At 43.3% G+C, this 111,564-nt stretch overlaps 3 protein-coding genes across 4 annotated transcripts; all 3 read left to right on the top strand.

Annotated features, from left to right (window-relative positions):
* The first annotated feature begins 20,291 nt into the window (after nucleotides 1–20,291).
* DDAH1 (dimethylarginine dimethylaminohydrolase 1) lies at nucleotides 20,292–79,630 on the top strand. 2 transcript variants are annotated; one of them, XM_051625401.1, is made up of 6 exons: nucleotides 20,292–20,612; nucleotides 61,596–61,695; nucleotides 62,854–62,927; nucleotides 63,514–63,633; nucleotides 74,655–74,798; nucleotides 75,241–79,630. In XM_051625401.1, exons 1-6 carry the CDS (start codon nucleotides 20,307–20,309, stop codon nucleotides 75,355–75,357), a joined length of 861 nt encoding a protein of 286 aa, XP_051481361.1. In that variant the 5' UTR covers nucleotides 20,292–20,306; the 3' UTR covers nucleotides 75,358–79,630. The 2 variants fall into 2 exon arrangements, with proteins under 2 accessions (XP_051481361.1, XP_051481362.1); XM_051625402.1 differs by lacking the exon at nucleotides 20,292–20,612 and adding an exon at nucleotides 22,008–22,156.
* Nucleotides 79,631–83,391: 3,761 nt separating this feature from the next.
* Nucleotides 83,392–90,087, top strand: BCL10 (BCL10 immune signaling adaptor). The gene is made up of 3 exons (XM_051625434.1): nucleotides 83,392–83,504; nucleotides 87,211–87,499; nucleotides 88,521–90,087. The coding sequence occupies exons 1-3, from the start codon at nucleotides 83,427–83,429 to the stop codon at nucleotides 88,886–88,888; spliced, it is 735 nt and encodes a 244-aa protein (XP_051481394.1). The 5' UTR covers nucleotides 83,392–83,426; the 3' UTR covers nucleotides 88,889–90,087.
* A 1,990-nt stretch (nucleotides 90,088–92,077) lies between these two features.
* Nucleotides 92,078–94,861, top strand: C7H1orf52 (chromosome 7 C1orf52 homolog). The gene is made up of 3 exons (XM_051625627.1): nucleotides 92,078–92,352; nucleotides 92,469–92,676; nucleotides 93,811–94,861. Exons 1-3 carry the CDS (start codon nucleotides 92,092–92,094, stop codon nucleotides 93,891–93,893), a joined length of 552 nt encoding a protein of 183 aa, XP_051481587.1. The 5' UTR covers nucleotides 92,078–92,091; the 3' UTR covers nucleotides 93,894–94,861.
* The last annotated feature ends 16,703 nt before the right edge of the window (nucleotides 94,862–111,564 follow it).

Genomic DNA, 111,564 nt, shown 5'->3' on the forward strand with positions numbered 1-111,564 from the left:
ACCACATGAAGTGAGAGAGCCTACACTTGCCCTGTATTTTTCCATGAAAGAGGTTAAGTAATTCAGGGTTTGTGAATAGATCACTGTTCCTGGACCTTCTTTTTTGACCCTGATTCTCTTTATATAACAGTCTTCTGTTCCTCCTGTGGATATGTTGGGGTTTTTTTTGCCCAGAGAGTTATTTTTGGAATGATGGTTTGTAATTGATGCTAAAGCATGCAATACAGCTTTTATATATTTTCTGTGTGCTCACACTTGTTTTATATAATTGCTACCAAAATTCAGCCCACTGGCTTTCAATTTTGTTTCCATGTTTACATCTGCTTTTGTTTCCTTCCTAATATGAAGTTTTCCAAACACATTGTTGGACATCAAAGTCCAAAGCTGCAATAATACCTATTTCTGTTAATGCAGAAATATTTGTATCCTACTTAACTATCACATTATGTCATCTACTCAGGCTTTTATTATTTTTCAGGCTAGAGGGAAAGCTAATGAGATATTTTAACATATTTGTATGCACTCAGATAAAGTAATGAATGAATGTATATCTAAGACCTACTCTGTTTCCCCTTAAACCCAAGAAGGGAGGGGTAGAGTGGGGAAGCAGAATTCTTTCTACTCAATTTATGGAAACCTAAATGTGGCCTTCCTACAAATAAAGACCAGCAATCCCAATCTTAAAATACTCATGTACTGAAGCAGCTGAAATTTTACCAGATAGTGACTTCATAGCATGAGGCCACATCATTATCACGTACAAGTGCTCTGCCTAGCTGCATTTTGAGATACTTTCAAAACACAGGAATGAAAATACCTTCTGGCAGAAGGATGGAGACCGGAAACTTTTGCTGGGAGAGTGCTCTTAAGTAGAGGCATGTTTTCTTTGCATTGTATCTCTACTTGAAAAAGAAATCCAAGAAAGAAAGCTAATTTTGCTGAGGGGACAGATACAAGGCCTTCTTGCAAAGGTGGTTCTTTTTTACTGCAAACCATACACAGACTCGGATTATTGCCAGTATTATTACGGTCCTAAACTCTTGTTTAGGCATTCAATCAGGTTGGCCTTGCCTTTTGGAAGTATTGAATGAGTAGGTTTTCCAATCATTTAAGGCTTTAGAAGCCTTAAAAATCTTTAAAAGTCTTAACTTTTCTTTAAATGCCTTAGGGCCTGAGCCTGGAAATGAAATGCATGGAAGGCTCCACCTTGCTCCTAGTCAGAGGAATGCCTCTTTGGAACAAAGTCCGGCTTGGTAACCCACATTGGAAAAAGCCCTGGAAGGTTATGGAGTTGGTGACTTGTCCTGAGGTGAATAATGCTGGGGCTCATATTTAGTTTTCTTTAAGGGATATTTTTACCCTTGTTTTGTTTCCCAATTCAAGAGCTTTTTTGTGAATGAGATAATCTGTTATTTTCAAAACTACTACTAGGTACCTTTCAGGCTGTTGATTTGATGCCATTCTGGGTACCCACTATGTCTTTCCTGTAACTCATTCCCAGATCTGAACAGATACTCTCCAACATGTGGTGAAGTAATTTTGTTTAAGTGTATATAGATCATTACAGACTGCATCCCAGAGCAGGTGTCCATGGATGGGGATGACCATTTTCCATCTGTTTGTTTTATTCCCTGGCTTATTTGTCACTATTAAATGATCACTGCAGTGACAGAACTCCCCAGGTATGCATCACTGAGTTTCTATTTCAGCCAGGAAGCAAGATGATAGCCCTTTGGCATGCACACAGCCAAGGGAAGACAAATATGAACAAAGTGAAGCTTTTAGTTCCCATATCTTTGCAAGACTTTTTTTTTTTTTTTTAAATAACCTTGTAAGGCTTAGTAATGAGCCTCTGGCAGTGCAAACTCTGCTGCAAAGCCACTGAGGTCAGAGGCAAAGCTAAGTGGCCAGTGAGGTGGGAGAGGCTGGCCAGGAGAGCTCTGGAGGTGACAGCATGGCAGGGACCAGGCACAGGGATGGGCACAGGCTGTGCAGGCTGAGGTCCTCTCCTGCCCGGTGCCACGCTGCAGGGAGCAGTGTCCTCCATGTCTGCCTGGGAAAGACAGGGATTGTGAACTGCATTCCAAGCCCATGTGAAGAAAGTGAGCACAAGCTCATTTAAGTTTAGCTCAACATGGTTATTAAGCTAGACTGATCAGGCAAGATTATATTATCAAGCATGACTTCCTTCTTGGTTGCCAGTACTGAGTCAGTTAATAGCATAAACTCAACTTGTAAAATCTATTTTTATTTCATTGCTCAGATGCATTTAACTATAAATATTCCACAATCTGAAATAAATCCTGTCAGAAACTGTAGTGCTGCTATCAACACATAACATTACTAGGGGCTGATCCTGATCCCTTGTCCCTGAAAGCATCTGGTGATCCCAGAGAGTAGGTAAGAAAGAAGCAAGTTACGAAAACATGTATCAGATTGAAAGAGCAAGCTTTCAGTTGAGGGTTGACACATCAGAGAGATGATGAGGCTACAGGTTACAACAAGTTTAGGCAGGCCACAGCACTCCAGAAGCTGTGGATCAGCACGGCCTTGGGGCCAGGAGATCGAAGAGCCTGGGGCTGGAACCAGGCTGCTCTGATTTATAGGGTCCTGACTCAGTGCAGCCTGGGAGGATAAGGGTTGGGAGGTTTCCCACTGACAGCTGCTGGCTCCTGGTGGAAGAGGTGCCTGCTACAGGAGAGAAAGGGATATCCCTCCACGGGCCGTGGTGGTAGCTTGTTTTGACTCAGGAGCAAAGCAGCTAAAGGGAACATGAATTCCCCCTCATCCTGGTGCACCTCAGGTGCCTGGGGTGATGGTGGTGGTGTTGCAGAGCGGTGGGAACTGTTGGCCTTTGACACCCCTCCACAACTCCCTGGTGTATTTCTGCTTTCAGAGAGAGATGTATTTGCAATAATTCTTAGACTTTTCGAAATTGCACCATGAAGGTTGATCTCTGTAGCAGCCTTCATTGTGACCCTCTTCAGTGCTCTAGTGGGGAGCACTGAAGCCCCAAGGTGGCTCCGTGGAGCAGCAGGAGGGCTCTGGACCGGGGGGGGGGGGGGTGGGGGTGGGGGTGGGGGTGGCATCAGGAGCAGCCATCTCATGCTAGTGGCCAGCACATGCCTCTGCCACGAGAGCAGGGAAATGAAGGAGCTGTGTGCCCTGGCATGCCACACGTTAAAAATGAACGGCACCAAGGGAAAACTCACTGGGAAAGGTGTTTGCACAAAACACCTAGAAGCCTTTCAGGCATTTTTTGAGGTAGGGACAGGAAGGTATTGGGGAAAAAAATTGTGACTTGGAAATGTATTTCTAACTAGTTTCAAAGTAAACACATTCCTTTTGAAGTTGTGGGCTTGTTGCATAAATTGTGCATTTGACAGAGTAAGTGGTGGGATGTTATGGTAATTACTAATGTCCCTTGAATATTTGGTTAACCACTATATATAATCCCACATGCAGCAGCCTTTCCAGAGAGAATTTAGATCTACCCTTTGGGCAGGATTAACTGTTACTCTCTTGTTTCAGCAGCTTTTCAATTATTTGATGCCAGCACAAGGGGTTTTCCATTTTGGGAAAAGAAAAGATGTCCTTTTGACATCTGACTTCTAAAAAGATGTTCCATCCTGTACCTGTGTGTGCTGAGCTGTGAGGTGACTGCCTGAGCTTAGGGCAGGAGGGGTGGGAAAGCCATCCCAGCTAAAGACCCTGGCTCTGTTGCAGAAATGGATTTTACTTCTTTCCTCCCTAGGCCCAGACACACAGAAAATGCATTAGTGCAATACTGAACTCTGTGTTTCAGGTCAGATTCTTGCCGAGTTGTTAACAGTTGAGAAGCTACCCATCCCTAACCCACTTCTCCTACTGGCATCTCTCTGCTTAGCTTTAAAGCATGCTTCTATGCATTTTATTTATATCTAGTTATTATCCATTTTCAGCTTGTTTTTTGCCTGGTTGGAATACTCTTCATCTTCCTTATTGCTGAGGCAATATGTGTCTTACAGTACTCTATCCAGAGCTACCTGATTGCCAGGCTTGCATGGATGCAGAGCATTCTTCCCAAATCGCCTCAGTCACCTGCCTTCCCATGGTGCTTTTCCCCTCCATTTTCCATCTTTGTGACAGTTTGTCTCATAAATGCGCTGAGGTGTCACCAGCACAGCTCCTTGCTACTGCTCTGATACCAGAGGAGAAAACAGGCTCTGGAACTGTTATCTTTTGTTTTTCAAGACTTTAACTGCAAATAAAATAACACATTACAGCCACTTACCAGCATAATTCATTATAAGTAAGTTAAAATAAGATCTGAGCTCACTGGAGTACAATTCAAAGCTTAGGAAAATGTCAGCCATAAGCCTTTGCACTCTTCTGTATAAAATAAGTCTGGGTATAGTTTCCAAAAATGACTTTAAATACAAATTAGATATACATTTCACTAGGGATAGACCTTTTTATAAACTGCAGAGGTCTTGAAAGCAAACTCTAACAAGCTGTTGTGAAACCATAACAATAGCTCTGGTGCCTTTTTGGATGTAGAAACAGTGTAGCAGTATGGTGTGAAGGGTTTCAGTATTTAGGTGTCTGCAATAGAAATCCAGTTGCCCAAATATTTTGAAATGTGGATAATTTCTTGTTTCATTTTCCATCTTCACATGCTCACTCAAAGGCTTCCAGATTTGCCTTTTTAAGTTGGTCCAAGACTTAATCAGCTGAAATGATACAAACTGCTAATCATTGCAGAATTAACTGGGCATAGAAGTAGTGTCATTCCCTGTCAGCACAAGGAAACCTTTGTCAAATACTAGAAACAATATTCCCAAATCCATTCATTTTCATACTATGTGGAAATAGAAATGGCTTCCCCTTTGGTAAATTGGCAGTGCCCAGAATTTGCTAGGTGCTTTAAGGGAAATTCTGTTACTGGATATGGCATGAGTTTCCTGGCCAGAGAGCTTAATAATCCAAATTGAAGCAAGACCAAGAGCTGAGTGTTTCTGACAGAAGTGGGGAGCCAGAGCTACAGACAGCAGTTTGGGGGTCTGGATGCCACCTTTGGATGGGGGTTGTGGTGGCCACTGTCTGAGCAGGGCAGCTGGAGGAAGTGTTCGTTCTTCCTCAGCTCTCCCATCTGTGCAGAAACCTGTCCTGTCCCCCAGCCAGCTCCTTTTACAGCCCTGCCTGCAAGTGCCCAGGAGAAGGGTGAAGTTATGTTGCAGTGTGACATAACTTCTTGAGAAGCTAATGCAAATAGCTGGGCATTACTTTGTTTGCACTAGGAGCAGGCTGGTGAGAGCAAGTTTGAGGAGAGATTTTAAAGACAAGACATGGTAAACTGAGCAGAATTAGCAAAACATTTCCATATGGAGATGTGGTGCAGAAGAAAACCCCAGTCTCGGTAATCCTGAAAGGAGCACTGGGGATTTGTATATATGAGATGGTATTAGACCCCAGGGCTGGATTTTCAAAAGAGGAACAAGGAGTAGAACTGCAGATGGTAAAAACATTTCTACTGAGACTAGAGGGGCCTAGGATGGCTCCCACTGGCTTTGGACTAGCTCTGAGACACCCAATCCTAATGGAGGAGCACAAGGAGCTATGCTTTAGAGGGATCTCAGAGTCAGGCAACTTCAAGAGCAACATCATAAGCCAGGGGGTGGGGTGGCCAAGTGCCAGGGTGGCAGAAGTGAAGCCGTGCTGCAATCGTGACCAGGGTCAGCCTGGACTTCTCACTAGAGTTGTTAGAGAAAGAAATACTGAAGCCTAGATCCTAGAAGGGGTAAGGAAATGGAAGTCAAAAGTTATCAAATTTCAGTGCTTAAATGGAAGAAGAGGTGGTGAGACCATTGTCAGGAATGGGATAGGAGGAAGGTGGTTAAGAGGAACGTGAAGATTCAGTCTGTCATACCCTAGTGCTCTGCACAGATCATAATTGCCTACTTGCTCTTCCTCCTGCCATCTCCTAGGAACCTTCCAGGACAGACATCTCTGTGACAATCATCACTGAGCTGTGTCCTGGCTGGCACTGGACAGGGAGGGATGAGGCCTTTAGGATGTGGGCAGGTGGCTGCCCCAGGGGCAGCTGCTACAGCCAGAGCAGGGTGTGAGGGGCTGCAGACAGCTGCCTCCTGCTCCCCTGAGCTTAGTGGGCTTTGGACTCTGTCTGTCAACCTATAGCCTTTCATCAGCTTCAAATCTAGTCATAAATTTTAAAATATATTATGCCTCTCATGCAGAAGCAACTTCTAACCTATTTTTATAAAAATAACAAGTTGACAGTGAGTGCTGGGGTTCAGGCACGTGTAAGGGAGCTGGTTTCATCTAAACAAACACACACAGACCCAGCTGTGAAGGTCCTAAATAATTTAGAATAGACATCCACTCTATTTAGTAAGAGACAATCCCATGCACACCCAGACACTGTGCTCACAGCTCTCTGGCAGAGTATGCTGGATGCTCAAAGGTTATGATTACTGAACAGAAAATAATGCAACCATTTCTAAGCAGCTCTTGATTTGGGGTTGGGTGAAGGAAGCTCATTTACATTTAAATACCCATAAGCCCCTGAAAGAGTTTTGAAATTTTTTTGAAAAGGAGCTTCTGCTTCTTTTTTATGTCTCAAATGTTACTCTCTTACTTACAACTGGGCCTTGTTTGACTGGAAGGTTTCCCATTTGCGTGTTGATGCTTTACATGTTGCTTCTTCCTTCCTAAGCTGGCCTCCTGTTTCAGAAGTCTACATATCCTCATATTCAGCTGTGTCAGGTATTTCTGTAAACTCCTTCACCAAGCTACAGTATGTGAAAAACATTCCAGATTTTCCTAGACCTTCCCTTATCTCCACCACTTTTTCCTGTTTTGCTACTGCTTATTGTAGACTGCAGAGTAGTGGTTCATGGATGGAGTGTGTGTTATGATGGGCCTTTTGTGATACCTTACTTAAAACTGATGTTTGGGGTTGCCAGGATGGGTCTGTCTTAACAGGTTTTTATTATGAAAAGCATAGCTGACCTTTAAAGTCCAAAGGCCATATTTATGAATGACTCAGCCTGCTCTCAGTGCAGCTGAAGATTACAGTATGCAAACAAAAGCCAAGGCATACTTCTCCCATGTTACTTTTTGAGAAAGCAGTATATGCCTCTGGCATTCACCAAGGGAGCTTTCCCTTTGTGTGTGAGAGGAAAATGGAGCAGGCTACAATAAAAGGCATTGTTGGTCCCAGCATGCAAAGAATGATGATCCAAGAACCGAAATAATAGAAAAGTGTTGGGAGGGAATTTAGTTCACAAACATGTCAGGATAGCTTCAGGCTTACTCAAGCTTTTATTCAAGCTTCTCATTCTTCTTAAATTCTTTCCAGGCCAAAATGGATTAAATAGTTGCTAATCTTCAATCATCCAGTATTTCTCTGGGATGTTTGAGGATGGTCTTGCCGTGCCGCCGTTTCAGCCTCTGGTTCCTTAATGACAGTAAACCCTGGGGAATCACCAAGTATGTACTCTTGTGCTATCATTAGGCTCTGTCTCTTTGAATTCCATCACTAATGTCTCTGCAGGAGGGGCCTTCTTGTTTTGTATCCTGCAGAGTATCTGTCACCATAGCCTGCAAGCATGAGCAAGTATTGCACTCAGCATGTACGTAACAGGTTATAAGCTCTTGTTTTTATGGAGCTGGTTTCTAGACCAGAATATTGCCTGACAGCTGTGTCTACGAATCACTGCAACTAGGAGGAGAAAATTGGTCTTGCTGTGACATACCTAGACAGATCCTGCCATCCCTGGACTTTAAAAAAAGTAATAGAGAAAAAAAAAAAAGGAAAAGTCTTTTTTTCTTCTCTTGCTAGTTCTGTTGGGATGTTGTCCAATTGGCCTGACAACAAAACAAATATAATAACTAAAAACACTCACATTTCCACTTCCATTTTTTTTCCTAAAACTTTTTTTTTTTTTTTAATAGTCTCTTTAAAAATTTAGATTGTGTCTTTTTTCCCCCCTGTTCCTCCTTATCCCTACTGAAAATCTTAGGAGCTAATGCCAGGCAAGACTTTGTGGTAGCAGCTAAATGTAAAAACTATGTAATTTACATCCTGTGGCCCTATCAAATGTAATTACAAACCATGTTCACAGGGCTGCAAATTACACAGCACTTCCCTAGTGTGGGAGATGGCTCATTGCCTCTTGTGCTCGATGATCCCACACCTAGAATTGACTAGCAGCTTTTATAAAATAGCAAGGCATCCCTTTTGTGCCTGGCTGATGAAGGACAGATGGTCTTTTTCTCCTTCAAGGAGAATTTCCATCAGCCTTTATTTGCAATAGTTCATGTGTGTATTAATTATTTGTATTAAAAAAGAATTAATATGGCATTTATTGGTGAACTATAATGCATTGAGATGAAGTTAAATTTTTTAATGTCTCTTGCATCAACAATATTATCAACTGTTAAATATTTTTTCTTTCTCTGATAATGGAGATAATTTTCATTAGCTTCAAGGCACCCTTGTGCTAATCTGGCAGTGTAAATTCATTTCTACCTGCCTTTAAGGACTCTGCCCTTGCAGAGAACAGTGCAGCAGAGGCTGAGGATAAATGAGAATCAAAGAGCTATTAAAAGGACCAGAAAAAAAAGCTTAACACAAGTTAGTATTCTTCAATATTAATAATACTCTTTTTAACCTTACTCCTGCTTAGATGTTTTCATGTAAATGGGAAGGTTATGGATGTCTCAGGGGGAGTGATGGGTTCCTTCTTAGCCTTTCTTTTCTCCCTTGATGTAGCTCATAGCTTATTTGTTCTCTGGTGAATATAGTTGATCTTCATTAAGATAATCTAACCATTTTGTGCAATCACAAGGTGATTTATACAGCACAATTGCTTGGACATTGTGGTCTTGACTTGTTGGACTAAGTGGGATGCTATTTTGTCTTTTTAGAGGCCTTGCTCTTGGATCCACCCATACTTAATGCGTTTTCCCACTTTAATTTATAATAAAGTGATAAACATGGTGATAAAATAAGAGGCCTGAGCTTTTAGTGGCTTTTTGCTTCAGTATGCTTTGCACAGCTTCACTAATTGCTTCTGAAAACACACATTTTTTGGTCAAGGACAATGATAACAAGTTCCTCAAAACTGTTTGCACTGCTCAAACTCAGCTCTGCATTAGTTACTTTTATTTGTGCAGCGACAGAAGTATCTCAGGAAAAGTAAAGAGCATATGCAGTTTTGCTATATTGTTCCTCACAAGGCAGGTAAAATCTTCTCTTTCCTCTTAATATCCAGACCTGCCTCATTTCACAAAGGAAAAACACTGAAAATAGAGTGGAAAAAGGAAGACGCTGCCTGGAAGGGTCTTGTGAAAATCCATGTATGTCACAGGGGCTGGTGGCCATCCCCGAGCATCTGCTGGGCTTTGGAAAGATCACTCAGTGGTGGAGCCAGGTGCAAGCAAGGATTTTGGGTTGGGTTTTGGTGGTTTTTTTTGTTAAAAAAGAAATGTCAGTGCTAGCAATAGCAGCAGGCTTGACTGTAATGAGCTTAATGAATGTAGCACAAGGGATGTTTCAGGTAGAAGGAGAAATGTGGGATTTCTTGTGTGTGTAATTAGGACACTTGGCAGCTGGGTAAGCTTTAATTGCCATCCAAAGTTCCTGATCTTGCCAAGGAATGAAGACAGTGAAGAGAGCTATTGATTTCCATCTGGGCAAACAATTCACTTCTCAGTGCTCGTCAGCCTGATGTGTATCTTCACTCTCTGTCACTGCTGTGTGCAAGCTAAAGCTGCTTTCATCCGCAGATTTCAGGTTGGGGTTTAGCTGAATATGTGGCTAGAATTGCAAGCTGTTAATGGTAAGAACTGGTTTACTTACCACACTGTCAGTGCACAATGTGCTGTTATTTTTGGAAAATTTTCACATCTTTAGGTCCTTAGATAAAGCGTCTCTTTGCTGCGCTCCGTCCAGTCGCCTCCCAAAAATAAAATGGGCACAGAAAGAGCCTTCTCTCTCTGCTCAGTGGGAGCAAGGCAATATTTATTTTATATCATGCATGTTTGTTTAGAAATGTGGTTTTACTGAGCAGAGTACAAGATCAAAGGAGTGCATTTTGCATTTCACTTTGAAGGCACAGATGTTCATAGTCAATGTGATCACTTCTGGGGGCAGCTTCCTTCTTTCATGGGCTAAATGCCACATTTTTTGCCCTGTTATTGACAGTTTCATTGTTCCAGGGGCACATAGCTGGTGCAGGTCATGATCCTGAAATGGAGACACAGTGAGAAAACTCGTAATCAGACACAAAGTGTAGCAAATTATTTAGGGAGAAAAAAAAAAGTTTTTAGGGAAAAGCTTGAGGTGAGAGAAAGGGGAGGTAGAATTTTATAGCTTTGCAAAGCTATCAAAAAACCTGACTTGCTGCAATTTACAATATGCTACTAGCATCATTAGGCACAAATAGATTTATTTTTTTTTTACAACTAATCAATCTAACATTGTGCATGTAATGGAGAGTGGTGTGCCCATGCAGGGTAGACTTGTGTGTATGGTTTCATGAAATTAAAATAAAATTGCAAAATCCCTCATGTTGAGGAATGGATAGTTAAGTGGTAATATTCAGCAGATGCAACTGATTCACATGGGAAATTCCGTCATCATAGAATCATTAAGGTTGGAAAAGATCTTCAAGATCATCAAGTCCAACCATAATCCAACTTCCACAACCACTAAATTATATCCTGAAGCACCACATCTAAATGCTTTTTGAACACCTCTAGGGATGGTGACTCCACCACCTCCCTGGCAAGCCCATGCCCATTCCAAGGCCTCACCACACTTTCAGTAAAGAAATTTTTCCTAATATCCAACCTAAACTTCCCCTGGCACAACTTAATGGCACAACTTAAACCAATTTCTTCTTATCCTATCACTAGTTACTTGGGAGAAGAGACCAACACTGGCCTCTCTACAACCTCCCTTCAGGTAGTTGGAGTGAGCAATTAAGATCTCACCTGAGCCTCTCTTCTTCAGACTAAACCACCCCAGTTCCCTCTGCCTCTCCTCATACGACATGCCCTCCAAACCCATCACCAGCCTCATTGCTCTGCTCTGGATGTGCTCCAGGACTTCGGTGTCTTTCTTATACTGTGGCACCCAGAATTGAACACAGTACTCATATAGTGCCCCAGGGGCACTGAACAGTATGCAGTAAAAGTAATCATGGTTAATAGTAAAAAACTGTTAGATGCTCCCAATTCTAGGAAAATTATTCATACACCAAATGGGAAGAAATATAAATGCATACGGCGCTGATTTTCCGTTTGCTCATGTTTTGATCAGCAGTGACTTTACTGGAAGGACCCTGCACTGACAGCTATGATAGGGTGGAATCAGCCTCCAGATAGCTAAATATTGAGTAAGTGTGGTAAAGTTAAGTGATGACTTCTAAATTAAAATAGTACTTGACTAATGTCTAAAAATTAATCATCTAAAAGGAATATTGTCCAATAAGTTGTATATTTTAAAAGTAGCTTTTTTTGACTTACCAGGAAATAAATGCCTAATATAGTTTAATATGGCTATTGATTAGTCATATCTTGATTTGTTTGTCTTTGTTTAGGAAAAATTTAACTTGATGCAGTAAGAAAAAAAATAATCCAAATTCAAACAGGCCTTCTTGGAAACAGTGATTTATTTCCTGTTGACTTTAATAACTAATCCCATTAGAACAGCCTTTAGTAGAAAGCAAACCTTATAAGTGGACAACATAGTAGAGATAAAAAGGCAAGTTTTAGATTCATAATTGCCAAACTTAAAAAAGGAAAATGATGCATTTTCTGTTGGTTATTTAGATCTTGAATTCCATCTTGTGCTATTAGAGTATTTTTAAATCATTGTGTCACTGCTGTGTTACTTTTGTGTGTCTGTGTAAATACCTCCCTTTCTAAACAGGAGATGACAATTTACACAGCATAAGTAATCCAGCACCTCAGACAGCTGTTAAAAATATAACAGTTATTGATATATCCCCTTTGTTATTCAGTGTTGGATTATAGTCTCATTTTATACACGGAGCAGTTCCACTGTTTGTAATGAAATACTTCCCACATGAAACTGTCTTGTCATCTTCACTGTTTATGGAGAGATTTTGAGAAATGACTCATGGTGGGATGTGCCCTGCTTAGGATAGCTCAGATGTTGCTTTTTCCAAGGTGCTTCCCCAAGCCTTTGAATGTCAGGTCTTGAAATAAGACTACCCATAAGTGGAAGTGCCTGAAACCATTAGTTATCTTCAAAAAGAAATCTTTCTCTTGTGAAAAATAAATATAAGAATGCTTTTCCCTCTGCTATTGAAAAAGTTGTTTTAAATTACTTGTAACTGAAAGGAATAATTAAGTATATAGTTCCATTCCTGTCACTGAAGTGAAGAGATAATTACACTTTAGATCTATCTACCCTGTAAAACTACAACCATAATAATTAAATAACTATATTTTATCTAGATGGACAATACAATTTCTTCCATCCCCATTTACTATGCTCATTACCATATGGTAATCCGGAATGGAATAAGAATATGAGCATTTTGAGGCACTAGTCTATATGTATTTACAGCAGTAAGGAGTAGAACTGCCAAAATGCATGAAATACATGTTTCTGAGAAATGAATATGAGAGCAATCTGCTCTTGATGCTGATTTTGTCTGTGCAGTTATATTGCTAAAGGCATAACTGGTCCTCTTCACTTGATTTCACAAACACATTTCAAACAGAACTGAATTTATGTGGTCAGCAAAGCTATTGGCAAGCATGTTTACTATGTGAATGACTTTTCCTAGCAGTTTATTAAGACAACAGTAGTTCCTTTAAAATAATGTGGCTGGCAGTGTTTGTATCCTACCTAAAAATAAAGTGGCTAGATTGCCACAAGATATTAAGTTGCTATCAAATGTAGAAAGGTAGAGCTTCTGAAATGTCAACAGATCAGAGTGTGAGCATCAGTGCAGAATATCTGCAGCATACAGCAAATAGTAATGTACAGGTCCTCACAAATTCTGAGGATTTTGGGAATAAAAAAATTAATTGTAACCATCAGTTTCAAGTCAACACAAGAAAAGGTGAATGAGAACCTTCTCTGGGGTAACTAGGCATAGTTCCCAGGAGCTGAATACAGTTGTGTGATTTCCAAAGAATTAAATGGGAAGAGCTGATTTTTGGTAAAAAACCTCCTAATCAAATGAAAGGATAGGAGAGTTCATATTATACATAGAAGGTTGCTGTTGTTTTTAGCAGCAGTTTTGGTTTGACCTACCTTTTTGCCCTGTGTGTTTGGGAATACACTGCGGTGCTCATCTTCATTTGGAATTGTGCTGACCTGTGGGAGAGTTCAGAATGACCCTGTGAACCTGAGCAGTGGGCTAACAGCAACTTGGTGAAGGTCAGCAAGGAGAACTGCAGAGGTTTGCAAATGGGTGAATCTGTAAAAAATAGGAACCAATGGACCAGGAGCCCTGCTGAAAATTATCTGGAGGTTACTATGGGCTCCAGGTTCACAGTCTGCATCTATGCAAACAGTAAACTGGGCTGCACCGGGAGGATCATGGCCAGCAAACTGGGAGAAACTATTATCCCCCTCTAGTTGATACTGGTGAGGCCATAACTGGAATACTGTGTCCAGTCTGGAGCTCCCTGGTAAAGAGAGATTGGGAAACTGGAGGTTGCCCTGTAGAGGGCTACTAAGATAATCGGGGTCTGAAGCATGTGGCATGGAAGGAAAGATTTAAGGAAACAGGCTTGTTTGGTTTGGAAAAGAAGTTTCAGAAGGAGCTAATAGCAACCTGTGGGTAAAGGCAGTTACAGAAACAATGGAGACAAATTATTCTCAGTAGAAGCAGAGGATATATCAGGCAGAAGTTGCACCTTGAGAGGTGTGAATTGAACATTCAGAAAAAGATTTTGTTCTACAAGGGTACATGATTCTAACATCTAAAAGACAGAGATAGGCTCTGATTGTACTGATGTTCAGAAAACAGACCTTGAAGTCCCATAGACAGTTCAGCTTAGCATTCCCTCAGAATCTAAAGTTATGAGGTATCATGGATGGCTCCCCTCCTGCGGGTTTATCAAGCTGAAGGCAGAGCCCTCTGGTCCCTGTCCTGTGCAGTGGCACTACTTGTCAAGGAAATCATGAGGTGTAGGAAGTCTGTCCATTTCTGAACTACACCTTAGCTGCTTCACTTCTCCATTCTTTCTTAGCTAATGAGTTAGAGGCATCCATAAACCTCTTGGGTAACTGATAAGGAACAACACAGGTTCAAATGGAACAAACTGATCACCTGCTGCCTCCTCAAGCCTTCCAACTGGTGTCATCCTCTCTGTACTACCTGCTTCCTAATGGAAGCACCAACATGTTGTTCCCCTGTGGTGGGACAAACAGCTACTGAACATTTCTCTTTGAAGAAGAAAAGATCATTTCACGTCTATTCTGTGATCAGTTACAGCAAGAGGTATTGCCATCACCCTAGACACGTTACTACTGAAGCTAATCTGTGTATCTGTTCACGTTTTATAGCTTCTTAACTCTGACATGTAGGACAGCATATTAGTAAACTCTGTAAAAAAGCCTTTTGGAAATCTTTCACTTTGTTAGCTTAATTTTTGCTGTATTAACCTGTCTTTTTGTCTCTGGCACTAATCTTAGTGCCAAGGTAGCTGGCGTTTCCCTTTGCAGGCATACAAAGGAAACCACAAAGCGGTTGACTTGTGTACATACATATGCATATATAGGTGTGTATATATGTATCTTTCTCCTCATTCTCTGTCTTGTGGATACAAAAGTTAATTCCACTTTAGCAAGTTTCATGTAAATACAAAGTTTCATAGTTGCATTTGCAAGTTGTTTTCCAAGTCAACACCAAAAATGCACCAAGCATTTACAAATCGAGGCAAAGGATGCCTACGTGATAAGAAGGCTGGGAATTATTCTCAGGCAGCTGGCTCCTGGAAGGAATGGGAAATGCAAATTAAGAAAATCAAGAAATGCTACAGCCAAATGTCATTGCATCTTACTGCTGAGCTTGCAAGGCTTTTCAGGCAACAAAAGGAAAGGACAGCCTGCCACACCTGCAGGGTGCTGCCAGCTGGTCAGCTGGCTCCATAGAAAAGGAAAATGGAGACATAGACTTAGTGACATGAAAAAGCAGCTCAGATTGTGAAAGGTTTGGGTCCTTTAGAAAATATGAATCTGCATCAACCAGCATTTTTAAGCTTTTGCTTTTTTAGGGAATAAAGGTATCATTTTGGTGGAAGACTTGAAGGGGAGAAAAAAAACCTAGCATGTGTATTCTTCTTCTTGTGTCAATGCAGCCCAGTTTAGCAGCCATCATTTGCCAAAGACTTTATGCCCTGATTCCTTCAGGCAGCCTTTTTGTCCCGCCCATGGGAGCACAGGCAGCACCTCACAGCAGCTGGTTTTGAATTAGTGAGACCCATTGAACAACAGCTGTGTAAGTGCGAATGGCATGAGCCACCCCCCTTCCACTGCTGGAGCTCATGCTTTCTTGCCAAAATGATATATTAGCTTATTTTATTAAAAATGGTGTCTGATAGTCTCATTTTTCAATTATGGACATCTGCACCTATGGTACTTAACCCATGCTTTTTAAAATATTCAACAAGTGACTTTTCCACTGCAGAGAAAGAAAGACAGAAGTGGATGTAAGGCATGGTGCCAGAGTCCTACAGTTTTGTACCCAATTATCTGTTTGCTCAGCCAAGCGAATCTGAAAGCTGATCCTGGTTGTACTAGTGCACCCTCTTGTAAGCAAACAAGTGGGAAGACTATAAATGTGAGGAATGCCCTGCGCCTCTGCATGTTGTCCCGGCTCCTTGGTGCCATGTGTCATGGCAACAGTGCTGCCAAAGCTGACTTTTAAAGAATCACCCTTTGACAGCTTTGTCTCCCAACAACTGTGTAGCTGTCAGCTCATGGGAATTCCTCATTCTCTGGAGGATGTGAAATGCCAGCTGAGAAAACGCCCAGTTCTATTCCCTAGCAGACAAAACAAATGTTGTGTTTCCCCTGAGCCAGCTATATATAGAATTAATCTGCCCCTGATAAGATTTTGTGAGATAGCTCGGGTTCAACTCAGGCAAGGGAAAATGCTACTCCCCAGAATGATTCTCTACAGGCTAGCAGATGTGCTGTTGACTTATGCCCTCCAGAAGAGGCTGGTCTTCTCTTCCAGGAGAGATTTGTTGCATAAAGAATAGATGGAGAGCTAAGTCTGTTCATCATTTGGAAAAATGCAAAAACCCTGGAGAGGTTGTCCATGCAATGGGGTGAAGTTAAGAGGAGTGACTTGTTGCCTAACATCTTTAGCTCCTTTAAATGAGGAACCAAGACATTTAATTATTTTAGTAAAACATACTGCTTCACTGAATCACTGTTTTTTTGTATTGCAGTACTAGAGCCAAAATTGAGAACTTCTGTCAACTGTCTGGGTGAAGACCCCTTTGAGTTGCTTTTTGTGTATCTAAAGCATGATTAAAGTAACTTTTTCCTCTTCCATGGCTGTGAGTAAGACCTGACCCTGCACCTTTACTAAGTGAATGACCCCTGATTGTAATGAGAGCTTTTTCTGCAGAGCAGTGTTTGCTTCTAGTAATAATGGCATTTGGCTGTGCAGTAGTTGCATGGGTTTCTATTGAGGCCAAGAAATCACTGAAATTTCCATTCCTTTTAAAAAGCAAAACTCTGTCTCTCTGTCTTTCCAGTGCAGATTCCCATCGCCATAGCAGGACGTGCTGGTGACTGAACAGCTCAGTTGCTCTCTTGTCCTGGCTTTTCACTGTCTCGAGTTTCAAGTAGCATTTCATCAACATTATGAGAGGTGTCCATTAAGGCTTTAGAGCCAGTGGTGTTGTTCCAGGACCTGCAAGTGATTGAGTGCTTGAACTTTGCAGCTGTCTAGCATGGCCAAGCAATCAGCCCATATGTTACACATTTGTATTTGGTGGTGATCCAAATCCTCCTTTGTCGTGGTCACACAAACTGTTGAACAGCATTGACCAGCCCTGACCTTCAGTCACCTAGTGGTGCCCATAAAGGATGCACATTTGTTATTGGGGAACATCAGACTCATCATTATGTAGCTGTTTTCACAATAATTATCAATAATTTTAAGTGTAGTCATGATAGTAGAATAAAAGGGACCTCTTCTTATCCATCCATCCTTCCCCATCACTGGCTTTCTGCTCCTGGCAGGAACTCTTAACTTCTTCTTAATAACACCTGTTACGGAGGTGGCACAATCTTCCCAGGCAATCTTTTCCTCTGCTCCTCATTGTTAGAAAATTTTCTGTACTTTTCCTTGCAATAACTTAAGTCTGTTGCTTGCCTTCCACTTTATGGAAATTCTCTTAATCTTTGTGGAAGCTTTTTACATAGCTGCAGACAGTTCTCAAGTAATGGATGTTACAAAAAAATAAAATCTTACCAATATGCTGCTGGTGGTTTTGTCAAATGGATGAAATTCCACTCTTTGTATTGATGAATTTTCTGTCATAACTTTTAAACCAAATCTCCTTTTTCAGTATCTGTTCCTTTCTCATAAAAAATGAATGTGGTATTCACATGCTTTCTCAAGTACATTTTGCAAAGCAATTTTCTTTTCATTGTCACTGCCAGCAGTGACTCTGTGTAGTGTCAGTCACAAAGCACCTGGATTTGCATAATTTTCTGTATTTTCTGTGTGAGGCATTTTCTTCTTTCTAAATACATATTTCCATGATACTGCTTAAGTGGTCTGCAATCTGTCTTGTGTTACAAGCATGGTTTTCATAATTCTGTGTGAAATCCGTAGTGTGACACAGCTTTTTCCTTTGCTGGGGGGCAGCTTTGCTCTTTTACACTAGTTGCTCCCACAGGACGAAATTACAGGAAAATTCTGGATAGGTAGTGCAAAGTAGACAATATTATGTTGATGGCTGTAACTGACCAATTTTGTACTACTGCATATGATTAATTTTAAAATCAGTCCCACAATACTGTGTGGACACATTATATTATGTAATGTTAATTTGTGAGGAAATGTTTTTTTCGTTAATCTTATTATAAATATGCACAATTTTGCTCTGGCTGCATCTGTTCCTAGATTGTTAATGATGCCTTTCTGTTCAACATAAATAACAGAATAATCACAATCAGCAAACAGATCTTAATTTGTATTTAAACTGCACTGTTTTATACATGTATAAAATACCATTGCATCTCATAAAGAGATCCTCCTTCCTCCAGCGTTTTCTCCCATAATGAAGAAAGGTATTGAGAAGCTGTCAGAAATGGTGCCTGGCCAGCTCCCAGGGAGCTGCCACGGCCACCTCAGGTCAGCCTGGGCCAGTGACAATGCTTCCAGGGCAAACCTCACTGTCCTAGTGTGTCCTAAGCACACAGGATGACTGTGTGGCTTCACCTCTTAAGTCATATTATTGCAATCTCAGTGAGATCTAAAACCTGTCGTTTATAAATTCATAAGGTATTTATCGATGTCAAAAGAATCTGCACTGACTAGAATTTTCCAATCCATTGGCTACAAGAAAAGCCTTTTCAATAGCTTTTCAGATAGGAACCCTGACAATTTTTTAAATTCAATAAGGATAGTAGCACTTTTTACTGTGGCTAAAAGTCACACTAACAAAAAGCAAATTAAAGCATGCCAGTGGCCATATCCCAAATATGTAATAAGTAAAAATAGGCTTTAATGACGGTGGATCACACATTATACCGGAGACTGTATAATACCATTTAAACTGCAATTTGAAATGTCCTACGTGACAACAGCTCAATTACATGTCCATTTGTTTTACAGAGAATAATATTTGCACATTATTCAGTGAATGACAGTTATTCTAATAACTACGCCTATGCACGTTAAGTAAAGGCAGCCTTTAGCAGATATTTGGAGAATGTGTTGAAAATGCAGATGAAAATCTAGTCAGCTGCCATTTTGGAAATACACAGTGCTATTTTCCTTCATGCTATACATTAGCCATATTCCCAAATGCTGAACATGTGCTGGTGTCCGTGACAGCATGGCCAGGGCAGCTGCCTGGGTTTTACCTGAGAGATGAAGGCAAACATGGTGTGCTGGTGAGGTCCCCTCTGTGACCGGAGGGACACCTGGAAGAGCTGTGCCAGTGAAAGAGGAGCTTGAACAAAAATTCATATTCCTCCCCTCTGTCCTGACTACTGCAGTGAGGAGAGACCTTGGAGGTGCCTGGGAGGGCAGCAGCAGGAGCAGCACAGCCTAGGGCTGGTGCTCTGGTTGTCTCCCATTTCCCGGCCCAAAGCCTCCTTCCCTTCCTGCCTGGAAGCCAGAGGTGTGTGCCAGAATGGGCTGGGCCTCGTCTGGGGTCACCTGCAGTCAGGATAAAACCTGGGGAAAGCGACAAGTGGGGAAGTAAGGGTTTGTTTTAGGGCTAGGGTGGAAAGCGCTCATTGTTTCAGTCACTGGGGTGAACGCGGAGCAAAATACTGGTGTCCTTTCTACCCCACAGGGAGGAAACCTTGACGGAGGGAAAGGAGTGGAACAGGGTGCATGTGCTCTGCCGTTGAGAGGCCCTGTAGAAAGCCATAATGAGGAATTACTTCCTTGGGATTTTATCTGGAACTGCCTTTGTCAGGGGATATTCTTGCTTTGGCCACATGGATAAAGGGCCGGGGCACCCGCTCCGCTGCAGCCCCAGGGCGCGGGCACCCGTCCCGCCTGCACCACCGGCACACACACAGGTTAGCTTCTTTTAATGCACCCAGGGTCAGCAGCCTTCACCCCCTGCCCGTGCTGAGCTTCAGTGAGCATAGAAATGCCGGAGATGCAGTTTTTTGAATTCTGTCAGCATTTTTGCGAGTTTATATGTAACTATATGAAAATACTACGTGAAACTACGCTTCCCCTCAAGCCACGTTGTGGTACCGGATCCCCAAGGCGCTGCCAGGGGCCCAGCCTGGGGCAAACGCCGAGGCCCCAGCGGCACTGCCGGCCCCGAGGCGACGGGCCCGGCCCCCCCGGGCTCAGCCCCGCGGGCGGCCCCGCCGCTCCCGCCCGCACAGGTAAGCGGCGCCCTGCGGGGCTCGGCCAATGGCGCAGCGCGGCCGCCGCCGCCAGCCAATGGGAGCGCGCCTGGCGGCGGCCCCGTGGCAATGTGCCTGGCGGGAGCCAATGGGGCGGGCCGGGCCGCGGGCGGCGCTCTCTCGCTGCCAGCCCGGCCGCCAGTCCCTCCTCCCGCCGCTCCGGGCCCCGCCGTCCCCGCCGCGCAGCATGGCCGGGCTGGGCGGCGGCCCCGCCAGCTTCGGGCGCTGCACGCACGCCGTGGTGCGGGCGCTGCCCGAGTCGCTGTGCCGGCAGGCGCTGCGCAGCACGCCGGGCCCCGAGGTGGACTTCGCCCGCGCCGAGCGGGAGCACCAGCTGTACGTGGGCGTGCTGCGGGGCAAGCTGGGGCTGCAGGTGCTGGAGCTCCCGGCCGACGAGAGCCTCCCCGACTGCGTCTTCGTGGAGGATTCGGCCGTGGTCTGTGAGGAGACGGCGCTCCTCACCCGCCCGGGTGCGCCCAGCCGCAGGAAGGAGGTGCGGTGCGGTGCGGTGCGGTGCGGTGCGGTGCGGTGGGGGCCGGGCCGGGGAGCGGGCCCGCGCCCTGCAGGTGGGCTCAGGGCGGCCGCGCCCTCGGGCAGGTCCTCGGCCCGGCCCGGAGCCGCGGCGGGAGCGGTGCGGGGGGTGGCGGCAGCAGGGCCGGTCCTGGAGAGCAGCCCTCCCTGGCGGGGCCCGGGCTGTTCTGCCGCCGGCTGGCAGCGCCGGCAGCCGCGGAGCCCGGGGTGTGTCGGATAGCGGTGTTCGCTCCTGGAAACAAGTGTGAGCCGTGACTCATCCCTTCTGGGGCGAGCGGGCTCCCGCTCCGCGCCCGCCTGCCCGCTGGGCCCTGCGGGATGGGTCGCCCATGAGGGTGCTGCAGCACTGCTCGGTCCAGACCGCCCTTTCATGGTGTGCCCAGCTTGATCCCTGCTCTGGGCTGTGCACCGCTGGTTCCTGCGGTGATTGTAACTGCTGGCTGGTGCACAGTGGTGTTTGTTCGTTCCCGGTGTTGGCCTCAATGCCCTTGAAGCTGATGTTGCCTTACCTGTGTGGCCACTGCGGGCTCTGGGTGTGTGAAGCTACCGGGCACACAGGCTGTCTTGTGTGAAGGATGTACAGCTGCAGGAGCCTAACTTTAGATATTCTTAGGACTTTTTTAATATGCCCAGCCAATTCATAAACAAGTTCATCAGGCAGTGCCCACACTGAGTGAAGTGCCACTCAGTCATCTCCTCAACAAGTTGAGTAGCAAATTAAACAAACCTTACCCTGTTTAAATCTACTGCAGTGGCAACCTGACTTCCTGCAAGCATGTCTTGACATAACCTCTTCTCCTCAGTTCCAGTTCTCATCTTTTCTTGGTACCATACCAAGTGGATACTGTTGTGCCTGCGGGACAGGGCTGAGCAGTAGTGTACCAGTAGCTCCTCTTGGCCACTGAGTGCGATGGAGGAGTGTCTCCACTTAGTGTTTTTGATGTAGTGCCCTTCTTTTAGCAAAACAAAGTTGACTTGAATTTTGTCCAGCAGTCTGAGATACTGGGCAGATCTTGTACATGTGCACGTCCTTGTGTGTACCCACGCGTATTTACTTTTTGCAGCACGTCTGAATGCTCTTAGGTGACAGCATTATTGCCACATGCTGCTCTCAGACGTGGCTGTTTCTCAGCCGAAGTCCAAGTGAGTTTTCACTGGTCCTTCCCATGACTCACTGGTATGTAGCTATGGGACTCCCCTTGCCATTTGCACAATATTCCCTTTGGAAGAAATATCTCTGCTGTTACACTTGGTACAAATTCAATAACTGAGATGCTTCTCCTAAAGGGGGAATTGTGCAAATTCACAAGGGTGTGAGGAATCAGCTCTGGCTCAATATGTTTTTTTCCATTTAAAGGTTTCAAATTGTGCCACCGCACAGTGAATTGCAAGAGACAAGATACAGCAGCAGAGGTGAATGTGAGAGTGGCTGTAACTCTTTGCTATGTCATCTGGGCTGCCACAGGGAGATTAAAAAGCATGAAATGAAGAAACAAAGGTTTTGAGGTACTTATTACTCTTTATGAAGAAGCAGGTTAAGTTGTCCTCCTTCCTTCAGCGTCTTTAGTTCTGGCTCAGCAAAGGCACTGGACAAAGACACATAACCCAGGGTTGTAGGAGTAATGGACGAGAGTTAGTGATGTGTGAGGCAGAGAGAAGGGGTTTGCTGGACCCTTGGGTGAAACAGTGTTGGATATGAATACCTGACAGGACTAGCCCTCTCCTGGGATTGAGAACAGCAAATTAAGCACCAAATTTGTTGTATCCTGGCTGCTACAAGTACCAGTCAGGTAAAGATTTTTTCCTAACAAAAAAACGCAAGATGTCACATTTTTAATCCTAACTATGTGGAATTGTTTTAAACAATAATTAGATGCTATTTCCTGGCATGCACAAAAATTAAAAATAATTGTGCTGCGGGGTATTCATATGGTAACAATTTATTATTGAATTACATGGCTTTTTGTCAGTTTAAGAAGAATACAAAATCTATTCTGTTTATATTCTGAGTTTTTAAACTTGGTTTATGCCTGCTGGTCCTAAGACCAGGTTTTTTATTGATCAGCACTCCCGATTTTGTATGAACTAGTAACTCAGAAGCGATTGGAAATAAAGCCTGAACATATTAATTTTTTACTAGAAGCAACAGATTTTTTTCTTTTTGTGGATGACTTGCTCAGGCACAGTCATGAATCAGGAGAGAAGGCTTTGAAGCATGATTTGCACCTTATTCATTTTCTTGAATGAGGGAGCAACCTCTCCCCTGGGTTTGTCAAGTATAAAAAGAAAATAATTGAACAAACATCCTTTTAAAGCTATGACAATGCATGACAGTGTAGTGTTTGAATATGTAACTCCTAATTATTGATAACAATTCTTCCTTATGGAAACATAATTACAGTAGTGCTTTGCAGAGGGGGGTAGAAGATGCTCAGTTCTACAAGGTGATACCTGGCTGCTTCTGGTCCCTCTTTCCCTCTGAGGAATCCATCTCATGGGCTGGTCCCACCTTTCCTGGCATGGTGACTGTGAGCCTGCTTTGTTTAGCTAGTGAGTCTGCTTTGTTTGTAGTTAGTGACCACTGTGTCATTTTGAAACCTTCAGCTGGTCAAGGCTCTAGAAAGCAGAAATGTGAACATGACTACTTTGCCCAGAGCTCTGTATGCTGCTGTGGAGGGCTTGGCAATGTGCCATGGACATCTTGGCAAGCATCTAGAGAACCTTGCTTTCATAAAGAGCCCTCCAAGAAGCAGTAGTGTTTCTTGTAGCTTCCTAAGAGGGTGTTTCCTATTGCAGCCAGAGTTTCTCTACTCTTGTTGCCTCTCTGGAGGCACCAGGTGCAGGTGCTCATGCTGTCTAGGCTCTGAGGCCTGTGGCCACCCTGAGCTGAGGGTTCCCAGTGCTTGCTCCTGACCCTCCTGTTCATCCTGGTAGGTGGCTGTCAGCAGCCTCCCGAGGTGTTTTCTGAGGTTTATGTTCAGTCTTCGAATTCCCCATTGAGACAATTCCTAGAGGCTAGTGGTAAGTGAAGTTACTGTGGGATGTAGCTTGGCATCTGCCCTGTTAAATGTCTTTATTGATGACTGGGAGGAGATAGGAGCATCTGTATCAAGGTGTCAACAGCCCTAAACTGGGATGATGGGGGCAAGGGTGAGAGGCAATACCCATGAGGTCTGGGCAGCTGTTCAGGTGGATCTTGCCAGTCTGAAGGAAGGGGCTGACCCATGGGAACCTTCTGGAATTGGATGGGGACAAATACAAAGTCCTGTCCCAGAGAAGAAGGTGGGACTTGAGTCAGTTGGGGACAGTTCTGCAGAAAACCCCCTTGGAGGGTCTGATGGGCATGACAGTAGCCATGATCCAGCAGCATGTCCCTGCAGTAAAGGTGGCCAGCGGGATCCTGGGCTTTATTAACAAGAGCAGAACCTGTAGACTGACAGAAGTGAATACCCTCTCTGCTGGGCACTCACAAACTGCATTTTATCAAGAACATGGAGCCAAGCTGTTAAGTCATGTGACAGGAGGGCAAGAGACAACAGATTGATGCATGAGGTTGTAATGGGGTGTGAGGATGAGGAGTAGTGACAACCAAGCAGTGGAACAAGGGCCTGGAGAAGCTGTGCAGTTAATCATTCCTGGAGTTTTTTAAGACCCAGCTGGATAAAGCTGGTTCTTATAGCTGGTCTTGACTTGAGTGGGAGGTTGGCCTAGAAACCTCCTGAGGTCCCTTGCAACCTGAATTATTCTGTTTGCATGAAACTTGCTTTATGTTAGGATACATGGAGTCAGGCAGCTGTCAATTGAACTGCCATGAAATCTACACTGTCAAGACAGTGGACAGTCATTAGATGTGAATGACTTCAGCTCTGATGGATCTACTACAAAATCAGGGATTGAAGCCCTGTGAAACCACTTTGTTCATGCTGCCTCTGAAAGACTGTACTCCTATGTCAGCTGGCTTGGTTGGCCTGGTATGAAAGTGAGCCAAGGCTGGTGTTGCACATTGTCACTTTTGTCATCAGCTGGATGATAGAGTGGGGAAACAGGGTGGATGCATTTATGAGCAGCACCAGTTTCTCAAAGTGCAATCTCTTATGAATATTTTAGCACTACAGTTGGCTTGTGCTTAGCTTAACTCGGTTAACGTAAAGTCCAACTCTGAGCATGTACTCCTGATATGAGCCTCCCTGTGAGGCAGGACTCAGCCAGGCTTGTCTTGCTGATCTCTTAGGTGTTTGATGGACTTCTGTACAGAGCATGCAGGAGCAGTGGAGGCAGAAAGGGATGAGGGAAACAGGATTGTAGGGTACCATTTCTGAAATTACTAGAGGTAGAGCTTGTGTCCAGGAAACCTGCCAAGAGGCGCATGGTGGGTCAGGCTGATTAAAGTTGAAGGGCACAGGGGGCTGCCAAGGTGTGTCTCAAAGACAACTGCCTGGTTGAATATGCAGCTGGAACAGTGCTGTTTCAGGTGTGTTGTGCCTCCTGGTAGACTGTCTGCCAGATGTGTGAACTGAGCAGTCCTGTCTCCATCTCTGCTTTTTCATGCTACTTAAAATCCATAATGTAATATTTAGGAAGTGATGTGGTGTGTTCTTTCACTGACTAGACTCCTTATTAAGACAGCTTTTCATCAATTACTGTAACACTTTATGCAGCAAGCAAATTTCTGCAGTAGTTTGTAATAGCATTGATTGAGCTTTCAAGCTTTATAAATGCTATTTCTTACCCCTGGGTTCTTTACTGGTAGTCTGTCTGGTACAAAACAAAATCTGGGGTTATGTCTGTTCTTGCTTCACGTTATTGTAGGAAGAAAAGAGTTTAATTCAATTTGGTTGTGTTCAGTTAGTACTGGGAAAGCCCAGTATTTTTTCAGGAAAGTAGAAAAATTAGTCATGCATTTAATTATATGCTTGCAAGAGTCAAACTTATTTCAAAGCAGTATGTTTCTGTGTTATCAACTTCTGAGCTTATTTTAAAATACATGGTTTCTGGGGAGTTTTGGATTTGGTAGAAAGGTAGAGGCTTTTGAAGCAAGCCAGAGGTAGATCACTAATGCAGATAAGCTAATGTTTTGTTTAGCTGTGTGCAGTCACCAATGTGCTTCGTGTTCAAGTTGAGTAACTCCAATGGAAATGTTGTGATTGCTGATCAGATTGCCAGTTGCAGCACCTTTTGTTCCAGCAGTATGTTCTCAGTTGTTTATTCCTCTAGTATAAACTCTTCACATCTCCTTCTGAATACAAAAGGGTTAGTTGCTGAGAAGAGCTTTCATCAGCACAGTGCACTTACTGCCTAACTTGTCTTAATGTGCTTGGCATAGCACAAAACAGCATTTCCACCATTTCTGTGCTTATGCAGGCAGATGGCAACCCAAAAACTCAGCATAGTGTGCCCATAGTGATCTGGCCTCTTCTCAGCTGCTACACAGAGAAGGGAGAAAAGCTGGTGCTGGGAAAGCTTCAGGAGATGCTGCAGAGAAGATGACTGATTCTCTCCTTGATTGTTGAGAAGAAACTTCCACCCAGGAGTATTGCTGTTCTCCACTTCCCCAAGACCCACTGGGAACCTCTTGTGGGGCAGCATTCCTGTGGTGTAGGAGTATAGACAGTTTTTCAGCAGTGCGGGCAGGGGATGAGCAGCAAAGGGGTATGTTTGTCAAATCCCATCCTCTCAACAGGCCTTGGAGAAGTCTCCTACTTGCCTTTTGAGCATCTCTGGGTAGCTCTTCATTAATCTGCTTGCTAGGTGATAGGGCTTTGACCACAGTAGTGCTTCTGCAGAGGTTCCAGGTGTGCTGGGCCAGATAACTGACTGCTCAGTGCTGAGCACCTTCACCTGCTCAGCTGCCACCCCTCTTCCACAGCTTCAGCTAGGTTATGCAGCTGTTGGTGAACTAGAGCTTACACCCTGTGCTGGACAAAAAGAGTTAAGTAATACTGCATAGCTACTGTGAAATATGAGACACTTCCTCCACTCCTCAGTGCATCTGGGTAGTTTTGTAGGATAATTATGTATGTTGCAAAATTATAGAAATGCTAGGTTCAGGAGAAACAGATTCAAGCCTCTTCTAGCTCTAGAGCTTAAGTAGTTCGGGGGGGGTTATTTTATAGCACATGGTAGTACAAAACAACCTGTATTTGCTGACTAATCACTTAAACTAAGCACCTCTTTGGACAACTGGTAAATGTCGGTCTCATTTCTGTGGAGCACTTGCACTAGAGAGGCAAGATATGAAACATTTTATTACCAGATTAAATAGTTCCTTAAACTGTCATAACAAATTCTGGAGATCTTGTACATTTGTACTGACCCCTTTTTATGTCCTTATTGTGCTTTACCCTTGATGTTACAGACTAACTTTGCTGTTCTTCCTAGGAAGCTTATGGTAGAAAGTACGAGGGTTGTCACTGTGACATTGCTTAGGGCTTAAAACAGCAGGTGAATAAACATGGACAAAAACTTTATGTGAAGGTTGACCCAAAAACTAGGAATGGCATTAGGTGCCTTTCCACTCTCTTGTCAGGTTGGTTTTTCTTTGATACCTTTCTCATTCTATACAAAGGTGTGTGCATGCTCCTTTAGCCTGTCCTCTTCTCCATCTCTCAGTCTAACCTCAGAAGTAGAGTGAAGGTGTGCAAGATATTGTTAGTGTGTGATTTTTGATTATACTGAAAACAAGTTGAGAAGTGCAAGTCAGACTTCAGATAAGACATATTGCAGAATCACAGAGCAGTCAGAGTTGGAAGGGACCTCTAGAGATCATCTAGTCCAACTCCCCTGCTAAAGCAGTATTGCCAGAGCACATTACTCAGGGCTGCATCCAGGCAGTCCTGAATATCTCCAGAGAATGTCTCCATAACCTCCCTGGGCAGCCTGTTTCAGTGCTCTGTCACCCTCATAGTAAAGAAGATTTTCCTCATATTTAAACAGAACTTCCTATGTTCCAGCTTGTGCCCATTGCCCCTTGTCCTGTCACTGGGAACTACTGAAGAGTCTGGCTCCATCCTCCTTGCACCCACCCTTAGATACTTAAAGGCATTAATAAGGTCTCCCCTCAGCCTTCTCCAGGCTAAAGAGTCCCAGCTCTCTCAGCCTTTCCTCATAAGGGAGAAGCTTCAATCCCCCAAACATCTTTGTTGCCCTCCGCTGGACTCTCTTTAGTAGTTCCCTGTCTCTCTTGTACTGGGGAGCCCAGAACTGCAGGCAGTATTCCAGATGTGGCCTCACCAGGGCAGAGGAGAGGGGGAGAATGACCTCTCTCGACCTACTGGCCACACTCTTCCTTATGCACCCCAGGATTCCATTGGCCCTCTTGGTGGTAAGGGCACATTGCTGGCTCATGGGTAATTTACTGTCTACCAGAATTCCCAGATCCTTCTCCTCAGAACTGCTTTCCAGCAGGTCCACCCCTAACCTATGAATATAGGGGTGCATGGGGTTCTTCCTCCCCAGGTGCAGGACCCTATACTTCCCCTTGTTGGTTCTTTGCTGAGCTCTCCATCCTCTCAAGGCCATGCTGGATGACAGCCCAGCCTTTTGCAGTGTCAGCCACCCCTCCCAGTTTGGTATCATCAGCAAACTTGCTGAGGGTACACTCTGTCCCATCGTCCAGGTCACTGATGAATTTGTTGAACAAGACTGGATCGAGTATTGACCTCTGGGGACACCACTGGCTGCAGGCTTCCAACTCAACCCTGCTCCATTAATCACAACCCTTTGAGTTCTGTCACACAGCCAGCTCTCGGTGCACCTCACTGTCCACTCATCTAGCTCGCATTCCTAATGAGGATGTTATGGGAGACAGTGTCAAAAGCCTTGCTGAAGTCAAGGTAGATGACATCTGCTGCTCTCCCCTCATCCATCCAACCAGTTATGTCATCATATAGGGCTAGCAGATTGGTCAAGCATGATTTACCCTTGGTAAATGCACATTGACCACTCCCAATAACTTCCTGTTTTTCAGTGTTTTTTAAAGATGACATCCAGAATGAGTTGCTCCATCACCTTCCCAGGGACAGAGGTGAGACTAACCAGCCTGTAGATCCTTGCATCCTCCTCTTGCCCTTTCTGAAGACTGGAGAGATATTTGCCTTCTTCCAGTCCTCAGACACCCCTCCCGTTTTCCATGGCCTTTCAAAGAAGATGTAGAATGTCCCAGCAATAACATCTGCCAGCTCTCTCAGCAATTGTGTGTGCATCCCATCAGGGCCCATGAACTTAAGGATGTCCAGTTTGGCAAAGTGGTCTTTAACCTGGTCCTCCTCGACTGAGGAATGTCTTCCTTTTTCCGGACCGTTCCCCTTGCCTCCAGGGTCTGGGATTCATGAGGGACAACTTTAGCAGCCAAGACTGAAGCAAAGAAGGCGTTCAGTAACTCTGCCTTCTCTGTGTCTTCCACCACTAGGGCACCCACCTCTTTCATCAGTGGGCCTACATTTTCCCTAGTCTTCCTTTTTCTATTGATATACTGGCATACTTGAGTTTTTATGTGGATTTTGGTTCTTTTGCAGAGCAATTGGCAGAACCAAGTATTCTTGCACAGCACAGTCTCACTTGGAGGCATTCTCCAGAAGCAAACAGGTGATGTCCATTGAAGGGTACAGAAAGCAATGAAGTAACTCTTGTCACAATCTGCATCAGTGGTTTTTTGATATTTCATTAACTTTCATTTTCAGTGTTTTAATATTAGCATAGAAATTAACTGGAAAGCACCCCATAGAAGATAAAAGCTTTTCAAACAGTACTTAAGATTGCTCTTAAACAGTATTGAGAAGGACAGTATCAGAACCCGAATCAGACCTGTATCAGGAGCCTAAGCAGTGGTGGTGTCAGTAGATGTGAGAAGGGATGTTTCAGCCTCCTGAAGCAGACTATTTCAAAAGGAGTTTGAGTTGTTTCTGTGGCTCTGCCCCTTCTGTCTGCTTTGTAGTTTAAGCGCTACCTTATAGTTTAGATAGGTGGGTCTCTGGTCTTAAAGTTCATTGCTGGTTTAGCTCTGACCCTGCATTCACAGGGCTGACACTTCGGGTGAACTGTATTTTTTCATTTTCAATTTTGCTTCTGTGATCACAGATTAATGAAAATGTTAGGAAGTAGCTTTAGTCAGATCAATATAAGCAGACTGTGTTCATTGTAATTGGTTTCTATCTATAGAACTGTAAAGCAATCTTTAAGAACAGTCTAGGAGAAGCTTGGGTTTCATGCTTTTCTAGCAGAGGCAGTATTTAAACCTTGTTATTAAATTGTGAGGTCAAGTTTTTCAGCAATATCAATGTTGCTGACCAGATGATTAAAAAAAGCAGTACCCAAATTAAATGCCTGTTTTTAATCTCCTTGGACACTGATTGTTATTGTGCAAGCCTGATGTCCGCTTTTGTACCATGTTAATCACTTTAGCAGTGATAAATAGCCCCTGGTAAGCTTACAGTTCAGTGCAAATGCAAGTGATTAAAGGTTCCAAGTAACTAAGCATTTCCTCAGAAAAGAGCCTTTTCTGCTACTCTGACTTAAACATATTACTTGGAGCTGCCTTGCTCCTGCCCCAAGAGATTTCTGCCCAGGCTTTCAAATGGAACCTAAATCTTTTTCTTTGGTAACTGCCCCACTAAAAAGTATTGTAAAAACTAGTTTGCCACCTGCTGGAATTTGTTTTGAGATTCAAAGGTGGGTTTGTGATATCCCCAATGTAGTCTGTCTGGTAGATTTTTTTAATCCTCTGCTCCCTACAAGCCTAGAACACACTACACCCTCTGCAGAAGAGGACTGGTATGCAGACTGCAGTACTGTCTTGCTCCTTATGGGATCTGATGGCACCTCCAGCGAATGTCAGAGCAGAGTGTGAGATGCAGAAATGCTTCTGCATTCTCTGCTCTGAGACACTCCAGTATGGAGAGCAGGGTCCCCATCTGAGGCTTCCTGTGCTGTGCCAAAGGAACAAGCAGCAGCTGCTCCCAGTGCTGTGCCAGAATGCACAGAAGCAGCACATATCTTCATTTTCTCTTCTCTGACTCCCACACGCTTCCACTTGCAAACCCACCTCCAGTCCCATGTCTTTCCACCTGGGCCCCTTTCTTGCCTTCCATGTCTCCAGATTGGCCTCCCTGCAGACCATGGGCTGTAATGCTGCTGTACTTTCCATGGGAAGATCAGAAGCTGGGATGGCATTTCCAGTGTCATCTCTGACATCTTCAGGGCTATGCGGTGGTCGAGGCCCAGTGCAGCTGTGTGCTTGTTACAGTGTGTGGAGGTGCCTGTCACTTCATTAAAGTTCTCTAAACTTGATTAATTTCCTTTTCCACTAACCTCTTCAGTAGTCTGTGTATTACAGATTTATATAGCAAACCAGTAATGCCTCTGAGCAGTGTGATGCCAGGTCTTTTAACTGACATGGACCTTTTGTTGTAAATTACGGTCTTGAGAAAAGACATGCAATGCTCATTTCAAGGTCCTTTATTTTCTAGGAAGAGACATGTCTTGTTTTTACACAATGTTGTTTGTTTAGCAGTGTATATAACCCTGGAGAATACATTCCTTCATCTCTTATTCCCATTATCTTTTAAATGTTCAGGTTTTTTTGCAGGCCCTTCTGACAGTTGACTTTGGGACAGTACTTCCCACATCCTGGTGCCAAGTTGATGGTGCTGACTTGTTGCCCCAGCGCTGCATCTTGCCAAGCTTCCTCCAGTTCTAGGGTTCTGATTATTTTATAAAAAACTACTAATGCTGCATATAAAAACATCATGATTCCCTTGATGCTGATCCAAGAATATGAGTGAGCTCTGGCAGGGCAGGCTGGTTCATTGTGAAACATAGATACTTAGGACAAGAAACATAAGAGGCAGAGGCAAGAACCCCTGATTTGTTACTGTTTCTCCCAAAACCACATTTGATTATCAAGGTCAATTGTGTCCTTAACAAACTCACTGCCTCCAATTGTCCCTCTTGGTGAGGTGACAAGGGCATGCAACTCTTCAGCAAGCATGACTAGTCTAAACACGGACTTGTAATTTAAAAATAATAACATGCAGACTTTAGTCAAGTTTATGGTGTGAGAGCTTTAAGATAGTGTTTTGCACTATCTTAAAAATAATTGTGATAAGTTGTTTCTGGAAGGTTTACATATGTTAATGGTAAAGGAACTGGCTATCCACCTGTGACTGGATACAACTGAAGTTATCTGGCCAGATGAAACAGTCTGTCTCAGCTCAGTTTCAGTTGGCTATTGTAGCAAACTGAAATAAGACTACCACATATTTGGACACTCTTGGCAGTGCTTTGATTGATTGATTTTGCATTTCTCATTTCTCTTTCTGAGGCTTAGTGTAAGAACTGAGAGGGAAGCCGAATCCTGTACCTGTCAGGGTGATCTTGCAGGACAAGAATCCAGCCTGTGCATATGTCTTTTCAGTATGGTTGATGTCCTTTAAGTCACAGACCAGAAGGCATGGAGCTGGTCATCTCTGTGGAAACCCAGGCTAGAAAGGCAAGTGTTTTAGAGATAGATCTAGTTTTTGACCTGCTCTCAGAAATAGAAAGCTATGACTTTTAAAACACTTTGAGTTTAGCAGTGAATTCCGGACCATGCTGCTCTGTAAAGGTGAAACATTTACCAGTCCTACAGCAGTTAATTTTGCAAACAGTAGGAGTACTTTGGAGAGTGCCACCTATTCACATACCTGAGTGTGTCTGTCATCACTGTGCTTAAAACAGTAAAAGTGATGAGTCTCAAGTATTGTGTTCTTCCAGCACTACCCAGAGGAGGGTTTATGTGGCTGTTGCCAGTCACTGGGTATCCACAGAAGTTTAATGCACTAGTTCATGGCTTGGTATCTGGTACAAGCCTTTGATGGGAATACAAGTACCAGTGCCTGTGCTAGTGAAGCGTAGTAGCAAGAGCTGAAGTGAGCAATGATGCTGAGAGACAAATAGAAACAGATAGAAATGAGATATTGATGGAGGAGGATATGAACTGGATCCCTGTATTTTTCCAGCTAACGCTGAAGTCTCCTACAAGTTTGCCTGTTCTTTCTGCATGGTGATACAGGGTGACTCCTGTAACTATGTGTATTCAGAAACTTCCAATTATGGTGCTTCCCTGGAGCAGAGCATGTTAAAGGAGAAGGAGGTAGCACAGGGTTTTGAGAGACCCTTTTCCATGTGACTCTTGGGTGCAGCAGCTCAAAATGTGTTCAAAGAACAACTGGTTTTACCATAGTTTGTAGAAGAAACTGGGCAGATACTACCCTGCTGTTGGTTTCACTGATTTTTGTCCAATAGTTCTTGGTCCCTTTGATCTTAACTGGTTTTAAGGAAGCAGACTGTCTAAAAAGGTAAAACCCCACCAATGCAGGAAAAGTAGTCAGGGCAGAAGTCAGGGTAGAAGAGACATTAGCTGTCAAAGCTGGGTGGGGGGCAACCCAAGTCCATGGAGCGGAGAACCCTTGTCAGCACTTTGTGTATTGTGCTGGATGCCATGTCTTCATTGATGCTGGCAAGTTGAACTGTGAAATTCCAGTCCGTATGAAATGAATGTTCAGTAGTGCCATACAGCGCTTCTATGACTCTTAAAGCATTTATTTCTTTTAATCCTCCTCTTGTTCTGTGATGTGACCTTACTGTCACACAGTAAAACAACCAGCTTACCTTGACCACATGTCAGTGCTTAGGTCTGGCTTAGGACAGTCCCTTCAGGTGAGCATTTCCAGAACTCTTTTATGTGCTATATAGCTCTAGTGTTGCTAAAAGACCATTTTTTTGACTGCTTAAATTGATTATTCATCTGGACCTGAAATGCTGTGTGAGGTTCTGGTTACCCATTCTGGAAATGCAGTGTAAGCAGAAAAAGTAGGGGTGGCTGAGAAGACCTTGCTGCAGTGTAGAACTGCTTCTGTATGAAATGATACAAATTAGATAAATGCCTTCAGCTCAGAGTTATTTTGGGCAGGGGAGGGGGAAATAGGGGAGCTCTACAGTGTCACAAATGGTACAGAGAAAATGAGCTGGGAATGATAGTATGAAACTTGATGACATCCAGAGAAATACCCAGGCAGCAAATTGAAGGAGAAGGAAGTACTTTGTCATGCAATGCACAACTGAACTGTCAGAGTCGTTGCCAGGATGTTGTGGGGTCCAGAAGTACAGCTGGATGTCAACTAATGAAGGAGATATCCATCAATAGCTGTTTAACACTTTGATCCAGATGCAATATCTGGCTTTGGAGGTATGTACACTGCTTCTTACAAGAAGCTGGGGAAAATATACCAGAGACAGCAGCACTCTATACTTGGCCTCTTTCTGTTTTTCTTTCCTTAAGCTGCCAGAACTGACTGCTGTTGGAGTCAGGCTCCTTGGATATACAGGTCTGCATGACCCACTTAAGCTGTTCATCTATTATGAATAAGCTGTAATACCGATAGCTCTTTAGCAGACTAATAATGAGTCACTTGCTGTGATCCTGAAGGTCATGAGTTATCCAGGGATTGCCATTTGGGAGGCAGCTGTCCTTTCTTAACCATTCAGAGATCTTGCCCATGTGTCTGTCCCACCAGGCAAGGGGAAGCTGTGTTCAAGCTTCATCAGGTAGCCTGATGGCATAAGATGGGCCATCACTAGCACCAGAAATAGGTGCTCTGAGGTCAGCTGTTGATTTGTTTTTTTTCTTCCCTGCCTCAGTGTATGTCCTAGAAGAGATAGAAGAAAATTGAATGATTCAACCATGAAGAGAGTTAGATATTTTATATCAACACTATAAAAGGATTTTTCTTTCCCCCCCTTAGCAAGGCAGATTAACCCTAAGAAACAGTGCACACTTTGTAAAGCAGAGATTTCTCATTAGGAAATGTTGTTTCTAGCTTTTCCACATCAGCTGTGAAAACATGCCACCATCCAAACTTTGCAAAATTATTCTTAGAAAGACCTAGCAATGAATATTTGGCACACAGATGTATGATATAATGAGAGCCAGGCTTAATGTTATGGAAGAGCGTGTCCTAGAAGAGCCTTTGCAGAAAGGTACCGTGGGGAGGACAGTCTCTCGAGGGCCCTAGAGTCTGTTTTTGTGGGACACTTGATGGCAGTCAGTTTGTGCTGTGGACAGTCTGAATAGCCTGATATAGACAGAGTGAGCCTGAAAATACCAACATCAGGGATAAGAAATAGTTGTTGATTTCCAGAGCTCAAGGAGCCTTTTGGAAAAGGTGCTGTGCTTTTCTGCCCTTGCACCACTGCTTCACAGCTAATCGAATCACTAAAAATTTATACAGCAGAACTGCAAATAGCAGACACAGGAACCACTTCTAGGTGGGTTTGATGAATGGCAGGCTGCCAGGAGTGGTATTCGTCTTGTTATCTGAGGTAAAGCCACGAGCAGCCTGAAAGCCATTTTTAACAGGAGAGCATCAAGCCAGCCATGCTGGCCCATTGCACAGGGCTGGCTGGAGAGCTTTCACAGGAACTGGCATGGCCAGGGTTGGATTGTAAGCACTCCTCTGTGCTCACATTTCCAAAAATTCTCCCAGCTGTCAGCCCTTTGCATGAAAGCATGTTGTGGACCCATGGCATGGATGATGGCCTGATCAAATAGGAGCTATGGCAGCCTGAGTCCTGTCAGTGTTATAGCGTGTTGGGCAAGGAAGAAAGGTACTTGAGCTGCATCTCTTTGCTTTGGTGCAGGTTGCTTGGCTGCAGTAATGCTCCCAGTAGGATTGTCTGACCCAGTACCTGGAGCTATGAGTCTTCTGCAGCCCCAGTTGCTGTGGCACCATGTCCTGGCCAAGCAGGATGACTGGAGAGTAGCAAAAGTAAATCCCAGGGAAGGTGAAACTAATACAAAACGGAGTGACTGCTATCCAGGCTCTGACAAAGGCAGCTGAGTTTGTGGTACCAGTGGAAAAATACTGCAGTGACTGTCCTCTGCTAGCCGTGAGCATGTCCTGTCCCTCCTGAAGCTTGCTGTTTCTTGTCCAGGCTTTGATATTTCCCAAGCATGGCTTTATCTTTCTCATTTCTTCATCCTCAGGGGAACCTTGGCACAGATGTCAGCAGCCACCAGAAACTGCCAAAAGCTTTTGTGCAGTTGAAATGTGCTCTGTCCACATTTCATCTTAAGGACTAAAGCACTACTTGTAATTCTGCACCAGGCTTCTCTGATTTTAACCTAGTTTCCACTTTGCTTAGTTTCCTTACCCTCTTCACAGTGTTGCTGTGCACAACTGGAAGCCTAATCTTCCTAGGGAGCCCCTAAAGATCTGCCAGCCCTCCAGTGTGCAGCAGCATTCCCAAAACTTTTTAAGAACATTTTTTATTTCTCCAGGATAAACAAAGGGCTGCTAATAAAACAGTGTGTAAGGTCTTATTCAGGTCTATATTAATCCTGAGAGCATATCTAAAAACAATGCCCTGCTTTGCATTCCTGAAAGGTCTCTGCATACCTACATCTGCCATGAAGTGTTATGCTGGCAAAAAAGCTGGAGTTCATTGGAGTGGTATGAAAAGTACTGAAAACCCATTTTAATTTTACTAGCCTTACAAAATACATATTGACAGCTATGTTAAATATGTAAACATACAGAATGGACTGCAGCCTTGGTGCTAGCAGGAAGCATCCAGTATGGGAGGCGACCTAGAGGTGTGCATTGGAGAAGTGCAAGTGTTGGCTGCCTGCTCTAAAGTTGGTAGGACTGGAGCAGGGAGGAGTGTTGGGTAGCTGGATGTAGATCTAGCTGACTGCTTCAGTCTAGGAAGGAGTGAAGGGATGAAGACAGGCAATTGCTGTGCATGTGTTATGTTAGGATTCAAGGATAGGGAGTTTTTCTTTTAAGTTTAGGGCTTGTGCCTGTGGCGCAAGTATGTAAGTCACTGGGGCTCAATCCTGTAGGGTTCCAGTGCTTAATCAGTCTTATTAGTTTAAAGCACTTAAATTCTTGTCTGCTGTGAGTCTGCTTACTTACCATCTCTAAGCTGATCTCATGATCATGTTTTTCAGTAGTGGAGAGTCTGATGTAATCTTAACATTTGTCAAGATGATACGGCTTGAGCTTTAAAGTGCTTTTTAGCCTTAAAGATTGACTATGAGATTTTAGACTGTAGTGTGGTACCCACAAAAGTGTGTGGCTAGTAGCACAATTGAACTTCCATGTATAGTAACACTAAATACTGTATGTAGCAATATTAAATATATCCTGCAATGAGTTTTAAGAACAAGCTAAATCCACATGGAGTGTGGATCTTTAAAGAATGCTTAATATCTGTGCCTTGTTTTCTGCATGCTCCTCCAGGGATGGGAAAGCTGTTTCTTCATTGTTAATGAATAAAGCATCTGACATGCCCTCCTGTATGTGTTGACTGCTCTAGTGATGCAATTTTCTGTAGGTTTGTCCCTTTATACCTCATTTTAGCTTTTTGGGAAGGTGCTCCTGAGGAGCTGAGGATGAGGAGATGGGTGCCATTGGTGCCAGCTTCCCCTTACCCTGCCTGCAGCAAGGCATTACCCCCAGCCCTGCACAGACACTGGCACAGATGATAACTCCTGTAGATGAGATCAGCAGCAGAATCTTTTTTTAAGTATTTTAACATGTCTGAATAATGGCTCACACCATGGTATGTGTCCTTTGACCCCTGGCCAAAGCCCTAAATGGGAAGTACAGGCACAGTGTCTCTGAAAGACAGGCTCTTTTCCATTGAGCTTATGTGTGATTCAGGAGCCAAATGCAACTACAGACACTTGTAATGAGAAGTTTGGGCTTCTGCTTCTAAACTCATCCTTAAAACCTGAGCTGCCTATATCCTAGGAGTGGGACTTTTATTTTTCACAAGAGATATTCTTACCCCAACTTCCACTGCTTTTGCTGCTGTAAGAAAGCGAAGTATAAAGCAAAGGAGTGTGCCATCACACACAGGAGGTGGGGAACAAGTTTGAAAGTATCTTAAGCTATGACTGCTGCTTGTGTCAGCACAGGCTGTAGGAAGCTGCATTTCCAGTGAACAGCTAGAGGAACATCTCAGGGTCACCCCTGAAAGGAGCCAGGACTCTCCATGGCATCCAGCCATGGGTGTGTGTTCAAGCTCTCCTACAAGGTGAGACTTGGCATGAGGAGAGGGGATTTGTCTGAGTGCATCTGTAAGTGGCCCAAAATCTGAATTTCCTTCCCAATCTGATCTCTCAGTGGGAGTTGTATTAACCCAGCAATGATGCCTTGAAAGATTCTCCCTGAAGTAGAGGTTTGAGCTGTAGCAGCCTACAAGTGTCTGAAGTGTTTACGGTGAGACATTAGTCACCCTCAGAAATGGCCTTGTCCAGCTGTTGTGCAGTCTTGCAGGGTAATTCAGTCAAAGAGACCACAAAACATGGGAAACTCTGGGTTCCTCAGTCATCATGAGTTGCACTTTAAAGAAGATGCATGAAAGATCTGTATGTCTTGCCTGAGGCTCCAACACAGTTTTCACCAGCTAGGTGAAAGAGGTGATAGGAATGCTTGATGGAAGTACCCCGAGGCTCATGGAAAACATAATTCGGTGTACTTGGAGGGTCAAGTAGTTTGTTCTTTCCATGACACTTACGACTTTGCAGTAAACTGCTCTGACACCCTACTGTGGTGGTGTCTTACCAAGCTGTTTTCTGGGAAGCAAATTCTTTGGTGATACCTTCAGCACTGTAGTTTCCAAATTCAGCTAATCCCAGTGGAAGCAGTCTTTTAGTGTGGAAGCCAACCAGACACCCACAGCAGCAGAGAGAAGAGCTGAGTTATTTTAAAATTCTAAAATTTAAGAAGTGGGGGTTTTTTAACTTGCATTCCTGGGTCTTGGCCTGAACAAGGAGTGGAGGTGCCAAAATACCGCGAGAGCGTCTGTTGTTGCAGTATGTCTGGCTGAACCAGAAGCAGGAAATTCTTGCGAGAGCCTGTCTCATGAGATTGCCAGCCAGCTCCGAGCCTTGCCGGTTGCTCTTGAGTGTGAGCTGGTGAGGTGGGAATGTGGTTGAGAGAGAAATATTTGAAGGTGGGTAAAATGTTTCAGTAGAAGTGATAGCAGAAATATGTGTGTGAGGTGTGGGAATGGTTTTGTGTTTTGAACATAAAAGCCAGAAGTGAATACACAAAGCAAACTTGAATCACCCTCCTTTCAGTAGAGGAGGAAATAGGGAAAACTCCCTGTATGGGTTGAGTGCTTCTCTGCCAGAGCTGTTCTGCCTCTATGCTCTGCTTTTGGGTCTCCCTCTGGTTTGAAGGATGCCAAACCCAGCCCTCTGCTTCTTAACACCATTTTTAAAACTCGTAGGTCAAGAATTTTTCCATACCCTAGGCTAGACTCCATTCTAAAACTTTCCATGTTATGTGCGGAGCTGCCTTGGCAGGAGCAGGGATGCAGGCGCTGCAGTAGGAGCCCTGGTGCTTTAACCCCCCTGTCCAGTAGACTTATTCCACCTTGGCTCCATTTCAAGACTATTTAAAAGGCTGTAGCCAGGCTATGCTGCCGTTTTCAGCGTTATTGCTCCTGGTGGAGCTGTAACAGTGGGAAGCTTTAGCGGAAAAGGACATAATGGAAACTGATTAGAAAAGTGGATAAAGTCTTGGGGTAAAATAAAGGATTGCCTGAAGTAGGGGAAGAAGGGGGAAGGTGAGGCCTTAAAAGGCATATATTCAATCATAGCAAGGCAGGAAATAGCTTTAGGATAGTTTTTTCTTTGGCCCATTCATAACCTGTTTTGTACCTCATTAACTTTCTGTTAGTGCTTTTTTCTTCTGAAATCCAGGGTAGCTTGTTCCCACTGAAGTCAATGTGAAGAATCATTCAGCACCAAGCATGTGAATCTGCTTGTGCAGATTAAACAAGAGAAGCTCCCAGTGTTGCTTTCATTCTGAAGGGATGAGAAGCACATTGAGGATGTGCTGATGATGCATGCTTTGTTTGCTCCATTTCCGTGGAGCTACAATAAGCTTCCCAGAGCTGCCTTTTCCAGGACCATTGCACCATTTTTCTGTAATACATTGAACATGCAAATGCCAACCCCTGTGAAACCAGTTGCGCTCTTGCTACTGGTTGCATTAAACCTGTTAGGTTGTTAGAAGTCCCTGATTTATGAAGGAATTGCCATGAAAGCTGCACGGCTTAAAATGTGCCTGGTTGTTTTAAGATCTTGAAGATTTTTCTTTCAGCTGTTCCCCGCTTACCTAATAAATGCTGGTTTGGAGAACTGTTGTTTTGCAGTGCTAAAATTGGATTCCAGGTATTTTAAACTGTGCTCCATTATATCTTTTAGGAAAGACAGCTGGGGTTTTGTCTTGCTGATGAAGCCTAATTTGAATTACTTTCCTCATCAAGCCCATTTAATTAAAGATTCATTATATTCTCTATAGTGAGCAGCAAAAATGCAGAAGTGTCCCCTGGGCAGCCAGCTGCTGAAAGGGAGGGATTAGCTATGGCAGATAGGATAAGAAGTTGTGGGATTAAAATTCAGCAAGCAAGATGCAGGTTTTTGATACTGGGGGAAAATGGGAGGGATAGTGAAGTGTTAGAATAGGTTACATATGTATCTGGGAGCTTCCCAGCCTTGGAGAGTGGGTAGTTGTGCATCTGTGGGATGCACTTTCCCTATGTGTGGGTAGGAGGGGTATAGCTCTTGCTGTCCTCTGCTGCCCTCTAAGAAGGCTTATTGTAGATAACACAAAAGATAGAGGATGGACTCTTTAAGCCTTTTGCAAAGCCTCTGTGGTTTGCAGTTATAAGGGTCTTGCTATGGAATGAGGAAAGAGCAACCCAGAAGACAAGAATGGAAATCTGTAAAATGGCATCTGAGTTTGAGACGTGAGCACTGGTTGCACCTCAGCTGCTTTGCTTATTTTTTGTCTCTATCACAAATGTGTGTGTGTATGTGGGAAGAAGAGTAATTTCTCAAGTAGCGGTTCAGCAACAAACCCTTCCAAAGTCACTGAAAACCTTTTGTGGCACGGTCCTTGATGGCAGTCAGCTCTGCAGTGGGGAAATGCTTCATATGCTTCCCCCAAATAGGGCAGCAGTGCCACTGGAGCATCCACACATGCCATTAAGTTGTGGATCCAACTTCTGCTTCAAGGCAGGGATGAAGAGTTGCATATTGGGTTTTTTTCTGGGGGGGATTAGGATTTTTTTCAGCTTGAAATGAGAGAAGATTTGAGCCTTAATTGTATTTGAATTTTGTATTTGAAAGCAAGAATAACTTAGATGGAGGGAGGCATTCCTGCCGGGCCACATTTAAAAAGCTAGTTTGTACTCTTTCTGAAGTGTCTGTTTATCTTCTTTGCTCTGATTGAGAAGTAAAATCTTAAATGAACACACAAACCATCACAAAGCCTAGTATTACTGGTCAGACCTGCCATTCTGTGAGGAGCCTACTGAAACCAATACATATTTCATCTGGTCCCAGTTCTTCCTGTCCAAGTTTGCTTTTTGCTTAATTGCATAGGGTTTTCCATGCTCAGAGTAACAAAGTGGCAGGTGCAGGTTCTGCTCTAGCATGAGTTTTGTGGCTCTTTGGCTCCTTGGTGTTTGAAAACATTTTGGTTCTCTACCTACTGCATCTGCTGGTTGGTGGCCAGGCTGCCCCTTGCCAGCTCTGCTCAAGCAGAGCTGTGTCACCAGGGAGCTGTGTTGTGCACTGCCATGCTGTGTGCTGGGACCCCAGGTGGTGGCAAAGCACTGATGGGGAGCCGGGAGCTCACCTGCTCCCAAAGGGCCTCCCAGAAGGACCTATATTTTCCCTTGGCCAAGCTGGCTTGGCAGGGATACACCATTTTATGTCCATCCACAGCAGATAATGAACCCTCTGAGCTGCAGAGATGTGGCATGGAGTCATTAATTTCTATAAGAGCACTTGAAAGCTGTTATTTTATGTGCCAAATGTTTGTTGATGTGACTCTAGATTTCAGCTGTGTGTGGGAATGGAGACACAATTACATCTTGGTTCTGTAATCTGAGCTTTCTGCAGGTGGCTCTTCTCCTTTCAGTATTTCCACATTTTTGGGAGGTGTACCTATGTAGGAGATGTATTAGGTTGATTTGTCTGTTTTGCAGTTAACCCAGAAGGGTCCCAAGGCACTGTAGTTCATGTGGCTTCCTGCACAACAGGGCTTTGCCTGGCACCGGCCCTGTCTGCTGAGCCAAACTGCACCCAAACACATTCACAAACCTGAACACTATAGGGCCTGTTTCTGCTGTCCTATCATATTAGCAAAATTTATTAGAAATAATCATGTGAGGGGATGGCACAAGTGCTGAGCTCCTGCACTTTGCTAAATCCAGGTCCCCTTCGCAAGGGAGCTGATGCATCAGGATTGAAGTGTGTAAATCCTCTGTGCAACACATGGAAATAAAAATGTATTTTGGGTTTACTTCCTGTTAGATCCAAGGTCTAGAGCAGCTCTGTCTTACCTGGTTTCTCTGGCTGAGCTAAGGGTGTGAACATGGTCTTCAGGGGCCTTAGGATCTTGGAGACTGGTGGGTGTGCAGGGAACTCCATGTTATTTTTAATGCTGCAGTAATCAGTACTTGGGGTCTGATTTGCTGTAGCATGGGCCCCAGTAACTCTGATAGAGGGCAGAGCATGAGCTTGTCCAAACACAGCAATTTATTTTTTTTTCCAAGGAAAAAACATGTAGCAATTCATAGCCAAGACTGAAAATGCTGTTGGAAAGATTAACCCTCCATATATTTTAACTGAGGCTTTCTTAATTTTATTTTTAACCATATGCTTGGCCAGTATCCCAGGCACAAGCACTACTTTGGGTGCTACTCCTTGGCAGAGCTGGCAAGTGGAAAACGTGGTATCTGAGTCTTTGCAGGACATGATCTGAACTTAGAGATTTTGGTAAGAGACAACATCAAAACACAGTAGTGTTTTTCTGTTGGAGGCTATAGCCTGGTACCATGAGCCAGGCAGTGTCCTGTGGAGCATCTCTGCTAGCATGGGCTTACATCAGTTCTGCTCTGTGCAATGCACTTTCTGACAGACCTGTCTGTTGTGTGCTCTGGGACACTGCTATTCCAGGAAGTATTGACAACTGAGGGAAATCTCTTAGCTTACAAAAGGTCAGTAAGCATTCCCATCCCCTGTTGAAAGGATCTCATACACACACACACACCTATAAATATGTATAGTTTATGAAATGATATATATATGGTTACTTGTTCATTGTAAATTATGCCGGAGTTTTTTTATTACTTCAGGAAATTGCTCTTACATGGTAATGTCTGCTTAGAGTTCATTGTTGAGAAATATTTTTGGTCTTAGTTTTAGGTGGGTCTGGAACCTGGGCCCCAGAAGTAGGAAGAAGTGTCCAGAATGATGACCCTAACTAACTCTGTGAAATAGATGATGCTCTTGCTGCCCACCTTTCTCTTTCATCTTTCTCCCTGACTCTATTCCAGGACCTCTTGTGGAAAAAGGAAAAGTCATTTCCTTCAGAAATGGCTGGTTTTTTTCTTCCTCTAGATGTTTTTCTTCCCCTCCTCTACTCTCAAGTTAAATGTGAAAACAAAGTATGCAGTATTTCTGCTGCAGAGTTAAATATTGATGAAGATTAAGATGCATTAAAAGACTGAGGAAATTCGTGGGACAGGAACAAAAATAAACAAAACCCAGAAAATTAAGAAAATGTTCAAGTGTATGAATAGCTCTTTATCTTTCCACCTTCCTGCATGACTTCTAAGAATATGTTTCAGCATCTTGATGCAAACGTTCCAGTTTCACTGAACTGGGGACAAGGAAGTGCTGTACAGTAACAGTTACAGGGGAAAATGTTCTGTGCTGTGTTGGTCTTGGACTTCCTCAGAGTGTTTTTGTTCCAGATGTTAAACTGCTATTTTTTCAAAAGCCTTGTTAAGTTGCCAGAACATTAGATTTTTTGAAGGATTTTCCGAACCCCAGCTGATTATCAAAAGGCGCAAGAATCCAAACGTGGGCTTGGCTTTGCTGCGCCGCAGCAGCTGCAGAAAATCTGTGCGAAGGCGCAGGTTTGCAGCGCCATCATCAAATGCCCTTATAGGGTAAAACAGGGAGTGAGGGAATTCTGCTCTGCTGCCTCGTACAATGCGGGGATTCACGTCAGCAATTGAGTAACATCGAGTTCCCCAAAGCAGAAATACCACCACGCACGCTCCGCAGTCGAGGCGGTAGCAGAGCTCCCTGAAGAGCTGCAGGAGAGCTACTCAGGGATGGAAAAAATGACATCTGCCTCCATCCAGGCAGAGGATAGCCTGCTCAGAGCAGAGGCAGAATCAGTCCCCCGAGTATTTTGTTTCTAGATATAATAGTGCTTTTTTTTTAGCTGGTGTTGTGTAGCGATTCTGGAGGTACATGGCACACATCACGTGTTGCTGCTTGATTGAAGTCAAAGGCTGGATCCCCCTCCTGCCTGTGGCTCCTTCCCCAGCAAGGCGCCTGTGCCCTAGCTCCCTGTGGCCCTGCTGCTCACATTCTTTTTAGCCCTTTGATCTAATCCTTATGAAAATAGATGGAAAAAAAAAATCTCATAAGGTCTGGTTTGTCTATTGAGTGTTGTCAGTAGGAAGCTGCTCTTTACAAAAGCAATAAATGTATAAACACTTTCTACTTCATACCTGATCCTTACTTTACCTGCCTAATTTTTGTCTTTGTGCATTTACAGAAACTCTCACTGTGGTATTTCTGCACTTAATGCATCTTTCTGTCACTCACTGTATGTCCCCTGCTACCTTTGTTTCCCTTTGAAGGGTTGTCCGCCCATACGACTGGAAACCTGTGACTATCCTAGTATTAAAGACAGCGTGGAGCTCAGTGTGTTCAAATTCCTTTCCCTGACCACAGCCCTCTTTTCAGAGGGAAAATCTGCCAACCAACTCGGGCGCCCCGCTCTTCTGTGCCAAAGAAAGCTGCTTATTTAGCCAAGTGTATCTACTTTACCTGGAAAAGGGTTGCTGGAGGCTGCTGGAGCGAGGCTCCTGCCTGCAGTGGGAGAGATCCCAGGCTGCTGGTGGCTGGAGCAGCTTGGGGCTGCCAGGGCATGTTCCCAAAATGGTAAACAGATTTAGCATGCTGCAGCTTTTCATTGCCTTGGGTCTGCGCCTGGTCCATAAGGACCGTGGTGCTCTTCCATGGGAGCAATGAGGGGTCAGAGCACTTGCATGGTGGTACCTGGATGGAGCTAAGGGTGGCTGTCCCACTAAGTGCAACAGAGTTGTCATCTGTCTTGAGAAAGAGCTTTAGGACCAGACCTACTGAAAAGATAGCAAAGAAAGGTAGCCAAGATGTCTGTATTTTTAAATGGAGTTTTGTTCAGTTTGGCGTCAAGTGAGCGGCAGCTTGGGGCAGTTAAAGTAGAAAGGACAGCAGTGTCAGCTCTCTTCTGCTGTGAATATTGATGTCTCAGGGAAAGAATTATGAAAAAGAGTCCAAAATATGTGATATAAGCAGATGTAATGGATGAATTGCCATAAATGTGACAAGCTTTTCAGACCGTTGGAGCTGAAGTTTGTGCTGGAGATTCCAAGGGACCCTTCACTGTAATGACATTGAACTGAGGCTGGGATGCTGGGGGAGAGCTGTCCTTGTCTCCTGGGTCCAGACCCTGTAACTCACAAGAGGTTTCACTCCGGTAACCAGTGTCCACAGGAAAAGCTCTGGTCATGATTCATGATTGTAGCTGAAAGGGAAGGGTCTGTGTCTTATCCTCTGTCACTCACTGCCCTCGCTGCGTGGGACTAATCCCAGCAGTGCTTTTCCAGTGTTGTTTGTTCTTTCATTAGTACTTCATAAAGGATTTGCTGAGGGTGTTTTTGTGTAGCAAGATATCCACATGGAGAGTATAGAGGAAGCTCTTCCAAAGGAAAATCTGAAGCTTAGAGTGAAACTGGTCAATGAAGGCAGAAATTTGGCTGTAAAAATACAAACAAACTTGTTTCTGTTGTGCCAGCCTGGTGCTCAGCTGTGCTTTGGAGGGTGAAGAGATTATAGCAATGTGTCAGGATGGATATTTGCACTTGTGCTGTTTTCTTCTCTTCCCCCCTGACTCATGGATTGCACAGAGATCTATAATATTTTAAGTGCCAGTGGGCCCTTCAGCACTATGTGTGAGATGAAGCCCATCTTTTAATCAAAGTGATTCTAGATAGACTTCCCATTTCAGATCAAAATAAATGAAAAGTCACCTGTTATTTACACAAACTGAAATCTTAGCAGTTTTCCTTTGAAAGGTACTGTTATCCTAATTAAGTGAAAATAACCACTAAAAAGTCTCTCATCATAAAATCAAGATGTTGCAATTCAATTGTATTTCCAGACTCAGGCGAGCTGCTGGAATGCATGCAGTTTAACTTTCCTCTATGATATAATAGTTTAAAAGAGATCAGGGTACATTTTACCATAGTGTCTAGCAATGTGAGTGTATTCAGACTTTTGGCAGGCAGTTCTGCACACTCCTGCTAAAACTGTGAATCATCCATTGTTGGCTGATTGCACTCTAGTTGCTACGAGATCTGTCAAGTGCATACTGAGGCTTAATTCTACATTTGCTCTAAGAAGGGCTAAATGTATTAAATTGGAACATGTCACATCCTTCCTAAACAAGTAATTAAGGCACTGCTATGAGCCTGTCTGATGGAGAGAAGGAGTTGGGAACAGCTGGAAGATGTAACTTGGGTTGGGGTTGGTCTCTTCTGTCTGGGAACACTAGACTTATTGCATGTTGGATTTTCACAACCTGATGCATAGTGGAAATAGAAAGGGGAGGGAGACATTAAAAAAAAACAGCAGAATTTGCAAAGGAACGTGTTTTTCAGTGTCCTTATATAAACCTCTTAAAATGATCTAATGCTACTTCACAAAGTGCAATTTTTAGTAATGGAAGGACAATACATCAGTGTTTCCCAAGCTGCCTTTTCCCCCAGCCCCTCCCAAGTGAACTCTGCTGTCCTCACTGCTTCCCCTAGTCATCCCGCCGCGCTGCCCTGCAATTGCTGGGTGCTTTCCCTCCAGCTCATGCCGCTTCGTGTTCCTGTCCGATACGTACACCAGCAGAAGTGGCAAGTAAGTGGGTACTGTCAGATATCTTTAAACACCTTGCCTGTCCAAAATAGCCACAAGCTTTTCCAGGGAGACCTTTTACTACCTGCAAGGAGAAAATTGGTACATTTGTTGGTAGTAAACAGAGTAGGTCATCTGTTTCTGTGAGCATACAGAGGTGTGGCAGCAGTTAAAAAAAAAAGTAAAAAAAAAAATTAATTATTTGCTCAAGATTCAGACTGGTCTGTCCATAAAATGACATCATTTGCACTGGCATTAGCCACTGTCTGAAAAGTGCCTTAGTTTCTTATCAGGCTCTGTATCTTCTTCCCCTTCACTGAACAAAGAGGAAAAGCTGTGAAGTTGTGGTTTGTCTGTCAGTGTTTTCTAGTACCTAGACTAACAGTAGACTCCCAGGTTCAGCCTTTTGTCCATCATCTTAGCCTAGATCCACACTGTCCACACTGGGGGTGGGATTCTTGGTGCAAAGTCATGGGTGCCCTCTACTCAGGCTGCAAAGAAGGGTTGGAGTTTAACATAATCCTTGCTAAGTTATCTAAATTATACATTTTCTTTTAAAAACAAAATACTATCCCTGAATCAAGCATAGCTTCTGCTTTGGATTCAGCTTCTATGCACTGTATTTTGTCAAGGCTTGTTACTGAATGTCTATTCCTTGTGTAGGTCTTTGCAGACATGACTGAAGGCCTTTATAATCCTCTCTTAGATGAGTGAAACAGATTGAGCTCTGTGAATGAGGCTTTGAGGTTTTGGAAATATCTTTCTCCTGGTGGCTCCACTCTGAGCCTTTTGTAACTGTTGGATGTTCTCTGTGCAGTGAATGTGGTACTGGAGAGTAGCGGCAGTGAAGGAACGTGCTGGGATGGTGGATTTCTGCCCTACATGGACAGACAAGCAGGGCAACTCCAAATGTCTTTCTCCAGTTGCAAGATTGTGGTTAGAGCCCATGTGCCCATGTTGATCCTTTGTGGTGGCTTGGTTTAAAAAAAAATAAACAGATGGCCTGCCCTCTGGCTGTGGCCTGAAGTCCTGGTGCCAGCCACACAGCTTTTGTGGTGGCCATATGGCAGTGTTGGTTGTTCCTCTTGTGCTGTCTTCCCTGCCTGTGCCCTGTTTTGCTCAGTTTAATGCTCCTTTGGTTGCTGAGCAGTAATGATCACATACCCTGGGGCTGTTTGTGTGAAACCTGAGTCACCTTGCACTGATGGGTCTCTGTTTGAAATTCACCTATTCAGCAATGATTTCCATTCTCATCAGGTCGTGAGGCATGTATGAAAACATAATTTTTTTTGCATACCAGCAGCAGTATCAACTTGTTTACATCTTCACTTGGTCCATTGGTGCTATCTCTGCTATTGACTGGAGTTATCCTTTCATCCAAAGCTGCATCAAACTACACAGGATTGACTTTCGGTACACACATGCTGATTTGCTTTCATTATTTTATCCTTCAATTCCTTATTACTCCCCTGTCAGTCACTTTGAAAATTTTTCTGGCATCCCCCTTAGGCTGTGAAGGATTTATGAGCACTACAAAACATCTCCTTTGGTGGAAATCATCCTGACCTACTGTTTAATATCCTTTTCTGTTATGGTTGGGATTAATTTTACATTTTTGGTGTGAATATTGAAAATTTCACCCTTTCCCAGGTAGTTTTGGATCAGCAGCACTGTTGCTATTCCTGTTATTCTGAAGGCAGGGAAGCAAAAGAGAAAAAAGGCCCTTGTGAATCTTGATTGTGCCATCCAGAGTTGTTTTGCTACATCTGTGTGCTTTGATAAGTTCTAATTTCTGATATATTGCACTAAAACTTATTAGCTGTACTTGTTTCAACTTTTATGTCTGCTTTAACTCCTCCTCTACCCCAGTTAATTTAGCCATTATCTTTGATTCTTAATCTGGTACAGAGTTCTTTCTCACGTGAGAGCAGGCTTTCTGGACATTTGACATTTTCTTAAAACTGTTCCTGAGCATTACTTATTTTTGGCATGCAAATTAGCTGCTTAATCATTTGGTTCAGCTATTTCAGCTTTGTGAAAATAGAGCTTTGGAAAATTATTAATTCTGCATGTTCATTATGTAACTGCTTTTACTGATTAGGGACATCCATTTTGTCTGTGAAATCTGTCACTTCTTTGGTGCATTTTAGCTTCACTACTATCTGTAGCTGAAAAAGCATGAAGTGCTATCTGTTTTCTGAGCAAATTATTGTGTCATTAACTGGCGGTTAGGTTTTTCAGGACCATCATCTTTCTGATCGTTTTAACAAGTGGTTTCTGAAGGAGAAGCTGTATTTCTTCCTTCAGAGCCAAGTGAGTGTTGAAAAGACTTGGTGTATTCTACTGTGTTGGAGACTGGCTTCCTACCTTCACCCTCTTTTCAACCTGTTACTCTGCTGAGGTGGAAGATTAATGTGGAACGTGCCAAACAAAATTTCGTATTCCTTCTGTTCTGACCTTGGAGACTATTTCTGCAGCCTCTCTTCACTGTTGTGTAACTACAGTTACGAATTTCTTTCCCCATCCAGAACAAGTAGGAAAACAGTCTTTCTACCTTTCCTCTTGAGCACTTAGCGCTTGTAAGACACCAAAAGCATTCAGAAGTAGATGAGACAAGTTTTTAAAACAAAGCTAACATCTACAAAGAATATAACAGTCATTATTTTCCTAGGTTTCCGCTTTATTTCTTGACCCACAGATCTGTAAGCATGTGCAGTGCGAAGTTACACCAGCCAGCAGATGACCCTCTCTACTGAGGAAGCTAAAAAACTTGCTCTACAATATATAATTGCCTCTGGTCTTCCTAAATGTAACCCAGGGATTGTGAGGAGTCAATGAAGAACTCTTGAGCTATCTTCTTGTGTGGGGGTATGTAACTAGAAAGTTTTAGGGCATCTTTATTTCCTCCAAGGTGCTTGGAGGTGATGCCCAAAAGGGCTAATGCTGCAGTCAAAGGCAGTTGCCCATGGTCCAGGTGCTTACAGCAAATTCCTGTATGCTTGCCATGTGGTGCAGGCATTGTTTCCCTCACTCCAGGCTGGGTGACATGTTGCATCCATAGCTGAGTCCTCTTGGTAGTGCTGGGGCTGGCCTGGCTGGGACAGGAATCCCTGGGGAGGCTCAGCCACCCTACATGGCAGTGACATCTTCCCCTTTGGGGCAGGAGCTGCCAGCATCTGGAACTAAAAACAGCTGCCAAGGAAATACATAGTTCAGCTCCTCAGTGGCAGGAGTGCATTAAGTGGTTTTCACAAACTTTTTCACAACTGGCTGCTGCTCCAGCCCCAAGCTCACCTTTTGTTTGCAGCAGGTCCTGCAGGTACCCACAGGCTCTGACATTACCTTTGTCTGGGAGCACTGCAGTTGCAAGCTGTCGGGTTACTTCCACACCTCTGGTGGTGTTGATAGCATTTGGTGAGGTAATCGTTTCCATTTAGTTATGATTTTATAAATTTCAGTATTTCCTTTCTTCTGTATGGCAGCAAAGTTACGTAGTACTGTGCAGAGGGAAAGGAAAGGAAAAGTCATTAGGCTGACTATAAAGTAATACTTCAGTCTGCTGTATCATTGACTCTTGGCTTTTATTCCAGCAGACGTGCTCCCTGTTCCCCCGTGAGTCTGGAAATGGGCTGCTGTTGCCTCGTGTCTGTCAGTCATACCCCTGCTGTTTGCTCTGTGCAGGATGGGCTTGGGCCAGCTCCTGCCAGGCAGGTATGGCTCTGAACATGGGACCTGTTGGGAGGATCGTGGCATCACTGTGTCCCCCAGAGTGGTGCCTTATGCACTTGGAGCTGGCAAGAGGGCAAAGCTTGGGTGGTCTGGTATGTAACCCCTTGGGAGCATTGCTGCTGCTGTGCAAAGGGCACTGGCTTGGATGCAGTGAAATGTGGGCATGTGCTGCCTCAGATATAGGAGGTGTAATTAGGAAATGTGGGTCATCAAATTCAATAAACCCAGTGCAGTTCAGCTGGGAGGAGTTCTTACTGGATTTACCCCTCCTTTAGAGTAACTCTTATTAAATAATAGTTTAAGTGAAGCCCTCATTTCTAAGTTGTGTTTAAAAGCCTGCTGAGAGATTTCACTTCCCAACATGCCTGTTTGCAAGACAAACTAGTAAGATACTGAAGACATTGCACCTCTTGCAAAGTGCCCTCTGCCTGAAGTACCGTGTCCAGTTCTGGATCCCCCCAACACAGGAAGGACATGGAGCTGTTGGAGTGAGTCCAGAGTAGGGCCACAAAGATGGTCAGAGGGCAGGAGCACCTCTACTATGAAGACAGGCTGCGAGAGTTTGAGTTGTTCAGCCTGGAGAAGAGAAGACTCTGAGGAGACCTTATAGTGGCCTCCCAGTACCTGAAGGGGGCCTATGAGACAGCTGGAGAGGCACTTTTTACAAGGCAGTGAAAAGGCAATGGGTAGTGGTTTGAAACTGGAAGAGTGTAGATTTAGGTAAGACATTAGGAAGAAATTATTTCCTGTGAAGGTGGTGAGAAACTGGAAAAGGTTGTCCAGAGAGGTTATGGAAGCCCCATCCCTGGAAGTCTTAAAGGCCAGGTTTGATGAGGCTCTGAGCAACCTGGCCTAGTGGGAGGTGTCTCTGCCCATGCAGATGATCTTTAAGGTCCCTTCCAGCACAAACCATTCTGCGAATGGGATAGGAGAGTGAATGAAGAGGATACAGCTCAGTTTGCAAAAGCACATCTCACTACAGGAGCACGATTGGTTTGGGAGTCTCACATCTAAAATATCTTTCTACAGGAAGAGATTGAATTAAGTAGAATCTTTGAATGGTTACTTTTGGCTGTTATTTTGCTAGTCTTCATTTTTTCCCCCCTGTCCCTTACAAGTTTTCTGTTTGGTTTTCCTTTGCTTAAATCCATTTCTATTTTATTCATGTGCAAATGGAAGATGTTTGTGCAGTAGTAACCTGAGTTGCAGATATGTCAAGGAAATTTATTTCTTTTGAAAACGTGACCACCATGCCACCCAATTTCACTGTACTTTTTAGCTGAACACAATATATATAGACCTTTTAAAAGAACAGGGTTTTGGAATATGTAAAAGTGTGTAGCAGCTTGTTTGGCAGGGGAAGGAGCAAAACAATGAATCATAATGCACCTGTTAAAGTGCTTTCCTTACAGGCATCCTGGCATTTGCATTTCTGCAATTGCTGTATAAAATGTAAAGGGGTTTCTCAAGTTGGGAGGATTCTGGCTTTGGTGGGGCCAGGTTTGTATCCCCTGCCACCTTCTGGGTACTCGGGTCCAATGTTCAGGTTTGACCTTCCTCATTCCCACCCGCAACTAAATGCTCTCCTGGCAAATCTGTGTGGAGCTTGTGTTGATGATGCTTGCAGGTGGTCAAAGCAACAGTGCCTTCTGAGATTTGAAATTATTTGAATTTAGAATAAGCACCTAAGCAATTTCTGTTCTTGAAAAAAAGTGGTATTCTAATCTCTGTTTTGGTTTTTAACTTGATCAGTACTCACCCATCATTGAGTATTAAAAGGATAGGTGTTGCTGTGCTGTATCTTTACAAAATGTTCTAAATTCTCCATCCTTGTGCCTGTATTGCTGAAATTGTTTGGGGTGATTCTATAAATGTCAATGCACTGAAACTCATGTAGACTTCAAGGTAGCTAAGTGCAGAGAGGCCTTAAAGGACTTCCTTAGGTTTATACTTTGTTTGTATTTGCTGTGTAGATCAGGGCTTTGTAAATTAGAGTTTGTACAGGTGCCCTTTCTGTCTGGGTGAAACATCACTGCATGAAAGGCAAGGAGTCGTTTCTGTTTTCCAAGCACTTATGTGTTAGTCACAAACAAGAAATTCACAGTTTTTCAGGACTGTTGGTGACGTATCACCTGTATCTAAAGTTGGTGCTTGGGGGTAGGGCAGAGGAGTGCCTTTCACAGCAGTTCTGCAGGTGAGGTTTTGGAGCAGCTTTGGGAAGGCTCCAGGGCTCCTTCCTTGGGGCTGAGGGCAGGGTTCTGTATCTGGTGGGTTGTTGTCACCTCATGGGCAGTAGGACTCAATGCTGTCACATAAAATTAATCACCATAAATTTCTTGTTCTCTGACTCTGGTCTTGTAATTTCACTGTGTCCTGAGTCCCTGCAGACATTAATGAGGGGAGGCAGGGTGTGAGCTGGCTGGTTTGAAAGCTGGAGCTGTGTTTTGTTAGTATTATGTTAATGTAGTGTTTGTTACAATGAAGGCAGCTTGCTTACAGTTGTTGTTTTTAAATAAAATATTGCCTGGCTTAAAAATACCAAAGGTGAGAAGAGATCTTGTACTACAGTCCCTCTGTTACTGGACACACAGGAGAGTGAGGGATCTCTTGGCAAAGCAGCCCAAGAGGTGGCATTGTCCCTCTTGGTGTTTGCAGGGATAGAGGCTCTTCTCAGCCCAGCACTGCAGGCAGCTGCCTGCCCAGTTGGTGAGTTTGCAAGGCAGGTTAGGGCACTGCATCTAGAAAACTGTGTGGTTGTGGAGAGACTGCATCAACTGCTGTCTCTCATGTGCTCCCCATATTTTAGTGCTTGCTGCCTTATTCTCGTCGCATCCTCATGACTGTAAGCCTCAAATGGGAAGCCAGTGCAGAAGCAGGGACTAGCAAAGCTGGTTTTTTTCTTCACCTTTGTCAGTTTGATTTGAAGGAACAGTAGCCAGAGGTTATGCTTACTGTGTATTTTTATTTAAATTTTCCAAATTCCTTAAAACTTGTCAGTATAGTGTTAGACTGCTAGAGGTCATTTTCAGGTTGAAATGTCCTAGCATTTCACCACTGTCCTAGTGTCACCTAGTACTGTGATGGTCAATTTGTTGGATAGATGACTTCCAGTTTGCTTATTTCTATTAAGATGTATTTTTGACTATTTAAAACTGTTGATGTGTCTTCAATAATTTAATCCCATTTCATGTATATCAGCAAACTTCTGTAGTCCTACAGGGATGCCACTTTGCTTACCTGGCAGTGGAAACCTTACTGGCATTAGCTGGGAGACAGAAGATAGTCAGAATTTACATTTTTCTGCCATTATTGTTGTTATATATGTCTAGACACTTCAGGGCACTCTTGCAGGATGTGTTAGCATAGCTAAAATAAGACAAGTCAACATCCCTGAAAGCATGAATGAAACCTACTATTAGAGGGGAAAAAATGCTGGGCTAGAATAAGCTCTGCCCATGGGGCCCTTGTTATAAAATAACATGGGAGCAACCAGATGCTCCTCAGTGAAAGACCATTTATTGAGTGAAGAAAAATATTCTCTTTGCTGCTTGGGACTATGGTCATTGCTTCTTGAGCTGGGCTAGATCCAGGGCGTGCTCTGGGTTGCCCATGGGAGCAATTGCTTCTCCTTCCTGCCCATCCTTAGCACAGGGCAATGGGGACCTGGTGGCAACCATTGGGTCTTCTCTGTGGCTCCTCATCAGACACATTAGATGGGATCAAATCTTCCTGATGATGGTCCTTGGCCATTCATGCAGCCAAAATCTGCGGATTTGTTACCACATGCCTTGGAGAAGCTGTGGGAAATGTTCAGAGCTTGGTGGTGATGATGGTTCCCTCCTGGCATGGAGCTGGATGGAAGCTGCTTTTCAGCAGTGTCAGGTTAGTTAATATATATTTAAAGATTCCAAATCATCTTCCAATAAGGAGACTGATCTGGTTTTTGGTGTTAGAAGTTACAGAATTTGGAGTCCTCTCGGCACACACAAGCAAGATCAGGAGGCAACAGCAGGCATGCCAGCAGCGTGACAATTAACTGCAAGGAATCTAAGCAAAATCTATTTTAATGCAAAGCAAACACTCTTGAAGTTTTATTTGGTTGTGGTTGTTTTTTTTTTCTTTTGGTTGATAAAACAGGGATTTGGTGGAGGGGGCAAGAAGTGAGTTGCTGAACTGCAAACTCAAATGCAAGCTCACCAGACCAAGCTTGACCGGGTGTTAGGGAAGCTGGGAGGTGCTTGTACCATTTACCCCTGCAGTCAAATTGTGAGCACCCCATTCAAGAAGTTAGAAAACCCCAAATATCCTGGTTGAGGTATAAAGATTTTTCAACTTCTTTAATGCAGACTTTCCTTTGAAAAGAGTTCACTACCTTAAAATAAGCGGAGTATTATCCTTGCCAAAGATCTTTCAGCCTCTTTAGAACAGGCCATTTAGATTACTGGGGACAAAGTGAGTATCTTGAATGCTCAGTGTCAAGGCACGAACAAACGGCACAGAAACAGTAGTACAGTAGAGAGTGAAACCTGACAACTCGGTGTTAAAGGAAAGGAATGCTACTGTATGGTTCGATTGTGATCAACTTATCTTCAAGTGGGTTTATTAGCAATTTAATGGAATATTGGTTATTCAAGAGCCATAATAGCCCCGGCTGAAATGTCCCTTCTGCACGGTTTTCCCATACCCTATGGAATGAGCAGAATGTGACAGTTGAGCTTTCAACAGGCTTCATGAATTTTAAATACTTTTCAGCTGTGAAATGGGGCACATGGCATGTGGTCAAGGGTGGACAAGGAGCTGGCAGCCGCTGGGGGTATTATGGGATATTGAGTGTCTGGGAGATAATGAATGCTTGGCTTATCCAGGTGCATTCTTGGCCCACTGTGCATGTCCAGGCAGAATGGAATATATTTCTCTGTCCAACACTTAACAATTGATCATTTTGTAATTGTAAGCAGAAAGTATTTAGAATGTTACTTTCTCAGCATGCCTTTGTACGGCTTAAATTTCATGTCATCGTCTTTATCTGGCAAAATCTTCTCTGTTTTTCTGTAACAATGCATTCATGCTGCTTAAACTTTTCCACTAACCTGATTTTATGCTTAGTGGATCTTAGTGAGCCTTTTCTTTTGGTGACTTTAAATCTCCATCTTCTTAGGCATATTTTTTTTGCTCTGAATTTTTTATACCTGATTGAAATTATTTCCACTTGCTGAGGGCTGAAATTTCAGCCCAACTTTTTGTAGCAAGTGAGCAGGTTGCTGGCTCCTGTTTTGTAAGAAACAGTGTCCTTGCATTTTAAGGGCTATAAAAGGTGGAAGAGAGGGAAGAGATACCCAGGCATGGTTTACTACTGGCAGGCTGTGTTGGTCTCGCGCGCTTTGGTTCTTCTTAGCTTTTAAAACAGAACGTGCTCCAAGGACATTCAGATTAATGGTGTTTTTAATAGTGTGTACCTGGAAGAGGATTTTGCTGCTTGAGCTCCCAAGACCTGCCAGGCTGGAGCTCTCCCTCTTGCAAGGCTGAGAAGCTTTCCTGGGACAAGAAGCCCTGGAGGCCACTTGCCACTTTCTGCTCCTCCATGTACCAGTCCCTTGCTGTGCTGCTGGTGGTACAGCTCTTTTCATGTTCCCCTTTCCCATTAATCCCTAGTGGTGTTGTACTTCACCCTGATCTCTGGTCACTCTCAAGGGGTGATGCACATTTGGTGCTGGGTACATCAGCTCTAGGCACACAGCTTGTGACCCTTTCAGTAGTAGGGTAGTAAGTGGGTTTGGGTCCATAATTAGCAGCATGTGGGCAATAACAACTGGGGTCATTATGCATGTGGTCCTTTCTGAACTCCAAGGCTCCTAAGCTACCTGAACTATGCCAACAACTGTGCCTTCTTGGTGCGAGCTTTGGGTAAGGTGAAACTGTCTCAGAGCTGCAACCGGAAGGGGTTGGGATGGAATCTGTGTATTGGGAGCAGCTAACAATATATCTTTTGCTTGGACATCACTGGGGAGTACCTCAGTGCTCCTTCTTGGCCCTTCTGTGGCCTTGTTTGATGAGAAATAGTTGAGGACAAGCAGTGCTGTGTGCACACTGGATGACCATGCCTGGCAGAGCGAGGCAGGAGGAGCGGTGCCAGCTGTGTGCTGATGGGCATGGGCACAGCCAGTTTGGGTGGTGCTATGGGGCAGTGCCCCAACACTGGCCTGAAGGCCTGGGCATGGAGCTCCAGCAGGGAGCAGCAAGGGAGGATCAACTGAAACTCCCAAAAAGGGTTTTCTGGGTGTTCTGGCATAACACCATTATCCACATGTTGTGATGTGCAGCCTAGTTTGAAGTCATGGCCAAATCACTCTGAACTGAGCAGTCTGGGTATGATTTGTCCGGGTGCCTTGGCTTCCAGGAACGTGCTGCCCCACAGCTGGTGATTCACTTCAAGGCCAGGCTGCTGCCTATCTTCACCTTCATTTCCCTTCCCAAAAGAGGGATGGTCACAAAGGCCCTGTGTGGGTGGAGAGGTTGATCAATTGCCAAAGCAAACGGTGGTCCACCAGTGGGTAGGGGTGGGAATGGAAGGTACAGAGTATCCTTACCAGGCTGTGCTAGCTGCTGTTTATGGGAGAATGCTGACCTTAGTTGTCTTGCACTTAACACATTCTTACAGCATGTTCTGCCTCAAATAGCAGCGCTGGGCCATCTTGTTCTTCCACCACTTCCCTGATGACCTCTCAAGAGCCAAGGCTCTTTCTGGTATCAACACTGGGAGCAGGAGTCAAACTCCCACAACCCACATCCCATGAACTTCCAAGATAAATATATATGAGGATGTGTGTCTGACTCACTTAGAGCAAGAAAAAAAAAAACAGTAGTGGATTTTTCTTTTCAAAAACCTCAAAACTCTTTCAATGCTGTTTCATTTTCTTTGAAGCCCCTGCAAATGCATATGGGCAGTGCTTATCATTAAGAGGATACACACCTTCCTCATCTCCAAATGAAACAGATTCAGACAGGCAAGGACCTGGATCATGACCAACACTGGTAACAGGTTTTGCAAAACTGAAGTCTACCCTTTTCTGGCCTTGGATTTTTCTGTCTCTATTTATAGCCTTTGTTCGGAGCCTTGCTGAAAAATGCATTATATATTGACAGTGGCACTTTGTGAACTTGGAGATAATGGCTCCAAAAATAGTCACCTCAGAGACATCACAGTCTAACTTCTGTGTATATTAAGTCTGACATTTGCTTTGCACAGCTCTAAATGACAGTTTAAAACACAATGAAGTGGAGAGTGTAGCCCAATAATTGGGGCTTAACATGTCGGAGAAATTGGTGGTGGATGTAAAATTTCAGGAGACACTGCAGTAGGGTGTCTTGGGCTGAGAACCCTTTTTGTTAGGGCTGCATTTGGTCTCCAGAGCACTTAGATTTGCGTTACATGAAAAACCTCATGTAACCTCTGGCTCATTGGATGGCCTTCTGCTCTCCAAATCTCACTGCATCCTTTCATTTGAAACAGTTCTCTAGCCATCTTCCCACTTTGAGAGCTTGGAGCTCAAGGGGGATGGGTAATTGCAGTCACTGGGAGATGCCTGACATGGTATCATCCACAACTTCTTCCGAGCCCCAGCTGTGCTCCTGCCCATGAGACACTGGGAGCCTTGGTGCCCCTTGTCTGCAGCCCCACTGCCTATCCCTGGCACCCCAGAGGAAAACCTGCCTGGCTTGCAAAATCATGTCCCCGTTTTCGCTGCCTTTTCAAAAGATAATTTCCTCCTTACTGTCAATAACGTAAATCTCATAACATGGTTAGTGCACAGAAGACCAGTAAATAATTTAGGAAGCAGCCTCCATTTAGAGTGCATCAAATACTAAAATAGAGAAGGAAGAATCCCCACACATCAGTTACAGTAATTGGTGGAAGGCACCAGTCCGGAGGGTAATGAGCTCCATTTTTAAAGCACGAGGAAATTAGATTCTTATAAATGTCAAACGCAGTTATTGTCCTTTTTCCTTGAAACAGAGCTGAGCTGGCTGGAGCCCATTGTCTCTCAATCAGCTTTGCTATGGATTAGACACATCCCGTCTCACACCAGGAATGTGCTTATTAGAAAAATATCACTACACAAAGCATACAAGCTTTAACACTCAACCAATGTACTAATGGGTACGTGTACAATAAAACCCAATATCGTCTTACAAACCTTAAGCTGACCTGAGATAATACGATACAGAAATTTTAAAGGATACAGATGAGTGTGTTCTTTGTGTGCTACAATTCTGACTACCTGGGATTTTCGTTTTCTAATAAAGGAGCTAAAGTGATGGAAGGTGACTTTTCCTCTTGGCTACTTCTGAAAAAAGCAAGCAGTTAGTTGTCTTCATAGTGAATATGCTTGTAATCAGTTCATGTCCAAATACTTTGTGTATTCTACTGGTGTCTCCTGGGTGACTGTGCCTTCACAGAGGACTTTCTCCATCCACTGTTTTTCAGTTCTCTCCTGGAAAAAAAAAGACATCGTTATTTGTCCATACATCAAAGCTAGCTCTGTGAATTAGTTTTTCATTCATTATAAAACCTCACCAGTGTGTATTAAGACTCTGGACTTCAGAAAAACATGTCTCGGTTGTTTGGAGAGGATAATATGTGAGGAGGACAGAAGGCTTTATAAAATCAACCCCCTTTGCTGCATCCCTGTTTTTAGCAGCTTACTTGAAGATAACCATCACTTGTACATACAAGATTGTATCTTGTTTTTTTTTTTTTTCTCCAGGATAGGAGCTCTGTTGGAAAGTGGCACAGTTCTTTCTGATCTGGAAAGACTTAAGGATGGAGCCAAGCTCTTTTTTTCCCTTTTGCAATGCTGAGAGACAGACTCAAGCTGCTTTGAGTCCTAACCCAAACTCTGAATGATGCAGTACACTGTTTCCAAGATGGTTGTGCTTCAAACATGCACTGGTGACATGCTACATTGCAGACCCTACTCAGAACTGCTGCAGGATGGCTTTAAAGATGATGTGGTGGGGGTAATGTGAGTCTGTGCTGTCACCCATGCAGGAAACTTGTCCATATGCAAAAGCAGATGGAGTGTTTTTTTTTCTTGTTGTTTTCCAGAATCTTGTATTTACAAGTTATTTTTTTCAGTTGCTTTCCAGAATCTTATATTTACAAGGGTTTTTTTTCAGTTGCCTTTCTAATAATGTCAAATCTTCCCTCTAATCTTCTCATCGCAGTTTGTGTTCCTTTTTGATTTCTGCTTCTATTGAATGAAGTTCCTGGTCTTGTCTATAGAAAGCAAACAGTAACTTGAGACTTCTATTTTACACAAGCAACGGATATTGAATGATAATTCCAGCATGTGTTACCAGACATGTGAGCAGCACTTTCCAATTAAAACTCTAGGAATTTCTACTGCTTGCTTAAAAACCCAGCAAGACATTGAACCCTAGACTTGAATCCATTAACACCCATCATGGAAAAAAGATCCAGCTATTTATATGGCAACCATTATATTTATTTAAATTTGGTTTCATAAGATAAAATGAGCTTATGTTGGGGAAAAACATCTTGAGCATCTTAAATATCTTCACAACCTGGAACAACCACAAAGCAAATTGAACTAGTTTTCTGTGATTTCAGACAACTTTCAGTTCTGATAACTTTCCTTAATGTCTGTGTTACAGCTGCATCAACTGCTTTATATTAAATAAAGAAACAATTCAAAGCATCTTCGGCATAGCCTGGTGGTTAAATGGTCATCAGCAGCTGGTGATTATAACACATATTAGTCAAATCACAGACACAAAGTCAGCATTTACCTTCTGCTATTCTCATTATCTAGGCATTTTACTTAATTGGTACTCTAGTGCAAGTGTTATTAGTGGGCCATTCTAGCCTGGGGATGTGAAGAGCTGCTGCCTGCCTTTCCCTGGGAAACTCTAGCAGCCCTTTCCCAACTGCATTAGAATTTCTTCTCTGGGCAGTGCGAACATTTTGCATGGTTGCAGTACTCAGGTAATAAGTAGGTTTCCCACCTGCTGGAGGGAGCCCTCACACACCTCTGTGACTGGTGTATATTTGCTCTGGTCACAGGCACATCTTCTTGCAGGCAGATCCACCTTCAGGCTTTTGTACCTCCTCAACTTTACTCACACAGCCAAGGTGTGTGCTGGGCACCTCTGGTTGACCATGGTGAGGAGGTTCCTCCAAACATGAAGATGCTGCCATGTGGGATCAGGTTCACAGGTTTCAGTGGATGAGCTAATGTTTATATTGATATTCTGCAAGCTGTATTTGTAAGCTTTTGATGAGCTGTTGGTTGAGTGTAGGTGCTTCTTTTGGCTTAGAAGGCACCAAGATGACGGCGCTTGAACATAGTGAGCCTTAGCCCCTCTTATGGATGACCAATGATATAAGTCTCTATAGAATCAGGTTCTGCTCTAGGCATCCTGAGCAGCCCTCACTGGGAAAGAGGAAACCTGCTGGAGCTGCATCCCCTGCTCCTGTTATGAGCCCCTTTCAGCAGGGAATGAGCTTGGCAGCCCCAGGCTCCCTGCACCTTGTGCATCTCTCCATGAGGAGCAGCCTGTAATAAAACACATAGACTTGAGAGGTCTTGTAACTCTGTAACAAAGTAGCTAAAAAATGCCAGGGGAACTAGTGCTCAGTAAAGCTGCAAAACTAAAAAGAAAATTCACATTTCCTGTTGTGGGGGTTGTTTTGTTTTTAACCCTGACTGACGAGGGACCTGGGGTAGACCTGCTACCTCCATGACTCGTAGAGCCATGTCTTGTGTTGGAGCAGCATGGAAGGAGAGAATGTCACTCTGGATGGTCCTTTTACCTGCTCAGATCCGAGGGACAGGATTTGCAAGAGAGGATATTATTATGCATAGGGGTTGGACTTCATATGTGTTTTGGACCTGTCATCTGTCTCCCCTGGATGCTGCATGGTTCCTGTGCAAAGGCAAGAGCCCAGTAGCTGCTACTAGACACCCCATCCCCTCCAGACCATCAAGGAACCTGGAGAGAGATGGGAAACTGTGGTGGACAGGGACATAAAGGGCCCTGCCATCTGCCTTGCTAAAGGTGTGTCAGAGGACTTTTAATTCTTATTACCAGTGTGTATTTCTGGTTGGGTTTTTTAAGTTTTTCAGTGATACAATATATTCTAAACAACTTTCCTTTAAACAGGTTGAAGCCATGAAGAGAGTACTCGAAAGTCTCAACCTCAATATAGTAGAGATGGTAGATGAAAACGCAACCTTGGATGGTGGAGATGTCTTGTTTACAGGTACAGTGGAAGGGGATTTGCTGTTTACATATTCTCACTGCGTTGAAGACCATGTTTTCTGTCGTCTGCATAATAAAATGTAGTTTATGCTGTTTGTTAAATCATTTACTAAATGTCGTAGAGGTAGCAGAGATGAATTTTCAATGCAACCCTCAATGTCCTGCTTTAGTGCCTGAATAGATGAAGTAGCAGTACACACAGTACAAAGAGCAGCACGGTGCATACAAATTTTATTTTAGCTTGTAAAGTGCCAATAAGAAACACTTTCAGTAGTGAACTGCCTCCAGTTGTTTCATATTTCTTATTACAAGCAGCTAAATTCACCAGACTCATTTTCAGGACTTGTAAAAGCTTGATGTAGACAATTGTCACTAGTTCAATGAATCAAAAGCAAAAAATGCATTTTCAGTTTATGGAGAAAGAGGTGGAATGGCCTGCCAGATGTCATGTGCTAGACAACTTATATGCATGGTTGACTTCAAAGATGAAGGTACTGATGGTGTTTTTTATGCCATTAAACCCATTAGGCATTTTCTCACATCAGCTGCACACACCTTGCTCCCTGCCTGTGCTGAATGAGCCTGTTTATTTTGATCAGCATCACAGTAGACTGGCTGCTTGCCTTAGTTCACCAAGGGAAAAGAACGGTCTCAAAAGAGGCAGACTGGAAAGGGTGGCCCTTCTAATGCAGTGCAGATGCAGCACTGATTTCCTCTGGAGCTGGGGGATGCTGGTGGCTGCAGAGCTGCCTTCCAGACCAGAGGAAATCTCAGAGGGAGGGGGAAATGGTCAATCAGTGCTGTACTAATCCAGCCCAGCTGTTCTCTTTTCTAACTCAATGACCGTTGCAGAGCTTTAGAAGGGGAAGCTATTTATGTTTCTGGTAAAATGTGTCTTTTGGAAAAAGGTAATTGCTTTAAATTATCAGCTCAGATTTGCAGGTTGCATTCTTCTAAGTTGATTTTTCAGTTTTATCATTCAACTTGAGAAAAGAAAGATAGAAAATGATACCCATAAAAGATTGCTTCAACATGTCTCTAAAGCTGACCTGTTTTTAAAATGTTTGTGTTCTGATAAAGGAGTTAATGTTATTTTTTTTTTTATGGTTAAAAAAAAAAAAAAGCTGCCATTGTTTTGCTCTTCATTTTTACATTCTAGGCAGAGAATTTTTTGTGGGGCTTTCCAGGCGGACAAATCAGCGTGGTGCAGAAATTCTGGCTGACACATTTAAGGTTTGTAGATTCATTCATGCCACAGGAAATAAAAGCTATCATTCACTGAACTAATTTAAAAATTATACTGGCCAAGACGCTTGTGATACTCAAGTGCTTTATTTAAGACTTATTTAAAAAAATAAAAAAGGTACAAGTTACTAAAAAGGTTTGAGCATCCTGTGACAGATGCTGAAGTTGGATCTGAAATGTGATATTGCTGCATAAAAGTGACCTGGATAGTGGGAAACTTATTATTTGAGAGCATATCAACACTCACGTTCTTAATGTTCTCATGTATTGACAGTGTGTTCTTATTGCTGGTGCCTGGAGAGGTTTTATGTACATAGTGTTTAATTACACATTTTAATGTACTTCTTTACAGTTGCTACAATAATATTTGAAACCTATTCTGAATTTTATTCCAGTGCACCAGACAAGACAAGCTGGTCCAGTGGGGTATGTCATACTTTTAACAGTTGACACTGCACCCTGGGATGTGTTGCTATTGTTAATTTGTAGAGAGTAATTATGGAATGTCTCATGTAATTATGGAACTAGGACAATTTAAAAATACTTACAGCTACCATTCCTTGCTTCCATACAGGATTATGCTGTCTCCACAGTCCCTGTTCATGATTCTTTGCATCTGAAGAGCTTTTGCAGCATGGCTGGACCAAACTTGATTGCTATTGGATCAAGTGAAGCTGCACAGAAAGCCCTCAAGGTAAAGCACATAAGAAAATGTTCTAAACAACAAACTTGTTTTGTTTTAAATTTGTGCTCAAGGATGCTGGTATTTTAAAATAGAACTAGATCAATGAAAGAGAAAATCAGTACATCTCAGCGTCTTCTGTATGTGCAAACCATAAAAAATGTGTGTAGCAGACATGAGAACAGTAATGGTAATTCAGCTTCAGCTATATTCAGGAAATATATGGATTATACAGGTTAAAATGGCTTATGCAGGTTATTACTTACAGCATTGTTGACTAAAAAGGTGATAATTTGGTGATAGGAGGGAGGAAGGAGATACCATCAGAGCAACAGGAGATGTTTCCATGAAGAAACATGGCTTTTAAAATTGCCAGAGAGGAAGTGAAAGTTTTGGCATGAAGGAGGAGGGAGAGGGGTATGATCTCTGTTGCGAAGATGACCTATGTATGCATTTTTAGTGTAGACCTTCTGGATAAAGTCTGTAAGTAACTCCAGCTGCAGGGACTGGAGTCCAGGACTCTCTATCCCTCCTTCCTGCATCACCTGACTGCAAAGTCAAGTTCCTTCCTTGTCACACTTTTTCCTCTCTGGTCTCATGAGGGTCTTGTAACAGTGTAGCTTCAGCAGAAAGGAGGGAGAGTAGTCTCACCCCAGCCTTGCTGATAATCTGGGTCCCTGAGTATTTTCCTTTAAAGTGGGAGGTATGTGTTTGAACCCTTGGGCTAGGAGGCCATGTGAATCTGGGTCTCTTCCCTGACAGACTTGCAAGCCAGTAATCTATTGTGTAGCAAGCAGGTCAGTGCTGTACTACCACCTTCATCCTCACTGGGGAATGTTTATTGCACCATGGTTTGCACAGGTCTCTATGGCTTTCCTGCCTGCTGAGTCTGTTCAGAGCAAATGTACCAAATTAAGTACAGAGACACTTCAGGCCATGAAGCTCATTACGCACACGGGCAACAGGAGCACTCACTCAAGAGATCAGCATCTCTGCTCCTACCCAGCAGCACAGCTGCAGGCACCAGTGCTTTTATCTGAAGTGATGCTTGAGTGAGTTTGGCCCTCGTGATAAACTAGAATCTACTGTCCTGCATGGTTTAGTTTGAGATGCAGATAAGCCAGAGCCTATGTAAAAGCCTTTTATAGCTAAGTGTCTTAAGTGTTAATATCAGGACTTGCCTTTAAAGGTTAAACCAAAATCTACTTTTCAGTGATGGCAGCAAGTCCCAAATTTTCAGCTTATCATTATACTGATTCTTTTGCTACTAAATAAGAAACTAAGTGCAGGCTTTGCAGAAGCCTCCTTCATTCAACATGATCACTAATGTGTGGAGGAAGCCAGCTGTGTGTCCCATATAGTAAATGGGAAGGGGTGGGGAGAGCTCTGCCTAAGTGAGAAAGCTCTCTGAATTCCACTCAATTCAAATGCAACTTACGCAGCCCAGCTTGTATCTTGCCCTGATTTTAGAGAATGAATTATTTTAAAGAACAGCACTGTTCTTGGTGCCTGAGGCTACTTGTCTGAATCTGTGCCAGGAAGAGCATTTACAATAGAAATAGTATGTAACTCTAAAATCAACGTGCCTGGCCCCCAAAGAGCTTAGGATCCTGCATGTTTTCTACACCTTCTTGACTTTGGTTGCCAGTGGTATTTTTTTACTTTAAAACATCCTTAAGTATTTGCAAGATACAAGCCTGAGAGACTTGTGCTTACTGCCATACTGTGACACTTGATTGCACAGTTGCTTTTCAGATCCTACACACTTTTCTCATGGACATAATCCTAGGACTTTTCGTTTCCCAGCAGCTTAATTTTTCCTATCAGAGCTTGGCAGCAGAGATTTGGTGGGATTTTTTTATTTCTTCTTTACCTTGTGACAGTTCAAGGTTTAAAATGTCTCAATCCCCAGCTAAGACAAAACCAGCATTTTGAATCTCTGCATCGCCCTGCTTGACCTGGGTTGAATTATGGAGGCCAGGGAAGTGCAGTCTTGATTGGCTTAGATTTGCAGCCTGGCAGCAATTAAGGGAATAGGATGGCAGTCTGATTGCTCCACGTGATCTTAGGGGAACTCTTAGACAAGAGGATGGTCCTTTGGCTTCCCACATAGTTTGAAGTGGCTTTAAATTTGCTTATTCATGTGAACAGGCTGTTGAAGTTACTGTCTTATTAGAAATCACTATGTGAAGCTCTAGGAGCCCGTTCCCAGCTTATCACCCATGTCTTCTCTGAGAAACTTGTGACAAATGGTTTTGGTTGCAAAAGATCTGATGTTCCTGATGCTGTGTCTGATTGATTTAGTCTGGGACAGAAAGTGCCCTACATCTTTCCCTGTGAAATATGCACTACCTAAATATTCAGGCTCAAACTCGAAATGTGTTGTGAACAGCAGCCTGATGAAGTTTGCAGATATCCAGGCAGCCCTACACTTATGTAGTGTGTTTATAAACACGAGCAAAATTCAAGTACAATAATGGTTGCTCAGAACTGCAATTTGAACTTCAGCCAGGACTAATCTGAGAGCTCATCAGTTTGATTAAAGCCTTTTGCACAGCTCGGCTAATCATGTTGCTGTGCATAAATTTAGCTATAGCAGCCAGAAATATTTTTTTGATAAGCTGATTAAATGTTGCTGGTAACTAGCTGTCAAGTAAATACCAGCATTAATCAAGGTAGAGTAAAAAGCAGATACATTTTTTTAAAGAAAATTAAATTAACAAGATAATTTAGCAGTCTTTGATTGTTGGTGGGTATCTTTAAAAAAAACAATAAATCAATTATGTCAGTTTTCAGTGTGTTTCTCTGCATTGGAGATTTAGTACCACGTTTATGTGTGTGTGTGACAGTGGAATTTGGTCACATCCTGCCAGCTGAGGTTAGGGGCTCTGTCCTGGAGCAGTGGTTCTGTGCTGTAGCATGTGCCCCCCTCCCACTCCCAGGGAGCTGACAGGGTACATCAGGCAGCCATGTCACATTCCGAACTAAGTATGAAGTTACCCAGAGGGTGCTTCTTCCTTCAGTGTATGGGATCCAACTCCCATCTCATCCTGGGAAGCCTGTGGCTGTTCCTCCAGGCATCTTTTCAGAGAAGTTACTGGAAAACAAATAGGTAACACTCCTGTCTCAGAAATGGCAGAGTTGGCAGTGCTGCTTATACCGAGCTTCCTCTAATGTTTGAATTCTTGCTTTTTGACAGTGATTTGATTTGTCTTTGTTCACTTGCCTCCGATGGAAAAAAAAAAATAAAAATTCAGTTGGTAATTAGCTTCTTGCAGTTTTGTGGAAATGCAGTTCAGTAGGATCTCTGTGAGGCACTGATACTCAGGATTAAAACCTGCTCCCTGGATTTCCCCAGCTCGGCAGTGCAGTGGCAGTGCAGTGGCAGTGCTGTCAGCTGCTCCTCTCGTTGCCCGCTGCAGTCTGTGGCAGTATGGTCCCCTGAGCTTCTACTGAGTCATTTGCCTGGCACAGCCCAGCATGCCACTCCTTTATTGTGGTAGCTTGTTATTTTAAACCTCTGCTTTGTTGTTGTGATTTTTCATGTCTGCTCTGGAAATGCAATCATACAAGCAAGATGATTAAGCTGTCTTTAACCATCGCCGGTAGTTGAGTTGTTTTCATTCTGTAGTGTGTCTTGTTAGGCAACAAGTGAACTCCTATGTTATCCTATGCTAACATTTTATATTTAAGATAGGATTTATTTTCCTACTAACAATCTTATTTGAAAGATAATTTTTTCTTGATTGGCTTTACCAGTGCAACTGATACATCCTTTAAAAGTAGAAAAAGAAATTGCAGAAATGGCAGAGTTCAATTTATCATGATTTTAGTGCTGGGTGTATAATATAAAGCACTGCAAGTGAGCTAGGAAATGAGCGCACACAGTTTAGGGCTATAGAGCACATGCTGGAAGCAGATAATAAATCAGAAGTGACATTTTAACCATGAAATCCTCTTTAGGCTCTGGCAAGTATAGAATACCTGGGTTGCAGCTGAAAAGTGGCACTTGAGGAAACTGGGTGAAAGAGAGACAAATTAACTGCAGAAACTACTGGGGACTGTAGTAGCTATCATGTCTGAAACTTGAACTTCCCTCTGCTGCTTTCAACATGCGTTTAATTCCTTCTCTTAGTTAAACCTGTTCATAATTCCATACATGTAACTCCATAGTTGAATGTTGGCCATGGCTGTTGAGCCAGTAAAGCCTGGGATTATTTTTCTGTTCCTTCATGGAAGCCAGGATTTCCTCCAAACCTGTCACCTTTGGGCTCTGATCCTGCACTGCTGGAGTTGCTGACCTTTACTGAGTGTGAATGAGGACAAATTCAGGCTGTGACGGTGCAGGCCCCAGTGCAGGAAGGTGAGGGGGCAGCACTGCAGTCTACAGTCAAACCATTCTCTGTCACCTTTTGGATAACTTGGTAGCAATCCCAAAGGATCTTGGGGTTCCTGGTTTTCGCAATCTCAAGACTTCTCTTGCAAGCAGTATGTGTTGTATTTGTAGCAAGTGCTTGCTAATGAAATTGTTCCCTCACCTGTTGGGAAATGAGGGTTGTCCTTTGGGTAGGCTCGGCTGTCAGGCACTCTCCAAAGGACTAACCCAGGGTCTCGCCATGAGACTGCTAGAGAGAGACTCCAGCTGGCCCTGCTGCTCTGGGGTAATGCTCAGTGTTTGGTGGATGCTGATGGATCTCAGAAGGGAACACAGAACATAGAAGGAAGGTGGGAAACCTGTCATGGTGCCTAGGGGTGAAGACTGCAATATGGAAAGTACTTATCCCACTGTATAATATGAATCATAGAATAGTTTGGGTTGGAAGGCACCTTTAGAGGTCATCTAGTCCAAACACTTCAGTGAGCAGGGACTTCTTCGACTAGGTCAGGTTGCTCAGAGCCCTGTCCAACCTGACCCTGAATGTTTCCAAAGATGGCATATCTGCCACCTCACTAGACAGCGTGCTAGTGTTTCATCACCCTCATTGTAAAAAATGTCTTCCTTATGTCTAGTCTAAATCTACCCTCTTTTAGTTTAAAAACCATTACCCCTTGTCCTATTGCAACAGACCCTACTAAAAAGTGTGTTCCCATTTTTCTTATAAGCCCCCTTTAAGTACTGAAAGGCTGTAATAAGGTTTCCCCAGAGCTTTCTCTTCTCCAGGCTGAACAACCCCAGCTCTTTCAGCTTTATTATGGCCCAGGTTTAATCCCTGTATCTGGGTAACTCTGGGATCTGGGGTAATGCAGTACTTCCTGGTTTCACATGAAACATCTGGGATTTCACCTGGTTGTTTCAGAGGATGCTAATGACAGAGGCAATATGGCCGGGGAAAACTTCATCTGGTGTTCTCAGAAAGCAGCCAGTACCCATGGACAGCATGAAACAGCTCATCGAAATCTGCTCCTCCTGTTGTCTGTATAGTGTCTGTCTTTTCTAGTAATGCACAAGTTTGCATTAAAACATTATCTCTTCTTCCTTAAGAATTCATCATTTGTGCCTCTGCTTATTCCCCGCATGAAGTCATAATCCTCTATTTACGATATCACAATGGGTTGCTGTGGAAATCATTACTAATATTAATAACCTAAAGAAGATGACATCAGATAGGGAATTAGCAGAAAGTGCAGAGGAATCCTGACTTCTCTATAATGCAGCAACAAAGAAAGGCTAGTGAAATCCAGAGAACAATTGACAACTTGCTCCTAAAAATAAAAATGAGACTTTGCTGCTCTCAACCCTTGTGAATAGGAAGATGAATCAGTTTATAAATTTCTGTGCACTTTCCTTTAGCCTATATTTTCTTGCTCCAGGGTAGAGCCTATAATATATTCCATACTTTTAGCTCCTGATTTTCCTTTACTTTATGAAGTATGAGGGTACAGCATCTCAGAGGACAGAGGTCTTCACTGAGTACCAAATGACCTGCTATGATAAGAAGGTAACTGGCTGTGCTTTAATTACAAGTTAGATGTTGTAATAAATGTACTATGCTTAACTGAGTGTCAGTCCTGTTCACTTTGCATATGTGCAGGGGAATCTAGTCTTTTGGAAGATACAGACTCAAAAGTTTATAGAGGCTGTTACATTAGTCGATTAAATCTTTTTTTGTAAAGGGCAATGAAAGTGTCCCCTTCGATACATACTTGTCATAACCAGTAAGGCTATCAGGCACAGGAATCGGCTCAGAAGCTGACTGAGGAGATGTCATTTGACTTGCATAAATGAGGAGTCACATTTCTGTTCCTTTGCTGCATTTTTTTTCTTTGACTGTTCTCTCCCAGAGTTCCTGTTCCAAAACACAGGATGTTCGTCCTGTTGCCTTCTTGGCCAACAACCAACTTAAGCTGCTTCCTTTTCCCCTCCTCAGGTCGTGGTTTCCCTTTGCAGTGGTCCTTAGGCAGAGCTGGCAGGCAGGTGACAGTGTGGCCATGACATGGGGTGGTTTCAAGGGGCAGAGTGGCACAGGAGGGCGTGTGGACAGTGTGTGGTGCCCTCACATCTGTGGTGATGCAAGAGGTGTCCTGCGCCAGGAAAAGCCAAGGAGTGGAGTGGGAGAGGTTGCTTAAAGAACTCTGCCTTCTGGAAAACATGACTGAGAGGGTGCAGCAGGGAGGAAAAGCCCAAAGCCCAGCAGCTGAGAGCATGGGTGGTAGGTAGAAACGCTCTGGCTGTGTATGGACTAAGTAATCTGGCATATTGAGCGTGGCAGCCTGCTGGGGCCTCACTGCTTTGGAATAGATCGAGAATTTGGTTGTTCTGTTGTACTTGTGGAATTCTGTGTCTGCATCTATAGGGACTGGTCTGTGCTATATCTCTAGCAGACTTTTTGATACTTGACAAGAAACCTTCAATCATTCTACAGTGAGTTCTGCTGCTCAAGGTGGCTGCCTTATTCACTTTCTGCTGAGTCTACCTCACTGTTGACTCTCCCACTGGTTGGGAGTGACACTCCTGATAGATCTTGACATTCAAGCAAGGTCACTGACTTTTTCAGCTCTTGTTCTTCCATCCTCTCCAGTCAGTGTGGCCAGCTGTTTATGGTCACTGTTGGCACTGCTGCATTTCAAGGACACTGAGAAGCTGTTGAGTGGCATGGTTTGTATGACAAGATGAGTCCTGGCACCCAGGCATGTAGAGCTATGGCACAGATCTCCAGCCCCACTCTGTCCTGTATTTTCTTGTGTTGAGCCCTAAAGCTGTTGCTTTCTCCCTCTAGTGCTGCTTGTTTCTCCAAATACAAAGAAGCAAGGAAGGAACTTAGACTGAGACAGGGCGATAAAACAATGAAATTCAGTGTAGGTAAGTGTAAAGTGATGTGCAGCAGAGACAGGGAGAAGGACAGTGTGAACATCACATGAAATAATGTTCTCTGATCGTTACCACAGAAATAAGATCCTGAGCTTGTTGAAGTTGCTAGCTCAGCTTAAAACCAAATGTAGAACATCGTTATGCCACTGATTAAAGCTCTGGTGCATCTAGATGCTGGTTGTTGTGTGCAATATGAATGTGTGATCCCTTAATTCCAAAAAAAGATAAAGTAGAACTGGGAAGATTCAGAAGAGTTCAGTAAGGTTGGACAGATACCTGGAACAACTTGCATAAGGAGACAAATGAAGCAAGCTATGAGTATAACCCAAAAAAGAGACCTCTAAGATGGGATGGTAGAAGTCTGTAAAGCCAGGAATAATGTAGAAAAGGTGACCAGGGATCAACTGTTGCAGTGCAAGAACCAGGGAAGCTCTAAAGGCAAGGAGCAAGTTCAAAAAAGAAAGGAAAAGAAATGTTACTTCACACTATATGTGTCTGAACTCTGAAGCTACCTTGCTGCAGGTTTAAAAGCCACCTAGACAGACTCTGGTGTTGAAGATGCCAAGGTTTATTGCAGGTGTGGTAGGTTTAATTGCTGTCTGTCCCATAGCGGTCTGGATGTGAGTCGTTCCCAGATGCCAGCAGGGCTCAGGCTGGGGCTTTCCTCATGGAGGGGGAAAACTTGTAACTAGAGTTGGCCTGTTTTAGAAATTCATGTGGTCATCTTAACTCCATCAGTGATAACAGACCCTAAACACACACATTTTTCCTTCATGCATAATGCTGCTTCATATTTGGGATTATTTAGCTTATCCATTACCTCAGTTGTCTGAGGACACCCTGTAAAAAAACTGTAGAAAAGGCATTTTAGGCTATGTGAATGACTTCAGCATAAGGAAAGCATGACTAAGGGCTGAGAGAATGTGCAGTGAAAATTACCCTCTTCAGACTGAAGAAAATTCTCAGAAAAATGAGGCATGTGGGAAATGCCTGGCTCTTAACGTAGTTGATCATACAATGTTTGTGGGCAGAAAGCCAGCCCTCCACAGATGCATTGTGTGAGCGCTGTAGTCTTTGTATATTTGTCATTTCTAAAAAAACCCCCATATTTTTGGGGTGTATCTGATAGAAAATACAATCAAAGGACCTTGCTTTTGTCTCTTTCTCTGCCTTGGAGGCCTGTCTGGCCAGGCACATGTGCTCAAACACTTTACATAATAGAAACATGAAAAATCCTACAGATCTTTAAAGTAACTTGTGTCATACTGGTGCATTTCTGCAGCATCCAGAGCCTCCCTACAGGGCAGGTTTGAGGTGTTACTGCGTGGGTGCACTCTGAAGAAAGTGGTTTTTGAAATAAAATACTTCAACACGCAGGCATAGCTATAACAGCGATGAAGACTTGCAAATTTTATTTTCTTCTGATGGTAAGAGCTGAGGAAGACAGTAATCTTGTACTGTCAAGCCTCCAGTTACTAGTAAATGCTTCTTGTGGCAGTGTTTGAGCTCGCCAAGATCCCATTCCCACTGTTGCAGCTGTGTGCTCAAAACACCTGTGCTGCTGCATCTCGCTTTCCATTCATTTTTCCTACCTTTTTTCTGAATTAATTCAGCCAGCACTTGTGTGGTTTTTAGACCTGAAAACCATCCTCCTAACGTGCCCTCACTGCCATCTCCTAGGCTTCCCAAAGCTGGTTCGTGCCTCCTGCTGGCACATCTAGAGCCCTGCCACTTGTTCTTCGTTTCTGCTTGCTGCTGCTGGTCTCACTCGAGCATTTTGCAGAAGTGAAAAATGGGAGATGTGTCCATACCTTTCTGCTTAAGAATTAATTTCTAATTTCATACGGAAGTGTTTCACAGTTATTTATAATGTATTACGATGAATGAGCTGTTCCTACAGAAAACCTACAATATTGGGACACTGTTTCCAATAAGGGCTGGATGCACAACTGTTTGGGAGCTAAGCAAAATCCAGGCATGGTGGCTTTTCCTTTGCTGATATGTGTATTTCAGTGCAGATTTAATAACTATTTTCCCTTAATCCAGACTTAAAAAGATTATTTAAGTAAGAAAGAGAAGCTGCAGGTAGAGGATGAGCCTCTTTACCGTGGAGAAGAGTTACACCGGGTGCAAGCATGTCACCTCCTGCTAGGTGTCTGCAAGATCAAGGAAATAGTTATAAAACACATCTGGGCAATGTAACAGAAATAAAATTACAAATAAAAAAGTCAACCATGATAAACACAGTAATAAAAGCACATCCGGTAAAGTAAAGGTGCAAGGATTTTTCCCCAGAAAAACAAACAAACCTTTTATGGAGGTAGATGTGATCTCGTGAACTCAGAGTTGCATAACTTCAGAAGAAACAAGAAATGACAATTCTGATAACACTTCCTCAAGAATGCAAGGCATTCTTATTTGTGAGTTTCATGTTCTTCATAGGATGTGGATGACTCAGGCTACAATATAAAAAATGTATTCAGACCTGTGAAGGAATTACTGTAGGTGTGTTCAAGCAGGAGTTGCTTTGTTGCTTTGCAATTATGTTGTAAAGCCTCATCATCATTCATTTCTATACAGGATTTTTCAATGAATGAGTAGTAGCACAAATTAATGACCTTACAATTAATTTAACAATAAACTTAACTGTGCCTAAAATCAAAGTCTGCTCTCTGCTATGCAGTGTAAATCTGTGAGGTTTCCCTGAGAAGGGAATTTAGTAAAAAAATTAACATAATATCAGTTGATTATGATAATATTACAGTATTTTTCAGGAGAAAAGTCTTTCTGTTTGCATCTTTGCAATCCATGTGAGAATAGGGGGCTAGGAGTGAAACTGAAACACTTGCATTTGCTTTGGCTTTTAGTAGGACCAAAGTTTTTGACTTTGAGCTTTGTTCACTTCTGCGTTGGTCTCTGCCTCTGTCAGGGTAAAGCTGATGTGGAGCTGGAGCGGTGCAGCGCGGAGTCGGGTGTGTTGTCTCCAGGCCTTTCCCCTCTTTATTATAAAGTTGAACCTGATCCAAAACATGGGATACTGGACTTCTGATGTGCTGAGAGTCTCTGTAATTCCAGGCAGGATCCAAATTTGTGTATGAGCCCTATACTTACAAACCAAACCTCTGCGACCCACCAGTTCTACTGTTCTGAGGAGGTTATTGTGTTGTCCCCCTGGAAACGAGGATTAGCACAGACGTGCCTTCTCGCTCCCCAGCACAGGTGCTTAGTGAAAGAGTAACTGCTTGGAAAGTTGAAAGGAGGTTCTTGAAAAGAATTAAGATTGGGCTGATATCCAGGCTGGGAACTGTTCCTGTCCTGTTTGTGTTTATTCATGTTTATTTTATAAATATTGAATGATGGATGCTTTTTTAAAGGTGGTGAACACCTATAGTTTTCATCAATGCAAGCAGTAGCTTTGCATACACAATGTGCGTTCCTTAAGGAAAAGAGCTCTTGGACAACACTTACTGAGTGCCATGCTTAATCCCACTGCTTGCAGGAACCATTTTACAAAGGTTTTCTACTGCTCATTTCAGTTAGGGTTGGTAGATTCTTCCTTGAAGGGCAGAGATGAAAAGAGATCTCCTTACTTGCTGCATTGCAAAGTGGCTCTTGGCTTATTGGACAGTTGCGATTAGCTGGATTTTGAAGGCTTTGCTCTCCCATTTGTTTGGGGCTGCTAGTGTGTTTGGTCCAAATAGCTGTGTTTTGTGTCTCGTGGCAGACCATGCAGCAGATGAGTGACCACCGCTATGACAAGCTGACAGTGCCCGACGATGCCGCAGCAAACTGCATCTACTTAAACATTCCCAGCAAAGGCCACGTCCTGCTGCACCGAGCCCCTGAGGAGTACCCGGAGAGTGCAAAGGTGAGAGCTGTGCTGAGAGCTGTGCTGAGGGTGCTGGGAGAGCACCAGCAGCCCACCTCACCAGGACACTGGTGGGAATCGAAATCAGGCGCTTTCCAGAATGGGCTGTTGTATCCTGTTGTGGAAATACCGGATAAGCGAAGGGTGGGAGGCCTTGGGCTTTCTTCTCATCTCCATTACAGCTTTAATTGTCTTTTCTGCCCCTGGTGCTGCTTCTGCATAATAGGAAGTAGCAACAGATCCCCTCCCTGCAGCATTGATGTGCATGAATCCCATAGGCAGAAGGCCACATACATGTTGCCAATGTTAGTTTTGATTACAAATCACAAGATGGCTTAGCACCTGCTGGTAAGGCCCTGCCTGTTCATTCTGTAAATACTTAGAGAAAAGGGAAGTAGGCATTAAATGTGATGTTTTCTGTTCCATTTTATCTCCTAAACAGGTTTTTGAAAAACTGAAGGACCACATGCTGATCCCAATAGCCAATACAGAACTGGAGAAAGTAGATGGGGCACTCACCTGTTGCTCTGTGCTTATTAACAAAACTTCAGTATTATGAGTTTACAGAGTCCCTCCCTTGTAACTGGCAATAATGTTACACACAAGGTAGACGAATCTGTATCCACACTTTTGTTGTTTTTATTGACAATCTACTGTACCACTGTGCTACTAACCCTTGTTTACAAATTTCTTGCTTTCTGTATTTTCATTATGTCCTTGCAGATGGCATTTAAGGTGGATGTACGGTCTGTTGGGGGGCACATAACTCTGAAATATGTTAGTCCCATGGGCTAGCAGAAGACAATTAATAATGGCTAATCCCTAGCTTTAGTGATTTAACATATCCATGTGAAAATTTTATGAAAACCAACTAATTCTCAACATTTCAAGCGCCTCTGTTGTCTTTACACTGTTCCCTTTTCCGGCTTTATTTCTCTTGCTTCCTGGCTCTGCATATTTTTTTTCCTTCCTTGGTCCTCTGTACTTTCAGTGATGCAAGATACCAGAGGGGACTAAAGAAAACTCAGTGGGTTCATGAGCTTGGTATCTTGAGCAGTAGGGAAGCTTTCTGTATGCTGGCTGGAGCAGTGAGTGATGGGTTGTGCTCACTGTCTCAGTCATATCACGTTGCTGCTTCTGGGCAGAGTTGTGGCTGGAATCAATTTCAAGACACCAGGTAGCAAGTTCAGAAAAAACTTCCTCTGGTGGGAGCCCGGGAAACTCAAATGACAGAAAAAGGGAGAGCAGTTCACCCACACAAGATACATCCTGCAAGTTCAGGTCCTAGTTTGCTACTTAGTGCCATGACTTTCAGATGGTGAGAATGAAAGAGGAGTTTTTAAAAAGGCCAGAACCCAGGGAGCACCTGGACCACAAAAATTAAAACACTGAGATGCTTTTGGAAAAGATAAACCTACAAAAGTAATCTAAAATGCTGGGTGTGTGTGTATGTTTTAATTCTTTGTATACTTTTTCAATATATTTGTCTTCTCTTTTGGAGGCCACTTGCTAGTAAAATTGAAAAGGGTGATAGAAGGAGTTGAAGGACAGCTATTCCTGGATTATGCTTATGAATAAGGGAAGCTATTTTTTCCTGAAAGACTGGCATTTGTGCTTTGTCTGCCCTTGGGGCAGTTTTCCTTGGAACAATAACCATCTTATGGTTTTTTAATTGCATGAATATTTACTGTGGTATTCAGTTAAAACAAATATAATTTTTGTAGCAAATTCCACAGCATGTTTACCCACTGAGTCATAGTTTTTTTCACCACAGTGAAGTGAAGCATACCCCATTGTATTCCCATGCTTCTTGTTAAATCATTTGTAAACTAAGGATGGAGAAATTCCCAAACAAGAGGCAGTAGTGGGAAGTTGCTGGAGACTGACAAATAGTCTGAACATGTTATCAACTTCCTAGACATCTCCTCCACCGTTCCTGAATCATTTGAGGCATGTTGCTAAGGTACAGTAGGAAGCGAGCAGATGGGGGGGCTGAGGCAATGTGGTCTGCAGGAAAGCAAATTGTATTAACTGAGAACACACTTGGATCTCTTTTTTTGTGTAGTTATAAAGGAAGAACCACAAGTGCTAATATCCATAGGTACTCCTCAATGTGTATCTCTCTTCATCTCAGTGGTTAATGAGGAGGAAACCTCCTGGCAGCTACCAGAATACATCTGTTGCTTTGTGGGCAAATCGTGTTGTGATGACACGAAGTATCATGAGGCAGAAAGCAATGACAAGTGAATATAATGTATGTGAAAAGAGCACATCCCAAAGGAAACCTTTAGCCAGCCAAGCAGCAGGTGCTGCTTTTATGGGTGTGTGCTGTCCCAAAGGGTTCTCCTGGTGTTTCCCCTTTGTTTTCTTCATTCATTCCTATGCACCATCATTTAAGCCTGACCCAGGTGATAAGGCTTTAAGGATGTACACATTGCAGTGTGGAATCTCTGTTTCTGCCTTCCCTGGGTGCTTTTAAAATATCTGATAAAGCATCTTGCATTTTAAAATTACTTTACATGAAACAAAGATGATGTGCCAAAAAGTGACCCTGCAGTATTTAACTGTGACCCTCTAGAAGGAAGCCATACTCTGTTAAAAACCTGTGCAGCTGTGGGAGCTGTCATACAAAGCTGGAACAGAATCCCCACAACTGTCCATGCACCTCCTGGGGACTGGCCCCCATCCGTGTTGTTCAGTCCCTCTTCCCTCTTCACCCTGGGGAGCCAGAGCATCCAAATACACTGGGACAGTGTTAGGCTGTGGGATTTCTATTAAATTTCTCTCTCAACACCAAGCAATTTTGCCTTCTATTGCCTCTTTTCTCCTACCTGAGTCTTCTGTAACTCCTGCCTCTTTGCTGTTCATTCCAAAGTATCCCAACCCATGGTGGACTATCCTAAACTAACTGTCCCCTTAAGTAGGTGGCAGGAGGAAGGAGAAACTGAGGGGTCCAATTTGGCTCTGAGTGACTTCTTTTGAGCAGGATAACTGTCAACAGGAGCCATAGTTTCAGAGAGTGACAAGGGTGGTTCCTCTTCTTTAAGGTTACCCCAGAAAAGAGAAACACTTGTGGTGGTCATTGCTGGTATCTTGTGTCCCTGAAAGCTATAGAATAGATGACAATTAATTCCTCTGGCTCTTCAAGGGAAGGAGAGAAGGAGCTGGGAGCGTAGAGCCAAGAAACATCTCTGTTGACAGAGAGGTTGGTCTTTCACTTACTGCCATTTAGATTTCCTGCCTTCGAGGCTGCATTTTGGTATACAGGAGGAGCAAGGGAGTGGCTGGGGGACCTGAATTCCCTCAGGTGGTGATTGCAAGTCTAGCTTCAGGCACAGAACTTAGGTGCTTTTTCTCTGTTGGTTTCAGTAGGTGTCATAGCTTCCTAGCATAGACTCTCTAAATTACATCTTAGCCTGATACCAAAAGTCACCTAAACTGGTTAGTGAGATTGCCTTCACCTCTCTGCTGTTAGCATTATTCTTTATTCTGGTGTTATAAAGCAAAAACGTTAAGAGCACTTCAGTTTGTGCATTTGCAGTATGGTACTAAGAACTAAAATAATGTCAAATGCTTTTTGGTCTTGCTGTTTGCTATTTTTTTGTTGCCCAAATGAAGAATTCAGTTGTGAGGACACTTCTGCTGGGATACGTATGCATCAGTGGGCATCCGGTACATCTTGTCACCAGAACATTTCTCAGATGCCTGATTTGAATCATCATCCTTGATTAATATAAATAATAAAATAAAATCCCAAACCAAAAAAGGAGATGAGACACTGAAGACTAATAGCTGCCCTCATGAAACACTTGATAACAGCTGTCAGGCTATGTGACATGGCAGGCCAGTGCAGAAGTTCTCATGGTTAAAAGCTCAACAATGGGGCTTGAATTACTCAAAGGTTGTTTTCTTTGCCTTTGAGGAAGCAGTTTAGCTCAGTCCAAATGAAAAAGCTACAATGTGCATTGTAGATTTTTCATGGATGTTATCTTTGCTAAAACTTCAGAGAGCTGTGATATGTGGGTCTCTTCACCAGAATGTGAAAACAGTGTCTCTCTCTACTATGAAAATGTGAATGCATACTGTACCTTATAAGATAAACTTGAATTCTTCCATTTCTGCATTTTTGTATTTTCCATGCTATAATATATTCCTTTTCAGTCTTAAATAGATACCACTGTATGAAGCTATGCTCTGATTTTTTTTGTGATTTCCATGTGATAGGTACGGAGCTCATAGGCAACACTATGTCCAGTTTTAAAAACTTAAAGTCAGTGCACAGAATGTTGTTTGTTCACAGCAAATCGGGGATGAAAAATGGAAATAAGCTTTTGATTTCATTCAGCTTCTTATACATTATATCAATTAATTACTTTGATAGAAAACATCACATGAAACCATTTGGGGAAAATAATTTACTATTTAAGATTATCTATTTTTGCTTTTATCAATAAGGAAGCTGAAAAGATAAGACTGCTTAAAGTATGGTATTTGTTAAGTGATGGTGAACAAAGTATCATTGGACCTTACAGGTATTTTCAGAAAAGTTTTAGCTGGTCGTATGATGTAACTTGTATAGAGTTGCATGTGAATCGTGTTAGTCACTGTTCTACATAGTATTGTTCTGCAGTACACAAATATGACTACTGAACACTTAAAATCTTAAAATCTTGTTGCAGTATACAGTTCCCCACTTTTTGTGCCAAAACCATCAACACATTCCATAATCAGTTCTAATAGAGGTTTGCACTTTGATTTATTTTTTTTGACTCTTGCAGTTTCAATACTGTAAATCCCCATCACGAAGGAATAAAGTGTCAGTTGTACTGTGAGCTGCGTGGTTCTTGCCTCTTGTTTTGAAACTGTGAAAGCAAATGCATTTAATTTAATACTGTTTCATGCCATCTTTTTATTTGGAAGTTGGTTACATGATTAGAAATAAAGCCAATTAGACACTAGAGCCAAAACCTTTCAGCCTGTTAGAAGAAATCTTGACTCTTTAAAAACAAATAATGATTTTAGATTCTATATTTAGGAATAATGTATAAAGAAGGGATATTGCGTATGTGTTCTAAATACAGTGGTTGTGACAATTTTATTATTGTCCAAGATAACTAAACAGATGTTGCTGTAGTGTAGTATCCTCTGCATAATTCCTGTATTTACTGTAAATTACAAAAGGTGAAACTACAAAGGCTTAGTGGTGTGACCAGTATGGTTAAATTATTCATGTCGCTTTTGTCTTTTCTCCCCCAGGATATCATGAGAGATGATACATTTCAGACATTGCTTTGTGGTAACATGACAGATAGTCGCACATTTTATATCTAAATATTAGTTGTGTGCTAGAAAGAGTGCATGTGGGATTAATCTTTGCTTGTGCTCTAATATCATTCATTAGGTTATATTAGATTGACGATCTCGGGAGACAATGTAGTTAATACAGGCTTCATGGATGTGTAGGTGCTCATGGGCCTTCAGTGCCACCTCGTGGCAATCCAAGACTCAGTTGTCCAAGGCCTCAATACTGCTGCTACAACTTTTTGATAAACCAAACAAATTAATGGTACTGTAGCAAAAGAATTACATCAATTCCAAATTATACTGCTTTTCTAGTAATAGGACTTTAAACAAAACATAATCTCCTACTCTTCTTGCTGGGGAAGCAAGGACAAGAGAAGATTCAATTAGGGCTAATCTAAATACAGCCTTTGTACTAATTTAAGTACACTGATTAAAAGTATGATTTTTATTATAATCAGTGCAACATCTAATGTGGATACATTTAGCTTGGTGCAATTAAAAAAGAATATTTACATGAATCCCACTTTTTGTATACCCATATCCACAGGATATGGATCCTTGGATTTGTTTCTAAATGGCAATAATTAAAAATAACAAAAGCTATGCAAGCCACTCCTACTTGTCACATTAAAATGTCCTTGTAGAATATCAAACCTTTCAAAAGCAAAGCACCGTAGTAATTTAAAAAGGAGTGTCCTTTGCAAAATTTAGCTGTAGAATTAGTTCAGCAAGTAGAGACTTCTGTGCTTGGGTGTAGAAATTTGCTCCCCACTCTAAGTACATCCTACTGAAAAAAAATAAATTGGTCAGTCTTCTGCATCATGAAGTACAGACAATTCTGATGCTCTCGACAACCTTGCCCCAAAAAATTCACCAGCTGTATGTTGATTGCTGTGGGTTTGCAGCTGAAAACTTGCCATTGGTAACTGCAGCTGTCTGTTACGTTTGTCCTCAGTCTCAAGCTGTCACTGAACCAAACTCTTTTTCCCTTCTCTCTGCCTGGCAGCATTCCCCCTTCTCCCTTGGGAATTCAGGGTGTAAAACCTTGATGCTCTCACAGGGGCTGGGGAGGTCCTGCCAGCTCCAAAATGAGGTTGTCCTGAGGCAGGAGCAAGAGCCTTGAGTAAGGGCCAGGAGGCAGAAGGGGATGGGAGCCCATGAAGTTCCAGGTAGAGAGGCCCCTGCTCTGCAGTAAGGACAGGTGTCCTGGAATGGGGTTATCAATGACAGCAGAGGGGGAAGAAAACCTGGAGCCAGACACAGCTCTGAAAAGCTGACTGACCTCACAAACTGTGACAGCATTACAATGATTTTTGTTATAAAATATTTTAACAGCTCTGTTGTAAGCATTTTCCAAAATTTACATGAAAATTTACTGCAGAAATTTATTCTAGGTGGACATTACTTGTGCATACTCAAACTTATGCAGCTTCCCAGCTCCCTTGAAATGGTCTCTAACTCACTCTTCATTGAGGCTCACTTAATATTGAACTGATATTAACCTCCTCAGTTTCATGCTGAGAGTAGTCTTCTTCCAGCTACCTGGACCATTAAATCCTGTTAAGGTTTATCAGCTTTAAGTGTGCCAAAATGTCTTCTCTTCTTTTATTCTCTAACCACATGCTTTCTTCCTGATTGTTGAAGTTAATTCATTTCAGTTTGTATCACACACAGCTCAGGCATCCAGAAGCCTCACCCTCCAGACATTGCATGGCTTTAAACTGTGCTTCTCACTGAGCAAGGCTATTAACAAATACTCTAAATCCAGCATGCACCATAGCTATTTTTGTCATCAGCAAAGCCTACAATATAATGCACCTTGAAGAGGAGGTGCTGGACACCATTTGGTTTCATGAAGGAGGATGGGGGTCAGGCTGGGAAGATGCCTGGCTCTGTCTCAGGAGTCCCACAATCAGTTTGCTGGAAGCATCAGAGAATCTGAAACCTTTCCATGTACTTGGGTGCCTAGCACAGGTTAGGGAGGATCAATGTGGGCACTTGAACTTGAAAAAAAATTTAAAATGGCCAGCCCTGCAGCCCTCCAAGTGCAAAATCAGGACAGAAATACTTGTTTACTTTGTATTTCGGATGTTTAATCCAGACATAGAGAGACAGCTTTGAGAAACTCAAATGCACTACAGCAAACAAAGGCTCCTTGGGCTGGGAATAACACCACAAAATGATCAGGGTTGTTAGCAGAGGTGTGCTGCCCATTTACCAGTGATCAGGTCTGCAGGGCTGGATGGTGAGGGTGACTCTGAGTTTTCACAGGACAGAACTGACCTTCACAGCAGCAGCAGCAGAGAGCAGAGCTGACTGGGTGTTTCCTGGAAACCAGTCTGAGGACGGCTGTGATTTTAATAACCAGCTCTACAGAAATCAGCCCTGTCACCAGGTAAGAGTGGTGACTAGTCCTTTATTTTTTAACTGTTGTGGGCAGGACTTTTGCTATCCAATGTGTTTATTGAAAAGCTGGGAGTGCAAGCACTGTAAAATAGATATCATTGCAGTTAATACTTGCAGTACGACTCCATTAAGGCATATCAAAATACTTTGCAAAATACGGTAAAACTGGCAGTTTTGCCTTCCTGACAGCAAAACCCAGTACTGGCTGCTTCTGTTCAATTTCATGTTTAACAATGAAGTTGTCCAGACTGCAGCAACTGTCCCAGTTTTACTTCGGACAGCCGAAACAATGCCGATTCATTCCGCTTTGCCCGACGTCCCTCGCCTTTCAGAGTCTGCCCGGCGCAGGGCAGGCCCGGGAGCAGCCCCCGCCGCCTCCGGGGGGTGGGACGGGCCCTGCCCGCGGCTGCCCGCGCCTGCAGCCCGGCCGAGCCCCGCAGCAGCCGCGGGCACGTCCCGCGTCCCGCCGCCGGTCACTGCCCGCCCCCAGACAGCCCGGCCGAGGCTGGCGGCCCCCGGGGCTGCAGCCCCGCGCCCGCTCCTCCCCCCCGGACACCTGCTGCAGCGGAGGGGGAGTCACAGCGTCCTGCAGGCAGCCGCGGCCCGGCGGCAGCTCCGGGCACGGCTGAACCACCAGGGCCTCGGCAGGGGAGGGGAGAGCCCCGCGCTCCCGGCAGGGATGCAGCAAGGACGGCCCGACGCCCTTCCCGGGCCGCGGCAGGCGCTGCCCCCGCCCCGCCGGTGCCCCCGCCCCGCCGGTGCCCCCGCCCCGCCGGTGCCCCCGCCCCGCCGGTGCCCCCGCCCCGCCGGTGCCGCCTCCTCCGCGGGCTCTCGCCGGGAGGCGGGCGCGGGGCGGGCCCGGAAGCGCTGCCCTGCGCGGCTTTCCCCGGCGGCGGCGGCGGGGGGGGGGTTTCCGCCATGGAAGTCTTGGGCCCGGGATCGGGGGCTGCGGGGCGCCCGTTAACAGAGGACGAGATGGCCGAAGTGAAGAAGGACGTAAGTGCTGGGCTGGGCAGAGGCCGCAGCCGGGGGTGCGAGCGGAAGGGGTGTCAGAGCGGGCGCCCGAGGCGGGGGAAGCAGGCGGGGAGGCGGGGGAGCCGCCGCGCCCTCCGCGCCGCCCGGAATTCCCCGCCGGCCGCCACGGGGCGGGCGGGTGAGGCGCGGCGGGAGCGACCGGCCGGGCCGGGCTGTCCCGGGGCGTCCGCCCGCGGTTCTCCGGGAGCGGCAGCCTGAGCCGCCGCGGGTAGGGACCTGCGAGAACGTAGCCCTGGGGCCTGGTGTTCACCTGGACGCTCTGCTGGCTTCTGTGTTCCTCTGGGCGCTCTGCTCCGGGTCGCGTGTGGAGGCCGGAGGAGCGCGGGCGTGCCCGGGGTGCCCGGGGTGCCCGGGGTGCCACGGGACGCGCCGGCGGCAGCAGGAGCGCTGCCTGCTGTGTATCCGAAGATGGGCCTCCAATGTATGCATGCTTCTCCTGGCGCTTGTAAGATTTTCCCTTACAGAGCATGAACCTTTGGTTTGAATGTTGATAACTTTTTGAGGCTTTTTGTTCTGTATGTTTCTGGGTTTTGTCCCCGTACTTGTTCGCTGGTGTCTGGAACCTGAGGGGAGATCAGTCTGGATTTACTGATCTCGTCGCTAGACCGAGAAGCAAGCAGTATGCTGACCTCAACAAGTGTTGGGTTGATTTGGTTGAAAAGAAAAAAGTGTCGCAATTTATCAGTTAATTATTGACAATCTGTGCTTCTGCTTGTAATTAACGTTGTCTTATGTTTGGCTTACTTGATGTTTTATGTTCTTTTAAAGTGTAATAAAGAGTATGGGGACTTGGGTTTTGGTTTCTTTCTGGCTTTATGCATGCATCATTTTCTTTAAATGCTTGGTCACAGTTTTTAGGCATGTTTTTCTAGCTATTACTTCTGTGGAGCCACAGGGTAATACTGCAATAGTTAGCATCTGATAGTTACACCAAAAAAAACGTAAGAACTGCTTAAATTAGTGTATATATAAAACCTTATCCGTATTTTAATCTGTGTTAGTGACTGAATTTATGAATGCATCTCATAGAAGTGCATAAGAAGTCATTGATACAGAGCAAAGCATATTTAAGGCTTCTATTCTAATGTCTTTACTTTCTGTCCCTCATAAGCTGTTAACCTGTGAGGACAGCGCAGTGAGGAATTCAGAACTGATACACTTCATACAGTGGAAGCCTCATTACAGGAAGGCATTAGTAAAACACAATATCACCTTTCTACTCAGTAACACCTCACTCTATTCTTTTCATGTTGAAACATTGACTGACTTACTTTTCAGAGTTTGTTGATTGATCCTTCTGGTGGAAGGGTAAGATATCCACAAGAACTGAAGAGATCTGTATTTCCTGCTGCATTCAGGCATGGGCTTGTTTCAACTGGACACTTGAGATGTGTTCCAGAGCTGCCTAAATGGATATAAACTCTACTGTTGTTACATTACCACTAGTGCTGATGTGACTGCACAGTAAAAGCTGGATTGGGGAGTTAATCTGACTTTGGGGAGGGGGGAAAGCAGCAGTTCAGTTTCTTGACTGGATCTTCTCATCCCCTAGTACAAGGGAAGGGGTAGGAACATGCAGCTGCTATGCAGAGGGAGTGCTCCTTGCATTTACATTGATCTCCAGGGAGCTGGACCCTTGTATGTTTGGCTTTACCCTGTATTCAATATAATGGTGACAGTCCACTGCCAGAAGCCTTCTTTCCATGCATGCTCATCTCTTGTTTTCTTTAACAACTGTGTAACCACAGGCTGTTTATCAATGGCTTAGTATTTGTTTGATCCTAAAGAGCAACTAGAAGTACATGTTTATCCTCTGCTACACTTAGTGCAGCAGTTCTGGAAGTTTTTTCTTTAAGAGTTATTGGTGTTTTCCCTACCACCAGTATGCCAGATCGTATTTTGCTGTTTGAAATAATCTTGAAGTGTATCTTTGTATCTAGCTTTTCCTCCACTTCTGTTTACTGAGCTAGTAAATGGCTATAAGACAAACTAATTTTAAAATTTTAATTTTTAAATGCTGCTCTTATGGAATCTGATCTCAAAAAGCAGGAGGATATTTTCAAACTTTCTTCCGGAGAGAAATTTGTTTCTTTCCAGCTCTTTACATGTCTTGTATGTAAAAGGTGGTTTCCTTCTGGCTCTGAAATTATTTTTTTTTCCTCCTTTTTTAGTCAAATGAGACTTGGGAGGGAGCTCACTGGCTTTTTCACATCAGTAATATTCAGCTAGTGGGTATCTGACTTACTGTGCAATTCTGCACAGTGAAAAACATGGTGGGAGAAACTGCCAATTTTGTATTATTATGTAAAACGAGAGCTTGTTTTTCAAGCACAGAGATGTCATTTGTGACTCATCTTCATAGAGTAGTAGATACTGAAACCAGAGAGTTGTGCATTAATTCTGTTTTGATGTTGATATCAAGCAGATTTGTTAATGTACAGGTTGACGTGATTAATACAATTTGGGGATCTGCTTGCTTGTATGTACCCTCTGAACAAGGTGGAAGAAGACTGGGGTTTGCTTTCAGAGCTGTAGAAATAAATTGGTCAGTGTAGGAGAGGACACTGGGTCTTGGTAGGAGGAAATCAAAGTAATGACATGGCAGTCTTTGGTTCTGACGTTGCACCCAAAAAATTATCTCTGAAGTAATTTGGTAGTCAGTTTATCATTTAATATGGTTAAAAAAGGTAGCGTGTTTTCCCAGGAAGATGTGAGGGAATGTGATTTGCTACTAGGTGCGACAGTTCCTGAACATGCAAAGTGGAACTGCTACTGAAGTGTTTGAGACAGGTATCCCTGCTTAATCATACCCAATGTTAATTGACTGTATGTCCCCTGCCATGGGCAGATTGTTCCACCTCTTACTTTTTGTTGGTTATAGAGAGGTTTTAAGCAACCAATTTACACTTGTAAGCTGAAGTTACACTGTGCAGGGCAGAGTAATTTTGCTTTTGCCAGGATCATCAGTTGCACTAACTCTCAGTGGTCTCTGCAGCAAGTTGCTTCAGGTTTTTAATATCAAATCTTAAACAAAAAGAAGGCAGCTTAATGAGGATAAAAGCTAATAAAGTTGTTCAGAGTACATCTGTGGATGAAGGTGCATATATTTTAGATGCCAGTAATCTGTTGAACTTCTAAATCGTGGTGTTTGTTTAACAGACCTTTTAAACAGTGAGTACATTCATGCTATTGCTCTGAGAGTGCTTTTAATCAATGTACAGAAAACATTAATAATTGCAATATTTTGAAGTTGTGCCTCGTGGATACAAATCACATGGAAATGTGGCAGTAGGGAATGAGTTTTTCTGTAGTCAAAGTATGTGTTTTGTTGATGTAAGTTATTTTCATTTTTATTTGGTGGATGATCTGAGCTGTGGTAACCACAAACTTGGTGCAACTAACATTTTCAGATAGTATTTGCATAATTACTTAACATGCATTAAAACTCCTGAATTTGCTCAAAGAAAACTAATGAAAGAGATTAGTAAATGAGAACTTTTTTTTTTAATGTGTATTTTTTTTTATATTGAGAAAAATCTCTGCTAGATAACATGGCGGTGGCTTTAAAAAGTGTTTCATTAACCCATGTCAGAAGCACATAGGTTTCAAATACAGGCTTCTAAATAAATTGAACAATTGGCTAATTCCAGTTTGCTTTGTTTTTCAGGCTTTAGAAAGGATGCGTCCTTACCTGTGTGATAAAATCATAGCTGAGAGACACTTTGATTACCTACGTTCAAAGAAAATACTCACAAGAGAGGACACAGAAGAAATTTCTTCTCGATCTTCCAGCAGGAAAAAAACTGGGAAGTTACTGGACTACTTAGCAGAAAACCCAAAGGGACTAGATGTTTTGATTGAGTCTATCAGACGAGAAAGAACACAAAACTTCCTGTTACAAAAGATAACTGATGTAGTGTTGAAAGTTAAAAATGAAAAACTTGAAGCTCTCAAAGGTGAGAAGTTCATAATGACGTTTTGGAAGGCATTAGTTTTATTTTGAGGGTCTGCAAAATTAAACTTCCAATTGTTCTTTAAATCATCTTTCTTAGTACAGATTATTTTTTTTTTCCTTCCTGTATTGTTTGGGACAATATTCTTGGAAATATCACCAGTTTGTGTTTAAGATCCTGGCTGCCTTTTTACTATCTGAACACATCACAAATAACAAATTGCAAAAAACCCTGTCATGCGTTTTTATGACGTCTGTCTTCACATTTCAGTTTTGCTTTCTATGTGGTTCTAATTCAGAACTTAAAATAGGTGGTTATCTTCCATCTTGCATTTCTCTTTAATCTCAGCAGAAGAGAAATCAACAAATACAACCTGAGGGGAATTCTCCTGTATGCCTTCACTGCCAAAACTTAAAATTAGGCACTGTAAATGATGTATGTGTTGCATCATACAGGCCAAGAGATTCTGTTGACACATAAAGCTTGAAGTTACTTTATGCACTCATATTTTAAGGCAGATAAGGAACGCAGAAACTCTGTAAACCAAAAAGCTTACTTCCCGTTCCACACCCATCAAAAGAGAAATAAAGAAGGAAGAAGGTACATTTTTAACCCTAGAGATGAAAAACCTGAAGTCTTTTCTGGATTCAGGTAAAACAGCCCTCAAAGGCAGTCCTCTTTGGAGTAGAACTGTGTAGGTGAAGCTTTAAATGTTTGAATAGCACAGAAAAATAAGTCAAAAGATGGGTCAAAGGACTAAAGTAACTTCCTAAGACAGATCTTAAATTACAGTGCATCTTCGTCAAACAGTAGCTGGTACAGAGAAATCACTCGCATCAGCCTAGATAACCTCCATGTATTTTAAAATTTGTTATGAATATTGGGGTACCACAGGTGAGATGAAGAGCTTAGCCTGTTAAAAATACAGACAATTGATCTTGAACAATCTTATTAATACTGAATCAGAGCACAGTTTTAAGAGTACACCATATTGTAATTAAATCCAGTCTCTTTTTTGTCTTAGGTCTAAGCTGCAGCACCTGTATGACCTCACTGTATGAAGGAACAAATAATCTTTCTAGATCATATTCTGATGAATCTAATTTTTTTGATAAAACAAGAGACAAAGAATCTACTCAGATACATCATCCAGAAGAAGATTATAGCACTGCCCCATTTGTGTCTGCTGTCTCTCTTCGTTCAATGAATTTGCCCATTGCAGAGATGGGAAGTGCGGAGGGTGCTGGTTTCTCAGGCACTCTCCCAGGGCCTGGAGACCCTGGTGCCCCCCCACTCCCCCCAGAGCTCCAGTCAGAGCAGCAAGAACCGTGTACTAGTTCAAGTGACAACTGCTTTTTGCCTTTAAGATCACGTTCTCTTCAACCACAGTGAACATAGTGACTTCGTCTGTTTATCATAATGGTACTGCAACTTTGTGTGATGTCTTGTAAAGGTTAAATAATGTTTGCAAACTGTTAACTGGCACAATCAGAGGAAACTATGCTAATTACTGTTTTTAGAGGAATAATTTTCTTTGTCATTGAGTGACTCTGGAGCTGCTTGATTTTATGTTCTTCAGGGAGCTTTTTTCAAAAGACCTTGGTATTATACCAGCAAATATTTGTGTTTTAAATATATTTAACATTTTTTATTTTGTTGCAGATGTTTAAACTACCCAAATGTTTTTTTCATTTCTGCAGAAATTAACAAATCTAGTTTTCTTAATGTTTCTGTGATGGGTGAATTGGGGTGGATGGTTAGCAAAGTATTAAGTGTTAAAAAACAACATTCTGAACTAAAGGTTTAAGCTCACTTACTTAAAAGCTTAGACTCATTAACTAAATTAAATGTTTCCCTGTAGGATAAAATATGCCCTCTGTATGTGTATGCAGCTCTACTTGCAAAAACCCCAAAACAAACAGCACCCTGAATCTGGTCAAATCTGGAGCTGTGCTTATTTACAAGAAGCGTTGTAAGTGTCTGAACTTATTCTCTGTCCTACCAGTAAATTAAGAGGCACTTGCTATTCTAGTGATGTGAGTTAGCCAATATACTTCCACAAGTCTTAGCAGATTATTTTTGTACATTCCTGGTTTGAGATGCACTTTAAATATAAATTCTCATTAATACTGGAAAAGGAATGTGAACTGCTGTAACAGCATCACATGGGCTGTAAGAAAATGTTATTGTATAATGCTATTGAGGAGCAAAGCTTGTATGTTTTGTCCCAGTAGGTAGTAGCGGGGGTAGGGAGGGAGTCCTGTAGCAATAAAGTATCCATCATACCTGAAGGACTCTTGGAAATGTTGCACTTCTGCTCTTCAAAGCTGATAGACAGGTTTACATTTCAAATTGTTCCAAGTCAAATGCATTTTAAACTATTTCAACATGGGAAGGTTCTCATTTCTTGACCAATGTAACATGATGTATTCCTCTCATACTCTACTCTTGAGCTGTAATCTACTTTTTATAAGTTGGCCTATAATCACTTTAAAACTACTAGGCAAAGACAAACTCTTACTTGGAAATGTGTACAGTTGTGTTCTGCAGTACTTCACTTTAAAAGGATGGCATGTTTTCCTTATGTCAAAGGGTATTTGAGGTTTTAAATTATTTTGGCTTTCATACACCACTGTAGCCATTTAATCCCATGCAAATTCAAACCCAGTTAATACTCCTAAACTAAGTTGTCCTTCTGTGGAGACAGGCCATCTGCAGGACCTCTATACAGTCTCTATTTTTTTTCATGTTTACTCTGGTTCTGGAAGTAGGTTAAAAAAAACTTCAACTACACTCCATACTGGGTGTATGAACAGCTTATAATCGATAAAGATGTGGGCTTCTGTTTAGTGCTTATAAAAATCCTTGTTTTTCTTGTATGCATCTAAGGTCACAGAATGTTAGGACAGTGAAAATGCTTTTCAACAAAGCTGCTTGGTTCAGAAGGTGCTCCAGAAGTTAGGTGCCTGAATATGCAAGCAAAAGTGTGCTAACATGAAATTAAGGGTAGGTTTAATCCAGCTCTGCCATTAACTTGAACTGTAGTTGCGCGTACTCGGGATGTCCAAGCAGTTGTTGAAATGCCCACTGTAACCACTTCAAGAGCTGTGCTCAGGTTTGGGTCCCTTCCTGGGTTCTGGTAAAGGGAGGCGTGAGCAAACTTAACTGAGAAGGAGCATCAGCTTGCGGGGAGCTGCCTTGCAGCTCAGCCGGGAGGAGTGCTCAGGTGTGTGTGCTGCCTGCCCTGCCTGCAGGGACCGCTCCTGCAGCCGAGCCTGCTCACTGAGACTGAAACCGAATGTCTCCTCTTACCAAATGTTTGTAATGTGCTTAAAAAAAAAAAAAGAAAATATAAGAAAAATATTTTTATCCCAACTTTTGGAATAAATTCTTTTGTGTAATTGCCTGTTTTCCTGTCTGTCTCTCTCATTATTAAAATGTATGGGCTGTAAGAGCGATTCGTGGCAGTATCTGGATGTGTGGGTTTGGTTTTGTGTGTGTGGGAGGCTTTTGTTCTCATTCTCTTGTTTGAGAGGTTTGTCTCTGGTGGAAAGACTGACTGAATGTGAAACACCTGTGCCTGCAGGGCTGCACTCCAGAGCAGCCTAAAAGGAAAACGGGCAGGGGAAATTAAGACCTTGGCTGCTAAACTAGGCTTTCTGTTGTTCACGACTAGTATTGATAACTTGATTCTTCCTTTTTTCAATTTTTTTTTTTCAAATCACTCAACTTCTTAAAGATATTAGAAGTGTTGCTTCCAGCCATGCATACATTTGCTTTGTTCTTGAATTAATATATTAATAGCAAGGGAGGAACAAGACCTTTCAGTGCTGAGGTGCATGACTCAGAAAAGGATTTGCAAATGTTGCAGGGACTGTGGAGGCTCACTTCAGTGGTTGTTTTCATCGTCCTTTGTGTGTAGGGTTTATTTCAATATTATGATTGCTGTTCGTTAGGAGAGATCAGCTGGGCAGGGTTTAGTATCATTATAATAAAGGAATGTATTATGTTGTAACCAAAGCCCCTTCCTAAAACCTTATCCTGCTGCCTTGGTAGTGTAAGTAACCTGAACAGTGCTAGTAAGTATTTTAGCTGATGCAAAAATGGATACACGGGCCTTATTGACAAGGAAGTCTGGTAAGTATTTTTTCCACCGGGCTCGGTGCTGGTGCAGGTGCCCTTCCCGCTGCTGAGGCTGCGGCTGGAGGGGTGAGGGTCCCCGCTCTGAGCCCTGGGCTCGCTAACACTCGAACACCGATTGAGGAAAACGTCTTTTCTCTCTCCTTAGGCCGGCAGGTGTGAAAAAGGAGAAACGGAGGTCGCTCGGTTTCGTGTCTGATTGTTTCTATTCCCCTGCGGTGAGTTGGGAGGAAAATTCCCCGAGTGCCCGAGGTGAGCCCTGCGCGCCCCGGCTCCGTCCTGCCCAGCCCTGCTGCGGCGGGGCCCGCGGGTGAGCGGGCCCACCCTGACGCGGGGCTCACCCCGGTGCGGGGCCCACCCCGGTGCGGGGCTGGGGCTCCCCCGCGCGCGGCGGCCGGAACCCTCGGCGCGGGCCCGGTTTCCGCGCGGGCGGTGCGGCGGTGGCACGCCCCGCCATGGCGGCGGAGGGAGGGGACCCGCTGGGCTATTTCGCAGCCTACGGCAGCTCCAGCTCCGACTCGGAGGCCGAGGAGCCCCAGCCCGACCAGCGCCCGGCGGGGCGAGGCGCGGCGGCGGGGGGGAGCCCGGGCAGGCGGCCGCGGCTGCCGCCGCCCGACGAACTCTTCCGCAGGGTGTCTCAGCCGCCCGCCTTCCTCTACAACCCGCTCAACAAGCAGATCGACTGGGAGAGCCGCGTCCTGCGGGCGCCCGAGGAGGTGCGGAGGCTGCGGGGGCGGGGGGGCAGCCCGAGGCCGGCGGGGCCGGGCCGCACGTCCTGCCGCCGCCCCGGGCGCCGAGGCCCGGCGTGACGGTGTCCCGCTCTCTCCTGCAGCCCCCCCGGGAGTTCAAGGCGTGGAAGAACAACGCCGTGCCCCCGCCTGAGACCTACAGCCCGCCCGAGAAGAAGCCGCCGCCGCCCCCTGCCCTCGACATGGCCATCAGGTGGTCCAGCATCTACGAGGACAACGGCGAGGACGCGCCGCGGCAGGGCGGGCAGGCCAGGGCGCTGCCGGACGAGGAGCTGGAGCTGCTGGCGTCGGGTGAGGCCCCGGGGCCGGCGCCGCAACCCGGTGTGCGCAGGGAGCGCGGCCGCGGGGGAGACCGCTCTGCCCAGGGGCTCTGCCGGCCTCTTGTGTCCGCCCCTGCTCAGGTGCAGAGTTGGCTGCAGAGATGGTTCAGCTTCAGTGTGTCTGCTGGTTTTCTTAGCATTGAGACACTCCAGCAATTGTGCTCCCCTCCCATTGTCATTAGGAGAAATAGGGTATCATTAATACTTACGTAGCTATAAGAAACTAACAGGTTCAGTCGTGGTGCTTTTAAAACACACAGTGGTACGAGGGCTTCTTTCAGCGCTGCTGTCTTCACCCTAGGTATAGATAAAGGTCAGATTGTTTTTATTATGCTTGCAAAACCTGGGGGCCGAAAGGGGAATTCAATACAGTGTCTTTGTGGCAGAATACTGAAGAAAATATTTACTCTCTTCTTCACTTTTAATTATGATACAAGTTTTAATGGTCATCTAGGAAGTAAAGAAATACTTGACAGGAGGGAGGAGCTGTTTTTTTAAAAAGTGCTGGAGAAAAAGAATACCAGTAACAACCAAGAGAATAAAACTAGAAGTAGTAGTTCTGGGCTTTTAGAACGCAGCAACGTTTTGATTCACCAGTGAAGTTGTCAGCAAAGCTTTTTAAAAGGAAAGGTTTTTTTGCTGTCTTGCTCCTTTTTTTGTTCTGGGCGTTCCTTCCCCAGTGACTGTTTTTCTGTTTCACTCCATTTGTTCTGTATGCTTTCCCCCTGTCCCATTTCTTACTCATCCTTTACCCAGAGACTGAGAGCCTAAATTGTTAATTGACCTTGACATTACTTCTAGCTTCTAAATTGTAATTTTCTAGCTTTTTGTCTTATCTATTAAAATATTATTTTCTTCAGTACCATAAAAGGGCCTCTTCTTAGTTATCCTCAACTATCTGTGGTAGTAATAACAAGTACTAGTAATTCCTATTCTGACCACATATTGTCCACATTCCAAAAATGGGCATGTTTTCAGTTAATACTACTGTCTTTTTTCCAGGCATCTCAGATATGGGCAAATCAGTTGTTTGGAGATGAGGATGGTGTTTAAGACTAAGATACTGGCTTTGCTAACTTTGATTAACTCTGTCTTTTGTTTAAAGATGGTGAAAAAGATGATGAACCAGCTGCCACTAAGAAACGTAAACTAGACTCTGGGGAACAGACGAAGAAGAAGAAGTTATAAGCAAGGCATGCCAGATGTAGCCATAATGAGAATTTCAATGGACTTGGATTCCTCTCCTGGAATGGGAAACAAATACATGTTTACTGAATTTCTCTCTCGTGTCGGGTAGGGAATTTTATTTCTGTAGTATGCTTGCCTTTTGGAAAGCACAAAATTAAATGGACGGTGTCGTGATAGAAACTTGTCTACCGAGCAAAATTCAAACCTGTTTATTTAAAATAGGGATTTAGAAGAGGGATTCATTATGATGGTTACTTGCATTCGTGCAGGTTGCGGGTCTTCATGGTATTTTGTTTACCAAGAAACCTGGTGGTAATGTAAGCCTTTCAGGACTGATTTTTCCATTGTGTCAAAGCCTTTTATAAAGGAGTATATACTAAAGATTCTTTAAGTACTGTCCTGTGATATGTTTGCATAATGTTGTTTTGAAACGTATGGAAAGAATGCAGATAGATCACTGGAATAAAACTACATTTCGAAACATCTGCGATAAAAATACTGCATTGCATGCTGGGTGAATAGGAGGGATGAGTTCCGTACTGTATACATTTCAGTGATGTATTTCTTATGATGCAACAGATTCCTCAGGGTTTTATTTTTATTACAAAATAAATATACATCTGCGAACTGAAAAAATGGGACCTAATAATGGAGTTTAATATTTGATAATAGTAAGTTCTGATGTTGTGTGATCTGCACCAGTGAAACAGGAGATGCAGAAGAATTAATGCAGGAGGAGTTGAAGCATTTAACATATTCTTCTTAAAATTGAAAATAGAATCTAGATATATGTGTGGAAAAAAATTATGACAAAGCTGTGATAGAGTCCTTACTGCTGAATTGTATTTATTTCAGTACAAACAGTTGGTAATCTCCTTAAGTGCTCACTGGTATTTGTTGCATCTGTGCTATGCTGCTGCTGCCCTGTGGATTTTTGGGTCTGTGTATTAAAAAGTACCAGTAACACTGGGTTGGAGGGAGGCTTGTTCTATCTTTATTTTCAGATAAATCTCCTGTGCCTTAGAAAATCTGCAGTGAGATTAGGCCTACTAATAGGAGTTTATGTAATTAATCTATTAATATAAACATTTGTAATTTTTATTTTTATTCTGCCCTACAATAGCTTTTAATTTGGCAGAAGAGGTTCTGTATGCATATGCACTAATATGATGTTAATATTTTCTAATTGTCTTTTAAAAACATTTTGGACCTCAATATATGGAAAAATGTATTCATTATCAGTGAGTATATGAAGTTAGCAATAAGTTGTGCAATTCTAACCTTGGCAGTGTGATGCTTTCTCTGGGTCCTTCTCTACCATCAGATTCTGCAACCACTCCTTGCCAATTTCTCAGGCTTTCGGGCCAAATCCATGATATATTATTTCACCCCTTCATTGCAGCTCGTCTGGAAATGATTAAAATAATGGTACTTGTACACAGCTTAGGGTTCCTCTCTGCCCCAGCTCTCCTAGCACAAACCCAGTTGTCTGACAGTGTCATGGCAAGCTCCAGGATGTGGGATGGTGTCGTAGGCAAAGCTTATGAAGTGTCAGATCTGTGTACAGTTTCTCAAAATACTCCATCTCCCTTAATTATGACCTTGCTGGGTTCCAGCTGGGATGAAGACCCCTTTACAGCAGTCAAATACAATGCTTGCTGAAACTGAGCTTTTGCTAGGTGGACAGCCAGTGTAGCATGATAATTCAGGACTGTGGATATCTGCATTCTCTTGAGAGACTTACACATGCTCGTATTTCGCTGTGTCTCGAATGCTAATGTAAATTCTCCCTCATTCTAGTAATCATCTGTGAAACTTCCACTAAATGGTATCATCTAATGCAGCCCAGTTCTTTTACAGGAACATCTGTCTCCATGCAGGTCATGCAGCCTTACCTCATCTGCTCAGGATGTGGATTGTCACAAGCTACTCGGGTTGGGTCTAGTTCCTGGGTGTCTGAGGTCAAACAGTTGTGATAGTGAGCTTTGCTTACAAAGAAATGAAGGATGTTGTTCTTGCAGTGCTGAACATGAATTCTCTGAATGAAAAGGTTCACTTTAATCTGTTTTTTTTCTGTATTTTCCATCCTCATGTAGTTAGGTTGAAGGTGCTAATCTTCAGAGAATGTTGTAGAAAATAAGACTGCATATGCTCCTGTTTTTAACCAGAATGTGTTTATGTTATAGCTGGCACAGAGAGCTGAGGGTAGGGATTAGCAGCAAACTCCTGTTCACGTGTGAAATGTTCAGGCGTTCAGTCACTTTCTCAAAGGTTTGGTTTGTGTCCAGGCATCTAATTTCAGATTATAGTATGTCTAGCAAGACTCTTTTTGAGAAATCTGTTTCTGCTATCCTGTGCATACAGAATTTATTCAAGGGTTATGTGGGATGAATGGTATAATTTCTTGAAAGTGAAGGATCTGACATGAAGTACATAGTTCAATGAACTGCCTAATTCTCAAGTCCTACAATAGTTCTGTTTGCTTCTGAAGTGCTCCTTAAAGAGCACTGCAGCTGAAGGTTAATGTCACCAGCTCTGGAAATAGGATGCATTCCCACGACTGCTGTGACCAAGGAGGCTTTTGTCCTCCTACTGTTTGCTCCTCTATTCTACAGGGCAGCTCAGGAAGTTACCATGCTAATCACTCCTTTTGTTTTTGATCATATGATATACTGTGGTACCCAGTTGTCTTGAAGCTGACACCATCTGATACTCAGTTTCCGAGGAGAAAACCAGCTTGTCTAATCTGGGAGAAGAATGATTAATTGTATTATTTACAGGTTGAGGAAATCTTCATTGTAAGCAGTGACCATGGTAGCTTCCCTATTCAGGAGAAATGGCAAAGCAACTATGCTTCTTTTTCAAAGTAAGACATCTGAAAAAAGGCTGTGACAGCCTGTCTGAAGCTGAGTTATCTGGGTGAACTGGTTCTGCTGCTGGAAGTTTTTTTTTTGTAGAGATGCTTCAGTGCATCATCTCTGGGAGATGATGATGAGAGAAGTGTTAGTGCTGCAGCTTCTGAAGGAACTAAGAAGATTTCTTGACATAGAGGGCATACAAAAAAGCCCAGAGCAGGGAGGGGACTGACCTTTCAGAGTTCAGAGATGGCAGAATGTGCATTTTATTGTAAGTAAGTGAGATTGCATAAAAGAAATGCTGTGCTTGTATCATCAGTGATGTGTAATGCAAACAACTACAGAACCCTCAGAGTGGGGAATATAAGCTAGAGTCCTAACTGTGGTGAGAAAATGGCTGGAAAGGCACAAAATATTTCTAGCAGTCAGCTTTGATGGTACTTACTAAGCAGTACTTGTTTCTGCAGGGTAAAAAGCACAGATACCTTTATCTGGCACAAAGAGGCTGTTGGGAAACAGCTGGATTGAGCTAGACAGATTGTCGCTACTAGCCAGGAAGGAAAGCCCCCTGCTCTGCCAGGGATCTGCAAAGTCATATTCAGATACCATAAAAACTTCTAAGAAAAATGGGCAATATGCTAAATCATAAGTGCTTAACTGAAAACCAAGATTACCAGAAATGCATCCATGGCATCCATAGCTACGAAGCTGTAAAATTACCAGCCCTTGTTCAAGTACCTCAGTAAGTCACTGGAGAGAGCACTGCTGGGACCATGCAGTCAGAATAAGCCTTGCAGTTACAGGAGTGCATCCAGCAGTGCCCCAGGCAGGGGTTTGAGTCTGTTCTGTTGCCTTTTTGTGTTATTAGAAGTGACACAGATTTACAAAACAACAAAAAACTGATAATGATGCGGTGCTTAAAGGAAGCCAACCAGGTAAGTGAAGAAACGCGAGATGAGAAGACTTTCTCATTTGTTGTTAAAGCAGGTGAGATAAAGATTCTGAATGAGCTGAAGGACAAAGCTTGGTGGAACAAGAAAGTGACTTGTAGGTTCTCTGCAGATTTGGGCAGCTATTAATGAAACATTGGCTACTCTGCATCAGGACCCATGAAACGCATGAGGGAACACTTACCACTTAAACTGATGGCTCAGCAGTTTATCCTGGATTGTCTTTCAAGAGGAGACAGTGACAGTGAACATACACCCCCACTGACAAATGGGGAACATTTGCTCTGAAAATTAGCCCTCTATTAACTCATCATTGCACTGTTTTTATGATCAATCAAATGTGACAATTGTTATGTGTAATGCTAAGAAACGGCAGTAAGAAATGTCTGCAAGTCTGATCTGAGAAAATTCTCTTGAAAACTTGTAAAGATTAGAAAAACGGGGGCTGGAAGGCAATTAATTAGCAGTGAACACATTGTGTCAGCATCTGGAGGCAACACAGTAGCAGCTACATAACAGGTTTCCAAGAAAGGCAGGATGGTCTGGAAAAGAGGATTTCACATGGGTATGAAAGTGCAGCTGCTGAGGATGCAGGCAGTGCTTCCTTCCAGCAAGGCTATGGGGAGGTTGCTGCAAGGCTTCCCTCTGTCAGCCGGCTTGCCATTCCTGGGCCACAGCTTCGTGCATGCTAATGTTATAGAAGAACTGATTCATTTACAAATAGTTTGAGATAAGCTTAAAGGTGCCCCTCTGAAACTGAATCCAGGGACATGCATTGTATTCCACAAAGTGCAATTTATCTGGGACCAGTAATCAGCACAGGAGGAGGAATTTTTATCAGCGAAGAGAAACGGCAGCTGTGCGGCGCTGGCGGCTCTTGCTTTCCCCGGTGACAGCTCATTTGCCAGTTTGCTAATCTTGCAAAGTCATGGCTGAATTTGGATGAAAAGATGTAATGCTTTCAGTTACCAGCAGGATACAATATGGGAATTATTTTCAGGCTTGAAAGGCTCTTGTGCCTGTTTCTGTCTTAGCTTGCTAATTTTTTTCCAAAACCCTTTGGCTGCTGGTCACAGATGTTTGTGCTGTGGCTTTGGGTGCGGGTCTGATGCCAGAACAATGCAGGACTGTCTTAAATAAGTGGAAGCTGATTACCACTGAAGTCTGTGTTCTTCAGCTGTTCCAGTTGAAAGGGACTCCTGGGAATGGCTACAGCTGTGCAGCATGTCCATTTGGAGAGAAATGTATAAGGATATTACAAATACTAGTTTGGCTAGAAAAATCTGAAAGGCTGGTTTCTGAATAGTAGGAAAAAAACCAGCAGCATCAGGCCTGGGCACAACTGTGGTCATACTGGTGCCCTAGAGAGGTAACCTTGTTTAGAGGCTAATGCTCAGGAGGGGCTCAGATGCCATCTCCTCTCCGATTCATGGGAGGGCAAGTGTTACAGATTAAAAAGCTTCTCAAAAAGAAGATTATCAGGGGATGTGTTCAGAAAACCCTTGAGCATGTGGAGGCACCTTGCTAAGGAATGTGATTCCATCACTGCCAAGGGCATTTTTTGGATGCATTCACTAAGGTGAAGTTTCAAGGAGGATGCAAAGAGTTGATGATTAGCCAGGCGGTCTGCTGCTGTCTCAGAACATCAAGACTGAAACAAAAGCAGGATTTCTGTACAGTAAAAGGTTGGCAAAATACAGAAAATAGCTGAAATACAGTGTTTTCATTGCACAGGAAGCTTCCCAAGGGACATGGGAATAATTACATTTTCTGAGACAAACGTGTTGGTAGCAGGGGACTGATTTCTAAAAGCTTCTAAGTCATATAACTAGGAACAAGAAATAGTGGAAATAACCGAGCGACAGAGATCCTAGTGAGCTAGTCCTTCAGGCAGAGTCCCTGAGGTATCACAGTCTGAAGGGAGTAAGCTCATATTCAGAGGTGTCCACAGAATTTGTGTTGCTGGTGGAAATGTGCAAAGATCAATTCAGCCTGGAAGGCAGAGTCACGCCAGAGATTGGAATGGGTTTGTGCTGCTGGTTCCTTTGAACTATTTTCTTCAGGGCACTTCTGAAAAAGCAGGAATTTTAAGGGAAGCCAGAACCTGTGGAGCTGGCTGGCAGAAGAATGCAATGAATTTAATGAATGGAGATAAGCATTTTTGGTCCTTATCAAATAATTTTATCAGTGCTCTTCATTTAGAAGATGAAGTGCTCTTCATCTTTAGAATGCTTTTGTCTTGATAGTTTCAAGAGATAAATCACACCTTTGCTTCACTGTAGCTGTGAGAAAAGACTCTGTGCTTTTGCTGCCTTCTATGAAATTGAACTTATTATTTGGAGCAAACATTGATTTCCCATCCCTCTGCTTAACTTCTCCCACCATCCGTTTCTTGCTGTAGATGGACTGATAAGAAAACAAATACAGGATTAATACAGGGCAACCCCAGGAAAGTGTGATGGGGAGTTAAATCTAAACCATGGGACTTAATAGGAGAGGATAGACATACTCTCCTCAAACCAACCCAACCAACCAAACAACATCCCCCCCCAACCAGCAGTTTCCCAGTAAAAGTAATTGGGGAGCCTGTCTGTTGGGAAGCAGAACATGATCCAGTTTTGTCAAACACATAACTCCTCTAACAGAGGGTGTTGAAGAGACATCTGGAGGAACTGGACCATGTAATGTGAGAGTCTAACTTCTCTTCTTTCATAGGAAGGATCACAACTACTTAAGAAAGACTTATTGAAGGGTTGTGGGGTTTTTTGGATGTTTTTTTGTTGGATATTTGTTTGTTTTGTGTTGTGTTTTTTTTTTTTTTAAGTGATTCTGTTAGGTTTCAGGTCTATAAAAATTGTCACTTTCTGTTGTAATTAGAAGATGCTTAAAATAAATGCACAAATGCCTTATTTAGGACTGATACAACTGTATTTTGGGAGACCAAGAGCTTATATATTATCTGAAATGTTTCAAATATGTGTCTTAATGTAGTTAAAAGATAGGCAATGGCAAAGACTTGTTTGAAAACATACTTTTATAATAGTTAGGAATACTGATTTGTATACAAAATCTGAGTTTTTGCTTGTTCTCACAGGAGCCTTTGTGCATCCTCTTGGATAGTGGCAAATAAGCTGTATCTCTGTGACAGTTTAAACAAGTCATGTCACCATGATTTTTGATGTGGTAATGAAGTAGTGTTTAAATCTTACAAACTTATATTTTTCCAAGTATCTATAGCAAGCAATACATAGACATGTAAGACAACACAGAGATTGATATGCTATAGAAATATTATTATAACATTAACAGCATTAAATGATTTCAATGCTGATGAAATAGGGAGACTTACCTGATACAGATCATATTTATCTAAATTCAGGGCTCCTTGAATAGTCAAGACTAATAACAAATAAATTCTGTTCTGACCTTGTGAGGTTCCCAGGTGTGTATTGTCCCCACCCTGCTGGGAATCCCCTATTTCCCTGCCTTTTCTCAGCCTTTTTTAGGCAGCTGCAGCCCAGAGTAGCTGTTCAGTCAATAAAATACCACGTAGCTGGTAGAAACATGCACCATTGCCAAAAGCATCTGACAGGTCACTGAAGCTGTGTAATCATTCAGTTCTTATATTGCACATTTTCTGGCTTTTCAGCTGTGCTACTCCAGCAGAGGATGCTCTTAACTGCTGGCATAATGCCTGGTTGAATTTGCAGTACTGCTTTAAATTATAGACCCTGATTTTCTTTGAATCAGCCTAATGACTTGATTAAGTATCTCTTGAAACAGGACAAATCTGTTGTGGTTTCTTTCTTGATATTTTGCTCTGTATTTTCTTAGGACTATGAAGGCTTTTTGCACTGTTTTTGCACACTGTCTAGGGGGAGTTACTGCAATCTTTTCTCTTTCAAAAAACATTCTTACATTCTGCTTAGATTTTAGTAGCATTCTGCAGATATTAATCTGAAAAGCTATTTGGTTTAGTAACAGCACTAATGCCTGGGAAACTCTGCAGGATTTTCCATCAATGCTGTGCTTATATCCCAGATTGTGCACACACACTTGAACATTAGGAACCAGAATAAAAGACGTTGTGAAATTGGCTCCTCTGGTGCTTGGGAAATAATCCATTTCAGAAGGTCAGTTCCATCTTCAATATTTGTTTGTTTTCCTCTATTATTTATGTGTTTTATTTGTTAAATAAGTAACTCTTCTGTTTTTAATGCAGAATAAGCAGGTTTACTGACTGAAGCTCCTGGTTAATGCTATAGGGTTGTTGGGATGCTATATGAGATATGACTAAATCTATTACTGATATCATGCTAAAGTACACTCATTAATCTGTGGCTACATTTACATTAGTAAGTAATTTGGCACAATGGGAGAATGCCTGTTGTGTGAACTGGTCTGTGGTGTGGGCTAGTTTTGCTCCTGTAGACTCACAGCCAAGTGCATCAGATTGCAATCCTGGAGTGCATCTTCTGGTTTGAGTTCCATCTGAAAAGAATCCAGCTGGTGCACCCTGAAAAACAAAGCAGAGTCCACTGGCTTGATGGGGGCTTCAAAAGCAGCCTCCTGCTCCAAACCCCAACACTTGTGCAGTCACATCCAGCCTCCACAGCATGGTCAGAGCCTGAGTGTCACTAGGACATGCCTTGATGCCAAAAATAGGCTAGGCTGGGAAAAACACAACTGTATGCAAACTGGATTCAAGGTTTGTGCTCTTGGTAGCATGTCAGTATTGGTTTTTAAACTTAGCTGTTCCCCTATCTTAGAATTTCTTTTCTGTTACTTGATTCACTGGTTCTTATATTAAGTACAGGGGGTGGTAGAGAATGAGAGTGGGAGTAAATTGCAGGATTTCTCATTTCTTATCCATTGTTCCCAGACCAGTAACATTTCTTAGAGATGTTGATTCCTGCAAGAATCTGTATGTGTGTATGAAGCTCAGCTGCATATGAAACCCACTATAAGCAATGGAAAGTCTCATGTATGTGAACCTAATCACACACAAGAATTTACGTTGCGAGGGGTCATAGCACTGAACACACGATTCTTGATAGGGGCTGAACCCTTGTCATGCACCTGGCACTGGAATAAGGAAAGTGATTTGTATTTTATTCACTCCTAGAGAGAATGGATCCCTTTTCCCTCCTTATGCTTTCTTCTCAGGAAAACTTACTAGCATCTGAATTTAGCAAGCTCACAAAAACTTTTTTTTTTTTTCATTTCAATATAGGTGTCTTAAATGATTAATTTGTCCCTAAGGACATTTGGGCAAGGTGGAGAGAGAGATTGATCATTTCCAGATGCTCTCTGCTGACAGGCAAAGAAAAATTCTGCTTCAGGTTAACATTTGTGAATGTATTTCAAAAATATGTTTTGTATGCAAATCTTACAGGGAGATTGCAAGCCAGTGCAACAGGCATCTTAAAAGTACCTGAGAGGCAGAGATTTGCATTGTCATAGCTGCATTAAAAAAATGGAGCCTGCCCCTGCTGACTGGGCTAAAAACCTTTGGATCTTCCCTCACTGTATCTCCTATGGACAAGCAGAGGAGATGGATGTATTTTCATACAGAAATACTGAGGCCATGTGTGGTGCACTTTTCAGTTGATAAATGACTTAGCTGAGTGGGACAGAAAATTACATCATTCACCTTTTATTTGATGCTTTGGGCACATTTCGTGATGGGATCTCTAAATACTGCATGCTAACTGCTGGCAAGACTTGGCACAGGGATCAAGAAATAGTTTGATTTGGGCTTCTGGGGAATACCCCGAATTACAGGAGCAGGGAGAGCTGATGCTTGCATGTTATCCGAGAGCCAGCCAGAAAAAGCGGCTGTGCATTCTCATCCTTCCTAACATCCATCATCACCACTGTTGTCCTTCTCAAATGATTTGTGGAACCAGAAGTGCCACTGGAGACCAATGCTTTTTTGAGTCACAAGCTGATTTTTGCTGAGTGGGCAGAGGAGGTGGGGATAGTCTGTGGGACAAGCCACATGTGTTGTGTGCTTGTGCCCATTGAATACTGCAGACATGGGTTTCTGTCAAAGAAATCAGTAAACCCATCTCCATTAGAGGTTGCCAACCGTTAAAACTGTTTAAGTGACTGTCAAAAAGACTGGTAAGCATATTTTAGCAGTCTAGAGAGGGCTTTGCTCCCGTGCAGGTCAAAGCTCAGGGCCATGGGAGCCATAGAGGCAAAGCCCTTCCTAGGCTCAAGAAAGAGGTGTGAGCACTGCGGTGGATGTCAGGGGTAGGAAAAGCCAGTGGAGCTCTGCCCTGGTACTTGTTCCAAAGGTAAAACTAGGGACGTAATTCTCTGGAGTTGTTCAGATAAAGGAGGTAAATATCTAAGGATCTTCATTAAGCTCCTTTGCTGTTCAGAAAGGAAAAAATGCTGATGTGGAGCACTAATACGTTTGTTGTGTGTCAGGAGCTGGCAAAGTAGGGGGGAAGAGTCAAAGGAGTGTTTTCTATGAGAGGAGGACTGGAGAAGAAAACGATCACTACAGCTTTTGTCCTTAAAGAAGGAAAACGTGCTGTGCAAAAGAGATCTTTGAATCCTACATCACAGTACTGGCAATTTCTAGGTGTTACAGCTCTGAAACTTGGTACTGCAGTTAACAAAGCATTAGTTTACTGCATGGCTAGTGCTGCTGAAGCAAACTGTCTGTTTGGTTAGTTGTTTTACAGAGCAATGCAGGAGGCAGTCTTTGGTGTTTTCTTTGGCTGGTTCCCCTTCCCCCCCAAATGTGAAGATTTGAAGAAACATGTTGTCTGTTTGTGTGTGTCCCTAAGGTTTTCCTTTCACAGCCTGCAGGCTTTGACCTGCAGTAGCTGCCCAGGCAGGGTCCTGTCTGTCACAGAAGTGCACAACACATCAGCTCAGAAAGGCTGCAAAATTGTAACAGGGTTTTAGTGCATAATTTAGCCTGTGATAATGATATGTCTAATTAGAATATGCTATCTGGGGTAATGTCTTCCCAAAGGGATGCTGAAACTGGCAGCTTTACAATTGAGTTTCTTTTGTTGGTGGTTGTAAAGTTAGAAAGCCACTACATGGTTAAAATCTGTTTTGTTGTGTTTGGTTGGTTGAGTTTTATTTTGAGGAGGACAGGGATAATTTTAGTTCTTCAGAACTAAAAATTAGATCAAAATCCTGGCAACTGTTCAAGATAAATGAGCAAACTTGCAATGAAGGGGTTTCTGTCACCTTGGAAACACAGTTTCAAAAAGCCAGTTGGAGTAAATTTAGTTTTGGACTTCCCTCTGCCCTTGTCCCTCCCATGCAAATTCTGTTTTTACACTCAGTATATCCTGTTTAGCTCTGTTTCTTTTCTATACAAGCAACAGGGGAATTTGCCAGACAAAAGTGGAAGAACACTGAAAATGGCCTCATGCATGATGTTTCAGAGCAAAAAACAGTGTTTGGAAACACAGTTATATCCATCCAAAAATAGATTTAAAAAAATCTGTAATTTTAGATCTTGCAACTCAACATGAAAAGCCCAGAAGTTTAACTTTAAATACTTGGTTTTTAACACACTGCTGAGTCTTTTTATGCTGAAGAAGAACACAGCATTTAGGAAGCAAATTTTTAGCAATGAGAAGTAAGGTGGGAGGCTTAAACAAGGAAAAATCTAATGTGAAAGATGGATGTAATCTAGTTAATATACGTGGGCTTTTGGAATCCCCACCACTGAGGTATCATCTGAAATTTGTTGTATTGAAGTGGTGTGGGTCTTTGTGGTGGGTGCTTCACAGGTTATGCTGTGGCATGGCTGGAAACTTAAGTAATTAGAATGGCCATCAGGATAAAGTAGTGCTGCTATCCACTAAAGAATGTAAATATTTTTAATATTTTCAATAGCTCACACTTCTCAATAACAGATCTCATCTGAAGAGTGCCCTTAATGTGAGAGCTCAATAGAGAAAGCATAGGAGCCTTTGTAGCCTTTCCCATCTACTTGAAATCAGTTGAGGTACATCGACTTTCCACTCCTATTCAGAAAATAGTTCAAAGTGAAAATTGATTTCAAATTATGTGAAAGATAAAATTGCATTTAAATATCTGTCTTATTGCCCAGGTAATATTCCTGGAAACTCATTGGAACCTGTGCAGGACTGGCTGACAGCCCCTGTCCCAACATCTGTTGCCACCTCTGCCTGTTGGGCTGCTACCAGCTGTGGGGTCTGTCAGGCTGGGGAGGAAGAGATGCCACCTAGGACCATGTGCCACTGTCTGAGCAGCCACAGGAGACTAGCAGGACATTACACTAATACACCACCTGAGACATGACTAGATAGCTGACTAACACTTGGATTCAATTTTTGAAAATAATTCCTAACCACATGACTGGTTAGTCTCCTTAATAGTAGTAGGACCATATAGCTTAAGATACCTAATAGAAAACTGATCTGAACAGGGAGATGTGGGATTAAGGGGGCACAAATGAGACTATAAATCTATTTTCACCTCCATTTTCTTGGATTCTGTTGTGTCTTTCAGGGGTGACTAGGTGTTATAATGGAAATTAATAAAAGAAGCTTTACCATCCCTCCTTCCTGTCAGCTGCTGCACTTTTGTCATTCCTTGTTATCGCAGGAGTGAGTGGGTGTTGGGAGCTGCCTGTCAGCAGAGGGTAGGCAGTGACTCTGGCAGGTTTCCAAAAGAGGGACCTTCCCTGCCTGAGCCAGTGGGACCAAGTACGAGTCTTCTCCTTGCTACATTGTTCCTTACAAGTCAAGAAAGAACATCAGGTCAAAACGTGTTCTGTAGTGACTGGCCCAAAAAGGAGAACTTTCTGCTCTCTTGAAACACAGTTTTTCCCTGTTCTGCTTGATAGGTGCACACCACGAGATGCAAAAGAAACTCCAGGGTCCATCTGTAGCTGTACAAAAATGCTTTCCTAGTTTCAGCCACTGTACTGACATGGTGGTGGTCAGATTCTGCAAGCAAGCTAAGCATGAGGATGCTGCCCAGGCTTCATTGTCACACTTTGTTACTATTCACTTCTCTGATTGCTCCCTTTGCTGCACACAACAGAGAGAAAGAGGACAGTATTTCACATACGAGATTTCACAGATATCTCAGCAGCCTGAGGTGATGTGCTGAGTTTCTCTGGCTTGTTTTGAATTTTTTTTTTTGGCTTTGTAATGTAGAGGATTACTATCAAGGTAATGGTGATTGGTACTGACTATTTTTTATTTACAGGTAATGCTTTGGCTTCTTTGTATCCAAAATACTTCAGTATTTTTAGCATATCTTCAGTGAGACTGGCATCCTCCCATAGCACTGGCATGCTGTAACATTGTAGTCTGAGGTGGTAATGACAGCCGTCATGGTCAGTAAGATGGTTTAAAAAGTTCATAGAAATGTTAGCTTGCATTCTTTAAAAAGACAAATACCAACTTAAAAAAAGAAATGCAAGATACTAAAAAAAAAATTAATCTTCTGTCTTTTTTATGTTTAAACAATGCACAGAAGGTAAAGCTGTGAATGTTCCTGCCACTTAGCTTAGCTGACAGCTATGAACAAAGAAGTATTTCCATTGCACTGCTCACTTGAATCTAGGATATCTTTACATGGCTTTTTAAATCCTCTCTGTTTAAATTTGATTACAGCTGAACAGGACTACCAGACTATGCCATGGGGAGTGTCTGGCTCAGCACTTCACATACAGGCAGGGTAGCCACCACCCTGATGCTACAAGCCACACTAAAAGAGCCGAGGAGGCCCGTGCCACAGGAGACAGAGAGAAGCTGATGGTGGTAGTGTCTTCTCAGAGGTCTATCACCTCCTTGTGAGAAAGCTCCAGGTTTGGTTGGACACAGCCAAGCAACAGCAGCACAGGTGTGGTGACCCATCATCTCTCTTCTCTGTAGCCCTGATGAATTGGCTGTCCCAGACCCACTGGCAGCTTCTGACTGCCCCAGTATGGGCTAGCAGACTGCCTGCTGGTTGAGAGCATCCAGCAGTTCATGCCTGCCACTCAGCAGCTGCACTGGGTATCGGATCCTGACAGAGGTGCATCCTAAAGGAGTTTTGGATTAAGATTTCTGGAAAAGATGCGCTCTAGAAGGGAGTCGGTTGTCTGAGCCAAACACTTAACTGCTCCTGATGTGTCTAAAATTTGCCTTCAAAAAAGTCTAACCTCAATTGCAAATGGGGCCAGAAGACCAGGGAGCAGATGGTGCAGTCATTGGAGTAATGAACACCTTCAACTTTGTCCAACCTGTTGTCTAGCAACCTCCTCAGGTTTAGAATACAAACAGTTTCTTCTTCCATTGGTTTGCCTTCCTAAGAAGATAACCAGCTGTATTCTGGACCCTGGGGGCCTCTGGGGTGCCTCGGCTGGCCAGTTTAAAATATGGTCTGGGGGTAACAAAGGTATGGATGCCTGCAGTGGTGTCTGCATCTGAGAGAGATCAGTCATTTGGCAGGCTGGAGATAATGCACACGGCTATTAGCTGCCTGATAGAGTTTCCCAAGACTCTTATTTCAGTCCATTTCGATGTCAGGAAGGCAGACGCTTTCAATAAAAAGAGTGTTCATAGATTTTATTGGGGCATTCAAATGCTTCCAGTTCCCAGCTGTCATCAGCTCCACTTTAGTCATATAGCTGTCACTTTATCTCCCTGTCTGCAATAGGTCTTGAGAGAAGAAAGACACTGATTTGCTAAGCTCTAATGAAAGGGAGACTCACATTTCCAGATGCTTTTAGTTTTACTCATATGAATGAATCCCAAAGAATTAAAATAAAGTATATCTTTACATGGTTACATCCTAAATTAATATGTAACTTTTAATTCAGGTAGAAGAGCAGGTCTTACATACTATAAGGGATGGAAATGTCCAAAATTAGACCAGAGCAGTTCAAAACCAGTCCCTGAGTTTGTATGGGAACAAAAGCCCATGTAGTTCAGAAAGTACAGCTTCTTCATGATATCTGCTGTGGCAGAGCTGATCTCTGAAGCTGTCAGCAAGGCTGTAAAGATTGTTTGTCAGTCTTTTATTAGGAACTACTTATCTGCGTGATTTCATTATTCAGCTGTATCAGTGCCCTAATATTGCCACTTATGCAGCAGCTTCTTCACCAGGGATCACCTTCTCATCTAGGCATTTATTTTCCAATTCAAATTTAACTTTTTTCTTTTTTTTTTAGTCATTTACAATTCTTATGTCACAAACCCAGAAAAGATTGAGTAATCGGTGAAATCTGAGTTTATTAATGAAAAGAACCTTTTAAAAACATTTCTCTTTGTACCTTCTGAAGAGTACTGCTTTTGGTTTGTCTGAAGTCACACTGTCTAACCGGTCCTAAATATTTGCCAGTCTCCTAATAAAAAGCCACTTCACGTCAATGCAAGGTTTAGTCCCATCCTCCTGAAGTAGCTTTTACTTTTTGTAGAAGGCTGAGTAAAAAGACTCACATTTGGCACTTGTGTGCTTTGCAGCTCGTGAACAAAACAGGCTGAGCTGAAAACAAGAGCTCAGCTTTGACTCTTACTCCACTGGATCAAGTTAGTTCCAGCCAGATCCTGGTGTTATTTTATCTGCAGAGGGTTTTTTTTGGTGTGATCAGTGCCAACTCTGTTGGGCAAATACAGGATGCATAGGGATTTAAAAAAAAAAATCCAGCTGCCAACAAGAAAAAGTGCTTTGTAACCACAGTTTGGAATGGAAACAATTTTCTAAGATACAGATCAAACTGTGTTTATAGACTCGACTATTGGCAGCTTTTTACCGAGCTATTTCCTGTGTGCCTATTGCATAGAGGAACAATCTAAAGGCTTAAACTAACATTTAAAACCATACAGAACATGAAGAAAATACTGTGTGAAGCAGCACGGAAAACACAATGATGTTGAATTTTCTTTTGTTTCCATAGCTAATACTCCTGGGAGAAGGCAGTAGTGCGCACCAAACATCAGTACTCCAGTTCTTTGCAGGATTTAGTCCTCATTCTGGCTAATACCTACTTTCTACTAATATTGTTTTACTTGCTAAAAGGAAATAGCCAAATAACAAAAATTTCAAAAAATGCCACCTAAAGAAGAGGAACTTGCTAAAAGTTACAGTTACTTTAAGAGCATTAAGTTGTTACTTGTTAGGGAGCTAATTCAGACTAAGGCACGGGTAGACAGGAGGAATCTGATTTCTCATTAGAACAGATGGGAAATTTGCAGGTGTGAAGGTAACAGCCAAGGTAGATGTAGACTTATTTGCTCCATTTGTTGCAGAAAAAGCCCAGAGTTCATCTGCTAGCTGTTTTGAATCTTTTCAGTTTTTTTTAATGGGGCAGATCCCCTCTTCCAGACTTCAAATGCGTGCCCTTTGCTCCAGGCATACATTTGCTGGTGACACTGCTAACCTGAGAGCACTGGTAAGGTCAGTGCAGTCAAGCTGTGGTGCCCATGCAGAATTTTACCAGGGATTTTGTCGCTGGCGTTCTGCTCAGCTGGACTTCATTCCTTCTATCCAAGCCATGTCTCATCTAGGGAGGATGGCAGCTCTGGTTCAAGGAAAAGTTTAGAGTTGAGAGGGTGATTTAGGTTGGACAGGACCTCGGAAGGTCCTCTGCTCAGGCCCCACGCAGAGCAGGAGATGCATAGGTGAGCTTGGCCAGGGCCAGCTAAGTTTTCCATGCCTCTAGGACAGAGTTCCCATATCCCTTCTGAAAACCTGTGTCAGCATCTGCATAGGAGATTAAACAAATAATAAATATTAAAAAATTGCCATCAAATGCGTTTATTCCTTTTTTCTTTGACTGTACCCTTACAGATCAAGGCCACAGTTCTGGAAGGTATAGAAAAAAGTCCAGTTTTAAATACTAATTCCAGCCTGGAAATTTTTTTTTGTTGGGAATGAAAGCTTCAGCACCAAACTGATAAGATCAGGTTAGATGAGGTGGCATTGGGCTTTTCCTTTAGTTGGACCCATAGGTAATGAAGAAAATGTAATTGTGAATTAATCTGCTGGAGCTGGATGCATTAGCTGTGCACAGGGAGTGCTCTGTCAGAGAAGCACCGGTAGTTTCAGGGTTTATGTATTTCCTGAAAGCTGCTTTGCCTGAGATGCTGTTCCTAACCCACCCACGGGTGTTGTGAAGCAGCTGAGGGGGCAGGATCTGACACCTGCAGGGACTGAGGCCGGGCAGACACAGCAAGGAGCATCGGGACCATCCCAGCCACTGCTGTCTCGTCTGCCACTTTTTCCAACCCAAAGCATTCTGGAATGGTTTTACATCTTGCTCTGAAACCCGTACACAGGTATTTCCCAACATGTGTATTCAAGGAATGCAAATAGTTTCAAAAGACAGGGTGGCAAAATGGCACGTTGAGTTGCTGCAAGACGGCATATGATAACTACCCAGAGTTTACTTTAAGGGAAACCGTAACTACTTTGTAGTTATGTTTTGTTTTCTTACATGGTGTGCTCACAGGTATTACTGATGTAGTACGAAATGCAGACCCGTGTAGTGGTTAACCAACAAAAGCTGTGTCAGCACTTTATTTTGGTACAAAATCAATGACACGCCTTTTCCCGCCATCGGCTCCGAAGGGCTAATGAACTAACGCACGATGCAGCCCAGCAGCACTTACAGCAAAACTACGTTTTTGCCCTCTTCAGCAGCCTCAGCACATGATTTGCTCTCCTAATACCATTTGCTTTTTACCTACGTGGTATTTTGGCTGGAATACTTGAGACTCCCCACACCAAGGGCAGCTTCGCCCCTGCTCTGCTGGCATCTCCCTGCCGGGGAGCGTACGCAGGCGATTCAGGAGAGAAGAGACCGCTCCTCACCGCCCCGGCCGCAGGGAAGCTGCCTCAAAACCCGCCGGGAAGCAAGAGCTGCCA

Source organism: Apus apus, chromosome 7, assembly GCF_020740795.1.
Source record: "Apus apus isolate bApuApu2 chromosome 7, bApuApu2.pri.cur, whole genome shotgun sequence".
Lineage (NCBI taxonomy): Eukaryota > Metazoa > Chordata > Aves > Apodiformes > Apodidae > Apus > Apus apus.

Bases quoted from the DNA above. Each gene is read 5' to 3' on its own strand.
- BCL10 (XM_051625434.1), top strand. From the start codon at position 83,427: ATGGAAGTCTTGGGCCCGGGATCGGGGGCTGCGGGGCGCCCGTTAACA. The intron at 83,505-87,210 runs GTAAGTGCTGGG...TTTGTTTTTCAG, and splicing joins TGGCCGAAGTGAAGAAGGAC to GCTTTAGAAAGGATGCGTCC. The intron at 87,500-88,520 runs GTGAGAAGTTCA...TTTTTGTCTTAG, and splicing joins AAAACTTGAAGCTCTCAAAG to GTCTAAGCTGCAGCACCTGT.
- DDAH1 (XM_051625401.1), top strand. From the start codon at position 20,307: ATGGCCGGGCTGGGCGGCGGCCCCGCCAGCTTCGGGCGCTGCACGCAC. The intron at 63,634-74,654 runs GTAAAGCACATA...GTCTCGTGGCAG, and splicing joins CTGCACAGAAAGCCCTCAAG to ACCATGCAGCAGATGAGTGA. The intron at 74,799-75,240 runs GTGAGAGCTGTG...TCTCCTAAACAG, and splicing joins AGTACCCGGAGAGTGCAAAG to GTTTTTGAAAAACTGAAGGA.
- C7H1orf52 (XM_051625627.1), top strand. From the start codon at position 92,092: ATGGCGGCGGAGGGAGGGGACCCGCTGGGCTATTTCGCAGCCTACGGC. The intron at 92,353-92,468 runs GTGCGGAGGCTG...TCTCTCCTGCAG, and splicing joins TCCTGCGGGCGCCCGAGGAG to CCCCCCCGGGAGTTCAAGGC. The intron at 92,677-93,810 runs GTGAGGCCCCGG...TTTTGTTTAAAG, and splicing joins GCTGGAGCTGCTGGCGTCGG to ATGGTGAAAAAGATGATGAA.